General features: G+C 32.1%; 2 protein-coding genes, 1 long non-coding RNA gene and 1 pseudogene across 3 annotated transcripts; 1 reads left to right on the top strand and 3 right to left on the bottom strand.

Annotated features, from left to right (window-relative positions):
* Positions 1-2761: 2761 nt before the first annotated feature.
* LOC127706002 (uncharacterized) lies at positions 2762-4151 on the top strand. The gene is made up of 2 exons (XR_007984144.1): positions 2762-3350; positions 3683-4151. It is a non-coding gene; the product is annotated as an uncharacterized LOC127706002 (long non-coding RNA).
* Positions 4152-24061: 19910 nt separating this feature from the next.
* Positions 24062-45370, bottom strand: LOC127706730 (2'-5'-oligoadenylate synthase 1A-like; annotated as a pseudogene).
* Positions 45371-47188: 1818 nt separating this feature from the next.
* LOC127705527 (uncharacterized) lies at positions 47189-55527 on the bottom strand. Its single transcript, XM_052209855.1, has 5 exons — positions 55390-55527; positions 54515-54847; positions 52729-52845; positions 50657-50737; positions 47189-48421 (listed from the first exon to the last, which is right to left on the bottom strand). Exons 1-5 carry the CDS (start codon positions 55448-55450, stop codon positions 47715-47717), a joined length of 1299 nt encoding a protein of 432 aa, XP_052065815.1. The 5' UTR covers positions 55451-55527; the 3' UTR covers positions 47189-47714.
* Positions 55528-82598: 27071 nt separating this feature from the next.
* On the bottom strand, positions 82599-101546 carry LOC127706729 (uncharacterized). The gene is made up of 12 exons (XM_052211387.1): positions 101454-101546; positions 100570-100607; positions 97937-98133; positions 96256-96373; positions 94232-94379; positions 93205-93377; positions 92266-92461; positions 89078-89155; positions 88004-88147; positions 86193-86386; positions 84984-85287; positions 82599-83341 (listed from the first exon to the last, which is right to left on the bottom strand). Exons 1-12 carry the CDS (start codon positions 101544-101546, stop codon positions 83009-83011), a joined length of 2016 nt encoding a protein of 671 aa, XP_052067347.1. The 3' UTR covers positions 82599-83008.
* Between the last annotated feature and the right edge of the window lie 10000 nt (positions 101547-111546).

The following is a 111546-nucleotide window of genomic DNA, read 5'->3' as shown; positions in this document are numbered from 1 at the left end:
CTGTGAATGCTAATAAACTGCTAAAGAACTGCTGTCCACTTTGACTTGGGTAATGTCGAGTAAAATTCAGACCAATTCAGACTGGTTGAGTAAAAATCAGTACAGTCGAGTACAGATATAGGCCATTTCAGACTTTTACTGGTTTGTAGTGAAAGTTTGTACTGTTAACTTATGCTCATCATTTTTTTTTCATGGAGCAGACATTTGCAACTTTATTTGTCTGATATACAACTCACTTTTCAACTAGTGGTTTGTTATTGCTTATTGAACACTTCTTGTTTAATATCCTTTTTTTTTTGGCATTCATACAGTAAGATATAGTGTTATGGGCATTATGCAGGTCAAATTCAATTTTCACTATGGTGACTGGTGCTGCTCAGGATTAGAAAATCAGCAAAAATTATTATTCTCGTAGTCAGCAAACGAAAAAAACCCAGTATATTTAGTTTGTTCTCTTTAAAAGGCTAGACACTTAAGATGGAGGTTTTAAAAAATATGCTTGAACTATTATCTTCATAACTTAAGACTTAACTAAAACATGAGGGTTGGGAGTGCATGTTTATTGATGGTAACGGAAGATATATTTTATAAGTGTTTAAATTTCTGCTACATCATCTGCTTTATATTCATTTTATTGTATGTGCCATAAGTTTTGCAGACAACATGAAAGGTAGCCATAGTGTTTTTGTGTTAAAACAAACTTTATGTAAAGTTTCATGTAATTTTGATTGATTGATTGTTGTTTGCTTAATAGCCCATTTGATTTTGAAAAATCATTGTTTCATCATAAATATGTCCTATGTAAGGAAAACAGTTGAATTTACTTTTGTACATGTATTAAGGAATCCCTCAAGTACAGGAAAATAATAATTGATCTTGTTATTTTTTGAGCCAATACCTTTGGTTATTAGTTTTATAGATTATTTTGTGAGTTTTCATTGTTTGTTATTATTATTCCTATTTTCACAAAATGAGATTCTGTTCTTGCAAACATTTAATAAGTCCATGATTTAAACATCTTTCTTATATGTTCCTCTGCACTTCATAACAGCACAAACAGCTAATACAATTGAGAATGGAAAAGTAGAATGTGTCAAATGGAAAACAACCAGACCAAAGAGTAGAAAACAGCCACCAATGGGTCTTCAACACAGCAAAAAATCATGCACCTGGAGGCAGGCTTCAGCTAGCCCCTAAACAATAATGTATACTAGTTCAGTCTTTATAATGCATTTAAGTTTCGTTTGAGATATTGATTAGTTAAAAGTGGGTTATGCCTTCAACAACATCCAACCTTACTCCAAAACTATCACTCAGACTTCATGTGGATTTTATGCACCTGTTTTCCTGAATTTACATGATATTATTACCATAGTAGATTTAGAAAACAGCAGTCAATCAATAAGTTGCTATGGTTGTTGGATCATTAGAAGCTATATATGTACACAGGATCTGTACCTCAGTGAGTAAAACCATGGTAATTCAAAACTGTCATTTAACAGTAAAATTTGTCAGTAAATTGTTAATAAATAATTATTTATCAATCGGTGACCAGTTAAATTGTTTGATAATGTAATCTTGTTATCTATTGTTAAAATTACAATGTAATCTTGTTATCTACTGTTAAAACTACTTTAGTGTAAAATTAGACCACTGCTTGTGAGTTTGTATTTCTTTTTAATAATTTCTTTTTATTCTTTCAACTCTTTCAATAATGTGACATGCAGATTTTTGTAAGTGTAGTATAAATCTTAGATGACATTAACATATTTTTTTTTAGTTTGATTCTACTACATGTTTCAAAACCTATCCAATTTTTTGAACTATGAAAAAGGGGTTATATTAGATTTTTTTTTAAATATTAAAATTTTGAAATGTCTTTTAGTCTGTATAATGCAAAAATCACATAATTTTGTTACAACTTTTATTAGGAATTGCAAAAAATACTGATATGCGAGTGTTACTAAATAGCATTGAGACAAATAAATGATAAGGAAAGAGGAATACATCTAGCCCATATTAATGTACCTTTGTCATACATTGTTAATTTAAATTACAACAGATAGTTGATTTATTATGTTTGAAATGAATATTAGGAAGATATCTGTATTACGTTTGATAATGTGCGATATAATCCAAGATGACTCTGATGTCTGATATCCGTTTTAGGAACTGCTGGGTCACTGGACCAAAAGCCACAGAAAGTTCCCTATAGGGCTGTCAGATATAGGAGCAATCTTGGGTATATGGACTATAAACCAGTACACACTTGATTTATTGTTGATGTTTACTGTTAAGTCATGTTCCTGTTTTATTACTGAATATGTATAGGAATTAAAATGGGAGTATTTGTTAATTATTTTATTATTACTAGGTTTTTGGGAAATACAACAAAAATATAGAAGGGCCTTACTGTGACTTTAGTATGAAATTCAAGGGTGATAGCAGGAGCTTGGAATAAAGCATATCCTGACAAATGCCTCATTGTGACTTGGATATAAAACCAAGGAGTAAAAGCTGGTGCTTGAATGTAAAACATAGCCTGCTGAAGGCCTCACTGTAGCGGGTGCATGGAAATAAAGCATGTCCTGCTGAATGCCCTACTTTTTGACTTTTGATATGGTGCATAAATTTAAAGCATAGCCTGCTAAAGGCCTCACTGTGACTTGTATATGATAGGTCTTGTCTTCCATTTTTGCTTATGTACTTCGTCTATATGCCATTTTGTGTTTCTTTGCTGAAGCAGTTATTTGTTTTGACTGCTGTACCCCCATTTTTGACGTGTTCACCTATAATGTCTGTTTGTTTTATTCACACATTGTTATAATTATAATGGAATTCTATGCGACTGTCATACAAGTGAGAAGTTTAGCTAGCTATAAAACCAGGTTTAGTCCACCATTTTCTACATAAAGAAATGCCTGCATCAAGTCAGGAATATGACAGTTGTTTTCAATTCGTTAGATGTGTTTGAGCTTTTGATTTTGCTATTTTACAAAGGACTTTCCGTTTTGAATTTTCCTTGGAGTGGGAATTTTGTTATTTTACTTTCTAGTAGTGATATCAGGTGTTTGATCTTCAAGCATTCTCTTTTGGAGGCCTTACTATAACTTAATATTAAATCTTGTGGTGATTGCAAGTGTTCATAAAAGAAGCAAATATACTACTTAAACAAATTTTGCTACACTTGATTTTTGTCTCGCCTTGACGGAGTCAAAAAGCTGCATACCAAATATCACTGACCTACCACTAGTGGTTCCCCATAAACTGACCTAATCACAAACTAATACATGTGTAACAATGTATTAGTTTGTGATTAGGTCTAGTTTATGGTGAACCACTAGTGGTAGGTCAATGATATTTGGTATGCAGTTGTATTAGCATTGGCACATTTCATTACCATGGAGATTATTTGGCCCTACCCCCTCAGTCATGGTCTATTGACTTCTAAACTTTGCTTAGTTTACATGTATTAGTTTGTGATAAGGTCAGTTTATCGGGAACTACTAGTGGTAGGTCAATGATATTTGGTATGCAGTTGTATAAGCATTAGCACATCTCATTTCCATGGAGAATATTTGGCCCCGCCCGCTCAGTCATGGTCTATTGACTTTGAAACTTTGCTTAGTTTACATGTATTAGTTTGTGATTAGGTCAGTTTATGGGGAACCATTAGTGGTAGGGCAATGATATTTGGTATGCAGTTGTATAAGCATTGGAATATCTCATTTCCATGGAGATTATTTGGCCCCGCCCCCTCAGTCATGGTCTATTGACTTTAAAACTTTTGCTTAGTTTATATATGTATTAGTTTGTGATTAGGTCCGTTTAAGATGAACCACTAATGTCAAGTCAATGATATTTTGTATGCAAATGTATTGGCATTTGCAAGTTTCATTTCCATGGAGATTATATAACCCCACCCCCTCATTATGGTTCATTGACTTTGAAACTTTTACATAGTGAAAAGTCAATGGTATTGGTATGCAGTTGTATTAGCATTGGCACATCTCATTTCCATGGAGATTGTTTAGCCCTGTGCCTTCAGTCATGGTTCATTGACCTTGAATATTTGCATAACTTACATGTTAAAGTATTGCTGTTTTAATTTCAACAGTTGCATTATCAAAATAATAAATAGGTGAGATATATCTCTGTGTTAACAGTTTATTTTTAACGCTTTTGTCTTAATAAAAAAAACTATTGTCTCTATTGTTAACAATGGTTTTTCACCTGATTTTTTGGAACGCTGGTCATCATTTGTACAAATTCACAAAAAGTGCCAATAAAACAATGGCCCACAAAAATCTGTATAAAGGAGTTACACAAATTTACTGGTTCAGGTTTTAAACTTCACAATGCTCTATTATCCAATTTTTTTTGTTTGAACATAACATTTTGTCCATCTCTCATTACATTTGTGTTGTTTGATAGCTGTTGTTAAATCTTTATCTGAGCAATATATCAGGCTCTTGGCATGTTTCAGGCAAATCATAGTGCTTGATAAAAATCCTAAGACATACAATATATGTTGGTATCATCCGTCAAATTGTCTGTTTTTGCAACTATTGATGACTGGTATCAACTGTCATATTGTCTGTTTGTTGCAGCTGGTAATGAATTGTATCATCCGTCATATTGCCTGTTTATGGCAGCTAGTAATGATTGGTATCACCCGTCATATTGCCTGTTTATGGCAGCTAGTAATGATTGGTATCACCCGTCATATTGCCTGTTTATGGCAGCTGGTAATGATTGGTATCACCCGTCATATTGCCTGTTTATGGCAGCTAGTAATGATTGGTATCACCCGTCATATTGCCTGTTTATGGCAGCTGGTAATGATTGGTATCACCCGTCATATTGCCTGTTTATGGCAGCTGGTAATGATTGGTATCACCCGTCATATTGCCTGTTTATGGCAGCTGGTAATGATTGTTATCACCCGTCATATTGCCTGTTTATGGCAGCTGGTAATGGTTGTTATCATCCGTCATATTGCCTGTTTATGGCAGCTGGTAATGATTGGTATCACCCGTCATATTGCCTGTTTATGGCAGCTGGTAATGATTGGTATCACCCGTCGTATTGCCTGTTTGTGTCAGCTGGTAATGATTTGTATCATCCGTCATATTGCCTGTTTGTTGCAGCTATTAATGCTTAGTATCATCTGTCATATTGCTTATTTGTGGCAGCTGGTAGTGATTGGAATCATCTGTCAAATTGTTTGTTTATGGCAGCTGGTAATGTTAAGTATCATCCGTCATATTACCTATTTATGTCAGCTGGTAATGGTTGTTATCATCCGTCATATTGCGTGTTTATGTCAGCTGGTAATGGTTGTTATCATCCGTCAAATTGCCTGTTTGTGGCAGATGGTAATGATTGATTTCATCCATCAAATTGCCTGTTTATGTTAGCTGGTAATGATTAGAATCATCCGTCATATTGCCTGTTTGTGTCAGCTGGTAGCGATTGGTATCACCCGTCAAATTGTCTGTTTATTATCCATCATATTGCCTCTTTGTTGCAGCTGGTAATGATTGATATCATGGGTCAAATTGTCTGTTTATGTCAGCTGGTAATGATGGGTATCATCCGTCATATTGTCTTCATGTCAGCTTGTAATGATTAGTAAGATCTGCCATATTACCTGTTTATGGCAGATTGTAATGATTGTATCACACGTCATATTGCCTGTTTGTGGCAGATTGTAATGATTGGTATCGTCCATCAAATCTTCCTGTTGATGGCAGCTGGTAATGATTTGTACCATCTATCATGTTGCCTGTTTGTTACAGCTGGTAGTGATTGGTAACATCCGTCATGTTGCCAGTTTGTGGCAGCTGATAGGGATTGGTATCACTCATATTGCTTGTTCATAGCAGCTGGTAACGATTGATGTTATCACCTGTCATATTGTATGATTGTGACAGTTGGCGATGATTGGTATTACCCGCCATATTGCTTGCTTGTTGCAGCTGCTGATGATATTATCTCTCATATTGCCTGCTGTTTATTAGTCCCCTACCGACGAAGTCGAAGGGGACTTTAGGTTTGCACTCCGTCCGTCTGTCCATCTGTCTGTCTGTCCATCCGTCAGTACTGCAAATCAGCTTTCCGCACTTTTTTCTTCGTTCTTGAAGACAATGATTTGATATTTGGTATATAGTTTTATCATGACAAGTTATAGATCAAGTTCGAATTTTGTTCCGGTCTGATGATTTAGTCCAGAGTTATGGACCATAACTCTGGACCATATCTAATGTTAGAGTACTATGTTAAACCATATTTCTGTACAAAGGGAGATAACTCATTTTTAAAAAGACATTCTTTGTTAAATTATTTGAAGAATTTTTTAACAGGTTTGTTTGTTATTAACTAATTTTCTGAATGCTATATATATAAAAAAAATTATGCAGAGAAATCCTTTAAATAAATAATCTATTTTAATTAATGTATATATTTCAATACATTACATTGTGTAGATAAAAGTTGTTGACATTTTATAGACAAGTTACAAATCTATATAAATTTGTGACAAATGAAAGAAAAACATATTTGGAACTATTAATTATATCTGATTATAATTTGAAAATAGATATACACTGTATTACATCATATCTAATTTTAGAGAACTATTAATAATATCTAATGCTTTTTTCATCATGCTTATAAGATATTGATTAATAATTAGTCTATAGTTTTATCATGACAAAAGAGGGACGAAAGATACCAGAGGGACAGTCAAACTCAAAAACAAACTGACAACGTCATGGCCAAAAATAAAAAGACAAACAGACAAATAATAGTACAGATGACACAACATAGAAAACTAAAGACTAAGCAACACGAACCCCACCAAAAACTGGGGGTGATCTCAGGTGCTCCGGAAGGGTAAGCAGATCCTGCTCCACATGTGACAAGTTACAGATCAAGTTCAAATTTTTGTTTCGGTCTAATAATTTTGTGCAGAGTTATGGTCCTTGGACTTGAAAAATTCACTCATATAATCAGTTTTCCACACTGTTTTAGTCATGCTTGAAGATATTGACATGATATTTTCTTTTTGTTCACACCATGACAAGTTATAGAACAAGTTAGCATTTTGTTCCAGTATAATGAATTTTTACCCGGTAGGGGATTATGTATTGCCATGCAATACTCTCAGAATGCTTGTTACATCTGGCAATGATTGGTTTCATTCGTCATATTGTCTGTTTGTGGCAGCTGGTAATAATTGATATCACCCGTCATATTGTCTGTGTGTAATATCTGGTGATATTTGACATCAACCTTCCATTATACTGTGTGTGGTAATATTTGGTATTCATTTCGATTCAGTCTGGCTAATTACTTCTCCATTTCTAGTCACGCACTCTTTAGTTTATGTGCCATTTTTCGGGTTGCATCTGCTCGATAAATACTTGAAGTTTAATAAACAGATAAGTACAAACAATTTAGAAAAAAAAAATTTCATTGGAAAACGTATTTCATTTCATTCAATGGTACTATTTATATAATGCAGTTAAAATGCCATATTATTTCAATCCGCTATTGAACTGTAAAAGTCACGTTGCCAATCTTCAATCTTGTGTGCATGAATGAAACAATGAATAATATTTGTTATTACATAATCTTTACAACAAGTTGAAACCCCTAACATTAGACAAAACCTATTATGTAGTTTGTTCAATAGTATCAACAGGTGTTTTGACAACATAATGAGGACGATAATTGAAGCAGGTCAGGCCACAAAAGGATACCTTGTGATTGAAGATTAACGTATATGGCACAACACTCAACTAAGTTGATTTACCAGACGGGAGGTTGTTTATTTATTAAAATCATGTTTTTGCATATTTTTTTCATAGATGAATTTGATTATCGTTTGTTATATTATAATCGAGGGTCTGGATAGGATTTACGGAAAAAAAGAGTCAACATAAATAATAAAAAATAGAAAAGAATGGATTAAACGTTAAAGAAATGAAGCACCCCCTCCGCATATCCTGCCACTGATAACATGCATGAATCAATTTGCTATCTACAAAATTCTCGACTAATATTTGGTTTGTAAAATATGTTAAAGTAAATAAATAAAATAAATCTCATAGCTCGGGTACGCTTAGCATAGTGATCTTTGACTGTTGACCCGTGATTCCTTTTTTTTTTCATATGCCTGTCCCAGGTTTGAAACTTCGACAGCAGTTGTATTTGTATATATTCCGGACCATATGAGTATTTGGACCATACGCGTATGGTCATTACCATTTGCGTATACTCATTTGGTCATGACCATACATGTATGGTCCAAATATTCATATGGTCCGGAACATATACACGGACCGATTTATAGCCTGACAGTATATTGTAGATTGTATACTATTGACGACTGTATGTTGTCCTCTATATATCTTATTAACATTGGAGAGTTGCAGTCTCGTTGATATATTTCTCAATATTCTTTCATTTCTATAGTTAATTGAATAAGGAGTTTACTTCGAAAGCACTGATATACCTTTATTAATTGTTTAAGAGATTTCTCCTACCATCGATACCCTTCTATGAAATACAAGCTTTAGAATATCATAACAAATAATACATATATGTGAAGTTATTTGGTTGTTTCAATTGAATACACGTACGTAATCCGGATTTGTTTTCTCCCAATCGATTTATGACTTTTGAACAGCGGTACACTACTGTTGCATTTATTCATAGTTTCCTAGTTTGAATAACATCTTTTTATTAGAGACTCTTGCTTTCAACACCAATTTACATAACTAGTAAGACCATACTGAACATACAAACAGTGGTAAAACATAGGGAATCTTATGACCTCATACTAGATACAGCTTGATTAGTAAAAATGTCAATAAGGAAATAAGACACATGCAATAATTTAGCAAGTAGTATCTGTGGAGATCTAAGACCAGACAAGTTATAATCCCGGGTTGAGTTACAAGCACAATTTGTGAACGACCACCATAAAACTTGTGTAGTGTTGATTTCAACCTTTCTTTCTCATAACCCTGCTCGAACAGTATTTGCGTCTGGATCAATATCAATTGTTCTAATTCGAAAGAATAAAAGACTCTATATATTTGTTTCAAAAGGACCAGAAGGAGACAGCAACACATGGTCTGAAGTCATATTTGCTTGTTATATTTAAAGCCTTATCTTAGTACAATTAAAATATAATTCTGTAAACTAAAATAGTTTCCTTGCCATCTACGCAATACTAAATCCCTGTCCATGGGGTGCAAAAGAGAGGCGGAAGATACAAAAGAAATATTCAAACTCATATGTCAAAGGCAAACTGACATCGCCATGCCAAAAAGAGTAAACACGACCAAATGTCGAACAACAGTCTACAAAATAAAACATTACAAATGGTGCAATCAAACAATCCGAAGTTTTATATATAGTTTGACATTTAAAACGTCCGATTTCTTTAGGTTTTATTTTATCTTGATTTGTATATTTTCAACGGATGTGAAGATTTGAAAAACGGTAAAGTGCGGTCGATAGCACAGTATATTGAGATACTCATATCCAATGTATCAAAGAATGTGATCCTATGGTCGATAATGGGGTAGATGCACTATTTGTAAGATCTCAATATTCGTTTGTTTTTATAATGATTAAGATTATAACAAGCGACTGTCATACAAGTGAGAGGTATAGCTAGCAATAAAACCAGGTTTAATCCACCATTTTCTACATAAGGAAATGCCTGTACCAAGTCAGGAATATGACAGTTGTTTTCCATTCGTTAGGTGTGTTTGGGCTTTTGATTTTGCCATTTGATAAGGGACTTTCCGATTTAAAGTTTCCTTGCAGTTCAGTATATTTGTTATTTTACTTTTAATCTATTATATATTTCATCATATAAGACAAAACGCAAAAAAAAGTAAAGATCGTCATTAAAGGGCAATAACTCCAATAAGAAGTTGTCGGACGATTTCTTCCATTATAGTCTTAATAGTAGATCTTGCTGATCATGTTTGCTGATTTAAGTTTCTATCCATCTATTATAATTTTTAAGATATAAGGCAATAACGCAAAAATTTGGTAAAAATCGTCATCATATGCAATACATAACTCTAAAAAGAAGTCGTTTGAAGATTTCGACCACGAGACTTACTGGTAGAACTTGTCTTGCTGATCATTTTTGTCAATTAAGGACAATAGCTCCTATAAGAAGTCATCTGACAGTTTTAACATATATGGACAATTTAGATTTATACCTCAAATTTGACATAAGCGGTCATCTCAGTACCAGAATCTATGACAAACGAGACGATTTTAATTTTGAAATTATCAATTCCCCCCACCTTAGTAGCAATAAACCAACTTCACCTGCATATGGGATATACATTTCCCAACTCATTCGGTATTCAAGAGCTTGCAGTTGCTACTCAGACTTTGTAAAACGTCACAATTGTCTGAGAAGAAAGTTGATGAAGCAGTGGTATGTCAAAGAACGTCTCGTTCTTTTTCTAAAAAAGTTCATCGGAAGATACCAAGACCTTGTTGATAAATATTCCGTATCAACTTTATAAATGATACACGATGGTCTTGAAGTGTAGATTCTAGGTAGTGACATTGTTTATTATCTTAATAACGTGTTATAGTATTCTTTTATTTGTCTTTGTAAATTATTACTTTTTCTGTTTAGTCTATTTTGTTCTTTGTTGACATACTTGTTTCTTTTTATAGTGATTAAGATTATAACACAATGCTGACTGCTGTACCGCTATTTTTGACATTTTTACCTATTAATTATTAAGTCTGTTTGTTGTTGTCAATATATTGGAATTTAATGCGACTGTCATACAAGTGAGAAGTTAAGCTAGCTTCAAAACCAGGTTTAATCCACCATTTTCAACATAAGAAAATGCCTGTACCAAATCAGGAATATGACAGCTGTAATTCATTCGTTTGATGTTTTTAAGCTTTTGATTTTGCCATTTGCTTAGGGACTTTCTGTTTAGAATTTTCCTCGGAGATCGGTATTTTTTTTTTTACTTTTTTGTAGAGCTCAACATTCTATACATTTCTGTTCCTGTCAGATTTTTCTATTTATAACGGTTTTCAAAATAATAGACAAAACTTGCATTTTACCCGTATGCTCCATTTTTAGTTATGTCGGCCATCTTCGTTGGCAGCCAGGGTAATCGGATACATATGTTAAACTAGATACCCCAATGATGATTGTGTCCAAGTTTGGTTAAATTTGGCCCTGTAGTTTCAGAGGAGAATATTTTTGTAAAAGTTAACAGACGACGACGGGCACCGATGGACGACGGACGCCAAATGATAAGAAAAGCTCACCTGGCCCTATGGGCCAGGTGAGCTAGAAAATATTATATAATTTTCAATCTATTAAGTATATAATCAATTACCTTGGACAATGACATATTTTAACTATTATCACAGCCTACTCAAGCGATTATAACGGTTACCATGTAACAATGCTATCGTTATTTGCATTTATTCATACTAAAACTGCACTTTATCTAAAACATTCGAACTATTTCATGATTATATCAGTTCCCATTATTTAAATGTAACGAGGCAATATCTAGTTTCAGTTTTTAAAACATTACTTTGTACAGCTAGGCAATATTCTCGGAATTTAAAAGTTAGTTCGATTTTTCAAAAGTATAACAGTACAGAATTTGCTGACGGAAGGACAATCAATTTTGGATCGAATATAAGATATATTGAGGTGATATTACCTGTACGATAGGTATCTGCAATATGAAAATTCTGGTCGAATATGAATCTGAATATTCAGTCGGAACATGTATGATTTAACTTTTTATATTTTATACAATTGGTATTACTGCTGTGATAAATGTTGTAGTGCTTGTTGTGATGACAGAAGAAAAGAAGGAGGAAATGAAAATGAAAACGAATATAAAAATGCAAATGGGAATGAAATTTCAAAGCAAATTGGAAAGAAATATACTAAAATAGGCACTGTTGCAATTTCTCCGCGTTGGTGCTGTGCAAACGATAATACAAAAAAGAATAATATTACAAAAGGAAAACTTTTAATTGTTCGTCTTTTTATTCATTTAGTGTTGAAAGTTGCTGCAAATATTATCCAAATAACTGTGTTTGGTGCATCTGAAAATATAAACATTCCAGGAGCTTATGAAAAGGGAATTGTTTCCCTTGAAGCGTATATTTCTTGGATAAGCGAGATTTTCGCGTTACTACTTATGTTTTTTATTTTGGTATTATGTGCATGTTGGTTGGATGGAACTAAAACAGAAGTTGACTTTGAAATTCGATGTGCAGGTTTTAAATTTCTCGAGCTATTGTTGGATGTATGTGCGTTTTTATTTACATTTTTCATGGGCATTGATCTAGGAGGTATTCTGGATATTTCGTCTGGGCTAACAATAGTTTTCAGTTTATTTTTTATTTTTGAGCTTGTTGACTTATTAATGGATTTAATTCAGTTCATTCTCTATATGTTTAAAATTTGTTTCGGTTGCTGTGTGAAAAACAAACAGAAAACAGAACTTCCAGAATACATTTTTACAATTCATATATCTGGTAAAAACAAGGTTAAGCCATTAGATAGTCCTGATTTTCTGCCTGTTAAAATAGATGCGGAAGAGAAAAAGCGTGTGAAAAAACTCTTTCTACAAAAAAGACTATACGATGACCTATAGCTATTAATTGCTTTGTAATTTGGTCACTCGGGGAGTGGAGGGTCATACCATATCTTCTTAATTTCAAACTTATTATCATATTAAACCTTTCGAAAAATAAATAGAAATTGCCTTTTTAATCGTTTTAAACTGGTCATGACGTTGGCAGTTTCTCTTTGAATTAGGAGTTGTGAATGACCCCTTGATATCTTCGGCTTCTTTTTTTTTATCGATAATCGTTCTTTATAACTACACCTTAATTCGAAGTCATGTGTTCGTACCAGTTTAAAAATTTCGTTGTATTACTTTAAGAAGTTTACTAAAATACTCAAAGCTATGTTCTAGATTGTGTAAACATACCAATTCTCTGAAAGGAAAGCTTGTAGATGAACACGTTTCAACAACGACTGATTTGACAGACTTTGTCATGAATTTATACCCAGTTTATGGTGCCAAGGTATAATCCAAAATATTCTATGTTACAAGATGTCTTATAAAATGTTTATTTGGGTTAATTATCTTTTGGACTAGACCTTGGATTATAACTTATGAAGGCCGTTAGGATGCAATTAGCTGTCTTTCTTACCATTATACCCAATCAACTCTATTAATCAAAACTCTGTGAAAAAGAACTATTCCGTTTAGTGAGTTATGATTAAAGCACTGCTGGATTACAAAATATAAAACAATACAAAAGATAAAACTAATGGCCAGATTAAAGCTTATTACATTTGACGAAAAACAGTCATGGCTGACGTCAATTAACGATCACCAATATACTACAAACTCCTGGCAAAAGACATGCACATACTGATTGTGGTGTTGTTTATTATATTTGATACGAACAACTCTCCCATATATAACTGCGACAATGTTATTACAGCACAACTTAAAAACAAATTTTCAACAGAAGTTAAAATATACCCAACTGTTATTTCACTGATTGTGCTTAATGGCATACGATACAGCTACCGGGGAGGTAATTTAATGTTGCTAACATAAAATGTTTTATTTTTACGTTACATCATAGGCAATAAGAATGCATTCCCTTTTTATCTCGTGTGACTCTATTTTATTAATGAAATCTTTTGTATCTTGAACTTAAAAGTTATGCCTCTTCTAAAATGGTTTTATATTCAGTAGATCAATTAATCTCTCAATGTGTCTCGTGGGATAATACACTTGTTGATGATCGGTCGTAAGGAACATTAATTAATGTCTCCTACTAGTTGACCATTTCACAATGCCTCATAAATTATTTCTAAATTCATTTAATGAATTTTTGAAAGACTGAGGTACATGTGTCCATGTTTTGAATCATTATTATTCTTTAAGAAATTATACGTATAGGAATCTATTTCTTTTTTTTTCTATATAGATTATCAACTATATCTTTTATCATCATATAGCATAAAAGTGAGTTAGCGATCTGTGTAAAGGTCTTTATTGCCATGTTTTAGATATCTTAAATGCTCCGTATGGAGGTGCTCTTAATTGAAGGAAGCTAATACAGATAAGAAGAATAAATGTTCCGAATGAACAATAATTAAGGTTCCGAATATTCCTCTATAGACTATATTTCTAACTAATTTATATGCGTGAACCCTCAGGGGTTCATGCAATTACTCTTCGAGCGATCAAGGGAAGAGAAGTAATCATTTGATTGCTTAATAAACCAAACTGGATAAAAATATTTCAGAACCGGAGTAACAATTTGTAAACCTATTAAATATTTACTTGTATACTTTGTGCCTTACATTACAATGGTTTGAGTCGAGTGACATGTTATAAATGCAGTGAATAAAGAATACAAAGAGATTGTTTAGATTATATAAACAAGTACCTTTTCTAACTCTTTTTACCGGTATATCTTTTCTTGACAATTTCCATAAAAATATTTAACAACGTAACGGACGTATGCAAACTTACTTATAGAAGAGGACCTCAAAAGATTTCATATCATAAAAATTTATTCTTATTATTCGGTCGCTATTTTCAATCTAGTATTGAAATTGATATTTTTGAACTATCAACTTTAAGGTATTACTTGTATCATAGACTTCTAAAGCGATAATGACAATGCAACAATGCTATCGTAGCCCTTATTCATTCATTCTACAAAACTGCATGATAATCAAAACATTCGTACTATCTTCAGATATTTAAAAAAAAACTATGTCTTTATATGTATATAACTAATCAGTATCTAGTTTCAAATTTTAACAAATGTCCTTATACTACACTACCCCTCTAGCTTTTCTGAACTGATTGTCTAGATGATATCGCCATATGCAGGTATCAGAAGAAGAGAGGCAAAAGATACCAAATGAACATTCAACTAACATTTTGTCTTCTGCTTGAGGGATTTTACAATTTTTTCAGTTTCAGTTGTCAAATAAGGGCTCTTTCAACGACTGTAAACTATTCATAAATGAACAAACTCACACAAAAGAGAATACGATATCAAACATTGTTTAAATATTGTAATGAATTTGTCATAAGTGCATATATTTACCGAGGTAATACATTCCACTTGCAGTAAAAGATATCTTTCACAAAATTGTTTACGCTTATATTGTTTATAAAAGGTAGTAAGTAAAGGAAATTCCCTTCAACCCTTTTTCTTGATCTTTATAGAAAAAGATATGGTATGATTTCTATGAGTATACAATTATTGACATTTTCATTATAATTTTGTTGTTCAAATATTCCTTGAGGTATACCGGGGGATTAATAACAATTCACTTATTCAAAAAATGTAAAAGTTTAATGAATGATTGTTTTTTTTCTTTAATTTATTAAATTTGTATTTAATCTGCAGTGTGTCCTCGGCGTTACAGAAGATACTGTCCTCATGTGATTTCGATTGTTTAAAATAAACATTAAATATATACAGCAGGATATTAGATTATATGATTTTATATAAGAGGATAAGAAAATAAATAATAGAGATGATAGGGTATAAAGGTAAGTAAGATAGCTAATTTCATTCTAACTGACTCCAACATTGTGAAACTTAACTATTCCGTTTAGTGAGTTAGAAAGCACTGCTGGATTATAAAATATTAAACAATCATAAGAGAAAACTTATTGCCAGATTTATGCTTATAACATTTGACGATACACAGTCATTGCTGGCGTAAATTAACGATACTACAAACTCCTGGTAAAAGACATACACATACTAATTGTGGTGCTGTTTATTATATTTCATACGCTCATCTCTCCCATAACTGCAACAATGTTATAACAGCACAATATAAGAACAAACTTTCACCAGAAGTTGAAATATACCGACTATTATGTCAGATCATTTCACTGATCGTGCTCAAGGGCATACGATACAGGTACAGGGGTATGACATATCGGGAAAAGATGCATTGATTATTTCCAAAGTTTTGTTACACATATTTATAGTAAACTAAGTCTTATAGAAAAAAGATTTTCCAAAAATCTGCTAGAATTTATCTTTTGAAATTAAGAGTTAAATATTTCTGTTTAAAGAATAGAAATGCACAGAAATTCTGAGTAAATATATAAAATTTCGTACCTCATTTATCTATAAAAAAAGGACATAAAGGTATTTTTTTTTAATTTTCATATTTGAATTCCCTAGGTAAAAATTAGCTTGAATACAATTTTTCGTTAAAAATCACCGTGGGATCAAAACTCTATCGTATGCCCTTAAAATGTGGAAGCTTGAGATTTGCGCAGTTGGACTGGTTAGTGAAAATACTCAAATTTGAAGCGCGGAGAAACTGCATTTTGTAATTTGCATGGGAGGCATGTTTCACGTGCATGATACGTCGATATCTTAATGACCGGTCACACCTGTATGGTCACATCTTTTTAAGGGAACATTGGTCTTGTTAAAATCAATATTTTTATTCAAATTAACATTTTTGGTAAAAAACTATAATGCAGTATATCAGGGGGTGCTTAACTTTTTTCTTTGTGAATATAATTATTATTAGTCCCTTGATAGCCTTCACTTTTTTATAATCTACCACAACTATTGTTGATTCTGTATCTTTTATTAGTTAGTCATTTTGAAATTAGAAGAACTCGGATAATCTAAGAGATATGTTCGACCGATCAATCGTTTGATTGCTTAGTAAACCAAACTGGATACAAATATTTCAGGACCGGAGTAACAATTTGTAAACCTATCAAATATGTACTTGTATACTTTGTGCCATACATAACAATGGTTTATGTGAAATTTTATAAATGCAGTGATTAAAGAATACAAAGAGTTTTTTTCGATTCTATAGAATAGGTGCAGATTGAAAAAAACAATTGGACAAACTAGTACTTTTTTAACTCTTTTTACCGGCATATCTTTTCTTGACAATTTGCATTAAAATATTTCACAACATAACACACGAATGCAAACTTACATATAGAAGAGGACTTTAAAAGATTTATAATCATAAGGATTTAAGATAGCATGTATTTTTATTTTATTCGGCCGTTATTTTCAATCTAGTATTAAAATTGATTTTTTTGAACTAGCAACTTAGAAGTATTACTTGTGTCATAGACTTCTAAAGCGTTTATGACAATGCAACAATGCTATCGTAGCCCTTATTCATTCATTTTACAAAACTGCATGATAATCAAAACATTTGTACTATCTTCAGATATTTAAAACAAACTATGTCTTTATATATAAAACTAATCAGTATCTAGTTTCAAATTTAAACAAATGTCCTTATACGGCTAATCAATTATCAGAATTTAAAAGTCAATGTGGTTTTACAGAAGTATAACAGTACATAATTCCCAGAGTTTTTAGAAGTATAGCCGCTCATTATTTGCTGACTTTGCACATACTGTGATGGATTTGGAGAAGTAAAGTTGTGCATACTTTTTTTGAATTTGGAGAAGTATAGCATATAAAAAGAACATTACATAATTGTTGAATGTAAATAGGGAACAGTGTATAATTTGCTGAACTCGGAGAAGCATTTGAAGAAATATAACATAACACAATTTGTATAATTTAGAGAAGACGTTACTGTTACTAAGTTGTAAAACTTGTGTCTCATCCATTTGTCATTTTGAACATGTTTAAACGAAAACATAACAAAATGTAATATCGACTGAATGATAAATAGGATTATTATCGATTCTAATCAGTTGGTCGTAACATGTATGACCTAACTTTCTGTATTCTGTCTAATTGTTGCTGCTGTTTCAAGCCCTGTTGTGGTTGTTGCTGTGAAGAGGTTAATGGAAAAAAGAAGTATGATAAAAAAGGAAGACTTTTGATATTTCGTCTTTTTATTCATGTTGTCTTAAAACTTGCTACAAATATAATCCAGATAACTGTGTTCGGTGCATCTGAAAAGATAAACATTGCAGATGCTTATGAGAAAGGAAGTATTTCTCTGGAAGCATATATTTCTTGGATAAGCGAGATATCATCATTTATAGTAATGTTTTTTATTTTGTTATTATGTACATGTTGGATTCCTGAAACTAAAACAAAATCACAGTTTCAAATCCGATGTGCAGGTTTCAAATTTCTTGAGCTATTATTGGATATATGTTCATTTTTATTTACATTTTTTATGGGGATTGACTTAGGAGGTATCCTGGATACATCGTCATGGCTAACAATTCTTTTTGGATTATTTTTTATTTTAGAATTGATTGATATGATAATGGATTTCGTTCAATTCATTCTTTATATTCTTAAATTTTGCTGCGGATGTTGTGTGAAAAGCGAAATTTCTGTAAACAAAAATGAACTACCATTGTCTAGAACCAAAAGGCAGCAAAGGAAACAACAACCACAATACATCTATGTATTTCATTTATCTGGTAAGAATGCCGTTAGGCCAGCAGTTCCTTCTTGTTTTCGTCCTGTCAAAATTGACGATGAAGAAAGAAGGATTGAAAAAAAGAAATTTGAATCTTTCTTAAAAAACATGAATCGATCTTAAAATCGTATTTAACAGTTTGATATCTTTTAATTTATTTAAAATGGTTCCACTAAAACGATACCTCGATGCGAAAGTTTATTGTATTACATGTAGTACCAGCTGTTTAACGAAAGTAATATAAAAAATATGTTGAAGTGATATAATAAAATATAAAAAGTTTATGCCTAAGACTTCTCTGGATTAATGACTCGTAGACCAACACGTTTCACCAACATTAGAACTGAAAGCTGCTAGTTTCACTACAAGGTTATCAATAAGTTTTCCTTCTAAATTTACACACACAAATTATATAACTTTCGAATTATTTCTCCATTCAACAAAAATCGTACATAAGACTCATCAGTGACGCTCAGATCAATTTAGTAAGAAAGCCAAACAAGTACAAAGTTGAAGAGCATTGATGATCCAAAATTCCCAAAAGTTGTGCCAAATACGGCTAAGGTTATCTTTGCCTGGGATAAGAAAATCCTTAGTATTTAGAATAATTTATACTTTTGCAAACTAGTTCCTGAGTTCTTTCAGTATTCATATTGCAGTAGAGTTAGACAGATGTAGATCTTATATCTAAAGAATTAATTAGTTCTCAACGATCGTTGAACAAATAATGAAACAAAATGTTCGTTATTTCTTTACTTAACACTACGGATGTCAATAAATGCCACCGCGGATTATTTTGTTTTGTCGTGAATAATGCATGGTAGGACATACCCATCTAATCTTACTATGTTTCAAGTTTTAATGATGATTTGTATTTGTGTTATCTCTAAACATATGTTTACCACATTTATTTGTGCAATATCGAATACTGTACAGATTCTGCTTTTGGAAATTTGAATATGAGGATTTCTGTTCATCATATAATTAATGCAAATATTGATATGCAGTTTCTTCTACGTACAATTTTTTATCTTTCTTTGTATTGGTTGTTTTCCTTTTTTGTTTTCCTGTGTCTGTGTCTGTGTCTTTGTGGTTTGTTTATTTTGATTTTGTTAGGTTTTTTGATTTGTTATGTGCTGTTCTCTTTCTGTGTTTGGTTTATTTTTTTGTTATTTTGTTTTCCGTTTAAAGTTCACTTTTTACTAACATTTAACCATTATACTCCAGTAAAATGATGACAAAATAACAACATGACTAGACGCAAGATTTGAGTATTTATTATTCCTATAATGAAAAGGAAAAATTCGTAATATAAATTCTTTAATAAACCACAGTTCTTTTGATAAAATAGAAACTAATCTAAAAAAACAAACACAAAACAAAAAAGAAACAAACAACATACTTATGTTAACGTAATGCAAGTATTGGGATTAGTTTTCAAAATTTCATTTGCAATATCTGTTGTATTTAGATCAATAAATCATTAAATGGATGATTGTGTTTTTTTTCTTAAGATTAAACAGAACCAGTTAGCTGCACAAGAAATTACAGGTATAAATTTTGTAATGACTACACATTGCCTGCATACTTATGCAGTAATATTGTTTGTAATCTTATACATATGCATGGCCTGTATATTGGTTTGATACTATTCCTCATAACATTTTAAAACTGTCCTGGTAGAATATAACATAAATTGTTTTGATGGTATCCCTATTTCCTTCCGTGTTTTTTTTTATTTTCCAAAATAGCACTTAGGTCAAATGGATTAAAATCGTAATGAAACATCAGAAAACAGATAAAACAAATGACAGTATTTATAGATGTCCATACTTGGCTGTATAACCAATCATACATTGGCATTGTATTGAGATTTAACCAAGCCTTAGAACATGTTGCAATATTAACGAACAACGTTAAGTTTGTTTTAAAGAACTAACGTGATGTTAATTGGTTTAGCTGAGATAGACTTGTGTACTGACAAATGTGTGCTATATCAGACAGCGTGAGTGCAGCGACATTTTGCATTTAAAATTTGGTTGTATATGCTGCATATGCTAACAAAATTGCCTGTCGTTTTAGAATTCGATTAAACTTCTTACTTCCTCAGGCGAATATATCCCTTGGCGATATTAACTATTTTGTCTCTACCTTTTGGCTATACTGCTTTTAGTACATATGGATGCATCATTGGCTTCTTAAAATTTGAACTTTTGGCATTTCTGATAAAGGTAATCTAAAGAAAGCATTCAGAAAAAAAAAGAGTCAAGAAGTTTCACCTCAATACTTGTAGCAAGATGAATCAATGTTAAAGATGATGTCTTCGTAAATTAAAATACACGTGATAAATACTGCAGCAGGAACGAGAACACAGATAAACCAACACCTATGAGTGTTTCCATGTCTTCCTACGTATAACGTGAATGTTGTAGTTTAATTTAGAGTCCTTGATATGCATATGCCTTTTTTGGTTAAAATAGATCTATAACTCTAACATGTCTAAGGTGTAAATGAAAACAGGATAAAACATATTTGTCTTAGCGACTTCTTGACGATTATTAAGCCAATAAGATAATTATCTTTAAAATATTATGTTTATTACTTAAATGATATTTTCTTACCATAAATTTTCACAAAAAATTCACTGTGTTTAAAATGTTAGAAAAAAACTGCATATCTGTTTCTATAACATTTAGTACCTTATCTTACTATTATTTGTAAGTGTTCATGTAAACGGAAATAAAAACTTAATATATAAATACGAAAACAACACGTTATAGAATTAATGTGTCCGAAGCGATTTTCTGCATTTACCTTCATCAGGAACGCTTACAGCCGGATGCTTACTGATTGATATTTTAGTCTTAGATACACAATTTCTTTTATTAGTTGTTTTAGCTTTGAACTAGCCGTCCGTCATATTTGTTTTCCTTAAATTGCTTTGTTATAAATTAGGCCGTTAGTTTTCTGAATTGAATTGCTTCATATTTTTCATGTCGGGTCCTTTTATATCCGACTAAAAGGTATGGGTTTTTATTTATATATTTCATATTTCATGAGTAACAGAACTTGTGCCATGATTTGAGCAGGATGATCTTACCTGTCCGACAACCCCTGATTTCATCGATGGTTCAACAGACTGTAATGTTCCTTAATTCTAATCAAGTTTCACCTATCGTGATGTCCTAACTATCTTTTCATTTTCACGTCCTTTCGTATATAAACGGCACAGTGATGTCAATACATTTTTATGAATATAGGATAACAGGAATAGCCAAACAAATTAGATTGTATAACAGACATCACCAACCACAAACACCAGAGTCATCGAAAAACTGAGAGAGGTAAACAACAACAAATTGAAACTATATAGCGTATACTGGTACTTGAATAACGGGTTTGTACTTATCCGGGCAACACGACGGAGCACATGAGATTATGCCCAGTTTTTAGTGGAGTTCGTGTTGCTCAGTCTTTAGATTTCTATGTTGTGTTTTGTGTACTGTTGTTTGAATGTTTGTTTTCTTCTTTTTTATTCATAGCGTTGTCAGTTTATTATCGACTTATGAGTTTGAATGTCCCTTTGACCACATCAATGATAATTCATGTCAACACAGCCGTGCTGACTACCGAGCTGGTGATACCCTCGGGGATATAAATAATTTGTTGTTTTGATTCTTTTTTAATTCAAATTCAATTATGTGATCATTTTTTAATGATTGAATGGAAAATATTTCTTCCTTCGTCTCATTTTTAGACATATACCTCGAATTTAACTACAACTGTCATATCAGTACCAGAGTCTATAACAAACAAGGAGATATCAATTAAGTAACCATAAATTTTTGTCCTTTGAGCAGTTATATTCCAACTTCACCCGCGTATGGAGTTTACATTTCTAAATTCATACGATATTCAATGGCTTAAAGCTGCTACTCAGACCTTGTACAAAATCATCGGTGTATGAGCAATACATTAATGAGCCAGGCTTCGAAATAACTTTATTTAAGAGTTGATTGACTTGGCGATGGATTAAGTTCAATTTATATTCTCAAAATTTGCGGCGGATGCTGTGTGAAAAGCGACATTTCTGAAAACAAAATTAACTACCATCTCCCATAAACCAACAACAAAAAAAAACCGCCGAAAGTTCCACAAAACATTTATCTAATTCATTTATCTGGTAAGAATGCCATTAAGCCATCAGTTCCTACTTTTCTTTGGTCTTGTCAAAATGGACGATAAAGAGAGAAGGCTGTACAAAAGCTTTTTCTAAAACATAAAAGTGAGGCAAAGGATACCAAAGGGACATTCAAACTCACAAGTCGAAAACAAACTGACAACGAAACGGCTAAAAAAGAAAAATACAAACAGACAAACAACAGAACACATAACAACATAGATAACTAAAGACTGTGCAACACGAACCCCAATAAAACTAGAGGCGATCTCAGGAGCTCCGAAAGGGCAAGCAGATCCTGCTCCAAATTTGACACCCGTCGTGTTGCTCATGCAAGTACTAACCCGGTGACACGTTCAACTCGGTAGGTCACATTCGAGGAGAGGGGACAGGGTTACGACAATTGGAACATATCCGTAGTCAACGGCAAAACAGATATTTCTTAACGGTCAAACAACTCGGGATGGCGTCCATGAAATTTGCAAAGAGAATATTTCAACTTCCTTATCAATGCATAAGCCTGTTCAAATCAACTTTGACTTGTGCAAAATGATTCAACTAACACAATATCTAAATTCGAAAGTATAATAAATTATGTTATGTTTGTACCAACTAATAATGCAGTAAACAACCGTTTTGTCGTTGTTTGACAAGAGTATTTTTTGAAATACTAAACACTGAGATCATACCTACTACATTTGTACTCTTCTGAACAAAAGATAGTAGATCAACACGTTTCAACAAGAACTGAACTAAAAGCCGCTATTAACACCACAAGGTTCCTCATATGTATTGCCTTTCAAATTTACACAACAAACAATATAAATTTCGAAGTATTTTTGCATTTAGCAATTCGTAGCGAGCATATTTTACATATCTTATTGACTATTGATCATATAACATTATCAAATCGTTTGACAAAGCCTATGTTTGTGCTTATTATTTTAAGTATTTCAACTATCTGTAGCCATATCGTTAAAGGTTAATTGGTCAATTTGTTGTCGTATAAATATACCAGTCTTAAAACTTATAGTCATATGCAACGGGCTTCTGTTTTCGATAATGTTAAGGAAATTGTTGAATCAATTCATGCGTATATGCTAAACTTACTTGGTCGTCGGTATAAGTATTTTTGCTACATTTATTCACGAATCCATAACGAATAAACAACAACAAAATATTTGTTTTCCTCTTTTTTTTTTAAATTGCATTCGGTGAAAAATAAAATAACAAAAATACCGAACTCCAAGGAAAATTCAAAACGGAAAGTCCCTTATTAAATGGCAAAATGAAAAGCTCACACATCAAACGAAGAGAAAACCTGGTTAATCGCAGAAAAAGTAAACAAAATTGAAAGGAAGAGAGTATCAACAGATTCTAAAAAAAACATTTAATACACAAAATCATTTAACAACTGTTATTACAAAAGTTTGATTAAAAAATTGCAACACATGAAAAATAATAATAAAAAGTGAATATAAATTGCTCTATTATCTCATTTATCATACACTTGATATTTCATCAGGGCCGTTTCGAAATCAGAAAGGCGTTGTTAAATGAGTTAGCAGGATCCATTACGTGCCAATTCTGCTTCAATGATCTACAATTTCAAATACTAGACACTTGTTAATAAATTCCATGTCTAATTTATAAAAAAATTAGTAAACTTATAAATTTATGAGAAGACGGAAACGTTTTCCAGTTCATGTATTTGAATGAAGTCATTTTAAATTGACCTTGTGTCCATGGAATAATTATCCTAAATGAAATTGGTGAATGATTGATACAAGCATAAAGAAGAATCTGGTCATATATTCAGATCAATAGAGCTATCCTCATGGAAGTTTATCGTCGGAAATGTGAAAATAAGCGATGCATGGTATCTCATTGATAAATATTCTTATCCAGTTTCTAGAACTGACAAATCTCTTCCTTCACTGAAAAATGTAAATAAATTTAACAGGAGAGACTAACTTCAGTTTAAAGTAAATGTACCCACATGTTAGAACAATTTAAACAGAATGTAGTATTAGTTATTTCAAAATTGTACATAACATGAAATATAAATTAATGAATGTGATCATGAATACCTTTTATAAAATGTTTCTTTAATTCACTTACTTTTTCACATCAGAAGACTTGTAGTTTTTTTCACAGACATAAGCTAGATTACGGTAATTCACAAGTGCTCTCAGAACGTTATAGAAACTTTTCCGTAAGTCGAAGTTTTCAAGACCACATTCTTTTATCTATTGACTTATAGTAATGACTTCCAAAGGGTATGATGTTGGAAGTCTTTTGTTTCCTGTACTTTCCTAAGAAATGATAGTATGAGTGGTAATTATTTGCATTCATTATAGTATTGTTTTTATTGTTATAGTACTGGGTAGATATCGCTGCTGTTGGATTATTAGTTCCCGATGGTATCATCAGCTCAGCACAATAGTATCATACATTTGCTTAATTGTCCGTTTATATATCAAAAACATTATTCCCTTCCACATCTACTCTGTGTTTTTGTTAGATGTTTTGTGCTCTGTATTGATCTGATGCAACTTTTAAACTGATTTTATAGTTTCTTCTTATGTTATACTGTTAGAGGGAGGGTTGGCGCGCCTTCAAAATAGTTTAATCCCCCAACATTCTGTTTGGGGCATTTTATGGCTGACTATGCGGTATGGGTTTTTTCCATTATTGAAGGCCGACGGTGACCTATTGTTGTTAATTTCTGTGTCATTTGGTCTCTGGTAGAGAGTTGTCTCATTGGCAATCACGTCTACATATTTTCATATTAAGGAACTTATACAAAAAAAAGTTCACTTTAGATAGATATATTTTTTTAATCATGATATTGACATACCATAGTACCAATATAGTACAGTAGATGATATAACTTTTCATACTATATATGTAAATATAATCTTTATATATATTTTAAGCACATACATTAAACGATGTTTTCCTCCAATATTTTACTAATCGAATCAAGGATTTAAGCTTGGTTGGTCGTTGAGATACAAACTTCATTTGTAGGGGTACCAAAGCAACAGAATAGAAAGATTGATCTGTTTCACTTAAACCCTTCATCATCTTATATATCTCTTTCTCCGAATCATCTAAAATAATATACAGCATATCCGTTTGAATCAAATTACTTTTGATTACATGAAAATGCATATTTCATACAATTCGTTATGTAAAATTGTTGATGATATAGTTATTGCAGCGTTTTTATGTACAGAAGTAGAATATTGTTTTCCTACAGAAATGTTTAACTGGCCATCTTCAAATTTTTGTTTACACAAATTAAGCTGATTTCACAACATAAGATATTGAATACAATTGTAACAGATGGAAACACAGTTTCACTAGATTACAGAAACAATAAAGAAGCAAAGATAACACTCTTAATTTAATTTTTTCAAGCAAGTTAAAACGAACCTTATTTATTCATAAACATTTCATTCGAACAAATCAAGAAAACAATCAGCTCATAAATATGCAACTATGCAACAATCGAGACCAAATAATCGATTATACTTTATTAAACAGCAAAATCTGATAACAAATACTAATCGTCCTTGTCTCAATGGAGGCGAGATTTAGTATGCCTTTTCAAGCGTCATCAATTTGTTAAAGTTTGAGGACAGTATAAGGCTAACCACTATTGCTAAGTCAATAATATTTGGTATGCCGTGCTGATCTGTGACACATTTCATTTCCATTTAGATTATTTAGCCATGTTCCCTCATTCATGCTCTATTGACTTTGAAACGTTTGATTTGTTTAATGTTAACAATTGTTGTTTAGGTCAGTTGAATGGGAACCACTAATGATAAGTCAATGATATTTGATAACAGTTGTAATATAATTAGATTAGGAAAAGTCATTTCCACTGAGATTGTATATCCTCCCCCTCAATCATGGTTTATTGATGTTTGAACTTTTGTATAGTATACTTGTTAAAATGTGTGATAAAAAAAGTTTGGCATGCAGTTGAATTATCATGGGAGATATCAAGTCCATGAAGATTAGTCGGCTCCACACCTTTGGCCAGTGTTCTTTGATCTTCTTTGTTTTGCATTGCATTTTTTTAATTGTTTACAAAGTTTTGCTATCCAATTCAGCATTTTTTTATAATATCAAAATTACGTGAAGGCGAGGCTTACCTCTGCGTCAACTATTTATTCTTTAATCATATTGCTTTTAAAAATCGGATGGCTTATGGTCAAGTCTTTCCAGGAAAGCTTAAACATCAATACAATCTTTGGGTGTTTTATTGTCCAGGATGTCATCTGTGGATTTTATTATTATTCGAGGGATACTAATTGTCGTTGATTTCTTGGGTATAGGTGTACAACGAGTTAAATTTTCAACCAAGTATGCATTTTTGATAGGCTTTAATACAAAATTTAATAAAACCACGACATCAAATATCTATGAAAAATATAAATTTCACTCAATCAACGAAAGTTTGTACCCCCTCCCTAAAAAAATAAATAAATAAATAAAAATGGAATCCACAGTTGTGCCGAGTTAATAGGAAACAAAAAAGTTTGGGCTAAAATCATCTTTTTGAAATAAAAAAAATAGTGAAAACTTGGTAACCGATAGAAAATAGGAAATTACCTGTAAGTTGTCTAAAGTTAAAGATAAAACCCAGAACTAAATGTCAGTTTGTGATTAAACATCTTGGTCCAAAAGCAAAATAAAATTAAGGGCCATTGGTATTATGTCACTTTTAAGTTATTCTTGTCTGGAGAGAAGGCAACGTAAACGAAGTCATACTGTAAAATCTAATTGTTAAGACATAAAGATGGTGATAACTACAATTGATAGAAATATAATCATTATCTGCGGGAAAGAAATGTGTTAACGCATTTTGTCTTTCGTCCTTTTAGTGTCTGGTTTGGAGATGCTTTTCAATCCAAATCTTATATATTGGGACACTGGAATCATTTATAAAAGAACACTAATCAAATTCAAATAGACCTTATCCCTTTGTAAACAATGAATGCGAGACCGCAATTCAAGTACAAAAATTGGAACAACTTTTTCTAAATTAAAAAAAAGATAGTAAAATTCTTTTAACAGATAATCTACTTTGTAAAAATATTGGTCTTAATGTGTCAAACCTGCACAGACACAACGTGCTAACCGACGTACTCAAGAACATAGATGTGCATTTCTTTTAAAGTTTATCGGAAGATACAAGGACATTGTTGATAAATATTCCGTATCATCTTCCAAATAATACATGATACTCTTGAAGTATAGGTTTTAGATACTTACGTTGTTTATCATCTTAATTACGTGTGTTAGTAAATATAAAAAAGAAGATGTGGTATGATTGCTAATGAGACAACCCTCCACAAGAGACCAAATGACACAGAAATTAACAACTATAGGTCACCGTACGACCTTCAACAATTAGCAAAGACCAAAATGCATAGTCAGCTTAGCGTTCTTTTGATTTGTCTTTGTATTCTTTAACCTTTACTGTTTAGTACATTATTGATAATATCGTTTCGGCGTGGCTCGGTATTTATACATCTCACTATTGTCTTATTGTTCTATGGTCATTTTTTGTATTCTTGTTTTCTATTTTTTCTCATATGCTTTGTCTTTAGAGTGTCTATATGAAATTTTGTTTTTCTTTGTTGACATAGTTTGTTTTCAAAGTGATTGAGATTATAACATAATGTTGATTGCTGTACCCCAATTATTTACATTTTTATATATTATATCTGTTTGTATGGTTCACACTATGTTGTTAATATAATGGAATGACATGCGAATTTCATACAAGTAAGAGGTTTAGCTAGCTATAATGAGTAAAATAACAAAAAAATACCGAACTCCAAGATAAATTCAAAACGGAAAGTCCTTTATTTAATGGCAAAATCAAAAGCTCAAACATATCTAATGAATGGAAAACAACTGTTATATTCCTGACTTTGTACAGGCATTTCCATATGTAGAAAATTGTGGATTAAACCTGGTTTTATAGCTAACTAAACCTCTCATTTTATGACCGTCACAAAGAATTCCACAATATTGATAAAAATGTGTGAGCAAAACAAAACAGACACAAAACCCTGCGTAAGTTGTAAAAACAGCAGGGAAATAGGGAAATGTGCAAGTAAAAAATTATTTTATTAAAAAAAGACATAAACAAGGTTTAATACACCATTTTCTACATAAGTTGTTTTCCATTTGTTCGATGTGTTTGAGCTTTTGATGTTGCCATTTAATACGGGACTTTTCGGTTTTAATTTCCCTTTGAGTTCGGTTTTTTTGTTATTTTACTTTTTTTGTTCATCTTGTCTTGTTTACCAATTTCGTATTTAAAGTTTCTATCTATATATTATAGTTTTCAAGATAATAGGCAAACAATATCTTTAAAGGGCTATAACTTTAATAAGGTCCCAACTGACGATTTCAGGAATTCCAACGCATTTGTAGATAATGTCTTGCTGATAATTTTTTGCTATTTAAAGTTTCAATCAATCTTTTATATTTATCAAGTAAATTGGCAAAAATGCAAACAAATGGGCGATAATTCCTATAAGAAGTCGCCTGACAGTTTTGATGTCAAGAGACATTAGAAAGATCTCATATCTGTTTGCACTGTCTGATTTTCTTTATCTATATCGACTTTCGAGATAATAGACACAAATTGCATTTCACCCCTATGTTCTATTTTTAGCCATTTCGGTCATGTGTGTCGACAGGCAGGATCATCGGACACATTTTAAACTAAATATCCCATTAATGGTTGTGGCCAAGTTTGGTTAAATGTTCTGTTAAAGGTTAACGGACGATGGAAGACGACGGACAACGGACGACGACCACAAAGACGACCGACTATTGACGCCAAGTGATGGCAAAAGCTCATACTGGCCCTTCTGACCAGGTGAGCTTAAAAAGGATTTTTCCTATAAAAAACACTGTAACTCTACATAGAAGTCTTAGAAAGTTCGATTTAAGATAGTGAATCATTTTTAAGCGTCATATGTGTGAAATATATACAGATAAGGAAATCTGATATGATTGCCAATGAGACAACTCCCCAACAGTGTTCAAGGCATGAGGATTTTAACAACAACTAGTAAACGTAACCTTATGCTTGTTTACGCATTCAGCTCATGCAATTCTGTTTTTAACATTCAAGTGATAATGCGTATTATCCCTGAACTCATAAGACATAACCTGAACGTTTGTTGGCGATCTTTAAATTTATCCTATATGGTTTTTACTTAACAGGATATTGTTTAATCATATTATGAAAGAAACTTTTATATTAACAGGTTTTGAAATAAAGGAAGTCGTTTTATTTGTTCACAATTTCAAAAGTACATTTAGATGGAGAATAAAGCAAATAATTAAAACTGTCTAACGATAAAGAAATAATACCTTGATGATCTGTGCTGGTCGCCGTTCTTCTGGGAAATTATGTTTCATGATGTTACATAAACGATCAACAACAGCACAGCAGCTAGTATTATAACCTGTGTCGGGTTCAAGTGTGTCCCTTACAAAGAGTTCAAGAGAATATTTTGAAACATTATATAGTGGACTCTGTGTACTGTGTTTCGCATCGTCATGGTGTACTTTATCGACAGAATTCATGAATCTTCTTACTGGGGAACATATATCGCAAGCTTCCGGGAACATATCAGGATGTTGTCTCCGATGACTAAAACTGTATAGACGAACCATTTTCACCTACAAAAAACAACACTGTACGTATGAAGAACGACGATTGAACGTTTTATCTTAGAAACAAATTGTTTTATATAGCTTATTTTGGTTCTTATTTTTAACTTTTATGATACCACGGTGATTACTACAATATTAAGTAAGATACTTTTCTGCTATCAATTTCCTTCTATATATTAGACATGTAGAGGGAAACCGGTAGTACTTTATAAAAATTGACCATTTTTTTTAATTATAAAAACCTGGACTATACAGTTATTCAGTTTAAGGAATTGAAGTCGAATGGTATCTTGACCATCTCCCAACGGAGTTTGTTTATGGTATCAATGCCCACCGTCATTTTACATCAAATTCATTGAAATGTGGATGCCTTTTCGAATAATTCTTAAGAAAATATTTCAAAGTGTTTCAAAATTTATATTGTAAATATGGATACTGCAGTTAATCAAAGAAAAAATTATTAGTGATTGTTGGGTTTCTGCTTTTTATATTAATATAGTTGATTTATCACCGCAATTTATTGTCGTTGTCTTTTTTGATATAATAAAACACTTACTGACTGAATATTCGTGGAATAGTAAGTTTCAACCAACAGCCGTGGCTACTTGAGCTAGCATTATGTAGTATCAAACAGTTTTAAAACTTTCCCTTTGGTATCTTTCGTCCTTCCTTTTAAACCTTAATTCCATATTATGTCCAAATCAGGTTAGTGGTAATCCTGTTGGTAGCTAGCCTGCACAAGTATTTTTTATCATTTGATTTGTTTTCAGACATTTGGTCCAGATGGTTAAAGTTGGTGATTTGTGCACATACAACTAGCTTGATACCACATTTAAGTTGATCCTGTACAAAACAAGGCTAGCCGGGCAATGTAATGTTCATTGCTGCTTGTTTTCAACATCTATCTTGTCAACGGAGTCGTGTTTTGGTGGTTGGTTTAGTCTTTTGTACTGTTTACTATTTTTGGTAATTGATGGTCTCTCTTTTATTAATTATTGTACATAGTATACTGAAATTTTTTTTTTCAAGCGTGACTTTTAAAATGGACGAATGATAAGAACGAAATATTTCAGTCGATACACAGCATACCGTATGAATATTTAGTAATTTTTGTTAGATTGAAAGATGGGATGTCCTTCCTTACAACTTATTATTGTGATAGAAACATTTCGATATCGAGTAATTTTCTTTGACAAGAAATATCAAAGCGATTACGACCTTAACATTCAGATTATTGAGGGTCAGGCCGACCTTCGATAGGAAAACTAACAATCCTAGTCAATTAAGATTGGAGTCGAGTGCACCCGCACGAACGGGGTTCGAACTCACAACCTCAGTGTTGACTGGCTAGTGATTACAGTAGTAACTACTTAGACCACTCGGCCACCGAGGCCCCTAAATAGAGATGAGAAAAGTCAAATCCAGACTAACTTAACCTTGAGAATTGACAACAGTCTGGTTGTCCAGTAAGATATATAGGATTAAACTATATTTGATGTTCGAATATCTTAACAATGATTTGTACCTTCGATTAATGATTTATCTTTTATACCCCAACTTCGAATATGTTATTTCATTTAAAGATGAAAAGAGGGGCGAAAGATACCAGTGGGACAGTCAAACTCATAGATCGAAAATAAACTGACCACGCCATGACTAAAAAAAGAAAAAGACAAACAGACAAATAATAGTACACAAGACACAACATAAAAAACTAAAGACTAAGCAACACGAACCCCACAAAAAATGGGGGGTGATTTATAGTTGCGAACAATGTCTTTTAGCGCTACAACAATGACCCGAAGGTTCCTCCCTGTGTTGTTAATTGCCAATGAAACCATAGGATTTAATTAGCAATATTATCATCAATGTATGTTCTGTGTTAGTTGCATTTTACAAAGTATTCTACGAGCAAACACACACACCCATATCTATACAAATCTGGTTACACTAAAAAAATCAATGGAAAAATAAAAATAAAAGGATTTTGTCCGTCTTCTGTTTTTATATTAAATTCGAGTTGCAAAATCGAAGGTAGAATTAATAGAACGAGCATAGTTGACCACATGGGTTGGAAATCAATTTCACAAAAAGTTAAATAAACTCATCATAGATAACAGGATTGAAATTTTGTTTATAAGCCAGACGCGCGTTTCGTCTGCAAATCAGTGACGTTTGAATAAAAACACTAGAGACTCAAAGGTGTCTGTGTCGCTCACATGATAATTTTATTTACAATTGATACATGAAATAATGCAACCGTTATACTTTTGCTCTAGTTTCAGAAAGACAAGTCAAAAACTGCATTTTCCCCCTATGTTCTATTTTTAGCCATGTCTGCCATGTTGATTGGCAGGCAGGGTCATCGGACTAAATTTAAAAACTAAATATCCTAATGCATATTTGTTGCCATGTTTGGTTAAATTTGTCTCAGTTGTTTCAGGAGAAGACTTTTGTAAATGATTACAAAATTTACGAAAAATTGTTCAATTTGACTTTAAAGGGTAATAACTCCTTATGGGATCAATTGACCATTTTGGTCATGTTGACATATTTGTTGATCTTACATTGCTGAAATTATTGCTGTTTACAAATTATCTCTATCTATAATAATATTCAAAATGATAACCATAAACAACAAAATTTCCTTAAAATTACTAATTCAGGGGCAGCATTTTGGTCGTGTTGACTTATTTGTAGATCTTACTTTGCTGAACATCATTGCTGTTAACAGGTTATCTCTATCTATAATAATATTCAAGATTATAACCAAAAACTGCAAAATTTCCTTAGAATTACCAATTCAGGGGCAGCAACCCAATAAATTTCAGGACAGATAGATCTTGACCGTATACACAATTTTACCTCATGTCAGATTTGCTCTAAATGCTTTGGTTTTATTTTACTTTTATGTTCTATTTTTAGCCATGGCGGCCATCTTCGTTGGTTGGCCGGGTCATCAGACACATTTTTAAACTAGATACCCCAATGATGAGTGTGGCCAAGTTGGATTAAATTTGGCCTTGGAGTTTTTTGTAAAAGTTAACGACGACGACGGACGAAGACGAGGGACACCAAGTGATGAGAAAACATAATATGATTGTCCATTTCTGGTACATACATAAAAGAAATTAAGGAAGGGACTATTGATATCCTTGATTATTTATTAATTGATAATCTGTTATTTGCTAAAAAAATATGGCATATATTTATAATATAATTCTCATATAAAAGAATATAATCAAAGTTCTAATAATTTCCTCTGATATTTTCTAAAAACTGACTATTTGGATGATATGAAATTTTTAATTTCATTTTTATGATTGACAACATATTCACAAATCTAGTTCTGTTTTCTGATATCCATGTACAAGATTTTTAAGACAAAAGACATGTTGATCAATCACTATATGTACCATACATAGTTGCATTTGTCATCATCGCTTATGATTATTCCGTTTGGGTTATTTAAGGAGGGAAAAAAAATAAAGGCGTCATAGACAAGACTTAAGACTGTTTAAAAGTACACAGAGTTTTGGTAAATTTACAAACAACCCTCAATTCCTAACTTGATCTCATACAATGTTTTGGGTACCTGAGCTACTGGAACCGGAATAAAACATTCCTAAGGTCCCTGGAAACGATAAAAAAGTCTTGGGACCCAATCATCATGTTTTAATTAGGAAATAATTCACACAAGCCATTGACTTGTCGAAAATTTTTACATGGCTTTGGTCGTTATATTGAAATTTTATTCCGAGCGTTAGCAAGGGATGAAAATTAACGAATATAACGGCCCAGGCTTTGCAAAATTAAAATATATAAATCTATGGGTATAGTTAAGTTTCCCACTGAAAAATCTGACGCCATTTCAGTAAAATATGACGTGTTTGTGCAAAAATCGCATTGTGACGTCGTCGATTTAGTTTTGAATATTTTATTGTGGCTCTACGAGCGTAACATGATTACATACAATGTTTTGGGTACCTGAGCTACATGAATAGTTATCAAACATTCTTTCGGTTCCTGAAAAAATACAATTTCTTGAGACCCTGAAACCGGTACATTATAAACATTTTAAATGTTTTATTTATAAACAAATAATTTATGCAAGCCATATATTTGTTGAAAATATTCACATGAACTGGGTCGTTTTATTGAATTTTTTACTTTTCAAAAATCTCACTTTTTCAAATCCGGAAGTTTGGATACCGTCGAGGCCAATTGCGGACATACTGGTGGTTGCATTTGACAGAAGAGGATAGAGGGGTATCAAATGGACTATTTCCCGCGTTTTCATGTCTCCTCTCTTGATTGGTAGATTGCAAACCCTTAAAACCCGCGGAAATGCGGACAGGGGGAGTTAAAATACGGACACCTTGTCTTCAAATTGCGGACACTTATTTTTAAACAGTTCTTACTATTCAAAACACAGGTATTATGCATATATAACATTAGCTCTCATGAATACTCTCAGGAATACCCTTTCAGTGCATCTTAAAGCATGTTTGAGAATGGTTTTCTCGCATGAACTGGTAATACATGTGGAAAGGTGAGAAAAATAAGATTAAAAAAGTTCATTAAATATCTTATACCACACCAATTATTAAATGATATTAGATGCAGAAACGTTTTTGTACTGACAACTTCCATCGGGATATTGTCTTCCAAGATGCATGCATGCATATATACGAGATATAGTTGTGATAACTTTCAATTTCAAATCGTATGGCATTCATTGCAATGTGTTTTAATGTCCTAATCACTTAAAAATCCGTAGCCCTCACTCAAGAGCATAAGATACCTTGAGGCGAGATTTTTTTTTTTGCACTTTCCGATACTTATAAGATAATTTTTTTTATCCTCGGGTTTCTATGTACTCCTTGACAAACATGATTTTTTGCGGCCCATCCAACACTATGAACATCTGAAAACAGTTTATGGAATGGGTAAAAGGGCTTAATTTTCAAGAATTGGGAAATCAAAAATGGGAAAACACAAGGTGTGAGTAACATGTAAATTTTGTAAATTGGAATGTTCAAAAAAAATATAAGAATATGGAAAAATGGACACCAAAAATTTTAGGGAATTATGGAAAAGTCAGTATTATGTTTAGTTTTATATGTATTGTCTATCATTTGTTGCTTCTAATGTATTGGTCTTTAGTTGGGCAATGTACATGTATGAAAAATAGATGTTGAAAAACCTATTCCTTAATTATAAATTATGTAATTCATTGACCGCTCCAGACATGTGTAACTTCAAAGCATATTTTAGCGGCGATCGATGTCTTTCAAAGTTACTGCACTTTTCTTGTATCCCTGGTGCTTTCGACTGGAGAACCGTCGTACACAAGCATCGAACAAGTTGGCACTCCGAGGCGGGTAGGCAGCAAGAAGGTGAACTTTGGTTTATTTTTATCAAAACGCTTAAGTCGACACTAGGGGCCGTCTTGACCTTGTCACGTAGGATATGAATGATTCGTTGAAGACCCTACATCAACTGTCAAGATCAAGAACAGGAATAAAAGCCCTGTTCATTGATATTTTTTTATTTTTTCTATGTATTGTGTGCGATTTTGTCCCATGTACATTTACTTCACATCCTTTTATTTTCTCTTATGAATACTAACCCATGTCACTCCTCAATGAAGGGTCTTGCTGGCATAAGTCCAATATCTCGAAAATGAAAAGTAAAAAAAAAAAAATTGAAAGGGAGCTTCCCCTAATGTTACTAAATGTTGTGCTAAAATTTCTTTTAAAATCTGTCGGAGTAAATTTGAGTTATCCTACGACATAGAAAGTGTAGACGGACTGATGAATAAACGGGCAGAGTGATTACTATAATAAGGCACCCGCCAAAAGTCGACAGACCATATAAATAAAGACGTAGTGCTGGAGATTGTGGTCACGCATGATGATACGCTATTGGCGTTAGCTGCATTTCGTCACATATATACTTTTTTCTATATAATGCCCGTTCTCTGACCAATAATGGCATCAGATTTTATCCAACTGGCGAAAGGATACCAGTGTGTGCAGAACATGCATACCTAGTTCTGTGCCTTAGATGAAGTGTCTAAAACACAACAGGTTAACGATAGGTGCAAAGGATGATTAATTACTAACATTCATTCGTCCATGCAGGTAAAAAAAAAAAAAACGAGAGGCATACCGGCGTTGTTCACATGAGAAAATTACCGAACCAAATATGGAAGATGCAGGTGATACAGTTTCACCCGAGGAGAAGGATGAGGACGAGGAAGAGCTTATTAAAAACTTTTTAGTTATTAAATAGTTTACAATTGAATTGTTATATGCCGGATTACAAAGCTTTTAGTTTATGACTTTTTGATAGCTAAAGAAAATAAGTTTTTGATTACCAAAGCAAATATTTAATGATTATGTGATTATGTTGGCAAACATTTGGTGATTATGCGATTACTGGTACCTCCCTATGAGGGGCCTCGTTTGTTTTTCGATTTGTCACAGACGGATGGACAAACAGACAGACAGACGACTGGATGCACAAAGTTGTTACTGTTGGACGCTCACAAAAGTCTAAAGAGGTCTTTAAAACCAATGTATTGGTTACATTATTTCTATCATGTTTTGAAAAGTTTTATAAAAACATTTCTTTCAAAAGAATATTCGTGATATCAATAAGTTCATCTGCCTCTTCCGCAATAAGAATGTCCAACTCTTTACCTCTTCTACTTGATTTTCTAGCAATAAACACAATGCTGCTGAATTCATTTTCCTTATCACTTTCAATAATTTCGCATAGTAGTGTTGATACATATTCATGTTTTGATAAACGTATTAATTTCATAAATAAATAGCCAATAACATCATTGTCAAATAGCCACTCGTCTACGATACATTGTTGCAATTTCATTTGAACGATTGTTTTCTGTACATTTTATTTCATTCCATTTGCTTTCGCAAAAAGTCCTAAACATGTAGACATTCTGTAAAGAGAGAGAAATAGATTGGCTTGCCATCTTGGGGATGACGTTTTCAGTTTTTGACCTATTGAAGATGTGTGGAAGTTGTCCACTGGAGTAGAAATCAGACTTGTAAACGCATTATGTTCGTAATATGCAAAATGAAAGCAAAACAAATAAACCCAAATCAACACTTTATTGATATAAATGTATCGGATTGAAACTAATAATGCTAGATTATAAGAAAGTTTTGTTTATTTCCGTCATCATGGTATTGACATATGCACCACTGCACGTGTTAGTTGTTCAAAATATTGTGTGTCCGCATTTCGGCTATCATATTATTTTTGGTGGTGAAAATGCGGACACTTGCTTATTCCTATTTTGTATTCAAAATTTAGACAAATCAGTAAAAATAATTAAAAGAAATGTTTCCTGGCATAAAATGCGCAATGCCTATTGCTTTTCAACACATAAATTGCCATTCTTACATGAACAACTGTGTATTGAATGTGACACGCTGACTTTGGACATTTTTCAAAATTTCCCGTTTTTCAAACTTGTTGACAAAAGCTATTTATAGCATGCAATTTCAATCACATGACACAAAAGTAAATCGTAAGCAATAGACATGATAAACTTATTGCAACACAATAGAGATCCAATAGTAAACAAAACACCTTATTTATTATATCTATTTTATTTCAATTTTTCATAATTTTTATTGAAAAGTGAGGTATCCGTTTTCCGTCCGCATATCGGCGCTGTCCGCAATTAGGCGATTTTCCCCTATTACGTGAATGAACTGTACAAGATTTAAGTTTTGTAGTGTAATTATTTTGATGTTGAAATTGAAATTACATCCTCATATGAAATATACTACATTCTTTTCTTTTCAGCTATATATAACTGTATTATGTATTTTATTTGTATATTTGTTTTTCTATTTGTATTAATAGTTTTAAAGGCCTTATGTAAGACTGACATGTCATTGTTTAATGAGTAAGCTTCGATAAATAAAGAATTTTATTTCTCATTTATTCATTTATTTATCCAACAACAAATGTATTATCTAATTCGAATGCGTTGAATTTATTTAAAATTCGAACAACCTGAGCTATTTTTACAATCAACATGTGCAGGATATGGAATGTAAACAATTGAATAATTCTTGGAATGCTTTTCTTTGTATTTATGTGACAATACAGTGTGGATACAGCATTATTTTTTTTAACAATGACTTAAGATTTATTTTTTCACAGATTTTTTCTTTCGTAAAGCTCATCAGTGGGGGTACTGGAATTTTTTATTTTGTGTTCTTGTCCTTTCTTTAAGTTTCTGAGAAGGATTTCGAAACGTTTCTTTTAAAAAATGTTTCATGCTTTACTGATCATTAGAAGAACGTTGATGTTTGTTCGTTTTAAGTTTTGGTTGTTTAGCTTTCTTAACCTACCTCTTTTCATTTGTGGATTGTCTAGCAGGTGATTTTTAATTTTATGGTTGATTGATCACATTGCTTATTCCTGTCTAGTTTCTTTACATTAATGATTTCTTATTGTCATTGTGTATTGGTTTCCTTTTTGTCATTACAAATAGAAATTTAAAACATTTTCAAGGCTCCTGATTTGGGACAGGCACATACAAAATGTGGCGGGGTTAAACTAGTTCCTCCAACCGGAACTTTAACGACACTGCTTGACATTCATATACATGTACATACATTTTCAAACTATGATTAGTAAGATAATACGGGTTACAAACTATAACCGAGGGAAACACATCAAATATAAGAAAACAACAAAACAACAGAACACTCTCTGTTTGTGTTTGAAAGCCCGAGCATGCTGTACCTACATTAAAGGTTTGATCTCCTTATTCAATTAATAGAAATTATTTACGTTACTGCTGTTATGTCTGTGTTGTTATCGTCGGTAATGGCTTAATTCGATGTGTTTTGAATATCAGTTTATTCTTGTAAAATTTTCTGAATTTTAATAAACAGTTGTTTTTGATATCTACAAAACTATTTTTGCGGTAACAAATGTTTACAAATAGAAGTTCGATATTATTGTTTATTTTATTCAAAAACATTGTCAGTCTGAAACCAGCTGGACTCCCTTCTGAGACTCCCTTACATAGTCATAATCATCGCAAAATTAATATTCAAATGGGATATTGATATTAGATTAAAGTGCCATATGAACGTAATTTTTTTTTTTAATTAAATTTTGAAAGAACTTATTATTTGAAACCGATAGAAAAAATCCCGATAAAAAAATATTAAGAAATAAGCATGTCATATCCCATTAAACATTCCCATCGCATCTGTCTGCGACAAGTCCGGAGTGCCAGTCTGAATAACTTCCGGTTTTCCAAGAAAGGAATGCGTGACGTCACATTATGAACAGAGAATTTAAATTCAATGGCTTCTGCATCAACTTCGAAACATCAAGACGATAACCACGACAGTTCTGAAAGAGATTCTGATGAATTGTCTCTCTCCTGTGGTTCATCGGAATTTGAAATGGGAGAAAACGGGAGCTCAGGTTCGGACGATGAGTTAGTAGAAGCTAGTGGTGCCATGGCAGGGGCTCAGATTAACCCATACCAGTTTGAACCGTACAACTCAAATTCTGACGAGTCTGAACCAGAAGACGGCGAAGATGAAGACAGATTGGCAGACAATTCTTGGTAATTAATAAATGATAATTTATATATTCACGCATACCCTTACTAAGTAAAAGATATAAATATATAACTAAATATTGAAAGAGAAGTAAGTGAGATACCTACCAGTTATGTACCTATGCCGGCCGCCTTGCATTAAACTTAACTCAAAAACTATAAAAGTGAACATATTTCATTACTATAACCGACTTTCAATGGGAAAGGTGTACGTCAAAATACGTTATTTTTAAAGTGGGGGGAGGAGACTGTTCATTAATTTTTTTTACCCATTTTTCTCAGAAACTACTAGAGTTACCAGGAAATTAAAATCAAGCTTCATATGTGCTTTGACAACGATTTATTGAAATATTTGAGCTATTATCACGTTGTCAGCCTGAGAATTATTTAGTTGACATCTTGTCACACTTTAATGATCTCCTCGTACCACAATAAAGTGTTTATTTGGTGCATTTTGAACACTGCTGAAATTTCCTGTATCTGCTTATTAACAGGAGGAAATATCTATCATCAGCAATGCTATAAAATTCTGGGTTTTACCAACATCGTCTTTAATTACAATATGACAATTTAAGGGCAGTCCCACCAGTGATTTGATATGACTTTATATTTATACAGTTTTATAAATAAACTTAAATTACATAAATGCAACTAGCAATGGAAAGACTAAATATGCTAAGTCTTAACAAACAGAAAAATTCCTCGGAAGGAACAAATTTTGAAAAAGAAGATTCTAGCATGCAGGATTTTATTTCATGCAGTGGAACTGTGGGTAAGACAGAAGAAACCCCATCATTGGGAGAAATATCTTTTGACTTCAAAATGGATTGTGCGGATATTTCAAACTTTAATCCTGAAATGGAAGGAATAGTCACACAGTGTTTAGATGAGTTGGAAAACATAACTCAGAAAGAAACACCAGGTAGCTACCTTAAAATACAGTCTTGGTAAGGTCTTCCTTGGACACACCTTCCAAGTTATATCAGATTAACAGTAAATTTCACGCCGTCATTGGACCAAGGCTCTAATTCGTTTTTCAACGAAAAACTGCATATCATTAGAAGTGAACTTTCGGAACAATTGAAATGTGTGAGGAGCTCCATAAAAGCATGCTATCCAGCATATCCAACCTGCTTGAAGAAACAGAGCGGCAGTTAGGTCGTGGAAACTCAGAAGAAGGCGCACTTCTGAAGAAGTTGACATACCTAGTAAAGGAAAAGAAAGAGATATGGAATGAACGGTATCTGAGGGCTATTAGAAACATGGCTACACCAAGTACCGAGAAACTGGAAAATGAAGCAAATACTATATCTAAACTACAGGATGTGTTACGAGAGTTAAGAGGCTTCCATGAACTATCCCAACGAGGACGAGGCGGACGTCGTTTTAATCGTGGAAGGGGGAGGGGAGGAAGAAGATTTCCCTCCGTTTAGGTAATAAATATTATCGAACAATATTGGAATGACTATGTACATAACTTTTATCGGAATATATATGGTGTAACTGAACTGTGTAACATCCGACAAGTCAAATGAAGATGATAAAACATTTAACGTGCAGCTATACACTTCGTAAGTGATGTGTTTTGACAAACAGCTGTAAATTGTGTAAATAAAAGTGTAATATCTTATCAGTTCTTTAGTTACGCTTAATTTATAGATAAGTGATAGAGCAGAACACAGAACGTTAGTTTATCAATGAACCCAATGCAATTATGATGATAAACAAATGTTTACAAATATCTCTTTATTTTGAAGTTGAGAAATAAAACCATCAAAGATATTTTTTGACATTGTGTAAACGATAAGTGGTCATAATTAATACATTATAATTAGATGCAACAATTATTATTAGCAAAAGCAATAGTGCATTGATAATGTGTTTCTAATTTCTGTCAAAATAGATATTAAATTTCAAAAATATCTAACCGAAAGGTTTAAGGCTTGATTAATTATGTCAATTTCATGTTAAAGTTATAATTCCACCAGAATACAGGGAAAGTAAATGTACAAAACGATACGTCAGAGATTCTTTAGTGAGAGGAATAAGTTGATAATAAAGTGCTGAGATTTGCAAAACAAAAATGTATGGTTTTTGATTGTCTGATAAATTAAAAAGTCAAATTGTTAATGCATCTGGTATACGTGTCAGTTTATAAAGCAATGAATGGTGATTGGTTGCAATGTATAGGAGGGATGTTCTCCTTTTCCCCTTATTTGGTTTCCTATTGAGTAAATGATATCTGATTGGTTTGTGAGTTCATACAGGCTTGATAAAGAATCAATATTACATCAAGAAATGAATTGCACGCTGCCTTCTGACGATTTTCTCTGATCTGTAAGTATGGCTAACAGACACTTTAAGAGAGCGAAAAAAAAACAAATAAGGCTATCATGAAAAAGGCCTTCTATCAGAAAAATAGAAAGATAAAGATTCACTCTCTCAAGAGGAAAAATCAATTAAAAAGGCACGTGAATATGTTAAAATATTCACCACTGAAAAAATAAAAGACGATGAGATTTTGTTACTTAGTAAAGGATTAAAGTATATACCGTCTCCCTCGACGAAATTTGCAAAAACAAATCTAGTATTGCATCAGATTTCAATGAATTTGCAAGAAAACTAAGATGATAATATCATTTTGACAAGGGTGATATTTTTAAACGTCATCCCTTTTTAACAAAATCCGGATATGAACCGGAACTTGCAAACAATGCAATTGAGACATATATATTCAAAACTTAGATTGAGATAGATAAGCTAACAATAAAAAAAGCACACGATAATCTCACTACGCTGGAAAGAAAGGCAATTTCTTCCCTGAAACGATACAAAAAAAAAGTTATTCGAAAAGCAGTTAAAAATAACACCACAGTGATCTGTGATAAAACAGAATATATAAATGAAGGACTGAGGCAATTGAGTAGTGCTACTCACTTCATAGAAATTGCAAAATTAAACATAATAGAGACCAACCAGAAAATCAATAATATTATCTTTGAAATGCATAGGAAAAGGGTCATGGATGAAATCACATTTAAATATCTTTCTGCATAGAGAGATCGCAAACCAGGAAGGTTGTATTTTCTGCCTAAATTGCACAAACTGGATCCTGAACTAATAGAAAGGGTTCAACAGAATTTACGCTGTATAAAAAAGTCAGAATTCAAGGGAGGCCTATTGTATCATTATCGAGTACTGTTTTAGAGAGAATAGGGAAGTATTTGGATAAATTCATGCTTCCAGCAGTAGTAAAACAAGAAACACAATGAAGGGACTCTTTAGAATTTATAAATATTATTGAGAAATTGCAGGTTAAACCTGACGCCTACTTAGTCATTTTTGATATAAAAGAAATGTACAACAATATGTCCCATGCAGAAATGATTGATGCAGTCAAACATGCTTGGCCTACGATAATTAAATGTAAACATACGATACGATTGCCTCCCCTGCGATATATATTGGAATTTCTAAAGATAGTTCTTGAAAATAATGAATTTATGTTCAATGATAAATTTTATAAAACTTCAACTGGAGTTCCAATGGGAAATAGATTATCACCTGAAATTACGGATTTGAGAGTATATGAAGTCTTAAATAGTATTTTAAGGACTTTCCAACATAAACAGAAAATATCAAGCCTCTATAGGTTTAGGGACGATGGCTTTTTTTATTTACAATGAAGGTACAGATGATGAAATAGCACAATGTTTTGAACAGTAAAATGCAGTTTTTAGATGTGTTGGTATTCAAAGGCCCAAGATTTAGAGAAACAGGAATCTTGGACCTCACGACATTCCGAAAAAAGACTGAAAATTATCAGTACATAGAGAGGTCCCCATGCCACCCATCCTCTACTTTCAGAGGCATAATCAAAGGAGAAATACTTCGCTTTAAGAGATGTACGAACGATCGAGTAGATTTGCAAACACAATATGCGTTATTTTCTGAACGCCTTATTAAAAGGGGATATCCAAAAAATGAAATTAAAACTGTTATGCAGGAAGTGACTGCAAAACAAAGAAATGTCACATTAATGGTAAAACACAAATCTGTATTACAGTCGCCTCCCTTGGTATTCTCCACAGTGTTTTCAAGACAGAAATCACACATAAAGAACAATATCTTAATACACTGGGATAAATTAAAGGATGACGATGAGGCAAAACTTTTATTTGATAAAAGACCTCTTTTTGCTTTCCGTAGGCATAACAACTTGAAAGACACAGTAACATCAGCAGCTCTGGGTAATTAACATGTTGCAGATTATGAAAATAGATTCTATACTTTGTTTGTTAAATTGATAAACATGGTTAATAGAAAAAGAGTATAGAAAAATATTAGTCAAACAGATCATGAGGTGTCGAGCCCCTAATAAAAATTACAGTATTTTTATAATAAGTGTCACTATGCAATGGCTTGGGCTCCTGATGATGGACATGGCCATGGTCAATTAGTTAATTCTATTTGGTCTAAATAGATGTTCGAAAAACCTTATGATCTATAGAGTTGGGGTGCTGGGATAGGCTTTGACAACGATTTATTGAAATAATTGCCCTCAGAAAAGTTGATCCTAAGAATAAATTCAGCTATTCCTTGTATGTCCCTTTTTATCATAAAGCTCGTCATCTACTCAGGTATTTATACATTTTTGGCATCTAAATTTTGAAGCTTGGACATTTCTGATAAGGGTATATCTAGAAAAGCGAGTCGGATGCACAAAATATATTAGGTGTTATTTTCATTCAAATATAAAAGCCTTAAATTAATATTAAATGTTCAGATTTGAACTTATTCAATCGAGGAAGTGTTATTAATTATATCAGGCTGGACGATATCAACGATTCCTTACACTACAATTGCAGAAATATGTAAATGTAGAAGATATTTTAGTGCTTTATAAAACTACCGATAATATTAAATTCAGATGCAAATTTACCTTATAAATTGACAACAGTATGATAATCTAAAGCAATGACATTAACGATTCCAGTTTTACTTCATCAGATGCGCATATAACATGAAATGAATACTTTTCATAACAACAATGACGTGACAATTTAAATAGAAATAGGAATTTCTCAACTTATTTATAACTTAATGATACTCGATACATTTCACAAAAGAAGTAATGGCAACCATCCAGGAATATGAGTGATTACGGGTCACAATGTTGCTGTTTGTTTGTTTATGTGCAATTTAAAGTCAATATATATCTAAGAAGGAGAAGAAGAAAAAGAAAAAGAAGAAGAAGAAGAAAAAGAAAAAGAAGAAGAAGAAGAAAAAGAAGAAGAAGAAGAAGAAAAAGAAGAAGAAGAAGAAGAAAAAGAAAAAGAAGAATAAGCAGAAGAAGAAGAAGAAGAAGAAGAAGAAGAAGAAGAAGAAGAAGAAGAAGAAGAAGAAAAAGAAAAAGAAAAAGAAAAAAAAAAGAAAAAGAAGAAGAAGAAGGAGCTGAAATAGATTCTAAAGCAACCAAACCATGGCTAAAATAATATCAATGGAATCAAATTATGTGACTGGTATTTTTAACACTTCCTTTATAACTAGTATACAATATAATGGCTTGTTAAAATTTCATGGAAACTTCACTTTGTTAGTATCACATACAGTCGCAACCAATCCAGTTTTATCTACATTCTTTCAATCAAATCAGTCATTATGCATGTCTATATTATCCTAGGTGGTTGAACTAAACAAATTATTGCCTGACTATTTGGCACAACAGTAGTGCAAATCATACATTTTGTGACAGTATAAACAGACGCCGATTAAAGAAAGTCCCTTAAATATAAATTTGCAATCGAGATCACGAAATAAACAAATCCTTATTTCCGTTTCAGGTTTCGCACGAGTTAAATAGTTGGCTTCATTAGATCCTGGTGCAAATTTTACACAATACTACAGTACAAAACTATCCCCCCTCCCCCACCCAACCCCCCAATTTCTTTGATAGTAAGTCTAGACCTTTTTCGCTTTTAGTGAAATCTTCGTGTATAATATCTGGAACATTAATTTACCACTTTTGCCTCTATGTTATAGATACATAAAAATCAAACAACTAATTAAAAAAGCATAAACAATACTAAACTCCAAGTTAAATTAAAAAAGGTGAAGTCGATGAAAACTGACAAAACACATTGTTATCAAGCGGAACAAGGCGGAATAAGTCATAATAAGAAATAACTGGACGATACTGATTAAGATTGCTAAATGAAAAAAAAAAAAAATGTACTCCATAGAGATGTCAATTTTTGGAAGTCAAACATGTACGACGTTTGGTAGCATTAAAATGACAAAAACCTAAAAGGATAAAGAAAAACCGTCAAAAATCATCTTATTTTTAGTATTTGTTTAAATCATATGTATATGGTCCGGACCAAATGAGTATTCGGACTATATGCTTATATACGATGAACGATGTAAAGGTTTTATAAATTAAGAGTTTCTAAAAATGAAATTTTGACTTATTCAATCATATGGTAATCATTGCTACTTGATTATTGAAATAAAGTGAGTTTTACTCACAAGTTAGATAGAATTATATTAAAAATCATTTTAAGATGCTATTATAGATTTGGATTTAAAAACATGCCTGTAGTTCAACTATTCATTAGAGATCAAGCATATAAAAGGCCAGTACCTTAAATTACACAGTTTGTTACTGAAACCTTACAGATACATAGAGGTTTAGTAAAATCCGTAGGGGCGATGCCAAAAGTCGAATACTTTATAGATTATAGTTACCCTCTATAGATCCATAGGGTGTCAGTAGTAATCTTTTGTTTTACGCACAGTGGACTTTTCCTGCCAAATTTTGTATATGAATAAACAATGAAATACAATAACATAAATCGATGACGTCGACATCATGATATCCCTATGAAATCTGCCGACCCCCTATGGGAATCCACGCACGACGGCGTTTAACCAATCACAACGTCACTTATTTACCCGAGATAAATGCAGAAGATGCTTAGTGATGAACAAGATCAAGACATATAGATAGTTCTCAATTTTTGTAATACCCATAGCTGTTATATTAGAGTTTTAGACATATCATTTGTGGTCCTTAATGATTAGGGGTGAGTAAATATGATACAGTTCAATTAAAACTAACAAAATCGAGCAAACGTGCATAAATAGAATTACGATAATTTTCATTCCCTTTAATACAGAATATTAACTAGCATGTTAATATACATTCGTAAAAACTAAATATTCCTATTGGACGAATGTACAATTGCGAATCTAACAATACTACTCCAAATGACAACGGCTTTTACTATCTTGGGTTCTTAACCAGTTAATCAACAACGACTGACTTCCCTTTCCAATTTTTAAATTTAAATTTGGAATCACCATATCAAATTCAATGCGTGCAATTCCATATTTCAATATGCAATTTAAAATTGTATTTTGATTTCATTGTCACATACTTCATTATCTTTGTATTGTATGCCCTTTCAAATTTCAATCACATACTCCCTAAAAAGAATTGCGAGTTGTTTTAGTTTATTCTATTGTTCGTCTAAACGTTAATCCTTTCAAAAAGTTCATTTGTTAAGATGAAAGTAGTTTATGCTGATTTGTAATTCATATTGATCTACCAGCTCTGTCATCGTAAAATAAAATGAACCTAACCCTAACCATATAATGCACAATATGTGCGATGTTTATTAAAGCAAAGTACTCATTGAATGAGACGGAAAGATGCAGGCATCGTTTGCCTCATTGTTATCAGGTTTTACAGTAAATAAAGTCTTTTCTTTAAGAATTTCAGAACAAATCACGTTGATTTCTGGTGATTCAGATTGTACTGTAACATCAAATTTGCCATGATTGTTGCTGACGTCCGTATAACATGTAGAAGATTGTTCATTTGATGATTTTTCAGTAAGCTTTGGAGAGCACATTTCTAAGAAATTAGAGCCTGACGTTGTGCAGTAATCATGATCTATTTTTGAATCATGTTGAACTTCTATGGATTGATAAGGATTCAGATATGTACTATCGTCGATTACCTCCAGGTATGAGTTGTCTGAAGACGAAGTATTCTCGTGGATGCATGTATGAGTTGTTGCAATGTTGTCTGTATCTAAACTTGAATCTTTGTCACCAAAGACAACAACAGATGAAAACGGAAGCATTTCATTCTCGTTTATTGAATCATAATCTGACATTCTGTCTATTCGCTCGTCTGTGTTTTCATTCAGATCCATTGTATGTTCTTCAGTTTGATTTAAATGGTTTTGCACTCTTGCATCTAATTTCAACTGAATGTCTGTAAATCGACGACTGATCCAGATAGAACATACAACAAACATAATCAAAACTAGCACAGCTGCTCCAATAAACAGTCCGTAAAATTTACTTATGATGGTTCCTGAAATAAACAAAATAATTTGATATCTCATTTAAATATCATTTCAAAATAACATCGTAATACGAAAATTTTTACTTTGTATATCGCCTTCTGTGCATGCTCGAATCATCACATGCAGTTATACGTCCATCCCGAATACGACATTGAATATGATTATAGGAGCTGAAAATTTAAAAATGTTGTGCCAAATCCTGCACAGGTCATCAACGTTTTGTGTATAACACACAAGGAGTGCTGACTACTTGGCTGCTGATACTGTCGGATGATTGTATTTCGATAGTTCAATAGAGGCAACAGTAGTATACTGCTGTTCAATAGTCATGAATTGATTGCTCATTGTCGTAATGAGCAATCGATTTATAGATATAAGAAGATGTGGTATGAGTTTATACGACGGATTAAAACAACTTCTTACGATTTCACAGATAGAATATATAGCACAAACAAATCGGTTCTATATAACCATCTCTTCTCACTGTATTATACTATATTGTAACTACCGCGTAATCGGCAACACTCCTTGAAGAGTGTCGAAACCCGATGAAACAGTCAACCCAATGGTCAAAATGTATTTTTTGAACGTTATAAAAAAAATTTTAAAGATTTTTATGACTTGATTGACCATTATGGAATAATATATAACACATCGAGATACATTTTCAAGAATTGAGTACGGTCTTTTAAAAAAATGTGTAAAAACACTACAGTTTAGGAATACGCTTTGTACTTAAGAACAAAGAAAGACTTTCATTGATTTTAATTTTAAATTTATAAAGAAAATAGGGACAAAGGCAATACATGCATTGTATAACTGTAAATCTACTGGGTTAGATTGCTTTTCAAACAAAAAGCTCAAATAAAGTGAATCAATTTTGCTTCCGTCTTATGTAAAATTGTTATAATAGTATATTATGCACAGATTTTTATCCAAAACATTGAAAAACCGGATATATTATACCAATATTTAAATCAGATTCAAAATATGATCTTTCTGATTATAGAGGTATTATAATAATAAGTTGTATTGGGAAATTATTAAACTCCATTCTTGATAATAGACTTGATAGTTGTTTTACTATAAGTTTTATGTAAATTCTGAATTACAGATTGGCTTTCAGAAGAATTGTTCACAACATGTTTATTTTGAGGACTCTAAAGGAAAAGTGTCACCGTCGCAATTCAGCGTCTTCAAAAACACACTTCAGTGTCAAACTATCGCATTTTAGCGAGCCCATCGCGGTTCGGAGTACCATCGCGGTTTAGAATCCTTCACATATACGTTTCACAATAGTTTTTTTTTATAATGCTTAGTCTTTTTAGTCTTTTCTTATATAAGTCCTACTGTAATCAGTCTTTCTTTTTACCTGTTTCGCCAAAGGCGAAAACAAGTCTAGAAACCGTCCATCCGGCTTTCCGTCCGTTCGTCCGTCCGGCTGTTCGTCCGTCCGTCCGGCCGGCTGTCCGTCCGTCTATCCGGCTGTCAGTTCATTCGCCTGTCAGTCTGTCTGTCTGTCCGTCCGGAAGATATTTCTTGGCTGGGAATCATTAACTACTTGGTCTGCAGCTAGTTAATATTGAGCTGTAGCAAATAAGCAATTTTTACATACGTCGTACAGCCACTTTCTGTTTGTCGATCGTTGGAAATTCTACTAAACTTATTGTACAAGGAAAAATGGGTAAATAATTAGTCTGCAGCTTGAATATTTTAAGCTGTAAAGAGTTGTCAATGTTAACATCCGCCATGTAACTACTTCATGTTTACCGAAATTTTACAACAATCATTGTACAAAGAAATGTTTTGTCACATTTGTTTTGTCTTTAATAAAAGAGAATGACCAGTTATGCTTCAGTACATATGTTACCTCAATCAATTGCATGCAGCGACGTTTGTCCAGACCCGGTATTGGTCTTTTTATATTTTGGTCTTAATGTATTCCCTTAGGCCGGTTTTTTGTCTAAATCAGTAATCGACTGTCATACAAGTGAGAGGTTTAACTAGCTTTAAAACCAGGTTTAATCCACCATTTTCTACAAAAGGAAATGCCTGTACAGTCAGGAATATGATAGTTGTTTTCCATTCGTTTTATATGTTTGAGCTTTTGATTTTGCCAATTGTTAAAGGACTTTCCGTTTTGAATTTTCTTTGGAGTTCGGTATTTTTGTTGTTTTACTTTTTACAGCATTTCTCTTTATTGATCATCTTATACCTAATTTTACTGCAAAATTATTACCTACCTAATTTTACATTTGTTTTTTCCCGTTCCATATCTGTATACATGAACTGTGTTGATTGAAATCCTTCATTGACCGTCAAATCTGATTAAGCATTGAAAGGATAATTGTTTTCTATTTAGTTGAATTATTAGACAAATAATTTCACAGTGATTCTACAATTAGGAGTTTAAGTGATTCTCCTTATGTTGTTTTTAACTTTGATATGTGTCATCTTCATGTACGTGGGAGATTTTAACATCTATAAACTACTGTTGTCTTTAATTCAACTGTTCATTAGATGCTTTCAGAAAAAACTAACATATAGTTCACTACTTTTTTAGTGTTTGTGTGCTCTTCCGGATTTACATGACATATATGCGACTGAATAAACCTTTGGTATTTTGTGCCTCTCTTTCATACATTTAATGCGTCCGAAAAGATTTACTTTGGATTTACCTAATCAGGACTGCTAGTCACGGGTCAATTAGCACTACCATATTTGTGGAGCTATATGCCCAAAAGGGGACTGAAAAAATAGCCATATCAACCTACCGTCAATTTGTTTGAGGGAGTTGGAATCTTTGTGTCTTATTATATTTTGAGAATTTAACAAAAAATAAAAAACTCCAAGATACATTAAAAACGTTGAAATCCACAAATCCTGACTAAAATCAAACGCTCGATTGTATCAAATCAATGTAACGAATGGAAAACAACCGTCATATTCTTAACAGGGTACAGACATTTTTAGAAGAAAATGTGGGCTGAATCTTGTTTTATAGCTATCTTAACCTCGCACTTGTATGACAGTTGTTTATAGTTCCGTTATATTGTAAAAATTGGGTGGGCCACCCATATAGACATAATTGGTAAACATGACAATAATTGAAATCCATCACCCAACAACTGTGAAAACATACATTATCATGAATATCATATGAGTTAAGAATTGTATACTCCATACGCGGATGAAGTTGGAACATTGCTGCTCAGGTCGGAAAAAAGTAAAATAACAAAAATACCGAACTCCAAGGAAAATCTAAACGGAAAGTCCCCTTAACAAATACAAAATCAAAAGCTCAAACAGATCAAAAGAATGGAAAACAACTGTCATATTCCTGACTTGGTACAGGCATTTCCTTATGTAGAAAATGGTGGAATTAATCTGGTTTTATAGCTAGCTAAACCTCTCATTTGTATGACAGTCGCATACAATTTCAATATATTGACAACAATTTGTGAGCAAAACAAACAAACATAAAAGGTAAAAATGTCAAAAATTGAGGTAAAGCAGTCAGCATTGTGTTATAAAACAGAACAAATTTTAATTTCAAAATTTAAATCGTCTTGTTTTTTTTTATAAATTGTAATACTGTGATGAGTGCTGTAGTCAGATTCGATGTACATGTCCTAAAATGAGGCAGAGGAAGCTGTATGTGGTTTCCTCAATCTCTAGTTCAGGATTATATATTAATGGGACCAATTCATAAAAATTTGGATTGTTAATGGAAAGAACATTTTCAAAGGTATTCTATAAATCATGTCAGTGGTAACTGCTTGACTGCTAAGTTAATGATACCATTAGGGACTTACAACCGTGCAACAATAGTTTCTCAGTGATAGAAAATGAAAATAAACGTTAGCAAAATGGGAGTTCGAAGCGCTTTTGTGGATTAATGCTCAACAGGAACACTAAAACCTAAAAATTTGAAAGCCAAGGATGTATAAGTACTACTGTTGTAAGCAAATCATTTCAGTGGTTGTCGCTGGTTTCTATACATCATATTCGTTTTTCGTTTACTGTTTGTCATAAATCAGGCAATTTTGTCATGTCGGGGACTTTTATAGCTGAATACTGTCTAGGTTTTGTTCTATATATGGGACCTATATATTTTGCTTAAATTCGTATTCATGTTGGATAGTTGTTGTTTGTCTTTTCGTCGTTTTTCGTTTTTTGGTATTGTCAGTTTGTTTTCGACTTATATGTTTGGATGTCCCTTTGGTATCTTTTGCCTCTCTTTTGTATCATTGGCAATCATACTACATTTACTAATTTATATTGTGTATTAACAGTTAGTGATATTTAAACAAACCTGAATAATTTTTGAACTCCATTAGTTTAGAGGACCAGGCAGACGAAGTTTGTGTTGGGGTTGAAATTGTGTCCGTCCTCTTATCCGTGGAATTGACTATTAAAGTGCTTTTACTACCTATTCACAAATAATATACAAAGACAAATAATAATAAAGACGAGTTTAAGCCCTAAATGAAATTATATGTAATGATAGAAGCTAACCGAAAACTATATAAAAGTGTGGCCTTATGTCCCACTGGAGATGAAGAGGATAAGTGTAATATAAAAGTGGCTAAAAACTAAATAGATACAAATGGATACTTATGGATGTGGTAGCATATTTGTATTTCATTGTTTGTTTACCTTTCTACCCTTCTTGAGCATTCGATTGCAATTTCATATTTTGGATTGGTCTTGTCTTGTTTCAACTTTTGTTTATATAAAATGTTGTGTGGATTATAGCTTGTCAGTTTGCCGTTTATCTGTTTTTAAAAAGTAGAACAACAAAAATACCGAACTCCAAGGCAAACTCAAAACGGAAAGTCAATTGGCAAAATCAAAAGCTCAAACACATCAAACGAATGGTAAACAACTGTCATATTCCTGACTTGGTACAGGCATTTCCTTATGTAAAAATAGTGGATTAAACCTAGTTTTAAAGCTAGCTAAACCTCTCACTTGTATGACAGTCGCATAAAATTCCAGTATATTGACAACAATGTGTGAACAAAACAAACAGACATAATAGGTTAGAATGTCAAAAATAGGAGTACAGCAGTCAACATTGTGTTATAATCTCAATCACTATAAAAACAAACAAATATGTCAACAAAATATGTTAATCGACTTGTGCTTTTTTTTAATTTCCTCTTGATTTCTGTTTTTTATAAATTTCTTTTAATTATTCCTTGACGTGGACAATGAGACAAAAATATGGACAGTTTCATATTTACCTGATAGTTTAACAATGTAAAAATAGAATAAGCTGCCAATGGTTACAGTTACGTTATAAATGAGGTAAAACTTATAAATTAGTGAAATCCATACAAATTAAGGTCCTCTTTTCTTTTTTGCTTTCTTTATCGTCTGTTTTGTCATTGATAATACATAATCATATTTTATTTAAATAATTTAAGAATATTAAATGAAGAAAAACTGCAGTAAACAAAATCGATATAGACGAACATAATAAAATCATGAATAAGTATACTGTACCGCTACGTATATTCCTAAATTAGAGGTTGTTTGTACTTACCAAGAACAACCCAACAACTATCCCATGTGATGCTGAATATTGATACCTATTGTGGTCGGATGATTTTCCCCAGTATTTAGTTGGAGTTCGTATTTCTTAGTCTTTAGTTTTCTATGTAGTGGTATGTTGACTTGTTAATCTTATTTTATTTTTTTTCGTGTTTTAACCATGGCGTTGTCAGTTTCTCTTCGAGTAATGAATTTTGAAGGCCCCATGGTATCTTCAGTATTTTTTTATAGTGACTAGAGGCTAACTCAAAATGATGAATATGCTAATACAGACAGAACCATTTCGAAAGTTGTTGCAGTATGGGAAATTAATTGTTTTTGACGATGATTAGTCTAGATTTCATTTACGATGAATCTGAGACTGTCGAATTTTACAGACGAAATATAAATGTTTAAATGGTTGCAAACTCCACAAAGAACTTTAGAAAAATAAACTGAGGCATCAGTAGATTTTGAATTAATGTAATACAGAAGAGGCGGGGAATATTAGATGGTGTTTTGCTTTTTGTCTAACAATAAGACATGCTATATTTGTAGTTTACCTGTCGTAGTTATCATAGAAACAAAAACACTAGATATGTCTCTTCCAGTTCCATGACGACATGCCCAGAAGCCTTCAACTTTCCGACCGGTTTCTCCATTTAATATGAATTTTATCTCTTTTGTTATTGTACTATACGACATACTACCGTTTTTATAATATGCTTCACACACAAATGGATAAGGCGGAAGACAGACTGCTTGTGTCTTGCCATATGGATCATCAATGAAAACTCTTAAATGTATATTTGTTATTCTGCAGGTCAACGTGAACTTATTTACATCCAGTTCCCAATCAAGGCAAATACTTTTCTTGCATATATCATTTCCTAAAACTAAAATCCAAAATAAGCAATACTTTCATGCCAGTTAGGATTAATTTCAAATGTTCAATTATGCAAATATTGTTAGGCAAATTTTCCGCAATATCTTACTTAAGCCATTGGAGTTTTCTATACAATCATAAACTGCAAGTAAATAGCAATTAAAAAAATACATATACATAAAATATTTAATATATGCTATGATGGAAAGACCTTTACGTTTCTTATTATACAAAGCAATTGCATAGAATAAAAACAAATTCAATAAAGAAAAACAATTTATTCTCTGCTTAAGTGTTTTTATTTGACAGGAATTTGTTATCGCCTTATTCTAATATATTTAAATTCTTCTACTCCCAAAAAGAAATGTGCATATGGGTGGTATGAAAAATTTTGTTGGAAAAAACATGAATCAAATAATGTCATTTTAGGCAATATACTTTTGGACAACAACGTTCAATATTTTAATTCAAACATAGATTTACAATCAAAGAGTAATATTCATCGACTTTTTAGTTTTTCATCCTGCGTGATCCCTAAACAGATATACATACCACTGTTCACGAAATAGATTGCAAACAACATTCTCAAAATGATCCTCACTATTGCCTTCATTGAATAGAACTTGAACTTAAATTAAAAGGAATACTTGTTACCAACATTTGAATATCATCAATTGATTCTAATAAATGTCAATAAGCGCTTTATGTCGTGCATAATGCATAGGATCCAATCATACGCTGAATCCAGTTTAAATAATTCCGATGATTTTCTCTCCATTAAGTTAGGAGATTATTATACCATTTGAATACCACGTTTATTTGCGCAATATCAAATGGTGTTCATGTCCTTCTTTTGGAATCTTTAAGATTAGGATTTCTAACTATCATTTTTGTTTTCTTGTGTCTGCGTGGATTGTTTATGTTTACTTTGTTAGTTTTGTTTTGCTTTGTTTGTGCTGTTTTCTTTTTAATATTATTTTGTTTTCGTTATAGTTCACATTTTACTACCCCTTCCTCGTTTCATTCCTGTAAAATGACGACAAAAAGTACAGCAGGAATTAAAAACAAACTTCGTGTATCAAATATTCTTATAATGAAAAATCTTTTTTTTTTTTAAATGAATTCGTAATATGTTCATTCTATAAAACGAAACAAATTCTTAGGAAACGACATATGACGTAATGCACGCACTGGGATTAGTTTTCAAACTTTCATTTAGTTATTAAACCATTGCTAATTAACTACCCTATATGATAGTAAAATATCAAAAAGTTTATTTCAGAGTTCGAATTCAAATTCTCTGGAAAATAACAAATGGTCTGATTAGATTTGAAATCACTTCCGTTATTCATTTAGGTTTATTCCATACACGAACATCAACCGAGAAGAATCCACAAATAGAACAACTATTCAATATTTACAGTAGATAAAATGTAAAAATGTGACGCTCTAAAAAGTATAGTTTCTTTTTCTTAGAATAATAAATGAGCGGAAATAGTTTTTCTGGTGTTTTTTTTAAGGATGTCCAGTTTATAACAAAGAAAATGAAACAAACTTCTCGAAGTTACCAAACTATTGTGTTTAGTTCAATAAATCTTGAATGGAAGATTGGTCTGTTCCAAAAGACAAAACAGAACACGATAGCTGCGCGAGAATTTATAGATAAACATTTTGTAATATAAATACATGGTCTGTATATCGATATGATATTGTTCGTGATTATATATATACATGTATATTGTATAATGCATACACATATATATTATATAGAAATAAGAAGATGTGATTTGAGCGCTAATGAGACAACTCTCCATCCAAGTCACAATGTGTAAAAAGTAAACAATTATAGGTCAAAGTACGGCCTTCAACACGGAACCTTGGCTCATACCGAACAGCAAGCTATAAAGGGCTCCAAAATGACTAGTGTAAAACAATTCAAACAGGAAAACCAGTTTATCGGTTTAATATTGTTCCTCATGACATTTAAAAAATTTCCTGGTAGAATTTTTTTTATGGTTACCTCATATCCTTCCGTGTTTTTTTTTCTGTTTGTTTTGCTCGAAAATAGCACATAGGTCAATAATCATAATTAAACATCTGAACACGGATAAAACCAATGAAGTTTTAAAATACAGTCGACTCTCGTTATCTCGAAGTCAGCCGGACCAGAGAAATATAAATGTATATCAATACGCGACTGTTTAATTATACACTGGACCTTAATTGCATGAAAATTAAAATTTATCCTTAGAACAATTTGCAAAATGAACAAACCACTTAGAATTCTTTTTAAGAACGAAAATGATGTTAAGTAGTTTTAGGTAAGATAACTGACCTTCATATATACTAGTGTTCCTACAAATGAGTATGCTATATATGAAATTTTGAGCGCAGAGAAATGTTGCAGCTAAAAGGAGCATGTTCACGAAAGGTTCATAATCGCCCTAAAAATCTATGAAATTTATTTTGAATAATACAAATACAATTTTGATGACAAGATATCGAAAAATATTTGAGATATATAGTATACACAAGCTCTGAAGCATTAGAACAGTAGTGATGTTATTATGATGTCAACATTGTGCATTTTAATGAAGAAAATCGTAGTTTGACTAATTCTTGCCTCAATTTTATTAGTTTTTGCTTCAAACGACGTTGTTCATAAGCAAGGACCAACATAAATGTTTTTCTATGCTGTGTATCTGGCCCATATATTTCTTATATTTGATGTGTTTCCCTCAGTTTTAGTTTGTAACCCGGATTTGTTTTTTTTTCTGAATCGATTTATGAATTTCGAACAGCGGTATACTACTGTTGCCTTTATTTACCATACACGTCTTTTTATAACTCGATTTTATTTTGGTCGAAGGGTATAGCTAATGTTTTTTAGAAGGAAATATACGTTACATACGCGTATAAACAGACAATTAAGCTAAATACTTGTAAAATATCATACTTTTAAAGCTGTCAATATTGTTAAAACAAGCAGCAGTCAGCAAAGGTTTCGAGTTTATATCAAAGATCCCAAATATAGGTTTTTACATCTATATATCTTGTATTACAAATCTATATTTTAGGACCAAGTTTCTCCTTAAGTTTAATATACTGCACATGCTAACAAAATTCTGTAGTTTTGCAATCCGATTTTAACTTCTTGCTTCCTCAGGCGAACATGTCATGTGGCGATATTAACTCTGGAGTATCTTCCTTTTGGTTATAGTGCTTTTAGTACATATGTATGCATCATTTGCTTCTTGAAAGTTTGACTTTCGGCATGCCTGAGTAATGATGATTTAAAAACGCATTCATAAAACAATAAAGTCATCAAGTTGCACGCCAACTTGTTATCTCAGCGAATTCGTCACGATTGTTAAGCCAATAAGAAAAGCTATCTTTAAAGTTTGCTGTTTATAATTTAAATGCTATTTTCCTACCATAAATTTTGAGAAAAAGTCCCTGTATTCAAAATATTAGAAAAGCTGCATATCAGTTCCTGTAACATTAAGTACCTTTGACGCATTATTATATTTAATTGTTCATGTAAACGGAAATAAAAAAATTAAAAAAAAAAAAAAAAAAAAATCCTAGTCATTTCCTTACCATAAATTACTGAAACATTGTTATTGCGCTTATCTTTTTTTAAATCTCCTGCGAACTTTAGCGTTGTACTACTCCATAGGCTTCATTGATGTTTGCCATGATTGCTGAGAAGAACTTTTAGCTGTTTGTATTTTACTATACAATGTATATCATCACTTTATCGTGGTCATATTGTTAACATTCCTGAGCTCATGACAAAGTTTCTCAAAATACAGCTGATTACTTAACTTTAATATAACATGAGTAGCAAAACATCTGATTTATGCAGGATGAGGTTACCTTTCAGACACTCCTGATTTCCCGAATTATGTCCAGTACACGACGTTTTATCGATATTGTCAACATCGCGATGTCTACTGTATCGTGTCATTATTGTGTTTACATTGTATCGTATCTATACCATGTGCTTACATTGTTAACATAGTAGACATTGCGATGTTGATAATAACGAGTCAACATCGTGTTTATATTGTATAACAAGTATATAACTTTCTGTTTACATCGTTCACATCGTAGATAACGCGATGTTGATAATAGCAAGTCAACATCGTGTTGATATTGTATACCAAGTACTAGTATATACCTTTGTTTTTACATCATTCACATCGCAGACATCGCGATATTGACAATAGCGAATCAACATTGTGTTCATATTGCATGCTTAGTCTATACCTTTGTGTTTACATCGTTCACATCGTAGACTTCACGATGTTGACAATAACTAGTTGACAAACATATGTAACCCCGCCACATTCTTTATGTGCCTGTCCCAAGTCAAGAGCCTGTAGTTGTTCAGTGGTTGTCGTTAGTTCATGTCTGTCATATTTGTTTTTCGTTTTGTTATGAATTAGGCCGTTAATATTCTCAATTGAATTGTTTCATATTCTTCATGTCGGGGCATTTTATAGCCGACTATACGGTATGGGTTTTTCTCATTGTTGAAGGCCGTACGGTTGCCTATAATTGCTTACATCTATTTTTTTTGAACTTTGGTGGATTGTTGTCTTATTGACAATCATACCACATCTCCTTATTTTTATATTGTGTTTATATTGAATACTGAGTATATTCCTTTCTGTTTACATCGTTTATATCGTAGACATCGCGATGTTGACAATGTATATTGTATATAAAGTGTTATTCCCCTAGCTAAGCTTATGTGAATACCTTCAATAATGACTTATTCAATGGTTTAAATTAATGATAATTTTGTTTATTATGTAAAACTTATGAGTTTGATTGTGTTCATCTGCTTTTTATCTGTAAAAGTTTTGTGCATAAGAAAATAAAAATTAAAAAAAAAAAAAGAAATTCATATAATTTTAATACTCATATTCATGAAATAGTTATGTTCTTTAGGCATTTTTACCGCCATATTACAGCCAAAAATAAATGATTTTAGCTTAAATTTGGAAAATTTTAGATAATTGTTTGATAAGCAAGAATTGAAAAATTAACGAGGAAATTCGCGTTTAATTGGCAATTTAAAGTATATAGGAGTTCATACAATATAAATGATGTTGACACAATATTGTGAACACTGCAATGTAAACAATGTAAACACGATATTGATAATACATTGTATACATCGCGAAGTTAACAATGTCAACGATGTAAACAGTAAATAAGAGTTGTTACAATATAAACATTTTCCTTTGTTCAATACTCAAAGTTACCCCGGGAATTGTACAAGATGATGCCTTTTTTCACTAGGTATAATTCTACCAAAACAACATCCGATATTAATTGGAAAAAGACATAATCGGTATTTCAGCTCGTTAATCATTTGGAGTTTCCTTCTTTGCCAGCTGCAGGTATACCTTGATACACTTTAATGTAGTAATGTTTTATCTACTTGCACGTCTATGATACAGAAGTCATAAGACGAAGTACTAATTTCGATCTGATTGATACTGTAGCTTTCTTTGTGAAGGACACAAATAAAAAAAACTATGTATGTTAATAAACTCATCATAGATACCAGGATTGAAATTTTATATTTACGCCAGACGCGCGTTTCGTCTACAAAAGACTCATCAGTGACGCTCGAATAAAAAAAATGTTAAAAAGGCCAAATAAAGTATGAAGTTGAAGAGCATTGAGGACCAAAATTCCTAAACATTTTGCCAAATACAACTAAGGTAATCTATTCCTGAGGTAGAAAAGCCTTAGTCTTTCAAAAATTCAAAGTACATACATTTATAAAATAGTTGAGATGTGGTATGATTTCAAATGAGACAACCATCAATCAAACTCAAATGATGTGCATGTAAGCAACTGCAGGTTACATTATGGGCTTTATGTTCAAAACATTTACTAAATTTTATCATCGGTATAAGGACATCATTCGTAAATATAGCTCAACATGCAGACTTCTTATACGTTCAGGTATTTCACATCCAATTTTTTATGGAAATATTCTTTATAAAGCACAAAAATGTCAGTATTCACCTCTGAAACTAACAAAACCTTTAAATAGACTTATTAAGAAGGGATATAGTTACGATACTGTTGTCAGGTCATTAAAGATTGCATATTTTGGCGTTGATATTGATTCACTTATAGGGTCTTTGCATCTGCACTAAACACATTTATTTAAAAACCAGTTGTTGGCATGACACGGGTTATGTTCTTCTCATATATGTTATGATGGTATGATACTAAACCCCTAACGGGAAGGATTGTGCCTGATATTCATATGATGAAGACATAATCTTTCAATCAGTTTAATTGAAGTCTGGAGCTGGCATGTCAGTTAACTGCTAGTAGTCTGTTGTTATTTATGTATTATTGTCATTTTGTTTATTTTCTTTGGTTACATCTTCTGACATCAGACTCGGACTTCTCTTGAACTGAATTTTAATGTGCGTATTGTTATGCGTTTACTTTTCTACATTGGCTAGAGGTATAGGGGTAGGGTTGAGATCTCATAAACATGTTTAACCCCGCCGCATTTTTGCGCCTGTCCCAAGTCAGGAGCCTCTAGCCTTTGTTAGTCTTGTATTATTTTTAATTTTAGTTTCTTGTGTACAATTTGGAGTTTAGTATGGCGTTCATTATCACTGAACTAGTATATATATTTGTTTAGGGGCCAGCTGAAGGACGCCTCCGGGTGCGGGAATTTCTCGCTGCATTGAAGACCTGTTGGTGGCCTTCTGCTGTTGTCTGTTCTGTGGTCGGGTTGTTGTCTCTTTGACACATTCCCCATTTCCATTCTCAATTTTATTTGACAAGACATTGAAGAAAACCAATACTTTATAGTTGGCCATAAAATGCCCCCGACTCGTAAAAAGCCAACCAATTCAAACGAGAAAACCAACGACTTAATTCAGGACAAAACAATAAACGTTAATAAAATATGATAGCCAGCATCCCACGTTTAAATATAAAAATAAGAAGATGTGGTATAATTGCCAATGAGACAACTCTCCACCAGAGACCAAATGACATACAAGTTAACAACGATAAGTGACCGTACGCCCTTCAATGAGCAAATTCAATACGGCATAGTCAGCCATAAAAGGCCCTATTAATAACGTGTTATAGTGTTCTTTTATTTGTCTTTGTAAATTATTACTTTTATTGTTAAGTCTCCTTTTGGTAATATCCCTTTGACGTGGCTCGGTAATTATACATCCCGTTATTGTGTTATTGTGCTATGGTAAATTTTTGTATGCTTGTCTTTCGTTTTTGCTTATTTGTTTTGTCTATATGCCTTTTTGTTTTTCTTTATTGACATATTTGTTTGTTTTAATAGTGATTAAGATTATAACACAATGTTGACTGCTATACCCCTATTTTTGACATTTTTACCTATTATGTCTGTTTGAATTGTTCACACATTGTTGTCAATATAATGGAATTTTATGCGACTGTCATACAAGTGAGAGGTTTAGCTTTCTATAAAACCAGGTTTAGTCCATCATTTTCTACATAAGAAAATGCCTTTACCAAGTCAGGAATATGACAGTTGTTATCCATTCGTTTGATGTGTTTGAGCTTTTGATTTTGCTATTTGATTAGGGACTTTACATTTAGAGATTCCTTGGAGTTAAGATAGCTATAAAACAAGGTTCAGCCCACATTTTCTTCTAAAAATGTCTGTACCCTGTTAGGAATATGACAGTTGTTTTCCATTCGTTACATTGGTTTGATACAATCGAGCGTTTGATTTTAGTCCGTATTTATGAATAGATTTTTTGAATGTATCTTGGAGTTTTGTATTTTTTGTTAAATTCTCAAAATATAATAAGACACAAAGATTCCAACTCCCTCAATCAAATTGACGGTAGGTTGATATGGCTTTTTTCAGTCCCCTTTTGGTCATATACTGTAGCTCCACAATTATGGTAGTGCTAATTAACCCGTGACTAGCAGTCCTGATTAGGTAAATCCAAAGTAAATCTTTTCGGACGCATTAAATGTATGAAAGAGAGGCAAAAGATACCAAAGGTTTATTCAGTCGCATATATGTCATGTATATCCGGGAGAGCACACAAGCACTAAAAAAGTAGTGAACTATGTGTTAGGCTTTTCTGAAAGCATCTAATGAACAGTTGAATTAAAGACAACAGTAGTTTATAGATGTTAAAATCTCCCACGTACATGAAGATGACACATATCAAAGTAAAAAACAACATAAGGAGAATCACTTAAACTCCTAAATGCAGATCACTGTGAAATTATTTGTCTAATAATTCAACTAAATAGAAAACAATTATCCTTTCAATGCTTAATTAGATTTTGAATGAATTAAATGAATTTTCCTCGGTTTTCAGTATTTTTTTTATTTTACTTTTGATTGTACACCACAATTATTAACGAAAAAGAAGAACTAACTAGCAGAAAATAGTGATATAATTTGTACATAAGCTTTTTTTTTTTAAATTTATCTATAGACATTTTTATGGAAGTATTCTATTTATTCGTCAACGAATTTGTTAATCAACTCGTCTAAGTTTTTATTAGTTTTTTTCAATTTTTATATATTTTACCTCGAGCATCACCGATGAGACTAAGTTGTAAGATAGCATCTGGTGCAGTAAATTTGATTTAATTTTGAATCAATAATTTAAACAACTATATCAATAGTTCTATCAATTAAACATTGGATTAACACATCGCTGAAAGGATAATAGAGAATAGTAGACAATGATTTTGGGGTAACACTCTGGTCTGTCACCCTCAAAGCTATGTGTTATTTATATAAGAATTCACAAGTAAGTTAAACCTTCTAAAGAAGAAGCAATTTGGCAGCATATTGGTTTTATTCAGAAAAACTGGCGGTATTTAAATATAGTATCAATCATTGTATGATCTATGTAAAGTTAAAATTATTCAATGAAACTTTTTTATTTCTCTTTTTTCAGAACAATATCTTAAAATCGAAGTTGTTTGAATAAGGGAAGGTAAATTTCTCCTTTGTATTTCTTATCGTTACACTTTTGATACAGTTTTTCTTTAAAGACGTTGAGATAAACAACCTGAAGTATTTAAAAAGAAATCAGGTAATAAGGTTGTTCGCTGATCGTGGATTTGACTTTTTGTCAGATATTCGTAATCCTTTGGTTTTATCCATGTTATACCATTAACAGTTTTGACTGCATGCCCTCCGTTTCTTTCCATAATTTTATTAAAGATAGCATTTTTATTCCCAATAAAGGAACCATTATAGGCAAAATCAGTATACAATGATTAGTATATTAAATATTAACAATATAAATGTTACAAAAAAAAACCAAGCTCAAACATGGAATATAGTATAACTATATAAACAATAAGGGTTAGTGCTCGGAGACATGCAACATCAGCAGCATCATATCAATTATGACATTGGTTACATGTAGCTCAAAAAGCAAGTTTTTTTTAAGAAAATCCTTTAAATTCGTTGTTATTTTTTTTTAATAGTTTTTGAAAGAAAAAAATGGTTCTTATCTTTAATGTATGAAACATCTGAAGAGAACCATTTCCCGACAAATTTTCAATGGCTTATATTAAAAAACAACATCACGGACCTTTAATTTGTGTTACTTTTTTAGTTCCGTAATTTATATACTATTAATTTATAACAGTCTTTTAAAAAGCTTGTTATTTTGAAACAAAGCAGCCAACATTCTTAATCTCTTTTCTATGATTAAAAGAAGAATCAAATATTTCGTCAGGGCTGTTTCGAGATCAGAAAGGCGTTATTTGATTTTTTTCTATAGGCTAAGTGACAAATATGACAAACGAAAACTCTTAGTGTAACATCAATTAAATACTACGCATGATTAATTTCCAAACATAAAGCAAAATGGCTGACTGCATTATGTACATCCCTAGCCTACGGTAACCATTGGTTACATAAGCAGTGATGACTGTCAGATTCAACCCACATTACACTTAAGTCATTCAGGAGAGGTTATTAAGGCATATTGTGGCAATACTTTTGACTTCTTCCCGGCAATCACATCTTCCCATCAAGTTGTTAAATAGGTTTGCAGGATCCATCACGTGCCAACTGTGCTTTAATGAGCTACAATTTCAAATATAGCTTGAGCAATGTTTAGATTATGTTCAGTAATTACCATGATTACATGTTACTGTAAATGTACCAGACCAGAATATTCATTACCCTTATACCACTGCCTCCCCCTTCCAAAAAAATAAATAAAAAATAGATAAATCAAAATTATATAGCCATCCTCTAAATGTATATGAAATTAACCAATCACCGACCCATTTGAAAGCTTATATACATGTACCCCCTGAAACTAACAAGGAATGCCTCATACATTTTCATTAATCATGTTATATTATTCCAACAATATAATTAAAAATGAAAAATCGATTGCAATATTACTTTAATAAACTTCATTAATATTATTAAATCCAAGGTATTATTTAGTGTCAATATAGTCATGACAGTAGTGTTTCTAAGATTTAAAAAAATAAGGGGTTGTGGTTGCCCCCAAAATGTATAAAATTCCAGCATGCATTGTACAATGTGCATGTTATGATGTTTATGTACAATATTAGAAATAAAAATGTAATCAAAAGGTTTGGTATAATATAAATTTATCAATTTAAAACCTAATAACTCTATTTCAAGACTTTAAAATGTTTTCTTTTCCTGTCACCTATATTCAGCAAAAATGTTAGGGGCCAATAGGAGGCATAACTTTTTATAATTTGTGATGGTAAATGTTTGGAATTTGTATTCTTGTGTTGATGATAACAATGAAAACTTTTTCCTGTGAAGAATTTAATTAAAACATTTAGTAATTGTATGTACATTTACTTTGTATTAACAGGATGAAGAAAGCTGTTCACTAATGGAATGAAACAAAGGACTTTTATATATGAACAAAAATACTTGTACATGTATCATATACCTGTACATGTAACAAGAAAATGGAAATTGAATATTTAAGTGATTGCAACAACACATTTCAATGGATATGGATTGATGCCCATTTGTACATATTGGCAGCACAATTATATTTGTTAGTTGAAACAATATGACTTCAATATAAAATGGGTAAGTAATCAAAAAGAGTCTGTTTAGGGTTACAACAGTGAGCTAGTTACAATGTAATATGATTTCAATCATCAAAGTATACAAAAAATATAATATACATTGCATTCAAACTGCTTTTATTAGTGAAACAGACTGTGAAATTATTCTGCATTTAACTGTCAGACATGAAAGTTCCCAATGTAATGAGTTGAGGCTGGCACTTAAAATTTATATGATAGGCCAAGTAATCCGACACGGACTTAACGTCCATCTCTTACATGATGTGCATTATATCCTGATGAAGTGTCAACACGAGGTATTTGAAAGCTTATTTCTTAAAATTGGTTGCTAACTACCTTCACCAAATTTAATGAATATGTATTCAGTGAATTTACAAAATTAGTTTAAGTACCAAATATTTTCTTATTTTCTGTAAACAGCACATCTTGTCAATAGAGTAATTTTACTGGAGGATGAAATTTCAATACCTGGAATCAGCAATTCATATGAAATTTGTTAGGAGAGATATATTCATCTGCAGAATTGTTTCCAAGGTGATAACAATAACAGATAACCCATGTTGTTCGAGTGATTATTAGCAGAAACTTTTTGTTGTTGAACTAATGAAGCATTTAATAAATGAAACTTTAGCATACTATTTTTTTCCTTGAATGTTTGCGAGTTTGATCGATCTTGCACAGTTTTTATGATATACAAGGTCAACACTTCATACAATTATTTTTAATGCTATAACCCATTATCTTGAAATTTTTACACAAGATTGGGATAGACGAAACAAATTAAAGCTTACTTTTGCCTCTTACAAATTCAAGTTTTGTCATTCCAGAATTATTGGACTTTATTCATGAAAATTATACTTTTACTCAAATGTTGTATAAGAACTCAACTTCGATTTGTTACTTGTATCACAAGGCTTAATTTTATCAAATAAGCTTACTTTTGTCATTACAGAGTTACGGTACTTATTTGATACAGAATTGAGTTTTTATCACATATCATACTTAATCTAGTAAGCAGCTAAGGTTTTGATTGATTTCCAGTTCTTTTTGCCCTTGTTGAGATTGAGTGGAGTCTATGCCACCTGCATTCAACACTCTACAACTATATCGTATCACAAACTATGATACAGCAAACCATCAACCATAGCCCCTGCCACAAAAAGGAGAATATAGGTGTACAACAGACAAACAATAATTTATATGGCAAACTATACTATAAATTATTTCAGTGATTTTTTATATGTAAGTGTGTTTTTGTTATAACGTTGTCAGTGTCATAAGCGTCGTCTAGTTTTACCGTGTATTTTTTACCGTGTATATAAAGCAATATCCTTTAACTCTACGTTCCGCTATATAGATGATGTTCTCTCACTAAATAATACAAAATTTGGTGACTATGTTGAACGAATCTATCCCATCGAACTGGAGATAAAGGATACAACAGATACAGTTAAGTCTGCCTCATATCTTGACTTACAACTAGAAATTGACAATGAGGGTCGGTTGAAAACAAAACTTTACGACAAAAGAGATGATTTCAGCTTCCCAATTTCGAACTTTCCATTTCTATGTAGCAACATTCCAGCAGCGCCTGCATACGGAGTATATATCTCCCAATTGATACGATATTCCCGGGCTTGTGTTTCCTATCATGATTTCCTTGATAGAGGATTGCTGCTCACAAGGAAGCTATTAAACCAAGAGTTCCAAATGGTGAAGTTGAAGTCATCCCTTCGTAAATTTTACGGACGCCATCACGAGTTGGTTGACCGTTATGGAATAACCGTTTCACAGATGATATCGGATATGTTCCTTATGTCGTAACTACAATACCCTCCCTTTTCACGAATGTGACTTACCGAAATTGGACTATTTACCAGATTTGTAATAACATAAGCAACACGACGGGTGCCACATGTGGAGCAGGATCTGCTTACCCTTCCGGAGCACCTGAGATCACCCCCAGTTTTTGGTGGGGTTCGTGTTGCTTAGTCTTTGGCTTTCTATGTTGTGTCATCTGTACTATTATTTGTCTGTTTGTCTATTTATTTTTGGCCATGGCGTTGTCAGTTTGTTTTCGACTTATGAGTTTGACTGTCCCTCTGGTATCTTTCGTCCCTCTTTTCTATTGGGACTTGTTTTCGAATCGAAACACCTTAAAAATTGTTTGCTTTTAATAAAAATAAATTCAAGGGGATCTTTGATATGCTGAATCTAAAGATATAATTAGATTTTCGATTTTGGGCCCAGTTTTCAAGTTGGTCGAATTTAAGGGTCCTAAGTAAAACTTTGTTTGATTTCAATAACAATTGATTATATGTATTTCATTGATATACTGAAGCTAATACTGTATTTAGGTTGAACCCTGTTATCAAATTTGTCCACATTGAGGACCAATTGTGCAAAATTCAACCTTGATTGATTTCATCAAAAATTGAATTATTGGGGTTCTTTAATTTGCTGAATTCTTTTATTTTTTTTTATAATGAATTTGCTTTATTGTAACAAAAACACTAGCAAAACATGTGTGAACAAAGGTATACAGAATGGCGTACTCACAGCAAGGAAGTTTTAAATCAAAAACAACAATTGGATATATAATGGTGCAACATAAGGTTAAACATAAAAATAATTATCTAATAACAAGGGAATCTTAATTCATTCTTATAATATCTGTTTGTGGTGGTTAAATCAAAAAATGGATTCATTTAAATTAGACCATAAAAGAGACCCAGGTGCTCCAGTATTTGTTATATTCCTCTTCAGAGAGGTTTTTCAATGAAACGTATTTCTCTAAATTCATGTGTTCCTTTAAATAATTTTTTAAACCGTTTAAATTTGGCAATACTTCTTGTAATTTTATTTGGTAAATATAGTATTGTGTAAGCAAAAATAATCTTATTTTTAACGAAATTCAATTACATATTTTCGTAGTCACCAAATAGAATAATTTTAATGTTCAAAGGCAGTTCAATATTTGTCATTTCAAAAATCCAGTTGTTTAATGCATGCTAGAGACTGGAGACCATATGACAGCTCCAAAATAGATGTTCTATGGTCTCTGGTACTTCTTTGCAAAATTTTCATGTGTATGCTGAATCTAACCATGTATTTAGATTTGGACATTTGACTATAACAAGTAAAAGTCAAATTTCAAATTTAGTTCGTAGCCCACATTTATTCTGTGTTCGAGATTATGCATGTATGCCAAATATTTAATCCTCGAAATTCAGATCTGTATTGCACAATAGAAATTTATTTTCAAATGTTATTGAGAAATTTGTTTTTTTTTACATTAAGAATTACCTCTCTTACAAAGTCATTTTATTTTAAAATGTTACTTATAATTTTGCTGATTCAGATATATTAATTTTAGTGATTATTGTTGATGCATTGTGTTCTATTTAAAGTTTGTTAAGATGTATGAAATGATTTTGTATGGTTGAAAATTCCATTAGAAATTAAAACCGACCTTTGTCCATTTGGAAAAAGGAGCCAAAAAACTAGGATTTTCTAGTTTCCAGAAAATAAGTTGAGTATTAGTCTATGGATCTCTTTGAAATTGTACAACAACGTTCCATACCAAAAAAGAAAGTTTAGGATTGATTTGGTGGGTTATGGTCCTAAACTTTTAGGAAAAAGGGTCAAAAACAACTCTTTTCTAATACTTTGTATAAATTGCATATTACCTGACAAATTAAAACGGGTTAATTCAAAGTTTTCAGTTCTAAGGGTTCCTTAATCTGGTGTTTTTGTCTGTTTTGGATTTTGGGCCCTGTTTTTATATTGGTCCGTAATAGCTAAATGTCCAATTAAAAATTTTCAAGTTCTTAGACAACACAATTTCTGTGTCAGAAACCAAGGATTTGTATACTATACAAATCCTTGCAGAAACCTATGTTATGTCAAATATTTAATCAAAATCGAAATTCAGAGCTGTTTTTAGCAAAAATGATTTATTGGTAAGGGATCTAGGTACTACATTGCCATATGGTTGCAATAATAACATTAAAGGAGTAGGAAATTTGTCAAGTCCAGCATGCAGTGATGTAAATGCAATGAGCTTATTCAATACTACTTTAAGACACCAGCGTATTCATGGGCAAAAACAAATTACCATCGACCTAATTTAAAAAAAAGTCTTCCAAATCTAGATCGCCCCTAGGGAGCTTTGATGACCTTCTTTCACATCTTCATCATCCGCTAGGGTTATATTACATTAGATCTATTCTTTTTTAATTGCCTGTTAATTTTCTAAAATGTTTCAGAGATTATACACTTGACTAAGGATGCATAAATACATTTTCTCCAATATACAGACTGGTCAGTATAACTTGTGATGTAGCTCTCTTCCGTCTTTTTAAACCAGTAAGATCGAAACAAACATTTACACGAGGAAAAGAGGAACTTCCTTCCTGTTCCGTTTACCAATAAAGGAATTGATGCAATCAACATTAGCAACGTTCTACATCACAAGGAGGTAACAACTAAAATTTAACACTTAATTTTCAAAATCACTCTGTTCCTATTGTATCCTACAGTTACACCAAAAACCATTGCACCTAAAGTATTTAACTATAAGCAAGCATTGCAAGACCTTGATTTAAAACAATACCTAAAAAACCCTCTGACATATAAAGGCAACAGTCGTATACCGGTATTCAAAAGTCACAAATCGATTGAGAGAAAACAAATCCAGGTAACAAACTAAAACAGAGGGGAACACATCACTTATAAGAGGAAAACAAAGGAACAACAGGAACACTGAAGTGAACAAAAACAAACGCCAACATACATATGACTGTTCCCACTCGCCTTTTATTTACAGCTCCTCTGGCCATGTTACACTGTATTACTGGGGATCTAAACATAATTCAACACGAACATCTCCAAAAGATGATATCTCATGGTCCTAAAATTAGAGAATCTCAACACATTAATTGGAACCATAACATCAAAATAATTATGGAATCCAATGATGACTACGCCAGAGCATGAACTAAACGAGAAGAAGTTGAACTGGACACTTTGTCAGAATGGGTAAAAAAAAAATCAGGTGTCTGATAAAACGTCGAGTTCATAAGTTGAAAAACTGTGTGAATGATCACCCGAAGTCGGTTTTCAGAGACAAAGAAGCTGTAAAATGTCTATCATCTCTTCACGATAAGCATGTTGTTGTTCCTGCGGACAAAGCTACAAATAATATTGTCTTTGTATGTAAATCGTACTGCTACGAGTGTCTTGTAAAAGAATTAGGAATAAATGAGCACTCAGGTAATCCCACATACAAAAACATATCATTTGACAAGGATGAGATTTTGGCGAATCATAAGTCCTTCATGGCTTTAATGAACATTACATTGAACAGCAAATTGGAGGACCATCCTTATTTGTATTGGGTACCCAAGCTGCACAAAATTCCGTAAAAACAACGGTACATTGCTGGTTCATCTGCATGTTCGACGAAAGAATTGTCCTTTAGATTGGCAAAAATTCTGTCTGCAGTGAAAAAGGGTCTTCAGAAGTACTGTGAACCTGTTTACTAGCGTAGGAGTGTTAACCATATGTGGTATCTAAAAAAACTCTAAAGAACTTCTAGATAATTTTGAATCTCGATCTTTCTCTGAAACTTCTATCAAAACTTTCGATTTTTCAACTCTGTATACCACCATTCCTCATGTGAAATTGAATAATCTTCTAAAAGAAATAATGCACAATGCTTTTCAACATAATAATGGTACATACATTATAACTTTATTACTTTGGGATACCAAACGGCATATTGTGTTAATAGTGAACAAAAGAGTAAAACATGCTACACAGAGGAACAAGTGATCAGTTTGCTGGAGTTTCTTATTGACAACATATTTGTTAAATTTGGAGGTAGACTTTTTCAAAAAATTGTCCACATTCCTATGAGAACGACTGTGCGCCTCTTCTTGCAGACCGCCTCTTATTTTCATATGAGTCGGAATTCCTTCAGACACATGTCAAAAACATGAAGATCAAAGAAGCCAGATCATTTAATTTTACATTCAGATATAGGAATGATGTTCTTTCCATTAACAATCCAAACTTTTCTGATTAGGTTTCATTAATATATCCCCTAGAACTAGAAATTAAAGAAACAACAGACACGGCTTCCTCTGCCTCATTTTTAGACTTATACCTCGAATTTGACATAAGCGGTCATCTCAGTACCAGAATTTATGACAAACGAGACCATTTTAATTTTTAAATTATTAATTTCCCCCACCTTAGTTGCAATTTACCAACTTCACCTGCATATGGAATACACATTTCCCAACTCATTCGGTATTCGACAGTAATAATTTATAATGACAAACAAAACAACACTGTAACACGTAATTTAGAGGATGAACAACGTCAGTACCTAGAATCTATACTTCAAGACCATCGTGTACTATTTGTGAAAGTTGATACGGAATATTTATCTACAAGGTCTTGGTATCTTCCAATGAACTTTTTTAGAAAAAAGACGAGACGTTCGTTGACATCAACTTTCTGCCCAGACACTGGTGACGTTTTACAAAGTCTGAGTAGTAACTGCAAACTCTCGACTAAACAAGTCTATTTTTGGTAATATCCATTTGACGTGGCTCGGTACTTATACATCCCGTCATTGTGTAATTGTGATATGGTAAATTTTGGTATTCTTGTCTTTCGTTTTTGCTTATGTGCTTTGTCTATATGGCTTTTTGGTTTTCTTTGTTAGCATATTTGTTTGTTTTTAAAAGGATTAAGATTATAACACAATGTTGACTATAGTACTGCTGTACCCCTATTTTTGACATTTTTACTTATTATGTCTGTTTGTTTTGTTCAGACATTGTTGTCAATATAATGGAATATTATGCGACTGTCATACAATTGAGGGGTTTATCTAGCTTTAAAACCAGGTTTAATCCACCATTTTCTAAATAAGAAAATGCCTGTACCAAGTCAGGGACATGACAGTTGTTATCCATTCGTTTGATGTGTTTGTGCTATTAATTTTTTTACAATTTGATGAGGAACTTTCCTTTTTGAATTTTCCTTAGAGTTCGGTGTTTTTGTTATTTTATTTATTTATAAGTAGAGTCATAGTTGAAAATAGATTCAAATTTTGGAAATCATGCATAGATATATTTTAATTTTCTGTTCATTATTAGATATTTTGAAAAAAAGTAATTTTTATAATGAACTAATGATGAATGTTATATTACAACTTCCTAGTAGGTTTGTTTGTTATTCTGTGTAAATTGATTTTCAGAATGCTATATATACATATTTTTTATTTGATGTAGTAAACCCCTTTAAAAACTTAGCTTATATTGTCCATCAATAAATGAATAAATTAAATTATTGATGTACTTGGATATGCTGAATCTACACGTGTATTTGAATTTTGGATATTGGGCCATAATAGTTTAAGGCCACTTTCAAATTTAAGTTCTTTGACCATATTACTTCGGTGTCAGCCTATTCAGTGTCAAATATTTAATCAAAATCTATATTAAAAAATGTATCAGACTTGAATGTATTGTCCATCTTGTCCTATCTGTTCAGGGTTCGACCTCTGTGGTCGTATCAAGCTGTGCCCCGCTGAGCATTTATTTTCTTTTGTTTTCCTTTATCATGTTTATTTTAATGTTCAAAGTTGCTTTGTAAATTAAAATTTCTTAAATATTTTGAATTACTTTAAGTTAATTAATGTGTTAATGTTCCTATATTCATACGATGTTACAATCACAGTTGGTGTAGAAGTGCCGTCCTTATAGTTTTATGTATAGTTATGAATAAGAACAAGAACACATCAATAAAGTGAAGATAATATAAATAAGAAGATGTGGTATGAGTGCCAATGAGACAACTCTCCATCCAGGTCGCAATGTGTAAAAAGAAATAAATTATAGGTCAAAGTACGGCCTTCAACACGAAGCCTTGGCTCACGACGACCAGCAAGATATAAAGGATACTATAAAATGACTACTGTAAAATCATTCATAAAGGGAAACCAACGGTCTAATCTATATTAAAACGAGAAACAAGAAACACTTATGAACCACATTAAAAAACTACAACCACTGAAAAAGCAAGCTCCTGACAGGTGCATTTACTGGATTTACCTTCAAACAGTAGTGTAACATTACAACATAAAAAGACACACTATAAAATACCAATTGAAATGGCTTAACTCGATCAAATTGACATATAAACAAAACAAGTAAACATACACTGAACAAATAAGTTTGATATATGACACAATATAAATACAATATTAATAAAAAAACGTTGTAGAACAATGTCAAAAAGACAACTCAAAACTGGGACAAAATGGCGTTAATTATAAAAACGTACACAGGTACATTTAAATATAATATTTTTGTCGTTAAGAGTACGGAAATAAGTTTTTTTCAAAATCAATAATTCTGTTGTTCAGAAGGGAAAATTTATCGCCATACTAAATACTTATCAATGGTGGTACATATTAAATATAGTGAGACGAGATATAACACCAAATAAATGAATATTGAATAACAAAAATGCAATACAAATTGTGTCAACAGGTTAAAATCGATGTACGTGCCAATGTAAACATGTTTAACCCCGCCGCATTTTTGCGCCTGTCCCAAGTCAGGAGCCTCTGGCCTTTGTTAGTCTTGTATCATTTTTAATTTTAGTTTCTTGTGTATAATTTGGAGTTTAGTATGACTTCCATTATCACTGAACTAGTATACATATTTGTTTAGGGGCCAGCTGAAGGACGCCATCGGGTGCGGGAGTTTCTCGCTGCATTGAAGACCCATTGGTGGCCTTCGGCTGTTGTCTTCTATATGGTCGGGTTGTTGTCTCTTTGACACATTCCCCATTTCCATTCTCAATTTTAATATTCAAAGATCTTATAACAATATTAATAAGATAACCTTTATTAATAATATTGTTTAAAGGATCGATGAGTTTACAAGGATCACATAGTGATATCCGCGCTTTTAAAACAATATTACCGTAAAATAGATGTTTTGTACAGGTACAAACAAATTTACTTATCAAATCTTTGTATATATGAAAGAATTTAGTAAATGTTTTAAGTACTTTATGGTAACGAAATCCCTGACTTACTAATTTACCAGTGATGCATTGATTACGTTCGTAAAAATATATGACATCACTACACACACGGGCATAACGAACGCTTTGGGATATTTAATCACCGTATGATGGAGCCAAAGGCACATCGCCGTCTAAAAAGGGAAAATTAACAATTGGGAACGAAAAATCGTCTCTTTCGTCTTTAATTTTAGTATGGAGTTTCCTGTTACAAATTGAAATGTCTAAAACTAGAAAAGGATAACTACTGCTGTTTATGTTAGATTTATTTAAAGTAAGTTCCTTTGGGTAAATTTCTGTAGTATATTTAAAGAAATCTGGATTATTTAACGAAAAAAATATCATCAAGATAATGAAAAGAGGGACGAAAGATACCAGAGGGACAGTCAAACTCAAAAGTCGAAAACAAACTGACAACGCCATGGCCAAAAAAAAAAAGACAAACAGACAAATAATAGTACAGATGACACAACATAGAAAACTAAAGACTAAGCAACACGAACCCCACCAAAAACTGGGGGTGATCTCAGGTGCTCCGGAAGGGTAAGCAGATCCTGCCCCACATGTGGCACCCGTCGTGTTGCTTATGTTATTACAAATCCGGTAAATAGTTTAATTCGGTGAGTCACATTCGTGAAAAGGGAAGGGTATTGTAGTTACGACATAAGGAACATATCCGATATCATCTGTGAAACGGTTATTTTAAAAAGGTATTGTAGAATGTGTCAACCAAATGTTTCAATGACGTGTCTTTACTGAGTTTGACAATAACATAAAATTCATAGCAATACAAGAATACATCTGGTATTAACATGATAAAAGGGGTACAATTAGTGCCCATATGAATTAGAATAATCAAAATATTAAAGCAATCTAAATACCAGAGAAAAAAGTAACAAGTCAATTCTCCAAATGCCGGTGTGGTGTCACTTAAGGCGAAGAAGTCGACAGGATAAAGGCTCTTTAAATTAACTCTGGCGAAGTCAAGATAAAAGATACACTAAGATTTAGACAACATGTCAAAGATAAAGGAGTTCAGAAAGTAACGTATGCTGATTTTTGTTTGGAAAACGAGCTGTGTGTTCCTGCGATGGAATTTTATATGGTCATGACCATACGCTTATGGTCCAAATAATTATATGGTCCGAAACAAATACATACTAGTAATACAAAATCCTCTCTAAGCAAATAATAGACTGTGTCTTCTATGTTAAAAAAAATGACATTGGTGATGAATTTCATTACATATTAGAATGCAAATACTTTGAAGAAAACAGAAAACATTGTATGTCACATTATTATTTTAAAAATGCAAATACTGTTAAATACAAGCAGATTATGTCTTCAAAACACAAATCAGAACTGATTAAACTTTGTAAATTTATAAAGATTATCAACACAGGTATATGTGCTGCTGGTAAAAATGTACTTCATATATTGTCTTAGCAATTATTTTGTTTGTTCTGTCTTATTGTAAATATTGTACATAAATGTCTTCTCTATACCTATGTTTATGGTTTATTGAGAATAAAGATAAAGAAGCAGGACCAAGACTAGTGTTAAAAATTCATTTGCATATTCTTACACATAATGATGGCATCAGTTTTAAATACCATTGAAAGTAATACCGTGGCAAATCAAATTCCTTTTATTATTCATTGTGTGCCAGAGTCATATTTGATTGGTAATCAAATATGATTACTACTAGTTAATATAGTTTAGTCCAATATATAGTTTGTTTGTTTGTTAAATTTGATACAGCTATGATTTTCAGTCTTAAGTATTCAGTTTCACGCTTTCCTTTATTGGACCTCAGTCATTTTCGAAACTGAACCTCATTCAGTTTTGGAGTGAACGTTCTGGTCATTCTATTGGTCACTTATGAGTACATTAGGTATTCTCTATTGATTCCTTTGTTATGATTCAAATTCTTGTGACAGTATTGTTACTTACCTGTTTTTGTTTAGCCTTGGTGACATTTTAACAATATTTGATAATATTGTATATTATAAAATTGAGAATGGAAATGGGGAATATGTCAAAGAGACAACAACCCGACCAAATAGCAAACAACAGCCGAAGGCCACCAATGGTTCTTCAACGCAGCGAGAAAATCCCCCATCCGGAGGTGGTCCTCAGCTGGCCCCTAAATAAAATTGTGTACTAGTTCAGTGAAAATGGACGTCACACTAAACTCCAAAACATATAAAAGAACTAAAGTTAAAAAACATACACGACTAACAAAGGCCAGAGGCTCCTGACTTGGGACAGGCGCAAAAATGCGGCGGGGTTAAACATGTTTTGTGAGATCTCAACCCTCCCCCTATACCTTTAGCCAATGTAGAATAAAGAAACACATAGCAATACGCACAGTAAAACTCAGTTCAAAAGAAGTCCGAGTCTGATGTCAGAATAGGTAACAAAAGAAACTAAGCAAAATGACAATGATACATAAATGAACAAAGGACTACTAGCAGTTACTGACATGCCAGCTCCAGACCTCAATTAAACTGATTGAAAGATTATGTCTTCATCATATGAAAATCAAGTACAATCCCTCCCGTTAGGGGTTTAGTATCATACCATCATAAAATATATGAGAAGAACATAACCCGTATCATGCCAATGACTGGTTTTAGAATATATGTTTTTTATTTCCGATGCAATGAATCAATATCAATACCAAAATATGCAATCCTTAATGACTTGACAACGGTATCGTAACTATATCCTTTCCGAATAAAATCTGTTTAAAGGTTTGGTTAGCTTTTGAGGTGAATGCCGACATTGCTGTGCTTTGTAAAGAATACTACCATAAAATAATGGATGTGAAATACCTGAACGTATAAGATGTCTGCATGTTGATTTATATTTACGAATGATGTCCTTGTACCGATGATAAAATTTAGTAAATGTTTTGACTAGTTTGTGATATCGAAAACCCTGGTGTAATAATTTTTCAGTAACACAGAGATTTCTTCAGTTGAAATCAAATACGTTGTTACATACACGAGCGAATCGAAATAGTTGAGATATATAAACACCATAAGATGGTGACAAAGTAACGTCACCATCTAAAAATGGATAATTAACAATAGGAAATGAAATATCATCTCTTTTATCATAAATTTTGGTATTAAGCTTCCCGTTAAAGATATAGATATCAAGATCCAGGAAAGGGCAGTGTTCATTGTTAGTATTAGCTTTATTTAAAGTCAGTTCGGCAGGATAAATCTCTTTAGTGTACATACTGAAGTCGTCATTATTGAGAGCCAATACATCATCTAAATATCTAAAAGTGTTATTAAATTTTTGAATCGGATGTTGTTTCGATGGGTTTTTGCTGATTTGAGTCATATATTGTAACTCACAACAATACAGAAACAGGTCCGCAATAAGTGGTGCACAGTTAGTCCCCATGGAAATTCCGATAACCTGACGATATACGGAATCTCCATAGCGAACAAAAATGTTATCTAGTAAAAATTCAAGGGCAGTTATAGTATCAAATCAGGTCCAATTGACATAGTTCTTTTGTTTGTTGTTACTAAAAAATGACCTAAAAGAGTTTGAACATATATATTCGCATTCCGACTTTTTAAATGCCCATTTAATCAGGTGTGTGAATTTTTTCTTAATAAGATTATGAGGCAAAGTGGTATATAGGGTAGAAAAATCAAAACTTTGAACAGGTTCGAAATCACCAATATAAGCATGCAATTTATCAAGTACTTCCAACGAATATTTGACACTCCAAAAGTAATTAATTCCACTATTTTCAAAGGCCTTATTTTAACAATTTATCACCAGGTTTTTGATTGTACCAAGTGTACTAGTAAGTATAATAGATAGTTTAGTAGTGGAACAATGGCTTGAAGACGAAATAAATCTATATTTGTAAGGAGTTTGCAGTCGGGTTGTTGTTTCTTTGACATATTCCCCATTTCCATTCTCAATTTTAGCTTCGGAAGCCAGTACATAGTTGGAACTTTCATTGTATTTGGTTCTGCTTGTAAAGAGGTAGCTAAAAGTTTATGTTTGTTACAGATGTCATTTTCCGAAAATGGAGTCAGTTGGAATGTTGGTGAATTCGTGATTTTTTTTTGTAGAACTTCAATGTAAAATTTACGTCAAACAATAATGATATTGTTAGCAGCCTTATCAGCCGGGACAAAAACATATTCCTTGGCGAGTTCTTTTAGCTTATGTTTGATACGGGAAATTTGGCTATTATGGTTGTTGTTAGGAGTAAAATGATCTTTAAAATGTTGATTACGTATATCAACTATGTTCATCACCGAATTAAAAAAAGAATCTAATGATTTCTTGTCAGCTTTTCTCGTTTTATCCATTTAGAGCAGTAAGTACGGAGTGAGTCGTGGATGATGTTACGACACTCATTCCAATTAATAATTGACTGGGGGACGATATATATTTTATACTTCTGTTGGAATTCATTATTCAATTCTACAGGTCAGGTACATTCTATTTTCTAACAAGAACTAATATATTGATGTTTTAACATATTGAATAAAAGATGAATGAATGAGTTGAATGAGTATAACGCAGAGGAAGTGATTAAAATTAACAACACACATATCAAAATATAAAACTTTATTTGTAAAACATATTTGGTAAACGTCAAATAGTATAAATCATTTAAACAGTAAATAAACATAATAATTTCACATTTATATATAGAAGTACATTAGTATAGAGGTCTGAAACTGACAGACATGTTATTGAGTACAATGTGTTTTGATTTATGTAAGAGAATATGACAAATCAGTGGACATATGAATGCAATATTTATTTATTCAGGTTATGATATAAAATTCCAGTAGACAGTATACTCGTCTGGTACTTTTCATTGTGTTATGGTTCCAGTCATGACTTCTATGTCACATTTATGGTAAGGAACGTGTTAAATAATCTAGTTGATGATTGTCTTCTCTATTTTGTAACTTTATAGTGTTTATATGTAACTTTGCTAGAAACCAGAGCCTTTTGAACACGCTACTATTATTTCAACACTAGAATATGATAACATCTAGATAGTTTAAAATTAGGGATATAAATAACAGTATACAAATAAATATTTACAAACATACGCAAAAAGTAAATAAAAATAAAAAATAAAGATATATGTTCTGCAGTCGTTAAACGCTTCTTTTTTGAATAAAAAATAAAATAAAAGTGAAATGATCAGAATTGAATGCTTCGTTTTGCAATTTTATAGGGTTCTTGCGCACATCGTAAGTATGAAAACAAAAACACTAAACTCACTTGAACACTTTAACACCAATAATATTAGAAAAAGAAGAAACCACGCATTTCATAAATAAATACATGTACAATCATTACATTCTAGCATACACACGCTAATAATTGAAAGAAAAAAAAAGAAAAAAAAAGAAGTACACAATAAGAGCATTATAAGAACGATGATCTGAATCCTACAATTCCAAAAATAATAAAATTCCTTAATTCTTGCAAAATTATTCCATTTCTATCAATGAATGGACGTACGATAAAAAAAACTTATTTTACACATTATATTTGCTATATTTAAATACGAACCAAGTCTTTAATTTGTTTTCGGAATATTGGGTGTAATATCTATGACTCGCCATTGAATTTTGCCTAAAGTAACCAATGTTTGTATGCATTTATTTAGCTAGTGCTCGTAATCTTAATTTGTATGTAACGTTAGATACGTCATCTACACAGGTAAAATAGCTACGGACGTATCACGGATGTGGTAATATACGTCCGTAAAACATCCGTAATACAGATGTATTACGGATGATACGGTTACGTCCGTAAAACGTCTGTAAAAATACATCCGTAAAACGTACGTGTAAAAACTGGTGTAAAACGGATTGTCCGTTTCACGGACGTTTCTGAAACATCCGTATTACGGCTGTATCATATTCAAAGATGTATTTTAAGAAAAAATGTATTCCATTATAACAAATCTATACGTCAACAGCATGCATAGTTAATTATGATTAGTTTTACAATAAATGAAAAGGTTTTGATTACTTTTATCATGCTTGAGATATATCTTGACACAAAAATGAGATGACTATGGTAAATAATGCTGAAACAGGTACACCAAGTGTAATATCAGGGCATAAAACACTCACTGGTAATTTTCCATGTGATTTAGAATTAAAACACATATATAGATCCATTCAAGTTGTTCACAGATTGTTTTTCTATTGAAAAAACATAACACATGGTGGTATTAAACTTTTATACTGTTAAATTTTTGAAGCAATATTGATACATGGTAAACATCAGATAAATAAAATAATTATAAATTGTCTACAGATATAAGATTTATTTTTATATTTCGAATTTGTGTTAGTCAAAAAATGATATTATTGACAGCAATTATGTAATATTTGTGTTATACTTCAATACTTTTGCAACTGTTACCATGGTTACAGTTTCTAGATTTATGAAATTTTCTGGCGATTCATGAAAACTATTTGCTTTATTATAATAAACATAAAATTTGATATATGTTTATAATCAAACACACATTCAATATCTGAGTACAGGTAATCTATTAATATTCATATTTGTTGAGAAATATTTGGATAAAAAGATTAAAAAATTATAATTTAAGCAGGATCAGCAATTTAATATCAAGACAAAACAATGTTACATCTAACCTGTATAATGTGACTGTGAATAAATATTTGAAATACATGTTTTTAGATCCTGTTCCAATAAATAGCTTTTCCACAGTAAATTATTTCTAAAAGCCAATTGATGAAAATATTTAAATTTTGAATAATAATGAGGATCATGTCTTACAGGAGCCAAACAAGGGTCAAACTACAAAATATATGTCAGTAAGGTATATATCTTTGCAAATTAATTAATCATATCAACAAAAGCAAATTATGTAAACTTGTGCATACATTTGATTATCATGGGTTATACATTCTTGTAACTTTTGACACAAGAAAGTAATTCAGGATGTGACATTCACAAATTAACAGCTATGGTCAAATCCAAGTACAGTTTGTTAATTCGTATGTACCAAATTTTAAAATTTTACTCCAAACTTTTCACTGTTACTGAGTATGAATATGGAAAAGCAATTTATGCTTTTTAAAAAAATTATTAAAATAATACCATAACATTTTTTTCACAAAATTTGCATTTAAATAACAAATTTAAATAATTTCATAACCATTTTTTTAATAATTTTTCTCACCTACAATTCATTTTGTAAACCTTTTTAAACACCACCTACATAACAAGGTTCATTGCAGTCATAGCACCAGAAGATATTTCTAAACTTTTAAAGACAATTGTTCCAACCACCACTGCCCCCTCAAAACTTTTCATACAAATCATGTTATGAAATTTGGAATACAAGGAATATCTTAACTAATACATAAATTTCTGTTAAAAATTTAAGGACAATAAGATAAAAAATTAAGCACATTAAGATGTGTATCCAAATTTGTAATTTTTTAACCGATATGTTAGGTTTTTATCTAAAATTTGGTCATTTTATACAATTCTCTTAATGTGTGCATTTTAAAACAGGGTCCAAACCTGTTCAATTTAAACTAATTATATGTCACATATCTGGAAAATACTCATATTAAGTTAAGAAACTTGAATACAAATTATGTTTAATGCAACTGATTTTGTCAAATTTCACCAAACTCTTATTTTTTTGCGTATTTATAATTCAAAGTGTAAATTTACACCTTTTATAAGAAAAGCTCCATAAAAATATTAATTTATAACTTCTCTTCTTCCAAATTCATTATCTTGATGCAATTTTTGTCTTGAAACAATGATATTAATATTTGATATTAAACATGGTGTTAAACATGTTAAATTGGGGCCTTATGAAACATACTTCTTTTCAACAAGTCAAACATAACCTACTGTACATTTACATTATTGACTAAATGAAACTATATTTATTTAGAACATACACAGTATGATTTTTCTTGTGTTTCAAATGATTTGTTTTTCTTGTAATGTTTTCTTGTTCAATTCTTTCTTCATGCAATGCCTTTGAAATGTTGCATGATCCTCCTTTGCAATCATGAAAAAAATTAACCCTTTTCTGTACATTTATAGAACTTAAAATATCAAAACCATTTTGCACATTGTACATGTCACAGTTACAATCCTTGGTGTTGACCTTCTCAGCTTTCTGCAATTTGACTATTAGTCTTGTGCTTCCTCTTTTTGGTGTTAAAATATACCCCTCTTGGAATATACCATAGCATTCCTGCAACAAAAATACAAAATTATCATAGTTGTCTTTGTTATTTCGTTGTTTGTTTGCTGTCTTATTGAAATATTTAACTAACAAGTTCTTTTATTGGTATAGTTCCTCTCTTTTGTTCTATTGGACAATTCAGTGTTCTTACATATCTTATGTTAATTATACTCACTAAACTTGTTAAAATTTGTGGGCAATTAATATACAAAATATGTACTATTAAAAAATTGTAGGATAATATATAATTTATTTGTATAACCTAAATAAAGTAAGAAAAAAGTGAGGAGCCAGGGATATATTAAATACCATTTCCTTTTCATAAGTAGTTCGTCTTCAATTTATATTGGGTTTGCATGTTAATTAAACACGAAGTTACATAATATTATTCCTATTTGATTCAATTATCTTCAAAATATGTCAAGCTGAAATTTGACTCCCCATAGTATCTTGCATACTCAGAATGTTTATCTTAAGTGTAACTTATATGAAGCCTATAGTCCAGTCAATCTAGCATAAATTTGACCCTAACCTTGAAGTAATTGCAACTGAAGATTTTTAAGTTTTAATCTTTAGCATTATACCCCAAATATACAAAGAAAAAAGTCCAACAAAATCTAACTTTAGGAAAACTAAGAATCACAAGTTTAAAATTCCTATGGAGATTTGTATTGAAATGGGAGATAACTCTGCAAAAAAAAGCAGAAATATCAATAAAATTGATACAAAATTATAACTTTACCGCTTTTATTCTTTAGAGTATAACAAACAACTCTAAAGGTGTTTTCATATCTTTTATCCAGCTGCAACCTAGATTTAATAATTCGTTAGTTGACCATTTATTAGATTTTTCAACATGTCAAGGTAAAGAATCTCAAATTTGATAAAAATAACTAAGCATCTATTCTTCTTTTTATGGTTTAAAGTATCTTGAAACAAGGTAGATGCTGAACAAATATAATTTACAGATATAAACAATACCAAATATTCACATTATTTTTTTCAAAATGGTCACAAAACCATAAATTTGCAATTCCTTTAATGAAAAATGTGCAAAAAAAAATAAAAATATGCATAACACTTTGGTATTGTCACATTTCATGAGCTGAAGATCTTATAATGTAGTCAAACAAGAACTTATAACCCCATCAAAGTATCATACTTTACATGAATTTTAAGAAAATCAACCAAAAACTGGTTTAAAAAAAAGACTCATTTTTGCGGAGTTATCTCCCTTTCCAATGTTAATTTCCATAGGAAATTAAAAATGCAGATTTTGAGTTTTCATCAAGTAAGATTTTATTGGACTTTTTTATGTGTATAATTAGGGCTTAATGCTATAGATTAGAACTAACACATTTTCTGTTGCAATTAGTTTGAGGTTCAAACTTGGTTTGAATGGACTACTGGTACATAATCATACAACAGTCAACATGTTGGTACACAGTCAGGAATTTCTTTAAGGTTGTTATTTATATAGGCTTAGATATATATATTTTATATAAATATAAGAGATGTGGTATGATTACTTGAAAAGAAAAAAAAATAAACAACTCAGAAAAATAAATTGTTAGTTTTTTACAATTCATTAACAGAAGATGTTTAAATGAATCTTTATTAATGATCATACAAATATTATGTTTGCACCTACATTTTCATTCTCATTTATGTATTGCACCCAATTTCCACTTTGAGCAAGCTCATTTTCTTGGGTGGTCACACCACTTCCTCTCTTCAGGGTATACTGGCTGATGTTAGCATCAATATTTAGTGAAAGAGTGGCACTCAATATTACATCCTCATTTTGGGATTCCTCCAAAACATGTCCATGTTTTCCTCTTTTTAATAATGAAATTTTTCCTGCGACCTGTTGAGTCTGGTGACCCAACCCAAAATACTTTCTTACTTCTGGGGAGGATAATCCAAAGTTGATCACATTTGGTGATGCAGTTTTCCTATGAATGAAAATCCACAAAATGACATGCTGAATAGTAAAAATCTTCAATTACAGTTTTAAGTCGATTTATTATATACAATTATTAATGAGTTATTATAGGATTAAACGCCTTCACTCAAAAATTAATAATATGTTTGTGAGTGACTTGGTCCTGAGTTTATACACCAATAAATTCCTTTAAAAAGGCATTTAATCCTTATAATTCTTTTAAATTGGAGATAAGGAATTTATTTTTCCACACTCATAACCTCTATCACAAGTAAATTGTGTATTTGTGTCATTGAATTAGCCTGGCGCATGAATATATTTGTTGGTTAACGCAAAATATGTACTTCATGAAATTTGCTATCTGGTAAAAAAATAAACTACAAAAACTCTTATTGTCATTAAATGAATGTTTTGTGTTTATTATTTAATTTAAACGATTGACGCGCAGTGAAAATAAATATTTTTAATGTCGGCAGCTGGATTGTGTTATAATAGCCGCCATCTTGTTTACATTGGTTACAAAAAGAAATTCTCAGTTGAATAGAAAGAGAATTATATGATGTAATAAGCCCAAGTCAATAACCTTGCCTAAGAAAACAACGATAAAAATATTACCCATGGTGTTTCAAATTCAAGACTGTTTCTTCCAGTTGCCTGTCTGTGCCAAACTGTTTCATGGTTTGTATGACCCCCAAACAAAATTTGACCCTTTTCCCTCTACATATTCAACTAAAATGATCTATAATTTTCTGTCTGACCGAATAAATTTAGTCTTACATTTTGTCAGTCAGACACAGTTCAGGATACACCGCAGGAGTGACTGTATATGCTTGTTACCACTTTACAGATTCAATTTGGATTTTACTTATAAATAAAGGAATTTTACTTTCCTCTTCCTTAAATTTTATTACTCACCATGTCTCATGGTCCTCAAAATACCCTCCAGTCATAATACGCTTAGCAACATAGTGCTTTGCAAATTTAATGCTGGTGTCTCTCTCGCTTTCTGGTTCTGTAAAAATATTATATTGCGAATTGTACCGTGATTTTTTTTCAAAAGCGTCCTCTTGAAAAGACTGTGGTGGACCATGGCGCTGTATATCCTCAACCTAAAATCAAATCACATCTTAAAAATAATGTGTAGTTTTAAGACAAGTCTGGCAGTATTCCTGAAAAATTTCTGAAGCCACCAACCAGATGCTCTTTCTTTAGAAATTATTGTTATATCAGGCTAAAATAAAATTTTCTTATAGCACCTATAATAAACAGCTGCGCCATGAGCGCCTGATACGCCCGTCATCTTGTGTGTGAATTTTTATGCAATAAGCATAAATAGTTTCTGACATACGGCGTGACATGCGAAAACCCCCCCTTTTTTTTTACAAAAAACTCAATATCTCTAAAATAAAATTTTGAATCAAAACCAAAAAGTATACAGATCTTAAGATTTATATAACTAAGAAGTGTGTAAAATTTTAAGCAATAATCATAAATAGTTTTTGAGATACGGCGCGACATGTGAAAACACCCCTTTTTAAAAAAAAAAAAAATCAATATCTCAAAAATAAAATTTTGAATCAAAACCAAAAAGTATACAGATCTTTAGATAAATATAACTAAGAAGTGTGTAAAATTTTAAGCAATAATCATAAATCATTTTTGAGATACGGCGCGACATGTGAAAAACCCCTCCCCCTTTTCTTACAAAATACTCAATAACTCAAAAATAAAATTTTGAATCATCACCAAAAAGTATACAGATCTTAAGATTATTATAACTAAGAAGTGTGTAAAGTTTTAAGCAATAATCATAAATTGTTTTTGAGATACGGCGCGACATGTGAAAAAAAACACACACCTGTTTTAGTTACTAAGTCCCGTAACTCAAAAAGTTTTAATCTTATTTTCACCAAAAAGTATACAGATCGTTTGACCATCATAAGAAACAACTATGTTAAGTTTCATGAAATTTGGATAAGTCATTCTCAAGTTACGGTGCGACATGTTTACGCCGGACAGACAGACAGACAGACGGACAGACAGACGGACGGACGCCGGACATTTGTATAACATAATACGTTACGTCAAAAATTTGACGGGCGTATAAAAATTATACAAGCCTGGGCTGGTGGGCATGTGGCCAAACTTGAAAACTGAACATGGAATTCAAAGTTTTCAGTGGCTATTTCAGTTATGGAAAATAAGTTGTACTCTTGTAACTACATTTTATAGCTATACATGTAAACATAATATTAGCCTGTCACAGTTTATAAACAATATAAGTACAACTTTGAAATATATCAACTTTTTTGTATTAAGAATTTTTGAAGGGCTTGGATGTTACTTTTATATCTAATTTTTATATCTGATTACACTTAGAAATAGATGTTTTTTTTTCAATAAAAAAAAAATAATATAAAATGTATATGTTTTCTTTTCTATTTTTTTGTGTTGCATGATGACTGTGTCATTGATTTATATACCATATCTCCTTTCATTAATAAATATGTCATATATATAACAGGCCAGTTTGGTCTACAAAAGACTTGTCAGGGACACTTGAATTTTTTTTAAAATAAAAGCATGAAGCATTGAGTACCAAACATTCTGAAAGGATTTTCTAAATACAGCTAAGGTTATCTATTTCTGACCTGGAAAATCCTTATTATTTACAAATTACATATTTTTCAATTAGGATTTCTTTCTTTTCCATATCTGAAACCTACCACATGCAACAGAAGATGTGTTTTAGCCTTTTTCTTCAGTTCAGGTGCATGTTGATGCACAAGCTGATGATATGCTCTGATGTCTTCTCTCAGATCTTGAATATCTGTCCTTGTAAAATTGGCCTGGTTTAAGGTTTTCTGAATCTAAAAAAAACATTATTAAGTATCATGTATATGAATTGTTATCTTTGTGTAAGATCATAAAAGACCTAAATTTAGACTCTTTGAGACAGTTCATACAAATGCCTTGAATACCTCAAATTACTGACAGGTGATAGTCGTTACAATACAAGTCAAGTCTTAAATCATGTTTCCTTCTACTGGATATTTAAGAGAAGATTTTGCCATTCTTATGGAGGAATTATACCTTCTTCAATGGACTTGTGAAAAGTATAGACTTATTAAAGAAATCTTTGTATTGGGTCTGAATTAGACCAGTGGAGCTGTATTTGCTCCACACATTTAGACTGTTATCTTTACTTAACTAAATTAATATTTTGGCTTCATCGTTTATATGTAAATTTATGTAGAATATTTAATAAAGTATGTGAACATCTGTATTTGGTCTCATTTGCCAGAGCTCAGTCCCAGTGGAACAAACCTTTGTCCGGCGTTCAATAGACACGAGGGGACGGTGTCGCATAGCCATCGGACCCTCCTGTTACACTACCCTACATTGATGGTCATTAAATTTATGTGTAAATCGAGTTGAGATGACCAATGATAATCTGCTTATCAATATGTTACCTATGACAACTATGTTAATGTCATTGACAGGCATGTGTGCCCTTAGTTTCTAGAGATAATTTTCATATCACTCTACTGTGCTGAGTAAGAAAATCATCAGTCAGTAAGATCAAAGGTAAATTTCGTAAAATAGCGATAATTCTTAATATTTTATAGGTAAAATAGATAAAAAATTGTTAATCAAGAATTGAAATAAAACCCTTACTCAAAATATCCATATTATTAGCCAAAAAGGATAGAGCAAATACCGATTTCTAAATCCTTTGTTTATAACAGTGCCAAACAGTAAACATGTTAATGTTATTTTTCAATAATTTTCCTTCATACCTTTGCAAGGTAGGACACCATGCGTATATATTTTCCAGCTACTCCTGCATAACTCATGTTGAGAGGTGCAAGCTGTAACTGAAAAACAAAAATTAATTAGCATGAAATTTATCATTGCTTAATTTTACAGTTATGGTAGTAATTTTTTTGTTGTTGACCTATATAATATAAACAAAACTATGCTTTTTTATGTTGGATTTTCCCAAGTCAGGAGCCAATAATTAATTAGTTTTTGGTCTGTCATGTTTTAAGTAAATAGTTGTATTATAAATTACACCCTCAGTTTCCTAATTTGAATTGTTTTACTTTCTCATATCAGGACCTTTATAGCTGATTATACAATATAGGTTTTCTCATTGTTAAAGGCTGTACTGAGGTCTATATAACTTCTACTTCTTTTTAACTCTGTTGGATAGTTGTTTCATTCAGCAACCATAACACATTTCCTCATCTTTACACTAATATTATATTCAGGATCTATTTTTGGAATAACTTACCAATATTCCTGAAAAAATCAACCTCAATTACAAGCTCATTCAAAAAAGATTTAGAAAATTACTTGTTAGAACATAAAGAAGCATAATAAATGCATAATAATTTCCACACACTTACTATATATATATATGTAAGCCTCAAATCTATGTCCAGCCTCAAATCTATGTCTTTTCTGCAAATCTATGTCCTTTTTAATATTGCGTCATAGACGTTCCAAATTTATGTCCTTTATTGTCTCAAATCTATGTCTTTTATTGTCTCAAATCTATGCCCTGTATTGTCTCCAATCTATGTCCTTTATTAACTCAAATTTATGGCCATTTTTGTCTCAAATTTATGTCCTTTATCGAAATTTAGAGACGTAAGACAGTTACAGTGACAGTTAGAATATTTTAGAAAAGAGATGTCAGTGGAAAAAGACTGACTGGCCTTCAAAATTGTCAGAATTTTATTACAACTACAACAACAGGGTACACACATCTATGTGAATGTTGATGTCAAGGTACACAATGGATTTTAAAAAAATACATAGATTCGAAACTTGAATAGTTCCCCAAAACAAAAAAATTGTTTAATAAGATAGTGGCACAAAATGTCGTTGTTAAACACAATAAATTATATCATACACATTTTTTATGTGGTATCTATATATTGAAACATTGAACAAAACGTTTGTAAATAGGTGTATATGTTTAAAGCTTACGATACAGAATAGGTTTAATTCATTGTTGAAGGCCGTACATGTATCTTTAGTTGCTTTTATACAGATGTCATTTTGTCTTAGGTTGTTTATTAACTTATATTTCGTATTTGTTATCAAGACGTAACGAGTAAAGGGAAGTAACGATAATTACTACAGAACAATTAAACACGGGATCAAGAAAAGCAAACAATTTGAAAATGTTGTAGTTTTACAATAAAATGTAAATAATTATCATACAATAATTACACAGGCATGTAAAATTTTTAAGCACACACATGGAGAACACATCCCAACTTAACATTGAATTATGTGAAATGACTTAATAAAACAAAAATTCTATAAGGCCGTACTTATTAGACGGGCATAAATTTGAGCATGGCGAAACAAACTGGAAAAAGATTTAAGAAAAGGACACAGATTTGAGGCCGTATATTTTTTTAACAGGCATAGATTTGCGAATGACGTCAAGATTGAAAACAAATGTGAAAATATGACACAGATTTGAGGCCGTATCTTTTTTAGCGGACATAGATTAGCGATTGACGTCACGATGGGGCACAGATTTGAGAAACAGACACATATTTGAGGCTGTACACAGATCTGAGGTTTACATATATATATCTTTATTCTCAATAAACCATCAATTTGACAAGGTATAGAAAAATAGAACTTAAGATATTGTTGAGGTAATTTGAATATTGCCAATACTATATGAATTTCTAATTTTTATCTGTTTTTAAAATTGTATATTTCATAACAATTTTTTCATTTGATTTTTATATGACCGCAAAAAATTTTACGGCAGTATATTGGTATGACGTTGGCATCGTCGTCGTCGGTTTAATCGTCATCGTCATCGTCTGAAGACACATTGGTTTTCGCACTCTAACTTTAGTTTAAGTGAATGGATCTCTATGAAATTTTACCATAAGGTTCAATACCACAAAAGGAAGGTTGGGATTGATTTTCAGGGTTATGGTACTAACAGTTAAGAAATGAGGGACCAAAGAGGGGCCAAAGAGGGGCCAAAAAATAAACATTTTTGTATCTTCCAGACATAACTTGTGTGTTAGTGTATGGATCTCTCTGACATTGTACCACAAGGTTCGATATCACAAAGAGAATGCTGGGATTGACTTTGGGGGTAATAGCCTCAAAATTTAAGAAGTTAGGTGGCAAAAAAAGGGCAAAAAACACAAAGGTAAAGCTGGGTTTGAGTTTGGAGGTAATTGCCCTAAACGTTTAGGAATTTGAGGCCAAAAAGGATCCAAAAAACAAGCATTTTTCTAGTTTCCAGACAATAACTTGTGTTCAAGTGTATGGATCTCTCTGAAATTGTACTGCAAGGTACCATACCACAAATGGAAGGCTGGGATTGAGGTTTAAAAAAATTTGGGGGGGGGGGGGGTGGATTTTTTTTTCCTTTTTTTCCTTTTTTTTCCTTTAGAATTTTCCATTTTAAATTGGTTATTTCTGATTTATATATAAAAGCAAATAATAATGATATGGTTTGAATAGGTAAATAAATTTTTTTAAGTTCTTAGACCACATTCATTCTGTGTCAGAAACCTATGCTGTGTCAAATATTTAATCACAATCCAAATTCAGTGCTGTATCAAGCTGGAATGTTGTGTCCATACTTGCCCAAACTGTTCAGGGTTTGACCTCTGCGGTCGTATCAAACTGTACCCAGCGGAGCTTTTATTTTCATTTATGTGCGTTTGTTTGATATTTTGTAATTGTTTGTTATATTTCAATTTATTTCATGAGGGCCTCAGGGAAGATTAGTTTCATAACTAACTGTGTAGCCCTCTTTAAATAAAGAATTATTATTATTTTTATTATTATTATTATTATTAAAGCTTTTATTTTCCAGCCCAGTAATATATAAAAATGCAATGCTTATTATGTACCACATCATTTTCTACCAGTTTTAGGTATATGTTTACTGCTTAAATGACATTTGTCATTAAAATAAAAAATAACTTACATATTCTTTAAAGTGCTTTCCTTGTTTGCTATCAATATAATGGAAGAAATTTTGGAATTTGCTTCCTGGTACCATCGACAGCAAATGCAATTGCAGTTTCAGTTTTTGTATACTGTCTAAATCCTGTAGAATTAACTTCACCAGGTGCTTTGCAAGGCCAAGAGGTATCAGATGAAGTAATCCTACAGGTATGTCTCTGTTAAATAGAAAGATAAAATAAATAATACAGGACAATCATTATGATAGGTAGTAAAATTAATTTCAATTACTTTGTCTTTAATCTCTTTCTATACATTTGGGTTGTCCAAAGCAGTTTTCAGGCTTTAACATTATCAAGCAGTTGAACATCCATAAAGGTTTAAATTCAGGAATGTAAAAACACTTGAATACATCGGATATTTGAATACATTGGATATTTAAATACATTGGATATTTATAACCAAGGCAATATTTTATGTCAATACATAGACGACAAATTCTAGGCCCTTCATATTTTTTATAAGATCATTGCAAATTTCTACTTAAATGGTCCAAAAAAATATACCATAACTAGGAGATATCTGTATTGTATAGCTTCCTTAAAACGTGTTTTATTGACTCATACACTGAGTTAACCTAAGTTTTATGTAGGTCAAGCTTAAACAGTACAGTTATAACCATTCTTATGTAAAATTAACAAATATTTCTTTTAACACCAACCATCCGCATCCCCCTCCATGACATTGTTCTGGTCAATAGAACCTTACTTGATTAATTGCTTTACTTTACTTCCAGTATTTAAGTTTAGTCATAATATTTAAATTTCTAACCTCAAAATCCCCTTTGAGTGAAGTTTTAAAGTGTACATAAAGCCTCATAACCTCACAATAAAATATGCATTAATCATACTAACCCCATACTGTATCTAAATTTATTTTTATGTATCATAATTAAACAAACCTATGAGGATCTATTAAATCCCAAAAAACATTTTCGTGCTCTTTCACTCCTTTCTGTTTTCTTAACGCTTTCTTGTCTCTCTCACAGGATCTCAAATTAATTCTTTCGACTGTTCTCTTGGTTTCGTCTGGTGTTCTTGAAGTTCCTAAAGACATGAAATGTTCAGAATCAACCTGTAAAATATTTCAGAACTTTAACGATAGGAAAAATAAGGCGTATCTCATAATTTAATGGTTTCAAAACACTTCTATAAAGATCAATATTTCAGAGTTATTCAAATACAGACTTTTTGAAATGTTATAAGAATAGTGTATATTTATCATGACTATTCATTAGCTCAGACAGACTTATAATGTTACTGTTCATGTAAAAATGCCAGATTCCTATATAGGTTTCTATGAGGGAAACAATTTACTATATCCCATAGTTGAGTGGGAGAGGACTTTATTGAATGTCACCCTCTCGTCCAGACCAATCAAAATTCTATACTTTAAAGGACAATGAATTGAATTAGCATCAAGTAATTAAAAACAATTTTATCATTTGACTGTCAAAATAAAAAAATAAAACATCTTGCTTCACTTCTGTTAATTTTTCTAATACTCGTAACGTTGTTATGTATGTGACGTCATAGAAAATACTTTTAAATAAAATTCATCTGTAAGAAACAATAATGGTAGGACATTCAGTATAAAAAATTAAATAACATAGCTGAGAGGGTGATAGAGCTGACTGGTACCCCTTCACCGCGGTTGACAAGGTTTTCTCGGGGTAACAATCTGCTCTATCACCCTCTCAGCTATGTGTTATTTATGTAATGTCTTTCAGCACAAAAAAAATTAAAATTAAATATGTAATTAAACTCATCACCTACTTAGAGAAGCTATTTTTCTGTAAATTCACATTTTATAAAATATTTATACTGTTACTGCTGTTGCTGTTACAAAATAAATACATTCAATTCATTACTTGTATTCAAAGGTGCAGTTGTGTACAAAAAATAGTCATGGTGATCATAGCTACTTACATTGCATCTTGGGCAGTATTTATTAGCTGCTGCTCCTAAATGGTTGCAACAATAAGACAACATATTGAAGTCTGCAATAACAGAGTTGAGACTTGACTTAATGAAGCATTTTTTCATCTCATTGGCATCATAACCTTCGACTCCATCACTAAAAGTAAAAGGATGAGTTTATTGAAGCATTCAAATCATGAAATTTCGAGTTTCAAAAAATAATCACTTTTTTCATATGTTATATTGAAATCGTCATCAGAATTTATTGCAGCTAAAAATGCAAGAGAAAGCTAGAAATTTCAAGTATTACTACAAAAATAATTATGAAGAAAACTTGTTTATATTAACAAATCTTAACCAAAGAGTAAAACTTTTAACAATTCACCTTAAAAAACAACGTTGATTGAGGCTATTTTTATATATATGTCAATGTTTTAAAATTGTTCATTTCATCTAATGAATATTTTCCTTCTGATGCCAACTAACAAACAAAAGCTTAAATGAAAATTAATCCTTTATTTCCACTAAATACTTAAGAGTTATCTCCACTTAGAAGTCAGGAAATAGAAATGACTTAGCACTTGCTGAACACAAGTTTGCATAGTTCAAGTACAAGTTACTTTGATTGTGATCCATTTGGATCTGGGGGATTTTTTGGTGGTAATGCAGTTGAAAATAGCTTGAAATATCAACCCATAAGTGCCACCTGGAACATGTATATATCATAAACTTAGTTTTCTGTGCACGATTTTATCATTTTTTATGCATCCATATCGTATAATTGTTTATTTTTTTATTCTTCTCTCTGTCTGTTAAGATGAGAAAATATGGCAGCTAATTCATTGTTGAGTTTGAAGCTGTAGTTTACCGATGGTCACCTTATAGTAAGCAATCAACAAAGAAGCATGGATATTGAGCACATGCATAACAGGTACAATAAGGTAATAGTTAATTTCAATGACAGATCAATGTGTATTGCGATCACCAGATTTTTACAAGATAGGTCATGCTGAGTTCACTTTGCACAGGGAAAACAAATTGGCAAATTGTTTGCTGTAACAATTCAAAAAAAGTAAATCTTTTTCAAAATTTGGACAAATCATAGAATTATGTACAGAAGTTTTATAATTAACATGTGATAGAGGTTACGTCAGTGTGGAAAAAAGAATTCCTTATTTCCATATCTAGAAGGAAATTTTGTAAAAAAATAAATCCATTTTTCCGTATTTTACTTTAAATGGACTTAGATTTTCTGCCAGGAAACAACATATTCACTCTGTGGTTAAAGTTTTTAAAATTTTAATAACTTTCTTATACTTTTTTGGATTTGTACCAAACTTGGACAGAAGCTTGTTTATGATCAAATGCTAGTATCTAGTAGGAAATTTTGTTTTCTTCCAGTTAACATTACATTCAGTCTGCAGTTAAAGTTTTTAAACATTTATTATATTCATAAACTATCCTGGATTTTTACCAAACTTGGACAGAAGCTTCTTACAATCAAAAGATAGTATCAAGAGGAATATTTTTATTGATTTACTTCCTCATTTCTGTTGAGCCTGCGATTAACAGAAAAAGTAGGCGAGACACTGGATTCCGCGGAACCTTTACGATTTTTTTTAAGAATTATAAGGATTGAAGGCCTTTTTAAATGAATTTATTGGAGTATAAACTAGACCAAGTCACTCCCAAACATATCACAAAAGTCTTTCCTTTTTATAAGCTGCTGCTCCTAAAGGGTTGCAACAATAAGACAACATATTGAAGTCTGCAATAATGGATTTGGGACTTGATTCAGCTGTTTTCTGCTCTTTTGTTGGGTTGTTGTCTCTTTGACACATTCCCCATTTCCATTATCAATTTTAATTCGGACTTTTAAAAAAAACAATTTTTCCTATAATATTTCTGTCATATAATCAAGGAAAAATTAACATCAAATATAAAAAAGAAGATGTGGTATGATTGCCAATGAGACAACTCTCCCATAGACCAAATGTACACTTTGATTTATTATAAAATTAATAATTAATCACCTTTGAAGATCTTTTATATCATTTAGTATTACTTGTGCAACATCCATTATTTCTACTTTTTCAGATGCACCTAGAAATTGAAGGGCACCTTCTTTTTGTCTTTCCTTGGTTGGTAACCCTGGAAATATATCATTTATAACTCATGAAAAACACTTAATCCTGCTACAGTTACATGTTACAGTTAATTTTTAATGCAATACACTTTCGCTATCGGCTAATTTCTATTTACCTGTGGAAATATAGTTTAACATGTGGTTATCTCAGAACAAATCAAAATCAAATCCGTGAAAATATATGAATTAATAATATCATATATATGTTTAGGACTTTGACATTTTTAGTAACGATTATTCTTAAAAACGTATTGTTAAAATGGCTTCATATGGACATGTGTCTATTATGTACAAAAAAAGGTACCAGTATCACATAGGACCAGGAATTTTTATATTTTTTTTTTTTTGGGGGGGGGGGGGGGAGATAATTATGCCCTGCCGTAGCAGTGGGGGCATTAAGTTTTTTACCCTTGTCCGTCTGTCCGTACGTCCCAAAATTGGTTTCTGTTCTCTAACTTGAATTTGCCTCAACCAAATGTTTGAATTTTGGTGGTGTCAATTTTACCGTTCTAGAGTTATGCCCCTTTACAAATGGAATGCTGAATTTTTCGTTTCCGTTCTCTAACTTTAGTTTGCCTCAACCAAATGTTATGAAACTTATACACAATGCTTATTACCACAAAAAACAGATCAATTTTGAATTTTGGTGGTGTCACTTTAACCGTTCTAGAGTTATGCCCCTTTATAAATGGAAAAATTGCAAAATTTGTATTTTCTTCTAAATATCAAAGTAATTTTTAAAATTGGAGTAATCTTCCTTTGTCCATGATTATAGTTGAATCAACTACAATCAATGCTTTATACAATGCAATGTTTAATTTTGACTTCCACTGATAAAATACAGATCAAGTTGAATTTGGGTAGTGTCACTTTAACCATTTTTGAGTTATATATGCCCCTTTATAAATCGAAAGATTGCAAAATTTTTAGTTTCCATTCAGTAACTTAAGTTTGCCCCAACCAAACATTATGAAACCTATACACAATATTCATTACCACAAAACAATGATCAAGTACAAATTTTTTTCTAACTTTAGTTTGCCTCAACCAAATGTTATGAAATTTATACACAATGCATATTACTACATAATACAGATTAATAACGAAATTTGGTGGCGACCCTTTTACCATTCTTGAGTTATGTCCCTTTATGAACATAAAAATTGCTGAATTTGTTAGTTTGTCTCAACCAAATGTTAAAATACTTATACACAACCGTTCTAGAGTTATGCGTGTTTACAAATAGAAAAACTGCTGAATTTTTAGTTTCTGTTCTCAACTAAGTTAGCCTCAACCAAATGTTATGAGACTTACACACAATGCTTATTACCACAAAATTCAGATCAAGTTCGAATTCGGGTAGAGTCACTTTTACCTTTCTTCAGTTATGTCCCTTTATAACTATATGATATGCCAGCGGGGGCATCATCTGTGTCCACATGTGGACACTATCCACATTTATTTTTATATAATTTGCAAAAATTAGAATGGAAAAATTTAGGTAGACATAATAACTTGCATTTAAAATTTTACACTTGAGGTACAGAATTTTTTTGGAAATATTATACCTGCTATTTGCATTTGAATACAGTGCAGTGCCATCCACTGTCTGCTCTTGTGTGTTGCAGTGTCATCCAAAAAAAGATTAATAGGAATGTGAACAACAGGTAAATCATCCACTCTATCATTATTGAAGTTGATATCAGTTTTCCACTTTTCTGCTTGAGCAGGATGTCCTATAACTTCACAATTAGCAAGTGGCTTTCTGTAATTCATTAACATAGGAATAACAAAACAGCAGTTGTTCACAGCTACTTTAGTACAAGTAATCTTGATGTACAGTTCTAAAGATGCATATCAAATGCACATCTGTATAGCTGTATATAAACTGTACATCTGTAAAGCTGTATATCAACTGTACAGCTGTATATAAACTGTACATCTGTAAAGCTGTATATAAACTGTACATCTGTAAAATCGTATATAAACTGTACATCTGTAAACTGTATATAAACTGTACATCTGTAAAACTGTATATAAACTGCACATCTGTAAAACTGTATATAAAATGCGGATAGATATAGTATAACACAAGATGCAGTGGTAGAATCTATATGATAAGCTTATACACAGATTTAAAATGTGCAGTTGATGTACATTTTTACAGAGTTACAGTTTATATACAGCTTTAAAAATGTACAGTTTATATACAGTTTAACAGATAAACAGTTTATATACAGCTTTAAACTACAGATGTACATTTGATATGCATATTTAGAACTGTACATCAAGATTAATTGTACTAAAGTAGCTTATTTATGGAAATTTACATTTGTATGATGATCGATATATTGAAAATGTGGTCATGCCATGAAAAATCTTGGTAATTAATTCTTTTTTTCTATGTTACTATGTTTCCTTTGTTTTAGTAATGCATCAGAATATTGGAATAACAGTACTCTTGTAAATGTGTCAAGGCAGCCATCAATTTGATCGGACTGTAAAACTGTTAGTCATATCCCAAATTAATGGTGGTAACTCAATAGCGTAACAATACATATACTAATACTAGTAGATGAAAATTGTATGTCTTAAAATATTTTCAGACAATTGAACCATGATTTTTCCAACTCAAAATATAAATGATATTACTTAATCAAAATTGCTGTTTCAAATGAATTGCTTTTGAAGTATTAACTTATCTGTATGAACTTATTGTACACATATCAATTACCTTATGTTAAACCATTGTAGTGACGTCAGCCTATTCATTTACCGTGGATTCTTTTTCTAGAATCAACGCTTCCTTAATCTGCCGCTGAAATTGACTCACCAAATTATATTCAATTGTTTCCTTTGTGTGCCTAATTTCATTAAGTTTGAATTGGCTAATTTACTGATTTCTGTTCACTAATGGAATTAATTTAAAAACTTACCTTTAATTTTTGTAATTTTTATATGCCTTCACTGGGAATCGAACCCTTCCTTGAAATCTGTTATGTGTGACTGACATCAACACACTGACGAAACCTCTCGGCTACCAATGGGTTACACTATAGATGTTTATTTTATATATTTAAATGAACATCTGATATACATCGGTTCATAGGACACACAGGGCTTGTACCTTTATATAGACACAATAGGCAGTCGTATAGTATGAGTTGGTAGCCGCGAGGTTAGCATGGTTAAAATCAATGCGTTAAAGATCGGGATTTGTCGGTTTAGGTTCGAATCCCTGTATTCTCTCTGTTGTTCCAATTCTTAAGCTATCCTTGTTTTTTCTAATTTTGCAAGTTATAGCGGATATTTTTGTAATAATAGCGAGTTTTACCGTTTTTTTATATATTATTATCGGCTATTTCACATGTTTGAAACAAAAATGATTACATTCTATTTGTCAATTTTTGTTTTATAAATATAGTATGATTTCATCTGTTTTACTACATAATTTTACAAAGGTTTGTTCGCAAATTCCTATGCGAGAAAATCGTGATGTGCCTAGAGTGTTAGAAAAGTTTCGATAACATACTTATTATATATACTTTATATATGCTTTTTGGTCGGGTTGTTGTTTCTTTGACACGTTCCCCATTTCCATTTTCAATTTTATTAGAAATAATTTCCAATATGTCTTATTTTGTATAAACAGATAATATTCATATGCCTGGTAATATAAAGATCTTTAAAGGTAGAAGTGTTATATTTGTATTTTGTTAACCAATTAATTGTGATCTGAGATTTATCAATGCATCGTTGGACACGATAACATGGTTATTTAAACTCACTTACAATACCTTCTAATTAAGAAAAGGCTTTAATTTTGAAAGAAATTAACACAATAGTTTAAGTTATAGATACAATGGATAAGCGTAGATTCATGAAAAATAAACCATGAGCCCGGAGGGCGAATGGTTTCATTTTCAAGAATCCACGCTTATCCATTGTATCTATATAACATAGATTTAGAAGTATCTGGGTGTGAAATCATCATCTTCAAAATTGCAGATGGTTTTAGAGTCCACAATGGAATTTTATCTGAGTTCTGTCCCTTTAAGAATTATAATAGTAATTATATCATTCAATATACAGTACATTATTCTATTCAAGAACATTAATACAGCACCATTGCTGACAATTGCATATACTACAGGTCTTTAGAGAAGATTAGCACTTTTCCAGCAGATAAAATGAGCTATACTGAAAGTGCTCTGAATCATTGATAGTCACCCCGAGTCCCTTAATTTGCACAATAATTGCAATTTACATCTTAACCAAATAATATTCCCTGATACATGTTTCGCTGTTTACATTTTTCTTGATGAAAAATCCTGGAATTAATTTAATTTTTTTATCAAATATTTGCTGAGTTAATAAAAAAATCATTACAATTTTAGGCATTAATGATGAGGGTTATGAGAAGTTCTGTTGGTCTTGACTTATATAACATATATTTTCTTCAAATTACAATAAACTAAAAGTGCAAATTAATGAGTTATTTCCCCTTATGGACAGTGTTTTTGAATAGATTTATAAGTGAAGCTCATTGCAGAGAGATAAAGATTCCACAACTGCAACAAGTGTGTTACGATATTACTCCACTCAAGACAGTTAAATTTTAATATTTAAAGTGTGAGGCTTGCTAAGCTTTTTAAATAGTTAAAATTTAACTGTTGAGAGCGGAGAAATATCGTAATACACGAGTTATAGTGGTAGAAACTGTTTCTCTAATGATTTTTATCCTTCCTTTTCAAAGATTTTAAGAAAGTTGTGTTTCATTTTATATGACGTCATCAGGTATGGTTGCCTTTTTTCATGACGTCACAATAGTGAAATCCAAAAGAAACCAAAAAAATTTAATGTCACAATTGAACTTCGACCAATCAATTGCTGAGAACAGATTTTTCACTAGTGAGGAGAAATATCTTTCTGACACCAATCAAGAAATGTGAAAATAGCACAAAAATTAGAGAAGAAAATATCCAAACAACATCTTAACAAATTGAATATAAATTCTATAAATAAGATACTTAGTACACATTTTGAAATCTTTACTGCAAATGGTCTTCCTGATATCATACTTACCTTTGTAATTAGTTCTTCCCATGAAAAACTTCCAAACTTCTTTTCTTTCAGTTTGTAAAACAATGGACTATCAGGAACATTTAATTCTTTCATCATGTACAGCACAAATTTAACAACTTCATCACTCTGAAAAAAGGTATAGCAACCATATTCCCCACAAACAATGTTAACTTTTCTGACATTGGACTCAGAATTCTTTTAAACTGAGTTTTACTCTGCATATTGCTATGTGTTACTTTTTTCTACATTGACTAGAGGTATAAGGGGAGGTTTGAGATCTCACAAAACATGTTTAACCCCGCCACATTTTTGCGCCTGTCCCAAGTCAGGAGCCTCTGGCTTTTGTTAGTCTTGTATGTTTTTTAATTTTAGTTCATTTATATGTTTTGGAGTTTAGTGTGACATCCATTTTCACTGAACTAGCACACAATTTCATTTAGGGGCCAGCTGAGGACCACCTCCAGGTACAGGATTTTCTCACTGTATTGAAGACCCATTGGTGGCCTTCGGCTGTTGTCTGCTCTTTGGTCGGGTTGTTGTCTCTTTGACATATTTCCCATTTCCATTCTCAATTTTATTATATTGATTTAACTATTTTTACAGATTTGACTATTACATTGGTGATGTAAACATGTATTTTCAAAGATTTTTTTTTATGGCGTCATAAAATAATACAATGATTTGAATAATTTCAAATCTTCATATTCAAATTTAGAATTCCTGGTTTCTTTCTTATTCAAGGAGGTTCAAGGGGGGGTCTTAATTAAAATCCATAGATTTTATTTAATAATTAGTCAAAATTAAGTCTTAAATATCATGCTTTTTTCAAAAATATAATAAAAAAGTATTTTCACGATACAGGTTAAACACAAAACTGTAAGATTTTTGACAGATTATGCATGGAAAACCAAATTTTGTGTTATAAAAAGAAAACTAAACCATAGAATTTTAAGATAAAATATGAGAAGATAGCTACATGTATTATAACATGCTATCTGACGGAAAAAAAAATGGTCAGTTGACTTGTTTTCATGCTACATATTAAAATAGGTAAATTCACAACTGTTTCTATTAAAAAATAACTTTATCTGAGTTATATCCCCTACTATCTGAATTATCTCCCCTTATTTGGCAAAGTTGAAACAAAATGAATAAAAAAAAAATTACTCACTACTCTTAAAATTTGCACATTTCATTAAAGATTTAGACCAATTGTTATCTGCCCTTCAAAATCCAAACTGAAGAAAGACACCCTAGCCACCTTAAATCATTGTATTCAGAACAGTTTGATAAGTTTCTGCATGAAAAAAATAACATAAATTGTCTTGAAATATACTTTTTATTCAGCAAGAATCAGGATAGAAATGCTCAAACAGCCTTGCATTTCACCTTTCCCAATTTTGAATCAATTTTATATCATGTCACCAATGTAAAAAGGCAACTCAGACTAATTCTTGGAACTCAACTGATTGAAATTAAACAACATATACGGGTCATTCAAAAAAAATGTCCGAGTAACACATTTCAAATGATTTTTTCCTATTTTCTGATCGCCTTGATATCTGCAAAAGGGACTTTTTTTAGAAAGAAAATAATAACTCTAATGAAAAATCGTACCTTCTTTATTATTATAAGTAACATTTTTTCTACAAACTAAATTAAATCAGCGTACATGAAGTCCATGTCCAGCCTGTTACTGCTACTTAAATCAGCTGTTAAATTTTTCTCTCTATGAATATTGAACTAGTCAGTGTTGATTTCAAAAAGGCAAAGTAACCTAAACATTTAGTGAAAAAAAATAGTGGGTACTTTTTTGTCATGTCTATGCTGTTACCAACATATTGATTAATTACACCAAATATTATACTTGCAATAGTGCAATAACGTGTTGGAAACCAAAATCACAACATAAAAACATTATCACTTCATCAAAGGGAGTAGTTATTTCACAACAGCATTCAAAAATGAAGAAATTTGTCTATCCTGTTATGTCTATCCTGTACAAAATGGAAAATTGTCAAATAATATATTATTTCACAGAATGAATATATATACTTGAAGTTTTTACTCTTAAGAATCATCTTATTGGCTACGAAAAACCAGCTTAAAATTTTATCGCAACCTTTTCTAAATAACCCTAAATTTCTTTTGAACATGGTAACAGGAGAGACAAAATATTGCACCACCTATCAAAAAATGTTTCAATATATTCTTGTATGACATTATCAAGATTGCATCTTTTTATATGTTGTTCTATAAGTACTGTTTGTTTTGATTTGCTTATGACGAGGGTTGTTTGAATAGGTAACTTTAAATCAATTTTGCAATTTCAAAATTCGACATTTTTTTAAAATGACCCATACATGTACATATACTAACAATAGGCCTAGGATGAGTTGTGGAATTCATGAAAATGTATATCAATAATTCTGTCTTTGACTGATAAAGATACCAATCAAAGTCTTTTGACTGCTCATCATTTGAAGCTGAAATGTTAAAAATCATGTGTGTACTTTAGTAGCTATCTTTTTTATTACAACACTCATTATAAGAAAAAACAAGTTATGAAAAATGTTCTGTTGTGTAATATGGTATAATGGACGTGACATTACTATGTAGACAGTACGGTAGTTAGAAATACCGCGTAGCCCGGTTCCCGGAATAATCCATGGTAAACTACCTAACTCAGGATAAGATCTCGAATAGTTACCAGGTAACGAGAGTTGGCGTATTGGCGGGAATAAGGACGCAACGAATAACATATTACCAGAGCGTATCATAGGATATTTGGTAAGTTAGTACAATTAGAGGCGTTGAATTGTATTAGAAGTATTAGTATTGAGTGATAATACTCGGAAATCACATCACTGGTGCTTGGCGAGCAGGGTTTCCTGTGTTAAAAAGACGAATTTATCGAGACACAGAAGTGAGTACGTCACGTGTAATTGCGAAGTTCATATTGCTATATTTGGTATATTATGAAGTGTTTGAACACGGAGATAATATAAGCATAAAAACTTGCGTTAATTACAGTGTTTACAAATTTATTTTCGATAATTGTTTTACGTTTTGCTAAAATTAGCCGTTTTGTGTAGAAATTAGACGAATTAGCCGTTATCAGAGCAATTTGGAGAAAATTAGCCGTTTTTTTGAGAGAGACATATGGTAATATTCAGTTTGAGCATCTTTCTGAAATACCAAGACTACGACTTACTGAAACTTTGATGGATTTGATAGATTTTACACCAGTTACACAGCTACAAGAATACAAATCACGGACTCAGTCAAGTTATGATTTACACGACTATGTTGATTATGGTGAAGTTAAGGGCATACGATACAGTAGAGATCCCTCGTTGATTTTTTCTTGAAATTTTGGTAGAAGGTCAATTTCGATGTGTACTTTTGAAATATGCAAAGAAAAATATACCTTTATGACTTACTTTTTGAGATAATTTGGTTCGGAATTTGCATATTTGAAGGAAAAACCCTGAAATTTCATAAATAAGGACTTTTAAGGAAAGTACCAATACTTTTGAACGAACAGTCATAATTTAACCGGTTTTTTTGTAAAATGTTCCCTTGATCCATGGCATCAGCATGCTGTAACAAGTTAACGGTTGAAATAAATAAGTATATCCTAAATTCTTTTATTACAAGTGAAATAAAGAAGTTGAAAATATTTTTACGTCTACACAGAAGTGCAGAAAACATTCTATCGTTGATTTTTTCTTAAAATTTTGGCGGAGCGTTCTTGAAACAGAACTTGATCGATTGCAAAAGAAAAAACTGGGGGTCCATGTGCTTGTTTTTTCAATAAAAGCAATAAACCTTAATTTTTATTGGAAAACGGGACGTTTGCCAATAAGGCGCCAAACTACGTTGGGATAAGTTTTATTCGCAACAACGTCGTGAAATCTTTCCCGCCGTTCACTATACTACGTTGTCAATTTCAGTGGTAGAGCCAAGGTGTTTTTTTTAAACCAATGATATTAATCATGAAAATTAATAAAGCTGGCTCCTCGTAAAATAGCATCATATTTGCCAAACCTTTATGAATTGTTTTGAAACTCGGATAGAAAAAGTATTCTAGTAAATTACTTTTAGAAAAGAAATGTTCGGAAACAAAACAGATATAAATAATAGAAAAATTCATTAACATCTCTGTCCGACATTAGTCATACAATTCATGTAGACAACACAGCTTGAACATAGTTTTAATTATTCAAAAGGCCCCGACATGATAAAATGTGCAACAATTATAAAGTAAGGGGGATGATATTAAAATAAGGACATTTGGTATGATTGCAAACTATCAACCATAGTTCAAATGACGAAGATAAACGCTATTAAAGGTCACCCTACGGCCTTCAACACAAAAAAAAAAAAGAAAAAGAAAAAGCCACACCGTATAGTCAGCTTTAAAAAGCCCCGACATGAAAATGTGAAATAATTCAAACTAGAAAACTAACGACCAATCTATAGGCATTACATGAACACAAAATCATACCCACATTAAATCGGGTCAGCTTAGTCAATTACAATGTAGTATAACATTTCATACAGCAGTCGATATTAGAGCATGAAATTTAATGATTCTGTATCAATAGATAAGTTACCTAAGCTTGTCTTCAGGGTATTTTTTTTTATTACGGTACATATAATCATTGAATTACTTGTCTGTATTATACCTTCAATCTAGGAGTGAGTGCAACCACATTGTTTGTCCGGTCCAACAAATATTTTGTTTCTTATCTGAGAAACTACTTTATAAAAAGACTTCGTATTTGGTCAGTAACTTAACATCAATGAGTTGCAACTCTGGTCTGCCAAATTCCTGTGTGCCGATTTTTCTCTCTCAATATGTACAAAGAGGATATGCTTAGCACATCAACGGGTGCGTTTTTGTTTTTGGTCTACAATACGGGGCTTATAACTGAGTCATTTTAACTGACAATTCTTCTTCATACACTTATATATTCCACAGGTTAAATTCTAAAAATGCCGTTAAACTCTTTAATGTACCTTTTCAAAGTCAGGAACAGTAAGATGCGTTGTCATTATTTATTACGTTTTTTTTGTCATTTTGTTGATAGTCTCTGCTAAATTTATCCGTACAATTCTCATTACGACTTAGAGTTAGCCAAATGGTGAAGTTACTATATAAATCACTTATGTTTGTTTTTTGTGTAGTTGGGTTTCTCTCTCATCGACGTCTTATGTTTTTCATATCTCTAATTCATTTCCTATATGAAATAACAGACATAGAAAATTAAGAATGTGGATTTGATTTTTTTCCCGTTCGAAGTTAATATTGTTGACTTCCTTATTAATGAATAAATATAACAATTCTCGTGATTTGGCCGATTTTCATTGCAGGTACTTTTTTCAAATTCGCACAATCGGGATTATGACGTCAGTGGATTTCCGCAAATGTGACTACATCTAAAGCGACGTCGCGAAATACAATCGTTCTTATTAGAAACATCGCGAAATTACAACGTTCTGATTAACAACGTCGCGAAAACAACACGAAAAGTTTTAAAAACGTTATTATCTGCCCCTGCTACTGTATCGTATGCCCTTAAAACATCTGGATTTCATTCGGAATATGCAAGACGAGAAGCAGAAATCAATGACTTTTCGGATTCTGACACACCTTCTGATGAATGTTTGCTTAAACCTGAGCCTGAGGAAGTCAAACGTGAGTTATCACGTCCCAGTTCAGCGATGAGCAAGCCTTTAAATTACACTTTGCAGTATGGGGACCACCAGTATTCAACAAAATTGTCAAGACCTGATGAAAGAAAACCATTACTACAAACGAAGTATGATGACCAGGATAAAGTTCAAGATTTTTCAATTGATCGACAGTTTAAGCCAGACAAAATTCATAGAACAGATGAATTAGGGTACACGAAACCAAGTATCAGATTAAATGTTGAGGAAAACATTGAAAAACGTGATTATTCACGTAACCAAAATACACAGCAGCAGACATCACAATTGGGATGGCAGCAAGGTCCCATTGAGCACATTGAAAAACGTGATTATTCACGTAATCAAAATACACAACAGCAGACAAAGCAATTGGGATGGCAGCAAGGGCCCAACGAGCACGAACCTAGATTAGAAAGGCCAGTTCCAGTCCCAAGACGTCGTCAACAGGTAGAATTACATATACCTTCATCTGAAATCCGTCGCAAATTAATTCACAAATTAGAGAAAAGGTTCAATTTTCAAGACTTACCAGAGACGTTGCAAGTTCAGTTCATGAGTGCACGACAAAATACAAATGAGAAATTGGAAGATTGGGCAGACCGAGTTCTCTCGTTAGCCTGTAAAGCCTTTAGAAATCTTCCCGACAGTTATATGTATACACAAGCTATCTGGAAAATATGCCAGGGATGCTCAGATAAAGAAGCTGGTCAACATGGAGCCACCGCCAGACCAACATCTGTTGAAGCAGCAATTGACCAGATAAAATGGTTCCAACATAACCACACAGCTATATTTGGTAAACCAACCGGTAGACGTGATCCAACACCAAATCAGGATGAACCAAGTGATTATGATAGCGACCTAGCTGTTCACGCCATTGGTAAGACGGACACCAAGTCCGAATTGTCTAAACAAATGAACACACTGCTAGAAAAGATGACTGCTATGGAAGCATTTCATAAGCAGGAAATTGGAGACATTAAACAGCAGCTTCAAAAACAACAGCAGGCAAAACAATTTCCTGCACAAAATGAAGTCCAGCCAGCAACCCAACCATTCAGCCAACAAAATCAAGGTAATCGCCAACAATGGCGTAACAGGGAAAATAGGCAAGATAATCAGCGACAATCACAATTTAAAAGGCGCTGGGGACCTATTCCACCTGAAAAATTAGCAAATATGGCTTGCTACTTCTGTCACCAGTTTGGCCATATACAACGGGACTGTCCTGACTTGCATTCATCAACAGAAAAAAATTACACAGACCATTTAAACCAGAAAGAGTCGGGCTAAAGGGCGGAACCCTGACTCTGACCACACCTAACCGCCTAACGTTAAACACCATTTCAAACGAAAGAAACAAGACACCTGTTTCGGGGATTACCCCGTTAAAAACATGTGACATGTCAACATCCACAGATACTCTGTCTAATTCATCATTGCACACAACGGAGCCTGATAATGATTTACAGAAAGTAATTGAGCTTCAGTTGCAAGATCCCGTACACTTAGGGGGAACTATTTGCCAGTTAGGCTCAGCATCTATGCTTCGATTCACTTTAAAAGTGCATGGACAGCCTGTAATTTCGGTAGTAGATACCACAGCAGAAGTAACAATCATTTCTGACAAAGTTTATGAATCTCTTAGCAAAAAACCACCCATGAAAAGAAAAACAACAATGCATGCAGCAGGGCGTGGTATGCACATGGATGCCTTTGTAGTGGGACCAGTTGAATTACAAATTGGTGAAAGAACATATCGGACAGATATTTATGTTGCGCCTATTGATAATGACATGCTATTAGGACTTGATTTTCTAGTCAAAGCAAAAGTAATTTTAGACTGCAGAAAATTAATTTTTTTCATCAATGGAGAAGCACTACCTATGGTACATGGACATGTTGGACTGGTACCGCCTGTGAACGTGATAGCAAGAGTAGCTAAAATTACCGTTCCACATAGAACAGTCATACCTCCTAATTCAGTCGTACAATTAGAGTCAGATTTGTCAGCGGAATTAACTGATTTTATAGTTGAACCTAATAAAGAGATAGATTTGTTAATCCCACGTGGTTATTACAACGCTAGTTCTTTGCCATGTGTCAGTTTACTTAATGTAACGAACAACAAGATAGTTTTGCAAAAGGGAACTCTTTTAGGCGAAGCAATTGAAGCTGACATTGTTGAAACGGGGCCAGCCCCGTCAGTATCAACAACTGGAATAGCCAGAGATAACAATACACTACCGGAACAGTTGCAGAACATATTGGATAAATCCAGTACACTTGCTGAAGACCAAAAGTCCAAAGTTGCAAATTTACTTCATGAATTTGCTGATGTTTTTGCACTAGATGATTTTGACTTGGGAACATTTAACCACATTGAACACCAGATTGATACAGGCGATGCGCGCCCTATCAAACAACGAATAAGACGAACGCCCATGTGTTTTGCACACGAAGAAGAAAACCATTTAAAGAAAATGTTAGATGCAGGTATCATAGAACCATCTATGTCAGAATGGGCATCTGCCCCAGTACTTGTGCGCAAGCGCGATGGAAACGTGCGCTGGTGTATTGATTACCGGAAGTTAAATTCCGTGACGAAAAAAGATGTCTATCCGCTTCCCTTGATAGACGAATGTTTGGACACTTTGGCGGAAAACGAATGGTTTTCAAAATTGGACGCTAATAGTGCATATTATCAGATTAAAGTGAAGGACTCAGACAAGGAAAAGACTGCCTTCATCACTAAATATGGATTATTCCACTTTGTCCGAATGAGTTTTGGCCTTTGCAATGCCCCTGGAACATATTCACGAGTAATGAATCTCGTTCTCAGAGGTTTAACATGGAATGTTGTACTCGCCTTCCTGGACGATATTCTAATAATAGGAAAGACATTTGAAGACCGTTTACAGAATTTAAGATGAGTTTTTGAACGTTTCAGAGAGTATGGGCTCAAATTGAAACCTAGGAAATGTGACTTCTTTTAAAAGGAAATTGACTTTTTAGGCAGAACAATCAATAGAGATGGTATGGCAATTGGCAGTGAATATGTTGAAGTTGTTAAGAACTGGAAAGAACCTACAACAACAAGAGAGGTTGAACAATTTCTTGGCTTTGCTAATTATCATAGAACTTTCATTAAGAATTTTGCAGATTTATCCTACCCTTTGTATCAATTGACCGGTAAGAAACCGTACACATGGGGAGATTCAGAGCAAGAGGCTTTTGACAAACTTGTAGAGGCATTGGCAACAACTCCGTTATTGGCATTACCCAACAATAAAGATCCGTTTATTTTGGACACAGATGCTTCCAATTTCGCAATTGGCGCAGAATTAATACAAGTACAAGATGGTGTAGAGCGTCCCGTTGCCTACGGAAGTTTTTCATTAACCCATGAGCAAAAACGATACTGCACGACACGGAAAGAATTGCTTGCAGTAGTGAAATTCACCAGACATTATAAACATTACCTTTTAGGAAGAGAGTTTATAGTCCGTACAGACCATAGCAGTTTAACATGGTTATTGCACTTTAAAGAGCCACAAGGACAACTAGCTCGATGGTTAGAGGAGCTAAGCCAGTATCACATGACAGTAAAGCACAGGCCAGGTAAAAGACACCAAAATGCGGACGCATTATCACGTCTGCCAGATTTAGCTTGTTCACAGAATAGATTAGCAGCTGGGAACGTGCTAAAACACAATCTACCCTGTGGAGCATGCGATTATTGTACTCGTGCTCACCAAAGTTGGCTTGGTTTTCAAGAAGACGTAGATAACGTTATTCCTTTAGCTTCACATCAAGACTGTAAAACTTTTGAGCAACCACACAATACAGGACCACTTACAGTACTACCGAGTTCTTTGATTTCTGAGAACAATTTACTGAAACAGGACAATGCACAACATACAAATGTGATTATAAAGGACAATGCTACACCAGATAGTTCAATATCACAAGACGGGGACCAGAACGTGACAAGTCACGTGAATGAGAATTTAGGTACATCTCCGGTCCAGCCACAAGTATTTGACAGTACCAAATCAAGATACAGTAAGCCAGAACCACAATGTTTGTCACAGTTCAGTGGAAATAGTCACTACACCACTTGGTATGTCAGTTTACGCGACATATTTGGACCTTCCAAATGTAAATGCCATTACTGAGACAGGTATAGAAGCTAGTACTTATTCACCAGAGCAATTACGAGATTACCAGTCTAAAGACCCAGACTTGGAGTTAATACTGGTATGGTTCAGGGACAAAACAGAACCATCAGAGGCTACAATATTCAGATGCAGTCCAACAGCTAAGAAATATTGGATAAACAAAGATATGTTCTACTTAGATGATAATGGAA

The sequence above is a fragment of the Mytilus californianus genome, unplaced genomic scaffold (genome assembly GCF_021869535.1).
Source record: "Mytilus californianus isolate M0D057914Y unplaced genomic scaffold, xbMytCali1.0.p SCAF_6, whole genome shotgun sequence".
In the NCBI taxonomy this organism is placed as follows: domain Eukaryota; kingdom Metazoa; phylum Mollusca; class Bivalvia; order Mytilida; family Mytilidae; genus Mytilus; species Mytilus californianus.
The sequence above is the reverse complement of the archived record's forward strand: the minus strand, read 5'-3'. Positions and strand labels throughout refer to the sequence as shown.

Bases quoted from the DNA above. Each gene is read 5' to 3' on its own strand.
- LOC127705527 (XM_052209855.1), bottom strand. From the start codon at position 55,450: ATGAAGGCAATAGTGAGGATCATTTTGAGAATGTTGTTTGCAATCTAT. The intron at 52,846-54,514 runs GTAAACTACAAA...ATTTGTGAATAG, and splicing joins TTCTATGATAACTACGACAG to GTAGTAAAAGCACTTTAATA. The intron at 48,422-50,656 runs GTAGGTAATAAT...TGTTTATTTCAG, and splicing joins AAAAACAAATGTAAAATTAG to GAACCATCATAAGTAAATTT.
- LOC127706729 (XM_052211387.1), bottom strand. From the start codon at position 101,546: ATGAAAGAATTAAATGTTCCTGATAGTCCATTGTTTTACAAACTGAAA. The intron at 88,148-89,077 runs GTATGAAGGAAA...TGTTTTTTTTAG, and splicing joins TGGTGTCCTACCTTGCAAAG to ATTCAGAAAACCTTAAACCA. The intron at 86,387-88,003 runs GTAGGTTTCAGA...ATTTGATTTTAG, and splicing joins CACATCTTCTGTTGCATGTG to GTTGAGGATATACAGCGCCA.